This window comes from Centroberyx gerrardi, chromosome 5, assembly GCF_048128805.1.
Source record: "Centroberyx gerrardi isolate f3 chromosome 5, fCenGer3.hap1.cur.20231027, whole genome shotgun sequence".
Lineage (NCBI taxonomy): Eukaryota > Metazoa > Chordata > Actinopteri > Beryciformes > Berycidae > Centroberyx > Centroberyx gerrardi.
This window is the reverse complement of record NC_136001.1, coordinates 5,540,341-5,684,519: the sequence shown is the minus strand read 5'-3', so window position 1 is coordinate 5,684,519 and position 144,179 is coordinate 5,540,341. Positions and strand designations below refer to the sequence as shown.

Genomic DNA, 144,179 nt, shown 5'->3' with positions numbered 1-144,179 from the left:
TAAGGTTATCGCTACGGCCAGAGCCATACACGCACAGAGTTAGGCCACTGAAGTTCTCAGAGACCGCCGTGTTCGGTCTACAGAAGATCTGCTACTGGGGGGGGTGAGATAATTTCACTCGTTTCCAATGCATTTTGAGAATGTTCTTGAATCAACTGACACTATCTTGCAGTATAATCTTAAGTCTTAAGATTTTAAGACTTAATACTAGACTGCATGGCTAGTTCAGATGGATATTTTTGCAGTGCATTCAATCTCCAGATGAACTGTAGGGCACTGCAGCTATATGACAGCAGTGAGTGACCGTATTGCCCAGTCCAACTAATAGTTTGATGATACGATGACGACACCACTGCATGGTTTCCAAAATCATGACATTTTTCCATAATGAATATAATCCCATCTTTCCCTTGCCTGCCCTCATCTCTCTGTTTTAACACTTAAATCTATTTTCATGCCACGTTAACAAACATTTTTTAAGCTGTGGAAGTGTCAACTTAACATCACCTGCTCCATAATCCTTCTATGCGTGTGTTAAAAGTGTCCGTCTACTGATATACCGAAAAGTAGTGATGGGAGAAACGAGTCTTTCTGAAGCTTTGAGCCAATTGAACCAACTGCTTCGGAAAATGATTGACTGTTTCGAAACGCTCGAAACATAAACAACCGCATGCTGGCGCCATCTGCTGGTTAAATGTGTGTAAATGCAATGGGAAGACCCAAAACAATACCTACAACGATTGAACGGTTTGGAAGTTACTTGCATAAATTTTCATTTAAGAGTAGTCTAAAATATCCTGATATAAACAGACCTGAAGTTATGTAGAATATGGAGGCCTTCATATGGTTGTATTTTAATCATTTTCATGATATCATTTGTGTAAAGTATGTATGACAGTATAGCTTATATACAATATTTATGTTCTATTTGTGGACTTTATAGACATATATAAGAAGGCATTTATATGCTTATTACCTTAATTTGTGTATGAAATACTGTAAACTTCATTTGTGTATGAAATAAATATTTGTGTGTTGAAAGTAGTGTATGGAATAGGAAATTCCAATTTTATTGAAGAAAACAATTTGTAGTTGTTTGTATCCTTGGCCTTTCTTGCTCCCTCCATTTCTCCAAATCAACTAAATCTCTCTGAATATCAGCCAGAAAGATCTCGTCTCTCTCTCCTACATGGAAACCCACAGCATTTGGCCATGTATATTTGTTTTTATTGTAAATATTAGTGGGAAGGCACATCGGGTGATCTGTAGGAAACCTGGAATCACTGACTGCAGATCAGCCAAAACTCGTTTGAATCAGTCAGTTAGTAAGAGCCTAAGTTATGACAACTGATTTGAGATCAGTAGTTGCCATACATTTGACACAGGTTCACTTCAGGCTCGACCCCCTAGCGTCCAATCACCAAAACTTCGACACGTTTGGAAACAATACGACGTAACGAAGCTTCGTTTGCTGAAGTCACGTGACTCGGCCACTTTGATACACGCCTCGGAGCGCTGTGTCAACACGGCAGTGTCGCACAAGTGTTGAAGCATTTCAAAACGCTGTTTCAAGTCCGCCCATCACTACCGAAAACCATGAAGAAAATGCTGAGACACTGTAATGATGATATCATCCTAGTTTACTAGTACTTATTCACACGGCAGCCATTTTGAACACTCGGGACTCTACCTTAGAGCGAGTTTAGCCCAGTCCTCATTTATATGGTGAGGTTTCCCAACCCGAGAGTTCAAAATGGCCACCATGTGAATAAGTGTATTTGCTCAGCTACTTAACTGCAACGCCAACATACAGTGATATACGGTAGTGGATAGTTTCATCAAAGCTTGGTGATCTGTGTGGCCCCGGGTCTCCGGTAACATTAAAGTAGATGTGTTTGCAGACAGCCCGGTTCCCTCCACCAGTCTGTCCCATCTGGAGGCACCCCACCTCTCCTGAGACCCCGACCCAGACACCGTGACCTCCGGAGTGAGGCATCGGCGCCGCCGGTGTCCCTGTGGAACCAGTCTTCATAATATTGGCCTCTCCGTCCCCCCTCATCTGTCACATCGCACAAAACCAGTACCGAGGGAAACGGAGACGGAGGAAGAGAGACAGAGAGAGGAAGGTAAGGGCTGGGATTAGACTGATATATGGGGCCGATATTGTCCTTTTATGAAAAATCTGATCCGGTCCAGTCAGTATCGTCTACTTCTGATAATCTGCAGTTTGACTGATTACATAATTATTGTATAATTGATCAATACTACATGTGACTCTAATGCAAGATTTTAATTGGATTCCACAAAAGCATGAACATGTTTTATTATGATAGTTATTATCATTATCACAGATTTCAGTGGAGAGTTTTAGTATCTCATGATGGTCTCAATGCTGTTTCAGTGGATTTTCCAGCCTGCCAAGAATAAAATAAAAAATACTTTTACAGTCAAACTTAAAGAAGTACTGGTATCGGCTTTCAAAAACCCATATCCGGAACCGAAGGCAGTAGAAACAGAGATAGAGAAAACAAGGGGAAGAGTCGAGGGAGCAAAACATGATTGGAAGGACAGGGACTGAAAAAGGAGGAGACAGATATAGCCGGAAGACAAAAGGGCGAGGGCTGGTGAATCAATGCGGTTGGCGACAAGTAAAAGAATCCAAGACGGATTTCTCTCTGCTTGGACTCACATGGACTCACAAGTAGCTTACTGGACAGAGTTTTGGTCACCTGTCATCCCAGACTTTGGCGGTAGCAAAAGACAAAACAAAAACAAAACAAATCTGATTCCAGTCCCTGTAACTTTAGCTAAGCATGATGGACTTGTCTGTGCTCTTCTTCTCTGGTGTTCATCCCAGTTAAAAACACATGAAGAAACAGAGCATCAGCCCAGTCTTCATTTTGTTCTGCTAGGCTCTCCAAGCCTGAGGAACTGCTGGCTATCAGATGTCAACATCCCTCTCCTTCTACCCATAAACCCTTGCATTTTGGGGTCGTTTCCTGTAATCGATTACAGATTATGTTCATTACGATTACGAATATGCAGTTATATGGTGCCAAACGAGTTTGAATGTCATTTTTCTTATCTGAACAAATGAACCAAACTAAAGGAGTAAATGATCCAAAGATCAAATACACCGTTCCAAACATGCTTGGTGTGAGCATGCACGAAAAAGTTGCGTTGCCAGAGAAGATGGCGTCACAAGTTTCGGGAGCTAAGGCGTGATGCATTTGCATTGGACGTACGCTCACCAAACTTCTGCACCGTTACTGATTGACTAATTAACTGATAGCCAGAAAGAACCAACAGATGTTCAGACAGGCCTGGCAGTGACAGATAGACAGGAAGACCTAACAGAGAATTGACCATGACAAGACAAAGTAGTGATTGCCAGGGAGAGATAAGGCTAGTACAAGCAATCTCTGTCAGTATCTAGGAAGCACAGACACTAAGTGTGAGTGCAGCAAGAAGAGAGGCTGCTGCTTTGAAATGCTGTGATTGAGATGGCATTGAAGTGAACTGATGGTAAGTGCTTTGTTACGGCTATCTAATGCCCAGCCTTTGTTTGAAGACAGATTCATTTGAAGAACAGACAATAAAGTGGGTTACCGTTCAGACACTTGGGGGTCAAAGTCAAATAGACGTTGAAAATGAAAGTGTACTAAAGGAAATATCAGAAATGACTGAAAGGGGAGTAGAGAACTGCTCAGAGTGTCCTAGAAATACACACACGACACACTATGACAACTATTGATATCGGAAGGCCGAAAGATCTTAGGCCTCTCTGCACTGGATACTAAATGAGCAGCACCATATGCTTTGAGGACAAATAAAACTTACCATCCATGAACTCCAAAAGTTTTCATAATGCATTATTCAGAAGGCTTTCTTGACTTCAACAAAGCCTTTTTTGGATTTAGTTGAGCAATAATCTAGATACAGCAGTCTCTCCCCCCAAAGAAAACACTCTTTAAGAGGTTACTGTCAAAGTTTGAAGATACCATAGACAATTCTCGCAAGATACGCACCATGTAACCGCCAACATCCTGAATTGGAATCCTGCCCGGGACCTTTGTGGCATGTCATCCCCCTCTCTCTACCCCAATCTTTCCTGTCTGTCTCTCTACTTTCAACTGTCACATCAAACAAACATAAAATCATGGCCACAAACAACCAGATTTCTGACATTTACCTTCATTCTGCCAGGAAGGCTCATATTCTGGGAGCACAAATTCTCATTTATAGCTACATGTTGTGGGACAAATGGAGAGGTGAGAAAGGGAGTCAGATAGCCAATTAAAAACCAGCTACAGTAGGATTATTTGGATGTGTCTGAAATTCAGTCCAATTTGTGACAAGAGCCATGATGTGGAAAGGGGGAGTTTGAGGCAAAGCCTTTTGAAATACCCAATCGCAGCCTTCAGTGGGATTTAAGAGACCACTGGTAGAGATACGTAGCTTTGGTTTAATGTTCTTCTATCTACTGTAGCTAATATCTCATGTGCGAATGGATTCTGCCCAATTTTCTAACTGTGCAGGCTGTCACCAGTATCAGAACTACCCATTATAATCTCTCTCTGCATAGATGTGTTAATTTTCCCATGTACAATATAGAGTCTGTTGCCTGCCAACCTGTGTGGGTCTACCAGACCCCTGGCTTCCTGATTACAGCATACTGCATGTTGGTACTGTGTTGCATTGCCTTGATCTAGCCCAGTGCCTGTGTGGAATGGCCCACTGCCTGGTTCCCAGGGTGTAGGCGGCTATATTTACATAAAGCATAGTTATTAATGATTTCAGGTCAGACAGTATTGGCGCTGAGTGAGACAGTCATTTTGTGCGCGTGATTGCACAGTCTGTAAATTCTAAGACCACAAATTGCGGCTTTCTAGTTTCTAGGTTTGTGGATGTGGAGATACTGAGATGAGTGAACGTAGGGGAGAACAGGGTAAGTTCAGCCTGTGGATAAGATGAGCCACCCCTTCTTTTTAGGCAGCCATACACAAAATATATAACTGTAGTCCTGATTAGTTGTGTGAAGCAGTTTTGTCAAACTGGTGGTTGTGGGGTAAAATGTGGCACTACCCCCTGGGGCAACTTGAGTCAATGGCTCAGCTTATCCCAATCTAATTTCATTTACATTATATTAAAATCTAGTCAAGTTAAAGACATAGTGCTGAAGAGGTAACATTACAGAGCAGATATCATTACACCACAAGCTTATAAATACAAAATAAACAGGGGCTCAGCCTCCTTGGATGACCTAAAAAGAGCAGCCAAGGAATAGTCAGAGGGAAAGTTGATTCAATCAGTGGTAAGGGAATGGAAGATAGACAGAATGGCGCTGATAAGATATACTGAGAAAATTTATAAGTTGTGCATTATCCTTTTAAGAGAAATTATCGGCATGTTATGTTGAAGTAAACATCAGGGTAACCCTTTAAATGACAGGCCATTAATTACACAGTAGTGACTAATAAGTAAGTAACCCTATAATATCCTAGTAAAATAGGTGAAATAACTAGTGTGTGGTAGTGCCACTTACCTACTACAATTACTGGTAAAAGGTCTTTTTTTTACTATATTACTCAGTAATTACTAGTTATTATAATGTTATAACTACTTATTACATGTATTTTACTATATTACTTAGTTATTTCTGGTCATTACTGCATAATTAATGGCCTGTTATTTAAAGGGTTACCGACATCAGGTATGCTGTTAGAATGTGATTCACAGAAGAAAGAATGAAGACTTTAAGGTGTTTTGTGTCTGTCTTCTGTACAATAGAAACTCATTTAATTTGCATGAATACCCAACAACCTTGAGTATACATAACAATTATTGTTTGAAATAAATACACATTTATTATTTATTATACTAATTCATTTTACCCATTTCTTTCTATATATTTTTTCTCATATTCTACACTCTTATCTTAATTCCCTATTCCCTATGTTGCACTCGGGCTTTCTCAGTTTCCATTTCTGTCGTGCCTTCTCTTTTGGTCGGCAATGGATTACATTTATGCTCATTAAATGTTCACAAGCAGAGACCTGGCATCTGTGTTGGCTGGCTATTGATTAGGTAAAAAACTCTGCTTCTGTATGATCAGTGTCTTTGTTACCTGGCATCATTATCAATGGGTACATTTACATGCACACAAGGCCTTATTCAGGATACGCTATTTATATTAATAACCTGCTCTTAAATATCCCTGTAGCCTTGTACCCACTAATAAACACATATCACATATTCTGCCGATCTTTGTCCTCCTGCCAATGGATGCAGGATCTGAACCACATGTACAATTTGGATTTTGGCTGCACAATTTGATTTCTTCAGGACTTTCCACCACATCCCAGAAACCCAGCATCTCACATTTCCACAGCTACCCTAAATAAATGCTGTCTGCAATCCAAAGAATATCAGAGAGACCGTTCAGTTTCATCTTCACTCCAGAAGTGAGAGGGCCTGGAGTTTCGAAGGCGAATAACTTTCCCCATGCTACAATGCAAAATTGAGCCTTAGCAGACCGTGAAAGCCAACAGTAAACAAGATAACGTGTTTGCATGTGTCAGTATCCCAGATACTACGGGAATATCCAGCTACCTTATCCATGCTTTCTCAAGAGCTTATCCAGGTTATTATTAACAGGATATGATGTTTACATCCACTAGCTCATACTTTAATACTGAATACTTGAGTTTCCTGAATATTAAGAGAATGTTAGTGTGCATGTAAACATAGAAGTCAGAAATTCCCAGCTGTTAGGCTGTAATTACAACCTGTGTTCCAGGGGTCCAGCTCAGAAAAACCAGAGGAACATGGACGCCCGCAAGATTTTCTTCGCCAAAGTAAAATACTGTTCCCCATGCAACAGCTAAGTCAATGATAATATTTACTGTAGCAACATTAGCTAGCTAGTTAGCATAGAAATGTAGCCATTCTAATGCTACCTTTCAAATCTAGAACCATTTATCAACCATTTATAAGTGCTTTTACATGCAATGCTGAATGTCAAACTCAAGTGTATTTTGAGTATTTTGTATTTTGAACACGTTAAAAGTAATGCTGTGTAGCATTTACAGTGTATGCTGCCATGTAGTTTCTGAGTTACTTTCCTACTTGTAATTCTGACTTGAAGGGCCGTTCCATTGCATCTGTGGAGGGCCGGATAAGGCTGTGGGGTGCTGGCAAAGACACCTCAGTATTAGCAATTCAGAGACTGGCAATCTCTCCCATGCAAAGGACGACCAAGCATTGTCACGGATTAGCTAGGTAGCCTTACCCTTAATCTGCAGTTATCTATGGTTAGCAGGCTGGCAGTAGCCTTGTAATAACAACGCCTCGCGTGTACCATCACCCTGTATTCACAGCGGGTTAGCTGTAGCTGCGCTAGCTGACCTAACATTATCTGTGTGATAGCTTCCCAGCACTGTCCCAATATTAGCAGTCTGCAGCATGTTCTCCTATAGCGCTTCACTGGGTTTTAATTTGCACTCGGCCTGCTGCTGGGCTTCTATCTACTGCCTCGACACTTCCCGGACTCCAGCGCCCTTCCAGCAAACCACCTCACATACTGAGAAACACACACACTCAGACAGACACACACCTATATGATAGACTTTTAAGATAGAATACGAAACGTAGTAAAGTATTTAAAAAAAAAATAAAAATACATGCACACATACACACCCTATTCCCTTTGAGCTCGCAGATTCTCTGATATAAACTCCCTGTGATAAAGTGTGTGACTAATAGTTTGCCGGTGGCTTCCTCTAGCTGAAACTCGATCTGCTCCAATGAGGTGATGCCAGTAGATTAGCGCTGAGAGGCGTGACCCCAATTGGCGATTGGCTGTGACCTGCTGTCACTCTATGATCTCATCTGGACAGACCAGGAAGTCTACACACACTGCCGGGGAAATCAGCCTCCACAAAGCCCTCAGCAAATGGGATGTGCGCGTCTGTGTGTGTGTGCGTGCCTGCATCCATTTGTGTGTGTGTGTGTGTTTCTGTCTGCCTGTGTGAGTGCATCCATTTGCCGGTGTGCTGATGGGTGTATGTGTGCAAAGTTGGAGGAGTGAACATCCAGCGCTCTCCATCATGTCTCCGGAGTGTCTTGGAGGCCGTGTATCCTCGCAGGCTGTCGTTTCTGGCCGAAGCCCAGTCTCCAGCTCCTCGCAGCAGGTTTAAGAGTTCAAACAGGCGATATTAGAATAAGGGTAAGTGGGCAAAACGGCCATGGATGTAGATGAGAAAGCGGCAGAGTGTGTGTGGGTGAGGAAAACACAGGCAAGAAGGAAGGCAGAGAGAGAGAGAGAGAGAGAGAGAGAGAGAGCACATTAAAGGGAGAGAAAACCTCCAAGCAAATACCAGCCCATCAGGCCAAAAGCCAATCAGACAAGGCCAAGTATCTTATCAATCATCATCAATCTGTGATGCATTCCTGAGGTAATTTTATGACGAAGTGTTACAATTTATAATTTTTGGTGAACCCACTTTGCGTCCACCTGTCTCGTCTACTTCTCCTTCAGTTAGTGATTTCCTACATTTCCCAGCATGCCTTTCGGCAACCCCCAGACAAGGGGTGTGCTCTTGTTGCTTTCCATCAAACGTGAAGAAAATTGGTCTCCCTGCCCCCTGTCTCTCTTCCTGTATGATTGTTGAACGTCTCTTGGTGCAAAATGGCGGCTCTAGAAAGAAGCCCTCGCTCTTTGATTCCGAGGCACTGACACCAAAACGGCTGAAACAGAGTGCACCCACTTGACAATTTCATATCTGAGCAGAGAGGCCTCTTCCTATGCCTTCAGCCATTACTAGTCCGCCAGAGACAGCCGACGCTCTCCTAGATCAGATATCAGGGTGGTTTCTCTGTGCAGAACAAAGCATTCCTCTCCATTCTCCCTGCCAGCTCTCTATCTCCATATCAATCTGACACTTTGGGCCAGCTCAGCAGTTCAGCAGTCGTGACACGGTGCCACAGCACATAATCTTTCTGAGATGGAAGGATTGACCCCTGCAGTCTCGCCCCCTTATTAGAGTACAAGGAGTCTTTGAGCGAGCCGGGCACGCTGACATGAAGCTTCTCGGGGCCGTGACTAAGAGAGGTTGGACCGAAGGCTTTACTGTTCCACGCGCTATATGAACCATAGATGAGCTCGGTTTCATCTCAATTCAACCGGGTGGATCGATGGCAACCTTGCTTGTGTTGAAAGCTCGAGTAGACTGTCAAGATGTTTAGGATGAGGGAGTTAGGGAATAAAAGACAGATACAGCTACAGATCACTCATAAAAGCATCAGCGAGCAAGAAGGAATTAGGTCGATATGGACTCAGCAAGTGGCACCACACGCAGATTTGAATCTTCTGATGTTTGACTAAGGGAGCGATCACACCTACAGTTGGTTTCCTCTGGTCTGAACCATAGCGGGAAAGGTTTACTTTGTTCCATTTTTGGAACGTTTAGGTTCACACACTGCCCTCTTACAAGCGAACCAAGGCTTGTAAACAAAAGTCACATGAACTCACACGTAGCTCATTTATTGGACAGAGTCGTGGTAACCTGTCATCCCATCAGGTTAGAGAGTTTCAAAACAAATCAGTTTCTGGAGCATGATGGGCTTGTCTGCTCTCTTCTTCTCTGGTGTTCATACCAGTTAAGAACACATGAAGAAATAGCTGCATATGAGCATGAATCCAGACTTCATTTTGTTCTGCTAGGCTTTCCAAGCCTGAGGAACTGCATCGGCCTCTTTCTACCCATAAACCCTTGTGTTTTGGGGTTGTTTTCTGTTGTTGGTTAGATTACATTCTCACTCCTAATGAACCGCACTGCAGTTCTCTTGTTAGAGAACAGAGACTCACATTTTCAGGTGTCTCTGTGACGTTATTTGGTGCCACCTGAGTTCAAATGGCATTGTTCTCACCTGGCCAAACGAACCAAACTAAAGGAGGAATCGCTCCAGAGTTCTAATAAACCGCTCAGAACATATAATGGGTGTGAACACACACTAATCCACATAGTGGGAATACAGTGCGCTGAACAGAGAGACCATGTCTACATGCACACAAAATCGCAACTGCAATACGAGACAATGAGAACATGGACAAGTGGGATCAAGCTGGTCACGTGTAATTGTTGATGTAGATTAAGGCTTGGTATTGGCAAGGACCTCACGATACGATACATATCACGATACATGGGTCACGATACGATTGTATCACGATACATTGCGATACGATACATATTGCGATACATTGCAATACTCTACATAATTTACTGAAAATTAAAAAATAGAGCTGAAAATACAACTTGCGCGCGCCACAACTCCGCGCAGACTTGCCAAAAAGGTGCATAAACAGCGTATAAACAGTGTAAATTTGTGAAAATGGAAAAATGAGCTCCGTCAGTCCCTGCCTATGCCAATGCTCAATGGCCATGTGCAGTTTCAGATTGATTGGCCAACCCGTTGAGGAGCAAAATGGATGCAGACGGACGGACGGACAGAGATTTCCTCATTTATAGTAGGATTGGGACATCGAGGCCAAAATGTAGGGCACCAAGGCCAAAACCAATGGTTATTAAAATCCTTTTTTCAGTTCTTTTTCCCTCAACAAATAAATATCCTAATAGAAAAATTAAGTGCTGCAGTATGATACAGCACATATGTAAGATGGCTCAGACTGCAAAGTTAGTTACATGTCCAGTAACACACGATAACGTAAGTGTAACCCAGGTTATTTTCTGTGTCTACAAATTACAGATGTCCCCTAAACGCCTCATGCAGACTATCGGTAGACGCTACAATTTACCGATGTTCCCTAAACGCCTCATGCAGGCTACTGCTACTGATAGCGTTTTTGCTGCTCTCAACCCGGTTAATTTTGCTATATTCTTCATTACAGCGGCTAATTACCCGCTGTACATTTAAACTTACACTAGTTCTGCTCAAGCACTCATAGCTCTCTCCTTCTTTTAGCGACTTTCTCGCTAATCCCACAGTTGTTTACACGCTTTTCAGATCTGCTAGTTACTTATCTTAGCAGTTAGCGATATCTTAGCAGTTAGCGATGGCTTCTCTCTCTCCCTTTCAGTTTAATTAATAATTAGCTGTTAATGTTTACGTTAACGTTACACATATATTTGCGGGAGTGGGAGAAATCTCGCGCTACTGTTGATGTCCAGCGTGATGACGGAGACACTGGGAAACGTGAGTTTGTTTATTTGCTGCGTCGCATGTAGTTTTAAATGAGGAAATCCGCAACTTTCTTTTAAGGGCACAACGGCCAGTTCGGAACAGGGCATGCCAAACTGGCCGTGTGGATAGTTCATTTTAGAAGGGGCATTACGGCCACACTCCGGGGCATCCACGGCACTGGCCGTTTGGCCGTGGTATACGTTAATTCCTGGGTAGTGCACCTGGGTAGTCTAATATGTACATCACATTATATTGATAACTCAGCGGACAAATTGAGTCAAAACTATTTAATTCAAAGGGATTTGAGGGAAATTTAAGGACATTTTAAATCAGTTTAAAACATGAATATATTTTTTTAATGTATCGATATGAGGGGCTGGAAAATCGATACAGTATCGTGGAAAAAAATATTGCAATACTCAGCTGTATCAATTTTTTTTGCACAGCCCTAATGTAGATCATGTTGTTCTGCAAGTTGTTGTCATTTCTGCTTGAGTACTCACAATTACGGAAGAGGATTAGGGCCACATGTGAAAAATGTATTTGAGTCAGAATTCTGACTTTAAACTCAGAAATCAAATAAATGTTTCACATGTGGCCCTAATCCTCTTCCGTACACAACAACCACGTGTCACAGGTAAACCAGATTATTAGTTGCATTATGCTGTGCATGTAAACATAGCCAGTGAGCATCTAGCCACATTCCCTCTCAGCAACTCAGCATCCTGCGGCTTATGAGTGCCTCTATCTCTTGCCACAATACTACAGTATGACACTCTACCCAACCCTAGATTACAGCTCTGAGCTAAAGATCCCTCTCGCTTTGCTTCTTTGTTCTGTCTTCACAGAATGTATTTCACAAGCGCTGAAGTGTTTTTTTCTAGGATCTGCCAAGAAAATGACAAGTCAGCTGCTGCTAAAGAAGCATTTGATGTGTCACTTGTTCATTGAATTCACATTAAAAACATACACAGTAGGTGCAATAAGGCAAACTGAATAGGAGTGAATGATGAAGTATCAGTGAATGATTTCTAGGAGGGTAAGAAGTGCACTAATCTAAATGGATATAAAAACAGCATGAAAAAAATGAATTGTTTTCCTTTAAGCCTACTAAATGGGCAAATAAATAGACTAATAAAACAAGAATTCTTGTCCTTTGAGCCTAGCCTGGTCAGATTATTTAAAACTATCTAATATCCTACTGGAGTATATAGGAATATTATAGTGATACCATAGGAGATAATACCATAAAGTATGTTAAGGTCACATTAAATTCAGTACAGAGCACCATACACATATGTCCCTATAGGAATATTGTAGGATTATTGCAGTAAGTATGCAACTAGTAATGTACTTAGTCTATTATTTATTGTTATTTAGTATATTAGAGGGCTATATTGTAAGTAGTATCAAACTGATGTAAATTATATGAGGATAGTGTATTTTTAAGGGGGGGGGGGGGAGCAGCATAGATGAATGCTTTTCTGAAAATATAATTGATTTTTGTTTACGTTGGTGGTTGTTCTGCCTTACCCACCTTTTAATTTACCACTATACATCACTGCCAGACACATAGTGGTACTCAAACGTTTTCATGTCTCGGACCCCCAAATAGACACACAATAGACCCCACTGACCCCCAATTGATCAGATTTAGTCCCAGAGATCTGTATGGAAAGATTTTAGTTGTTGATTTAGTATTGAATTGTTCTACACTGTACATGGAGAGATAATAATTGTGAGAGCCAAACCTGTGATTATAATAGTCATTCACTCACATTCTCTAATTGGGATCATTTGCAGTAGGCTATATAGTGAATTAAATTACAGCCCTGGAACCCCCTCAAGGACCCCTGGAATCCTCTCAAGGACCCCTAGAACTGCTTCAAGGACCCCTTGGTGGAACCCCGGACCCCAGTTTGGGAGCCGCTGCTTTGAATGAGCTGGTTCCTCTAAGCAGTGCCCCAAACCAGCCTCTGCACCGGTTAGTAAACCCGAACTACCCCACGCACTACAAACAGTCCCTTTGCCAAAACGGCTATATCTTCAAATGCTTAGCCTACCCTATACGGATCTTAAAAATATTAAATGAGGTGGTGATCGTTTACTAAGATGATTTGCACCATTGACGGCCCCGATGGGTTCCGTAACCTCGTAAAAAACTAACGCCAAAACTCCACTCAAAAACCTGGGAATTCAATGTAACCTTGCTTATAGGCAAATGTGCACACCTAGTAGAACACGATTTAAGACCTTTTATAAATAAACACGGTAAATATGGTAAATTCGGCATATAGATAATCAACCAAGCAGCACTTAATTTCAATAAAATGTCAACTTTTAGAATTGGTTTATACGGCTCGCAACCACCCAGCACGGTTTATTTTGGTGGAAGAAGATAGTGGAAATAACCATAGAGCCAATAATGAAAGTTGAAATTTTATTGAAATAAGTGATGCTTGATGTATTGAATGCATGCCGAATTGAAAAGTGGCTCGTAACGATTCGTAAAAGATGTTAAGTCATAATCTATGAAATGTGTATGTTCACCGATAAGCAAGGAAACATTAAATTGCCAGAATTTTGAATTGAGTTTGGCGTACTTCATCCTCATACGACAGAGAACCGCACGTATTGTGGCTACATCATTGATACCGTTATTTATGCCCTTGCAAATGATACTAGGTCTGTCCCAGGCGCACTTGGGCTATTGCGTCAAAAAATTATAATAGCCTAATAGGCTAATAATAAGCGGGATACCCATTCATAATAGCAACAACCGGGACCACCTTTTAAAACAGCTCAATTACCTGAATCGGTCCTTATGTTTCTTACTGCCTATGCATCATGAATGGGAAAAATATAACGATAGGTGTTTGAAAATGTGGGTTTGTTTACCTTGCTGAGATGCGGAGAGCGAAGCCTTTCTCCCCGGGCAGCAGGGATGCGGAGAGCCGCGGAAGATGCGCAAGAGGCGGGGTGATGCTGCTCGCTGTGTCGGGGAAACCAACACCGTGTTTTAGATAATAGAAGCGACCCCGGCCTCGTTCCACATAGCTTTGTTACTGTCCTTCCTTTCCTCTATCTTTCTCTCTCTTCCTCTGAGTATCCTGTTCAACCTCCTCCTCCTCCGGTACGCAATTTTAGTCAAGCCGCATTCAGAGAGGAGTCTCTCTCTCTCTCTCTGTCTCTCTTTCTCTCTCTCTCTCGCTCTGTCTCTCTCTCTCGCTCTCTCTCTCTAATCTCCTCCTCTGCATCCCTCCTTTCTTCCTCTCACCTTCTGCTCTCCTCCTTTCACTAGTGTCAAGTCAGCCAAAATAATACAAAACGTCTTCCGGTCGTAGCTTTCAAAAATAAAACCTGTTTTTGACGAATGTGTAGTGTAAGGTTTTGAGAGTAGCTGCAATGAAAGTAAAGGATACATTTACGGAGGAGTCTGTAGTAAATGCCCCCCCATGGCACTCATGCATAGGCTATATCCATATAGACTTAACAAGATGCAATATAGTATATCATGAAAAAACAGCAGTGTGATGATGATTATTGATGTTAAAATTAATATATCATTGTCAAATTATTTATGATACCTTGGTGTAATTACCGTAAACAAATAAGATCGTGGTGGAGACCATTCCGAGTGAGGCCTCCACAGCTGAGCGTCAGACTAAGCTTTTATTTTGAAGGCCAACTTACCTCACTTCCAGTACTGTTCTTGCTCTCTCTGGCGAGCTTGACGCAGCCTCTGCTTTCTCAGATGAAGCAGCGGCAGATTGCCTTGCCTTTTGTTGTTGATGCCTGCCTGCCTGGCTATAAGCCCCCCCACCCCTTCTCCCAAGGGACAAATAAGAAGTGGGATTCCCCCCCCCCCACACACACACACACACACCCACACACACCCCATCCAAACCCCTTCAATTTAAGTAATAAAATCACAGTTACCAATTCAAATAAGAATAAACAGTTATTTCTTTCAAAGTAGTGGGAATTCTTCCACCCAGAGAAAGTCAACTTTTCTGCCATTACGATGTGTTATTTTTGATAATCACAATTGAATATTTTTCCCAGAAACATTTTTTTCTGGGTCTCAGGAGGATATCCCACCCCAATCCCCGAACTGACTTGGTTTTGTCACAATTAGTCATTGTCCCCTCAGTTGAAATTGACTTTCTCTGGGTGGAAGTATTCCCACTACTTTGATTTTATCCAGTAAGGAAGGGAAGAGAGGATAAAATCACCAATTTTGGGTGTGATACAGAAAAGTAATATAGTGTAATAATTACAGCTCCAAGGGAATAATAAGTAAAGTGTGTTACTGTTGAAATGAGTAACAAGTAATGGATTCATGAGAGCCTTACTCATGCCTCCATTGATGATTTCATTCACGCTATTATTATTATTATAATGCATCCAGGTCCGCTTCCATGCACCTGAGCACACACACACACACACACACCACTGACACACACACACACACACACACGCGCACACATTGAGGCAGGGTCATTAGAGCAGAGCAGGCATCATACAAAATGCCACTAATTAGCCAGGCAAGGTCATGTTAAGACAAAGCACATGAACAGACATGAACCAGGGCAAGCATAATAAAAAAGCTTTTAAAGCAAAGTCCTGGATAATTGGTAATTACTCAAGTGACAATGTCTCAAGAAAGACTGATATGTGCTTAATTAATCAGCAATAATTCAGGTTCTCATCTTGCTCGACAAATAATGAGCCTGCTGAAACGTATCTGAATTCGGTTCAATAATCCATATGAAACAGTGGGAGAAAACAATAAAAGTGGAAAATTGAGGGAAATTGACTCAATACTCAGTATGCCAACTTAGAGAGTATATGTTGAGCAGCAGGCACAGCCGGCCTTATTCCAAGACCGTCTAGGCAGCAGGGCGGCAATTGGATCTCACAGTGTTCAGTGTGTGGCTGCATTACAATGAGAGAGACAGAAGGAATGAAATAAAGCAATGAAGCTGCTATTGCATTTCAACATGCAAAATGTAAGCCACCTTCCAAGAAAAAAACGTAGTGGAATTCATATGACGTACATTAAGTATATCAGCATACTTACCTTTAACTACACTAGAAAACATTTTCCATGCATTCTGTGATGTGCATTGATAATAGCCTTATGTTTTTTACACACTGGTGTGCTTCACATGTCATATTTGTAGGTCAACTACTGTGACAGTTTCAACATTTGTCCCACCCAAGGGAGCTGCTGCACATACATGAACTCTACAAACAACACAACACATGATGGCACCCCAAAAATGAAAGCGCCCTTGTAATAATCCGCTACATTTTCATATAAATGTAATTTTGCTCCTCTCTATCACTGATTTCTTAGTGGTTCAACATATAGCCAGTTCATGAAAGCTTTTCCATTTTCTGTTCTAAACACCTGGAGTCTGGTGATGCGTTTTACGTTTCTGGTTTGTTTGGAATAAACAGAAGAAGAACTGGGTAGTCAGCATGAGCAGTGATAGCCACCATGGTTGAACACACAAAGAAAAGAGAAACTCAAACTGCATCAACAGAAAATCCAAGCTCCGCCCACACTGTTTGATTGACAGGTGATCACTGGGAAGTGCAGTGCAGAAACACCACAGCGATGAGCGCTGAGCACCAAAGATGGAGGCAAAATATACAAATGAGAATCTTGAGGATTACCACTGTAACAATCTCAAATGTGTAAAATCATAACCCTGAGCCACATAAGAGGGGTAGTGGAACAGCGGCCAAATCCGTAACATGCACTCTTTGATATGAAATGTCATATTTAGCTTCTCAAATATGTATGATTTCACGTCACTTGCCTTTTGGCAGAAAAAATTGCACTATAAGACTGGAAACCACATCTAAGATTGTGTCCTTATTTGGCCACTGTTACATTAAAATAGATTTTCCATGAACCACACTACTATCACCAAATGCTTTTTGTCTGTGCCAGGTCAAGTCACAGGCAATTGAGTTAAATGAGGTACAAGACAACATCAAATACCATGAGTGGGTGCCATGAAAAGGTATCAAATTAATTTCTTTGGCCAAATTCCAGGAAGTTGTATTTTTCCTCCTCTAGCTCGCCCACTTCTCTTTTTACACGAGTGTTAGATGTGAGTGCTCAATTTGTTTTCAGAGCCAGTCCCCCTTGAGTCTCTTCGCTCCTCCATTTCCAGGTTCCTCCGGTCTCAACTTCGCAACCCACCTTGAGAATCTGAACCCACGAAGCCATAAGCCATATGGATTACTTACATGTATGGATTTACTGACATTGTTATAGATGTTACTACTACTACTACTACTACTACTACTGTGTGCAGTCTATATAAATATAAGTAAATGTAAGTAACTAACCCTTTCACCCATAAAGCCTCGCCTTAGGGTGTATCAGTTCCCCCAGACAGACCCACCAGCTCACCCCATCACCCCCGTCTCAGTCTGTCTTGGTGCAGACCGCCCCCCACCCACCACCACCACCACCACCCCAAACATGACTGTCTGCCCTCTGCGGTCCCTGCTGTCCTATTCATTTTCATTTGGGCTCCGCATGCACAAGTCAGGCAGCACGATCCACAAATCATCCACCAACTGTCAGACGTCATCTTGCGTGAGTGTGTATGTGTGTGTGGAGGGGGTGGGAGGTGTGTGTGTGGAGGGGGAGGGCGAGGGGTGCAACGTAATACAGTAGCCTGTATTTATCAAATGAGGTTTACTAAGAGTGATGAGCAACGAGGGCAAATGAATTGAATACGTCACCTAATGGAATCGCACAGTGACAAATGTATCAAGTGGCCATGATGAAATGAAGTTTTCAAAGATTACTGTTTCTTTGTGTGAGATGATCCAGGAATGTAACGCACCTTGTGTGTCTTGTTTTACAGTTGCAAACTTTCCCGGTGACTACAGCTGAAAAATTCACGTGACAAGTAAAACCATAATTCCTTCTCAAAACAAAGAGCTAACCCTGCCCCATTTGATCATTGTATTCAATTTTCTGTACTGTTTTTGTCCATTACTACCAATAGAATGGTGATGCTCTAGTTCTATACATTTCAAGTTCAAGTGTATTTGTCATGTACACAAGATGCATACAATGTATAACGTGCAATGAAATGCTTAGTTGCAGTCACACGACAATGTAAAAGAAAGTGCAAAACGGGCAGCAGTAAGACAAGAGCAACAACATCATCAATGAAAACAGATAAAAGATACTAAAAGAATATATAACGTGCAGAATTAAAGTGATTAGTGTGCTTCCTTAAGCAGCCTGATATTTTGGGGGTAGAAACTATCCTTTCGTCTCTTAGATCTAGATTTGATACTCACAGTACAATACTGTGTACCAGATGGCAAAGGAGTAAACAGGCCATGGCTGGGGTGCACGGTGTCACGGATGATGTCGCTTCCTGTCCTCAGACGCCGCGCAGTATAGATGCTCTGAACGGATGGGAGGGCAGCCCCAATTATGGATTCGACTGGCCTCACCACCTGCTGGAGGGCCTTACAGTCCAGAGCCGAGCAGCTTCCGTACCAGACGGTGAGTATACTCGCTACTGTGCATCTGTAGAAGTTTGTGAGAATGTGAGAAGGCATACCGAACTTCTTCAGCCTCCGCAGGAAGTACAGACACTGCTGTACGGCAAGAAACCTAAAGCTTCTGGTCTTCTGAAGTCCGCAATCAGCTCGATTGTTTTGCTGACGTTGAAGGGAGAGGTTGTTGCCCTCACACCACAGTGCTAGCTCACTCGATTCCTCTCTGTAGGCTGCCTAGTTGTTGTCTTTGATCACACTTACTGCTGCGGTATCATCCGCCAACTTGATGATATGGTTGGTGTCATGTTTAGCAGTGCAGTCATGGGTGAGGAGAGCATGGAGAAGTGGGCCGAGAACACAGCCCTGTGGAGTCCCGCTATTCATGATCACCATGGAGGAAGCGTGGTTGCCAATCCTGCCAAACAGTCTGGGTCTGCCTGTCAGAAAGTCAAAGATCCTGGCTTGGTGATGCGTTTGGTGGGGATGATGGTTGTGAGTGCTGAACTAAAATCAATGAACACAACAACTCTGTGGTTCTGTTACGGGCGATAAGCAAGCTTTGATGTGTGTCACGACCTGTCAGCAGTAGTCGTTCAGGCATGCCACCAGTGTTTTGTTCGATACTAGGATGATGGTAGTCATCTTATGCAGCTGGGGGGATTTTAGATTGGGCTAGGGACACATTGAAGATGTCAGCGAAGATGCATACACTTGCGTTTGATAATTTGTTTTATTTGTACTGCCTCATGACTGTAAGGCGTCACAAAGTGTACTTGATTATTTGACCGATGTGGCCTGCAACTTGTCTTTAGCAAATGCTCTCTAGAGATGGATTTGGCCTACGAAACACAGGTTAGAACCTGTGTATCATCGCCTCTCTGACGGAATCTCTGGCACATATCATCAGACTGATTCTCAAAATTTCTCCTGAGTCACAAACTTGTTTTAGTCTTTGAAACTGACTGAATGGTATGTTATCAATCAACCAAAGCGGATGAAAACTGTTGGCTCTAAGAATAGTGTTTCGATCTGTTGATTTTCTGAATTACTGGTTACTGGTTCAGTCAAAGATTCTTTCCCACTAATTATGGATATGCCTGGCATATCTCTCTAGATCAGCTGATGTGTGGTGAGCGTTCTGGCGCAAACTTTGGCCCTAGTTAGAAGGTCTGCAAGCTCTCTTTTCATTCTCTTCAGGGGATTGCATACTTTGAGTATTTTTTAAGTCTGTTATTTTACTTTTACCTAAAGCTACACTAAGCAATTTCCGACCACTAGAGGGTGACAGAAACCGCAACACATTTGTAAATAAACCCACAGCAAAGCTTCTGGACTACAGAAGCCCCAAAAGACAAACCTAGCAAAGGACTGTGCATAAAGGCTAATAGCTAAGATAAACGTACCTACGGAGAATTGTCACCAGATAGCAGTCTCACTTTGACAGATCTTTCTCCTGCTGAAGGTTACATGTCCCACAATGGCAAGTGAAGAGGCAGGTAGCAAGTTTACTAGTTGAAAACTTTTACTTGCTCGCTTCATCGATTCCGCCATTACGAGATTTTTTCTCAGGGATGGGAGGGGGAGAGCGCCGCTTTCAAACAGCGAGGGAGGAGATGAGCTAGTTTTAAAAAAAGGAAAAGCTACTGAATGGGCCGGGAGGAGCTTCGATTCGGTCTGAGTTTGACAACAAGCTTTAGAAAAGAGGTGAAAACAACAACACAGCTGGTCCGCGTGTGTGGCTATTTGTTTACATCATTACCTCTCAAAAAAATCTCCTCATAGCACACATTAGCTCAGGATTGGTTATAGGGTCTGAAATCACTTATTGCTGGTTTAAGTATGTTTTGACTCAAGTACACTTTGCTACATATTTAATAACAGAGTACACATTTTATAGGCTCAGTAAGCATTACATTAGAAACGAAAGTATCATCAGAAACTGGCCAATCTTAAATTGCATCTGCATCAAACCTGCACAAGCATGTAGAGGAAACATTAAGTTAACTATCTGTAACATTAAATTCTCAAATGTATCCGTAATAGTAGTTTAATCCATCCAGCTATAGTATTATTGCTTTGTGTTGTGTTGTGCCTAGTTGTTGCTAGCTAGTTCGCTAGCCTTGCTAGCTACTTGCATAGCCACTAGCAAAAGAAACAGTGTATTAATTGAATAATGGGGATGGACCTTTTCTGTTTCAGTGAATTATGACATGAATAATACTCAACATAAATCTATAAGAACATGCATCGCATATCACATAAGAAAATGTCACATATTGAACTCTTTGTCCTCTCACCCTTTTTGCATATATGCATATGTAAGAATGTAACCTTTACCTTTACTCTACACAAGTTAAAACAGTACTTCTACTAGTTTGATACTTATTCCACCCTTGCCATTTTTGGGTTCTGCCATGAAAAATGCCAATAATTTCCCCTCCATACGTTTTTCCATGCAGCTGTTAAGTGATTCTTATATCGAAGGGTGAGGCTCATCACCATCATCAGCACAATGTATTGATCAGTTCAGTTCACCATCATTCATGTTTTACAGTATATCAAAGCCAGAGTAGTGAATGACAGACAGATCCGCCCTCTCTCCTCCAGGCCTTACTCTCCTCTCCCCTAAGGCTATGTCCATCTGTTGCTCAGACCAGCAGGATCAATACTGGTGATTTTTAATGATGGCTAAAAGCCTGCAGAGAAACCTGAGAGGTCTTTTAGCCCAGGGCCAGTGCTGTCACCCTGGTGGACTATCAGTCCTAGCACTGGTCCACTATAGAGTAGAGGAGGTCAGCCCAAAGACGGTCCATGCTGTTGGTGGACCATCTCCTAACATCAGTGTTGGGTGTGTTACAGTAATGTTATTACCTTTCCCAGTAACGAGTAGGGTAACAAATTAGTATTTCAGTTTCAGTAATAGCATTGCAGTTACTAATCAAAAAATAAGATTTTACTTGTCTTATCACCCCCTCTAAATGTCAGAATGAAGTTGAATAATACCAAACTATATCTCCTGAGACTCTGCAATTAATTTTTTTCCACTATTGCTACTTGGATTTCCTACTTTAAGGGCTGTTCCATTGCATTTTTTCCTATACGAAAGTTGGAATTTCCGAAATTTCTGGAATGCAGCATACACATTTCAATGATAGTGCATCGATGGGACTTGGACGTTCTTGGGAACTTCCTCTTTCTGGCTTTACAAAATGCCACTTTTTTGTGAGTTTAATATTTCGATTTTTTCTTGTACGTGAACATCTTAGCAACGGTTCAATTCACTTTTCAGATAAGTTCAACCATTTTTACAGTAAATGAGTGATGGACATTGGGATGCACTGAACCTTTTTTGCTTGTTAAAACAAAATTTGTAGGAGACAGCTCAGACAGAGGCAGAGAGAATTTTAATGAGGATTGTTGAGGGAGACTCAGACGTAGACCTGTCAGATGAGGAAGATTCAGAAGTAGCGTTTGAAGAAGATGAAGAGCTGAGAGGATGAGGCATCACCCAAGGAGACACAGCAAGTGGAAACTGTCGAGCATTATGAACAAAGAGGGACGTGTGTGTTGGTTTTGCAGCCAGCATTCCATAACTGTAATGTGTGAAGCATATTATGCCCACTGCAGCACACATAATATTGTGTGGAGCAAAATGCAACATGTTCTTTTCACTCATATTTAGAAAATGTGAAAAAAAAGAAAAATCAATGAATCATTGTCCTCTCAGTTGACTTGGACAGACATGAGCTTAGATAAGAACAAATGAAAGTTGACTGACTTTCTCTGGGTGGAAGTATTCCCACTACTTTGATGAGAAATGGTAGAAAAGTTGTCTTTCTGTGGGATGTCCTGGTTGATCATCAAGGAATGTCATGAATTTGAATCCCTCTCTGTCCGATTCGCTCTGTCTTTCTCTGTCAAAGCAAACATGCTATAGAAAGGAAAATAGAAAAATGCAATACTGCTCTGACACGTCCTTAGCCTATTTCCATATCCCACCTAGGATAGAGGACCAATATGTGTTTTTGAGGGCTGATACTGATATGTTTTGATTAAAGCTGCTGATAGCCAATAGTTTGTGCCACGAGTCAATATCTTTAAATTTTATTCAGTATTTTCCTCAAAATGTTATACTGTATTTTCCATATTAATCCTGCACAATCACTGTAACCACACTACCGACCCATTTAAAGCTCTCTTGTCATCTAATACTTTTCAATCATGCTGGTGCTATAATACTCTGCAGACATGCATGCACCATTCTGCGTACGATGGATGCCACTATATAATGCAAAACTGTAGTATACACATAGTATACACATCAATAATGCAATCTAACAGAGATGCATGCAAAATGATGCATGGATGTTTTATCTGAGTTTTATTCAAACATATATGCCCTCTTTATGAAAAGGTCATCTTTCACAGTCTAAATGTAATTTAAATGGTAAAATAAGAGAGTTAGGAGATGAGAGAGTTGCTAATTTATGATCTGGGGAACTATCACTTATTAAAAGTTACCTGAGTTATGTTTGATATCAGTTAGGAATTATCCTACTACTGCTACTACCACTGTTACTGCTACTACTACTACTACTGCTACTACTACTAATAATAATAGTAATAAAATATATATATGCATACTTGTGTGGAATCTGATCAGAATGTCACATTACAATCATTTCAGGTTAAGGTCTTCCCATAGACAGCTTGTAGTATTGATCAATTGTACAATAAATATGTTATCAATCAAACTGCATCATATCCATCATATCAGAGGTGGACAGGTGAAATCTGTTTTGGAATAAAAGGCCAATGTCAGCAAACTGGTACATTGGCCTAACAATATTCCCAACTGTCCCAAGTATACAAACTTACTGCCTGAACATCAGTGGAGCCCAACTTACTTGTAACAGTTGAAAAAAGCCAGTGTAGCATTCATCCACTGCTCGAACAAATCATCTCCCCTCCCAACTGTCTCAACTCACTGCTGTCTCAGCATGTTGCAAACAAAATATAGGAATAGGCATATGGCAGCCGCATATTCACAAACACATTTTCTCCACATCCCCGGAGAAGCCTTCCGCATTTCATCATCATCCTAACCAACTGCCAAGCCTCATGAGTTCCTTCCAGTATTGTTTGTGCTTCGCGGTTGCTGTGAATATTACAAGGTGTTTATGATGCATGGTTTTTCTGCAGGTGTAACAGCAACAAAGTCTGTTCATGAACTGTCACGCTGCGACATTTCAGTTTCTGTCCTTACGCACTTAGCACTTCCAAAGAACATTGCCATTTTTATTCAAACTGACTTAGACCCCATGCAATGGCATAAAGTGGAACTGAAAGACTAGGGTGACCACATTTTCAAACCTCCAAACCGGGACCCTTAAGTGTACCGCACGTTCATGCACGCTCACATGTATGCGCTTATGCACGCACCATAGGTGTTTTCATCAGGATGGGGGACAATTATTTCAGCGCTTAGCACACCTAGTGACTGCACCTTTCAACACCATGGACAGTGCCTCAGCAAACGAAAAATGATGTTTTGTTTTGTTGAATTTTCGAATTAGACCAGCTGTACAGTCCATGGATCGAAAGCTCTGGTTATGTTTCACCAGATGGTTGCAAAGGTCCCCTCCTGAGCTGCCAATTTCAGATCACTGTCACCGGCGTTTGCCCCGCTGAAGTAGGTCGCAACGGTGCTACTACTAGCTTGTAGCCACCGCTTATGTTTGGCTGTCTTAATATGATCTTTTATGTCGGCATTTCCACCGTGCGCGACCGAAAATGTACTCTTGCAGTGTGTGCAGAACGCAGCATTTTCGTTGCCGGCTACTTCACGAAGAAAAGACTAAGCCTTCTGGAGGTCTTTAGAAAAGACCGACTTTCTCTTCGGCATGACAGCTAACCGTTAGCGTACTGACAGATTCTGTCAGACAGAGCCACAAGCGTCATAGGCTAGCAACAGCCTTGACAACGACACATTGATTGATTGACACACATACAGACAAATCAGTGTTGAATTCAGACGCGTGGTGCATTGTTTATGTTTTTTGATTGGGTTAGGTAATAATGAGCGGGACAGAACATGATAAACGTCTATGTAAGCGCTGAAAACAAGTATAATACTATTATTATTATTTTAATTGTGGTGAAAACTGGGACAATTTGGTAGTGAATGTTGAAAACCAGGATATTTTAGTGTTTTACAGATATTTGTCGGGACTCGGGACACCCATCTTGAAACCGGGACAATCCCAGGCAAACCGGGACAATCCCGGACAAACCGGGATGTCTGGTCACCGTATGAAAGACCCTAATCTATATCAGCAAAAACCAACACATACTCAGCATAGCAGGCTTGTTCCATCCACGTAAATGAAGAAACTAGACTTTGATTCCTAAACAGGCCCACATGTTGAAGCTGGCATGAGGTAAATTCTTCATATAATGTGCATCAGTTTGATGCTATGTAATGATGTATACTGTGAATTTATACCATAAAGATTTATGTCAGCCTGAAAAGTTTGGTGAACTCAATTCTACAAATTAAAAGGTGGGTAAACCCAGGGCACGTTCACATCCAGCATGTTTGGAGTGATTTATTTGAACTCTAGAGCGTTTCCTCCTTTAGTTCGGTTCGTTTGTTCACGAGAGAACAATGCGACTCAGGTGGCACCAAAGACACCTGAAAATGCAAGTCTCAGTCAACAAGAGAACTGCAGTGTGGTTCGTTAGGAAAGATAACATAATCCAAACCAACGACAGGAAACAACCTCAAAACACAAGGTTTTATGAGTAGAAGGAGACAGATGCAATTCCTCATGCTTGGAAAGTCTAGCATAACAAAATGAAGTCTGGACTGATGCTCATATGCAGCTATTTCTTCATGTGTTCTTAACTGGTATGAACACCAGAGAAGAAGAGGATAAACAAGTCATGCTTAGCTTAAGTTACAGGGACTGGAATCTGATTTGTTTTGAATATCTCTAACCTGGAGGGATGACAGATCACCAAAAAAAAAAAAGTGATTTTTTTGTTTTATTTCACATTCTCATTGACTTTGATAAGATTTTCTTATTTAACAAGGATGAGGTCGGTGAGGGCTGCATGCGCGAGACCCAGGCACTCGACACATTCCTTGTGTGCATCTTTCACCGACATGTATCGGCTACACTGCCAACACTTCTTGAAGTTCTTGCCAGCGATGTGAGCCGAGGTCACTCGACAGTGTTAGCAAATGTAGCTAGCAGGTGGCGGTGGGACGAGCGGCTAATTAGCTAGCTCGGAGCCTTCACCAAGATAACAAGTGCAACAGCCAGTCTTCTTTAAGGTAGAAAAAAAAAGGAATAAAAAGATGATTAAAATGAAAAAAGGTGGCTGTGTTCTCACCACTCTTGTCGAAGGCATGAGCCGCGCGAAGGTGAGCCGCGCGGCGAAAACGATGTAGCAAAGACGCTAACAGCGGGTGTAAATAAAGGTGTAAATAAAGCAGAGCAACGGTGGGACAATGCACGTCATGGTATAAAGGACCTTCTGTCTGCTTTCTTGGCCAAGGTAGCACTTGGGTGGTTCTAATTTTACATGCAAATTATTCAGTGGTGTCTGGAGACAGGCTTGTAGCATAGTGTAACTAAGAACTTGAGTTCGAAATGAAGTAAAACTGTTTTAGTTGCTGTTAGCTAACTTTTTCATATGGCGAACATGTGAAAAAATGGCCTGCCCAGTTCATGGTATTGTCACATAATTCCTTCATGGTTGAGGGACGTAATATGCGTTTCAGAGTTCCGTGGTCATTTCTGAAAGCTTCATGAGACTGTGTTGATCTCCACAAAGTTACCAGAGGTCTTCACCGCTGCCACTCCTGTTAGGCTAGGAGAGAGGGGAAGAGAAGGAGAGAGAGAAATAAGTGACAGCAATCTCCAACAAACCAGTTTGCTTTACAAATCCTACTTGTGCTTGCGTTAGATTGCTAGCAGGGAGCTCCAGTCGCAGCCAGGACAGTTTGGCTGCTTTGGAGATTGGAAAAACACAAAAACATGTCATTTTCACTGCAGGACAGAAAGGGAGGCTGAGAGATTGCCTCGAAAAAGAGAGTAAAAAAATGGGTTGGAAGTGGCCAGTAAAAACACTATAGAGTAGGTGCAGCAGTGTGGATGCGGTGCGAAGAATGAGAGTGCTTGGTCGAGAATAATATTTGCTGAATTAGTGTGTTATGTAGCCCTGGATCAGCTTTGTGCATGTATGTGTGGGGGTGTGGGTGTGTGTGTGTGTTCCTGTGTGTGTATGCATATGTGTGTTAGGCAGAGATAATAATAATGATATAATAATTGAGACTGCAGAAGAAAACTACAGAAGAACAAGGAAATACAAAAAGGGAAAATACACAGAATAACAATAATAATAAGAAAAACAGACTACAGACCATAGTTCAAGTAAAAGCACGACTAAAAAATTGTGGTTTACACACACACACACACACACACACACACACACACAGCGTACTTTATCAGCAATATTAGAAAGAGAGTGTTCTTAGCAGCTGTATCCTCACTCAGCAGTGAGGCGCCTTTCTTTCCTTCTTTCTTTTTTTTTCTCCATTGCTTTTTCGCAGCAGATTGGAGAGACATAATACATTTTCATCTCTCTATCACTCTCGTTTTCCTCCTCTCCGTCCTCTCGTCTGATCGCCTAAGGACAATTAGCATTTAGACGAGTCGTGTCCTCTAGCAGCCTCTCTGGTTTTCACCCACTCCACACCCCCCACCGGTGACCAGCACCCCAGGGTGTGGGCTCTTGCTGGGCACCATCATCTACCTTCTTCCCCTCTGCTGGTGCTGGTATTCTTGGGACATTAAAACTCTCCATTGAAACCCAGGATTATTCCACTACCACTACTACTAATAATAATACAAACACAAATATTGATGCATATTGACCAGTCAAAACATCAACAATAACTGGCCAATAGACAACCAGTGCAGTATTGATCAATTCTACAATTAATATGTAATCAGTCAAACTGCATCATATCCATCATATCAGAGGTGGACCACACTGACTGGATCAGATCTGATTTCTAATAAAATGTTAATGTTGGTCCAATACATTGGTCTAATTTGTATAGAACATTTCATACCTGAAGAAACACAATAAACTGCAATAAATATTCATATCACAAAAAAAAAGCCTTCATGAACTGGATATAGGTTGAATCACTATTGTGTTAAAGCGATTAGAGATAGAGAGGAGCAGAATGGACATTTATTTATATGAAAATGTCACAGATTATTATTTTAAAAATACTGCAGTTTGTCAAAATAACACTGTGAAGTCAAAGCACAGTGTGAATGTTGAGGGCCAGAGCAGAAACAGTAAGCAGCTCCAGCAGTGTATCTGCCTCTCAGCATCTTTATCTTTACAAGCCGTCCAGGCACTCTGCTCTAGAACAGAATCCCCATCAGCTGCTGTATGGACGGCTTCGCTGGCACCGCCGACCGCACCATCTGCCTGAAAAGCATATGGTGGCAGCACATCAGGGAGTGTGTGCGTGTGTGTGTGTGTCGAGGGTACATGACAGTTGTTATGGAGTCAGCACACACCTGGGCCAAGCCAGCCATAACAACAAACAATACCTCAGCTCCCTTCTGGGAGGATTCTCTCTCTCTCTCTCTCTCTCTCTCTCTCCGTCTCTCTCTTTTAGCCAATCAGAGTGTTTCTATAGTTATTACTCCATCAGCTCAGTGGCTGATTCCCCAGTGAGCAGCTAACTCAGCCAGGACTCAGTTAAATTTCCTGGAGTCGATTTCAACTCTGATTATCATTGTGGGAGTCCATGGGAAGCTACATGATCTGTGTGTGCTGTGTTAACTCTTCTCCATGAGGAAACAGCCTAAAGCTAGTTCATGAAAAAGAAATCTGAAAATGTTGCAATAATAATTTTGCACCGATTTACCTTAAATGCATGAATTAATCTTTTCACACTCCGTCTCCTCCATACCGTCTAGTCCATGCTCAGCTCAATGCCTTTATGTCTGCCTCTGCTCTATGGACATGTCATGGAAAATAGAAAGGCTGTGGGGTAATCAATGAGAGCAGAGACTAAGAGTCCAAGTCAAGTCCATGTGATTAATGTCAAGTCTCAAGTCTAAATGTAGAACAGCAAGTCAAGTCAGAACAAATCAAGAGTCCGGTATCAATTTCATATCTTAAAGAAAACTAAATATCTAGGACTTTTCAATGCAATATGGGTTTAAATATAGGATAAAAACTTGGTAAGAGCATCATGAGTTTGATTTCTATAATCAGTTTCAACTTCAATAAATTAAATCATTCCATACAAATTCAGAAAACAGAATTTAAATTCAGTCATCTGCTGGAACAAATCTCATCACTTTCAATCTAAGTCATTTACACAAACACAAGATCTCAAGTCAAGACTTTAGAAACCTTTCCAAGTCCTCAAAGTACAAATCTCAAGTATTCTCTTCATGCATCAAGTCAAGTCTCAAGCAATTCAAATTGTGACTTTAATCCAAGTCATGTGACTCAAGTCCCCACCTCTGATTCTTACAAGGGACACACAAAACATACAGACATATGAGTGACAGAAAGATGACACAGGATTCCATACTTGTAAAATTATAAATATCTAAAGCAATGATATTTTCTATGATGTTTGGTGGCTTTTTATGTCCCTGTACGCTTCCTGGAACGTGTGACTGAATTGTATTGTATGTACAAGGTTTTGACCCGACAGCGACAAAACACAAACACACTGAGTATCTCTTGCAACCAAATTCCTCTTCACTCATCAATCTGTCTTTTATGTCTTTCTTCATATTTTCTCACAGGTGTGAATTATCAAGGAAAGATAATTAAACGAAGCACCCACTCACTTTAAACTCGCTTTGAAATGGAGCATCAAACGTCTCCCCTCATCCCACTTATCATAAAAAGTAAATGCTGTAAAGTTACTCATATTAGACACTGTAGGTGGCTGTACATAGTTCAGTTCATTGAGTGTGAAAGGCAGGAAAGCCTTGCTCTCTGCTGAGACATCTCACGCGTCTGGACCATGTGTCTGCATCCTCTTTCCTTCAATTCTTTATGTTTTTTCAGAACCATGCCTTTGAGTTTTACATAATATAACGTCATGGGTCAACCGCGGCAGTTGGGATTGTAATTCATGGTGAAAGCTTTGGAATTAAAAATATCTTCAACTGGGTGAAACTTAATGAAGGATCACCTTTAAAAAGCCATAATATCCCTTACAAAAAGTCACGTGAAAAAAACCCAAGCACATGTGCTTTCCGGACACATGTTGGTTTTCACATGTGAACGTTTTTTTTCACTCATTCTGATGTCATGTGGCAGTTTTTACTTCAAATGTAAAAAGAATCTAGGTAGTGGTTTTTTTTTTTTTTCACCACGTGAACTTTTTTTTCACATTTTCACCTTGCAGTGTCATAACACACAAAATTCCTATCAAATCGATTATTACTGGTTAAGCTATTATTTATTTGGTTAAACTTTTGCAATATGGCTCTTATGTATTTATGTACTTTTGTATTTTTGTGAGGTTCTACTAAACTTGCTCCTTAACATATTTGACATTAATGCAAGGTCATAGCCATGGAGTCAACATTGGGGGGGGACCAAATCTGCTGGGGGGTCTAGGGGTCCCCCCCCCCCCCAGAAAAAATTCAAAATTTGAAAACTAATTTCCTGCCATTCTAAAATATTTAACACATGGGATTAACTTTTTATTTATTTTTTATTTTTTACAATAATGTCTAATAGTGTATTGTATTACATTGCTGTTTTTTCTTTTTTACCTTTTCTTGTTTCATTGAATGTAATGGCAGAGATTAGGGATTAATAAAGTACAACCATAACCATAATCATACAAACAGAAATCTATGTATTGTTATATAAAGACAAGTCCAGATATTGTGGCCAAGGTTTAGCAAATTGTTGTTTTTATTTACATATTTACAAGTAAACTTGGGTGGGCAGCAGGGGCGTTTGCTCTGCTCTCCTCTCATTTTCTCCTCTCCAGCCCTCTCTCCTCCTCTCCTCTGGTCCTATATTCTCCTCTCCTCTCCAGTCATCTCTTTTCCTCTCCCCTACTCTCCAGTCATCTCTTCTCCTCTCCTCTCCTTTCCTCAGCTCTCCTCTCCTCTTCAGGTCTCTCCTCTTCTCATGCTCTCTCTCTCCCTCTCTCTCTTTACTCTGAACGCACCAGAGTGAACATGAAAGAAATATTATCAGTAAACAAGTGGTGTTTCTTGCCATGATGTTCAGGAATGGATTACTAACCATTTGTGATCTGAATGGCAATGATTATTATATCAAGAAACATTGACTCATCTCTTGTACTACTGTATACTTCTATCATCTGACTGGTACTCCTTTTCTCACTGCTCTCAACTTACTTTTCTTCTTTTCTGAGGCTGCCCAAAAAACTGCCACCCTTCCTCTTGCTCATGATGACACTTACTGTGAATGAAAGCTGACTGTAATAAAACTGCTTGCACTTTAATCAAACAAACACTAAAAATTATATTTATCATAAGCAAGTACAGCTATACAGTATACTATACGAATATGCAATAAATAAAAGCTACTACTGTCTACATAAATTACACATGCAGCGCAACATAAATGATTGACACTTTATTCAGACTTCACCTGGGCTTTCTGACAAATATAACGTAATAAAGACCTTAACGTTAGTTGAATACGCCCGTGAGCACCATTGTTGGTCGCTGGGTGAATGTGTGGCTAATTCACTTTGCAGAAGTGTGGAGATAGGTCTGGCTATGCGAGACTACTTTCGAGGTAACTTAGCTATGATAGCTAACGTTAGTGATGGTTGATTGATTAGCACTCGCAAATCGGCCCGTTTTCACCAAAAACGTTTGTTTCCAATCTCGGAACCAATCGTCTATCGGTCTGACGACGATTAGACTCGTACAAAATATTATTTATTTCCACAATTACAGTTCCAGCGCAATATGACATTGATTGTACCTAGGTACCTACCCACAGCGGTCGAGCACCGGCTTCTGCTGGGGTACGGCAACACCACTTGGACAAACCACACGCAGAACTGCAGTAATACTAGAACCGGTGGTAATAATAATGGCAGTTTGTTAAGTTTAGTTATGATTATGATTACAGTTGCTAATGATTATTTCGGACGGCGGTGCGTGCTTGCCTGTCGTAGCATAGCAAAAAAACATTGTATTTATGTTTTTTATATCAATATATTGGGGGGGACATTTTGAGCATATTTGAATATTGGGGGGGATGTGTCCCCCCCAATATTAATATATATATATTATAATTACGGCCTTGCATTAATGTATATTTATTTGGTTACAATTTCGCTATATGGCTCTTACTCTTTCTCATGCCTTATATTGTAAGCCATAGTATTTGTATGCTTATTGTACCGTTTGCATTTATGATAGTACAATGTACAATGTATAATCTCTTATACATTGTATTGTGATGGCTGTCAGCCAATCTTTATGTTTTTTTCATTACACTGATTTTTGCCTCTGTTTGTATATGGATTATTGTTATGAATGTAGTATCTATCTTAGGTGTGCCTTTTGAGCCATGTGACCTTGATTGAGGATGTTCTACAGGTGTCCCCTTGGGAATAACCTCCCCTCATTGGTCTGTAACCTCTGACTTTGCCCTATTTATCCTATGACGTCATGTGGTTGTTTCATGTTTGCCCGATGAAGGTCCGATGACTGAAACGTTGTATTAAATTATCTTGCAAGTATAGACAGTGTGCTGGATTCTATTCCTTTATCACATTTTCACCTGCCATTAGATCTGTCAATATTTGTTTCCAATGTGAAAGTTGAATTTCACTTGCAAAGAGACAATTCGCAGGTGAAAATATCAATGGGAAATTTCATGAAAACCAACATGTGTCCAAAAAGCACATGTGCTTTCAATTCACATGTGGGTTTTCACATGTGACTTTTTAGTAAGGGATATGTTCAAAAGACTTTTTTTTTTAAAGTGTCGATAAAAATAAAATAAATGTTTTTTAACCATAAGCTTCCTGACAACTCTGTGTTAGTGTTCTTTATGTGGATGAACTTCATGTATTCATCCCATATGTACAGAGCCTGGGTGTGGCTGCAGAATAAAACATATATTTTGAGGTCATGATTTACTTCATCTTGATTAATTCAAGTGCAGACGATACATATCAATCCCTTGTTTTGTTTAATTTGTACCATCATTTTCAGTCTCTGCTCACAATTTCAGAATTGATACCGGCAAATTAACACATATGCACAAGCTAATAGAATGTGCACGCGTATTATAAAGTGTGTGCTCGATGTCATTCCATCAGCAAGTTTCAAACTGATTTCACTCACTTGTCATTATTTGTTGAATTTACTATATCGCATAAAGAATCAGAAAATACTAAACAGCAGAATCAGAAACTAGATAAACAAATATAGAAAAATTAAATAAAATAGCCTAACCCATCAAATACATTGATAAATATTTCAATGCAACGGATGTAAATAAGAACATTTTAAAAGTTAAATAAAACAAACAAAACAACAAATGTGAATGTATTTATTTAAATATATATATTTGATTCTGGATTATCCAATTTGAGGTGCTGGTACACTATAGATGCCATAATTATAGGGCTCCATACATATGTAACTATACTATATTTGAATTAAAACAGAAATCTTGTGTCCACTACCACTGCACTTGAAGAAGACTTTAACCAGAGTTCTGCAGTGATGTTCTGATGCAACATGTCTGTCCATTGATTAGAGTGCGTATTGATTTCCTGTATGGGCGACAGAGACGGAGACCTTGGTCACTCTCGCTCCATAGTGCAGATGGCCTGCAGCGTAACCTTACTCTGATTAATACTGCAACACGGCCCTGTCAATCAAATATGCTGATTAAATTATGCTGTCACAAAACTAACACACAACAGATGAGACCCCACCCACCTACCCACCACCAAAAACCTCTCCAAATCCCCCCTATCTCATGGCAGAGTGGATGGGTCTCAGGGGACTGGCCCCATTAAACCCCATCATCTGGATAGAGAGAATATGAGGGGGCAGAACCATTGATCTGGCAGAGTGGGCACATCTTCTCAGGTCCCACAAAGACAATGGTTGGAGTGCGTTAGGGTTCCATCCATATATCATGCTGATATTGGCCTTTATTAACAAGCAGATCTGGTCCAGTCTGATATGATGGATATGATGCAGGTTGACTGATTACATATTTTATTGTAGAGTTGATCAGTACTTCACTGGTTGTCTATGGGAAGACCTGAACTGATTCTAATGAGACACTTTGATCAGATTCCACACAAGTATGCATGTTTTAGTAGTAGTAGTATTTGTAGTATTATTATCATCCTGGGTTTCAGTGGAGAGTTTTAGTGTCCCATGATGGTCTGTTTCATAGCCTTCTCTACCCTGGGAAGAATAAAATAAAATTCTGGGGGAAACACTGAATATTTCCCATTTTGTGGAATTTTGTGGAAAATGGTCAAATTTAAAGATATTGAATCTCGGCACAAAATATCAGCTTTTAACCAACAAATATTGGTATTGGTCTTCAAAAACCTGTATCAGTCAAACCTTAGAGTGTGTGTGTGTGTGTGTGTGTGTGTGTGTGTGTCCAGATGCATGCGTTTCAGACAATGATTGTCAAAATGGTCTAAATGCTGTTTCAGAGGCTTTTCTAACCTGACAGGAATACAATTCTGTGGGAAACACTGATACAGCATTTGTATCAGCCAGCGCCCCGACTACCAACATCCTATTTGGAAACACTTGAACGCAGAGACATTTTGATTCACACCCACACTCCGACTTCCTCCGAACTGCCTCAGTTCACCTACTCTCTCTCTCTCTCTTTGACTGGATGGAAGTACCTCGGCTCCCAAATGAAGCTCAGTCTCTGAGAAGTTTGACATCCTGCGCTCTGGGGGATGAAAGGAAAGCGCAGAGGCAAAGCGTCGTGTGTGGAGAGGAGCGAAGCGGAGAGAATAGAGGGGAGAACAGGGGAGAAGTCTCCGAAGCCGTCCGTGATGGGAGGTCTGGTGCGTAAATGAAAGAGAGAGAGACTCGTCACGGTGACGATAATGGAGGCCGTGGTAGATCGCTCTTTTTTCTGCAGAGGAAAATGTTCCTTTGAACTCTGACAGGGGGGCTTAAAAAAATAATGACAGACGGTAATGAATATATCATTGGCATCACAAGATCCTGCTCGACTGTGTAGGTCTCAGTGGAAAAGTTGTTGAAGAAATGGAGCTGGGAAAGCTCAGATCAAAATTACTACTGAGACTTGGTGGGTTTTTTTCTTTCCAAGAGTTGAAGCACAGGCAACGGTCAGAGTTGCTGGCTTGATGTTGAGATCGAGGAAAGAGTCTCCAACCCTCTACTCAGTATTAGAGCTGGGCCAAAAAGAACGAACGAATCATTCCGAACAAATCATTATCGAGCTCGAAACATACCGAGTCTGTAGTGGCATGTACTGGTTCCTCCCACTTCATTGAACGATTTAATGATCGCCATGTACCTTAACAAACAAAGACATCGTACTTTCAAACCCGCTCTTTGAGGTAGTAGTACATTGTTGGGCGAGCCGTTCATTTGGGTGTTCAAGGTTCACTTTCAAATCACTATCTGCAAGCTGTCCGAGACGAGCAGTGTTCGATACTACTTCCATGTTGAGTCGAGATCGAGTATTCAGTATACAGGTTACGTACGTACTGAAATTCGAGAGCTCAACAATGTAGCTACTACATTGTTAAAGGGCGTGCAGCCCAGCACGTAATGACAGTAAATGTCGTAAGGGACACCACAGAACGTTGCCCGGAAGTTATGAAGCCTGATAGCTCAATCTAAGGAAAAAACTCGAAAAGTTTGTTTCATTTTGAGGTACTGACTCAATATGAACGATTCACCAAAAGACTTGTTCTGCCCAGCACTACTTCAATTCAACAATTACATTTTATCTCAATTTATTTACAATTTATCTCAAGCCATTGCGAGAATTCATGAGTGGTAACAGGAAAAGCCCATCCATGGAGACTCTTACACTGTTAGATATCAGAAAACTCTGTGCTTCTGTGTACCCACTTACCCTCAGCCTGCCTTGTCTACTTCTACTTCAATTAGGGATTTCCTGCATTTCCCAGAATGCCTTTCAACAACCTCCTGAGAAGGGGTGTGAACTTGTTGCTTTAATCAAAGGTGGACGTATAAATACAGCTAGCTAGACAACTACTTTGTCTAGCTAGCATCTGTGATTACAGCCGCACCCCTTACTGAAAACACTTATTGTGCCTGCATTGCATTCTGGTCTAGGTCTGAGGCTACTGTGGGTGGAGAAATTGGTCTCTCTCCTCTTCTACGATGGATTTCTCCATGTATGATTGTTGAACATCTCTTGGTGCAAAATGGCGGCTCTAGAAAGAAGCCCTCGCTCTTTGATTCTGAGGGACTGACACCAAAACCTGACGTTTACCGCTGATGTTTTAGATCTTGAAACATTTTCTTTGATCAAACTCCATTGTAGCTGCTGGTAATATCTTGAGGTGACATCACTTTGTCTACATTTGGCCAGTTATACACAGGAATAAGAAAAATACACCAAACAACAAAATGGACCCATAAATGCACATTATAATATCTGTTAAAGGTTGTGTTTTAGGGTGAATTTCCCCCTTAAAGTCATCATAATCCCCACTAGATTTAAAAACGTCAATAAAGGCCATTTTCATTAGGAATTAAAGAGGGAAACCAATACTTAGTGCCATAATCAATCACCTGTCTTCTGTCCAATATGTCAGAGTCCATCCAGTCATTAGCAGAATGACTGTGCCTAACTAGCAGCTAATCTTGTTAGCCTCTTGACCCTTCAATAGACTAGAGAAGATGTTACCTCCCCAAGGAGTCTGTACCAACAAGGTTTCCTCTTTTACTTACATTAGAATGAACTAACTAACAATGTTACTCATTTCCTGCTTTGTTCAAGTTGATACTTGCGTCATATATAGTTCATTCGAAAAGCCAACTCTTTGGATTTTGATGGAATAAAACAAATTTGTGGCGCAGGTCCTCCAAGGCCTTTCTGTAAATACTGCAAGCCAACATTCAAAATGCTGTTAGTACTGTTTGTGAGTATGCGTGTGTGTGTGTGTGTGTGTGTGTGTGCGTGCAGCTTAATCAGTCAAAGCATTGCAGTCATTTGTTTGGACTTCATTTGTCTCTGTGGCATGCAGTCCCTGGCAGAATGACTGAAATGTCAAATATTTATTTAGTTCAGAGGGAAAAATAAATGGAGGCTATTCTCAGTGAAAACAAAGTGTGGGATCTATAATGCAGAAATATGCTGCTACTGTTAGAGCACAGTATATTACGTGAACATGGCTTTGGAGTAACAGAGTACAAGTAATGGAATTACAAAATCACAAAGCATAATATATATTGTTTTGTTTCTTTTGACGACTTCGTGGCTATATTCAATGTCAGATTTTGGTAGATGGACCACATACAATGTAATTTGAATCGTTATAGTCAATCGTCCGAATGTGATCTTTTCGTTTTTTTCATTAAAATGGAGAGCAAAGATCAAGCAAAACTGGCAAAAAATAGCCATATCTAAGAAATGAGGAAGCATTCAGGACCAATATTCCCTTTAAACAAATAGTTCAGTGACTTACATCTAATAATTTATCATTATTGACCAAATAATAACATCTTGTCAGTGTTTCTAGGGACAAAGTGGAGCAACGATCAGTCGTTGCTCCACTTTGTCCCTAGAAACGTTGCGGGTTTGGAGGTTTTCGTGGCAAATAATATTAGATATCCTCTCCCTCCCCCAACGGTCCAAATCAAACCCAAAGTGAGAGTAGGCTAGAATGAAACGTACAGCGTGAATGATTAATAAAGATCATTTTAAGGGTCTCCCCAATTAATAAAAGATGCGCTTGTTTTAACCCCCTGCCTCTCTCCATCGCCTCCATTACCTCCATCCCGTCCCGGCAAGACATGCAGTACATGGGGGGGAAATTCCCAGCAGGGACCGTCTTGTTTGGGTTGGGTGTCTGCTCAGTGATCGCAGCGCTAGCCATGTGGCACCGGGGGGGTGGGGGTGGGGGTGGGGGTGGGGGGTGGGGGGGGAGTTACACTGGTAGGAAGGAGCTGTTTGGAGTGGAAATACAGGAATATATGACAAGGCAACATTTCAAAAAGTCCATCTACATAACAATTTGTTTGAAGGTTTGACTGGTTTTTGAAGGTTGATAATGATACTGCTACTTTTGGATTGAAGATGCCAACAGACAATGTTTATCTTTAAGTTTGACTATTTTCATGCTAAAAAAAAAAAAAAAGTCTTAAATAATGATTCAGTGTTTCCCCCAGAATTGTATTCTTGTAAGGGTGGAAAATCCTCTGAAACAGCATCTAGAGCATCAATTCTCAAACTTTTTCATGTCACACACCTATGTGATCAGATTTAGTGCCAGGGACCCAAATGGGAGGATTTTTGTTGTTGTTGAACTGAATTGTACAACTGTCTACTGTACATGGGAAGATAATAGTGGTGAGAGTCAAACCTAGGATTATAGTCATTATTATACATTCTAATGATTGGGATAATTTCTAGAGGATTAAATTGTAGTGAAATTGAGTCAATCTCATTTTGCTGGGGACACCTGGGCCTGGCCCCTTGAACCTCCTCAAGGCTCCCTGGAGGTCCCCAGATGCCACTTTGGGAACCAGTGATTTACACCTTATTTAAATGTCAGTAGATGATATTTTGTGCAGAATATAACGTTTCCCCCAAGACTGTATTCTTGTCAGAGTGGAAAAGCCTCTGAAACGGGATTTAGACACTCATGGGACACTAAAACTCTCCATGGAAATCTAGACTAGGGTGGGTTGACTGTTGAATAAAATCTTCCAACAACACACTGGAATGATTTCTCTGGGCAGACATCTGATGTAAAAACTAATAATTATAAAAACATACTGAATATTGATATTTCTGTATATAGTGGTCTAACACTAGAGGAGGTAGGAGGAGGGTGGGGGGATTGAGAAGGGGAGTCTGGGTAGGGAATGGGGGGGTGGGGGAGGCTGGGGGTCTCTGTCTGTCATGTGAGCTAATGGGTGTCCGCTGGCATCTGGCTACTGTGTACACATGCGGCTCATTAAGGAGTCACTCTGTAACCCCCATGAGAGGGAGGGAAGGAGGGAGGGAGGAAAAAGAGACGGAGTGAGACAGAGAGATATTATGCAGGGGGAGGCGTCTCACTATGATGACAGCGCCGCCAAATTAGCCCCATTTCCTTATACAGCGTTAAATTGTTTTGTATTGATTTTTTTTCCTTCACGCCATGTCTTCACTAAACATGGCTGCTCCCTGTGGTAATGACTTGGGCTGTTGCTGTTACTGATGTTACTAGGAGTTACATGGGCTCCACATGCCATATTACTGACTTTGGTATAGTATATTACATTACTGATTACCACTAAATGGAGGCTATAATGCAGCAATATGCTGCTGCTGAGCACAGTATATTAAGAACATGGTTTGGGACTAACGGATTACATGTGATGGGATTGTAAATATGGTAACGTTTGAAAATCACAAACCAGATTATTGATCATTTGGAAAAAACTGGAAGGAGGATTTGAAGGAAGACTGTATAATTTTTCACTTCCTAAAGCAATGTTTGATACCAGTTGTAGATGAAAACACAATTGTAGGCTGTCAACTGGAATAAATTGCTCATTTAACTCTTGTTCAATACAGTTTGGAGGCCAAGGAACCCCAAAGTAACTGAAAGTAACCACATCACCTCATTGGGTAGTATATTAAATTAATGATTACCAAGTAATCTGCCAAGGAATACGTTTTAAACAATCATACACATCTTTACAGGCAAATAACCCATTATATTCAAAAGAGATAATAATAATATCTGGTCAGTCATCAGCCATCGCTCCACTTTGTCCCCGGAAATTTAGTCAATGTATATAAGCAGGTTTGGAAGTTTTGGTGGCAAATTATATTAGATGCAGGGACTTTGCCATAGCTTAGGGTTTAGTGAATTGATTCCTCTGGTTGGACTGTACTAGACAGAGACGGAGGTGGCGGTGTAGCAGTGTCAGGTTCAATCCCAGTCCTTATTGAACTGTCCAAACCCCCTACCTGCTTGTCCATTGTTAAGTCACTCTGGGTAAGAGCGTCAAGCTGAAGGGCTAAAAATGTAAATGTAAAAAGGGGAGACGGGAGGGAGGGAGGGAAGGAGGGGCAGATGGATGGCAGGATAAAGAGAGAAGGGTGGAAGGACCGGTACAAAAAAAGGGGGGAACAGATGGACAGTGGACAAGAAAACGGTGCCGCGACAGAAGGAAGATCTCGGCGTCCGTCCAGACGACATTTTTTACGCGAAGACAACTCGCAAAGTGAAGACAGCGGTAGAGAAGAGAGGTGCTGAGAGAGAGATAGATGGGAACAGGCGAGGGATGAGGTGAGGCCGAGCTGGATGATGGATGACAAGGAGCTGCGACCCGCCGCGGAAAATAAAGTGTTAAGATCGCTCGGGACGCGAATCTGTGCATTGGTGGAGAGGTTAAGTGCACAGGATGGGTCGCGCCACATGCTGCACTGCGCTGACAGAGGAGATAAAGTGGTTTCCATTTGGGATGCAACACAGCTGAAGCTACGGTCTCTGAGTTAATACAGTCAAATTTCCACCTCGCTCACCTCAACCGCATCTTCTCCAACTGAAACCAAAATGTACTGATATTTTCACTCTCAGAAATACCTCATGTAACCCTAAAAAACTGTTGAATTACATGCAGTGGAGCTGCACAGGGGGCAACCAACAGGACTGAGGTGGTACTGGGCAGCTCACACATGGGCCAACACAGTGAAATGAGCACAAACTCTGAAACAAAGATTACTTGTTGTGGACAGGATTAATGTAGAGATTATTATGTGGCAATAGCATGGCCATTTTCACGTGTTTTTCACCTGAGAAGGTTAGCTAGCGATTACATTTAGGAAAGTAAAACAAGTTAAGTTAAGGTTAGGCAACTAAAACCCAACTATTCCACGTAGTTTTAACATGGGGGTTATTCGGGACTTGACCGCCATGAAAATATAGACTAATCACCAAGATCAGATGCAGCTGGACGAGTTTGTAGCGTTTGGATTTTTACTTCCCATTCATTTGAATGAGGCCACGAAAATAACCTGAAAACTGACATTTAACACGTTGGTGAACAGATTCAACAACAGATCCTGCTGCTGTGATTTTCACTTGACTGTGGGTCCAACGCTTTTGAACATAATTTTCCCAAATAGCATTTTTATTGATAGAAGAGAACATAGCGGAGGGATACCATTTAGGAGAGATAGTTCCTGTTTGGGAGACCAGACCTACTTTTATTTTTAAATACTAATTTTAGTGTAAAGCAAGAATAGAAATGCAAAATGACGACAGACCCAAGATTGCTTTGTTGTCTTAAAAGCAGGATCTGTTGTTGAATCTGTTCACCAACGTGTTAAATGTCAGTTTTCAGTCTATTTTCTTGGCCTCATTCAAATGAATGGGAAGTTAAAATCTGAACACTACAAACTCGTCCAGCTGCATCTGATCTTGGTGATTAGTTTATATTCTGGTTTTCATGGCGGTCAAGTGCCGAATAACCCCCATGTTAAAACTAAGTGGAATATTGCTTTAAGGTTAGGGTAAGGTTTTGGGTTAGAGTTGTATTGCACTTTTTATTTTTTATATAGATGATAGACAATCTATGTGATTTCCCTCAAATCACTTATTGTTGCATGAATTGAAAACACCATGAAATACACTTCCAATCTGCACATGCTAGTCTGTCAAACAAGCGTTATTTATACGATTAACAATAATAATTTTCCTTCCCTGTAACAAACGCTCCATTGTCTGACACAAGACTTCAGATGTAGCTCACTACGTACTTTTCAAATTTTGATCAGAATTGCTCTTGATCGGCTTAATGGTAAAAGTTAGGAAAGTAGGCCCAGGTTGAAAATAATAAATAATGAATGCTACGGATGTAATAATCACAATTACAGGACCGCCGCCAGTAAAACTAATCCAGTTTGAATATGGCTTTTGTGTATGAGCGTGTGGCAGTGTGTTGTTGAAAAAGAGCACAGCTACTCAGTCAGCCTGCTCTGTCTAAATAAAGATAACTGAAGACAAAATGGAAGGAAGGCCCTTCATAAGGCGGCCTGTCAGCAGAGTGTTTTGATGTTCAGTCGGCTTTCCTTCAGCGCAGGGAGCAACAACAGACCCAACTGGCCCAAAAGAGCCTATGGAAAGATCACAGGAAGGAATAGAAAGGTCATCTACCTCTCTGTCTGTTTGATTTCCCTCCCTGTCTCTCTTTGTCTTCCCTTTCTCACCTCTCTATCTCTGTCTGTCCGTCTGACTGCTACTTACACTTTTGACTTTTCGTATTTTTGGCTTTTGATTGGTTTAGATGAAACTTAAGTCATTGCGCTGGGCAGTAGCAAAGAATTGAATGCATCAGTGACTAGGATATATAAGTAAGAACTGAGCAGCTTAATGGTATAAAACAGAGAAGGAGAAACCAACCAGATTATAACATAAGATATATGCAACATACGTTCCTCCACCATGAATTGGATTCTGTGACAATAACACAAATTGGATTCTGTGGCAACAGCACGAATTGGACACTGCATTTTCGTCAGGTTAAGTTTAAGTAAAGCAATTTGGTTAAGGTTAGGGAAAGGCTTTGGTCATGGTTAAATAAGAAAAACTTTTGCTAAAATAAAAATTTCCCTCATGGTATTCCTTTAACGCTGTTGCCCTGTGTATTCGGCCGCTTGTGGGCGTTTCCATGGCGAATTGACCAGCAGCGAACAAGTCAGGTTGTGCTTTGTGCAAATCATCAAGTTTGTTGAAGCAACATAGTTTCACTCTTTTTTTTATTGATTTTCCTGCTGTATGGTAGACTTCTATCCTACTTTTATGTAACTGTTTACATTTATTCCAGCGTAAGCTTGTTTAAGGAAATGTCATTGTGAAAAAACGTTAACGTCGTTGGCTCAGTGTGTCCGCTGGGCTCGCTATTTTGACGGGACAGAAACTCGGATTCGAATTTTCTCCTCCACTGCGACGTTTCAGTTACTATACCATCTATCCAGCCCGCTCCCTGCTGCCTGGCTGTGCTGCCTCTTCCCCCCAGATTTGATTGGTTTGTTGTCACATGTCTCATTTGCATTTAATTGACTTGAGCTCAACTTTTTCACCGCCTCGCTAGCCCAGTTCGCATCTCGAGCTATCCCAACATCGACCGATCGCTTCTCATAGACAATGAATGGAGGCGAATCGGTTGCTTAGTGAATCGCTTGCAGGTGTGGCTTCACCGTCACTGCACCACTTCAATGTGACACTACTTCCTGTTTATAGTCATGCCCATTTCATGTAACCATTTCGTGCTGGCAACACAGAATTTTAACAGTGTGTGCCACCAACAAATAACTTGCTGTTAACAAGTTGTGTTCATTTCACATGTTTGTGTGAGATCAGGTTGGATATATGAATGATGATAAGAAAATACATGAATTTACACCATACGGAAATGTGAAAATGTATGAATTTGCAGCATACGGAAAGTGTGCATCACCAGCAGTGCACAGAAGGACTGATGTGTACAGAAATGTGAATCAAATCTTTGAAATTTACAAATGTAGATAACATACAGTATGTACAGCACATGTACAATGCATATGTGAATTTGAAGAGACCTTTAGCCAAAGACACCTGGTGTGTGTTGTGTAGACAGACAGGACAAATCGGAGGATTTCCCCTTCCCGACAGTCGGGAAATTCAGCCGCCAGGACGCAACCATGGTGTTTTGGGAAAAGGAAACAAGGTTTTCACCGCTGTAACATGTTGCCACTTTGAAAGTTGTGAAGTTGCAGGTTTTATATGATGGGAGGGGCGGAGGGGTTTGTTCAAAAATCGGTGATGGTATTACTCGTTGGAATTTTTATGTTGGCCCACTGGTATGCCCGGGAAGTAAAAGTAAGTGGATTTTGATTTTAAAATACAAGGAAATTAAAATGTAATCATTTTTTGGGCATTCATTGATAATTTGGTGCACATTATGACACAGAGAATTAGCTAAAAAGGTGAAAAAGTAATTTTCTTTTAATAATAATGCGTACCTATTTACAATCCTTCAAATGAAAAAGCTTTGGGAACTCCTGTTGTACAATGAATGTAAGTTACTAGCCCAACTCCCATGACCTTTTTTTCTGATGAAGCCTATTCAGCACCAACTGTACTGAAAAGTGTTCAACCCATGCTGACCACAACCTGTTTTTTTCCTCAGTGACATTTCAGGACACGGCAGGATGATCTCAGTTATATTTAGTTTGCCTAATCATCTAGTGTGACTACATTTAAAAATGAATCAACATCTATTATTAAGCATGTGATGCAATGCATTTTCAAAACTAACTGCTTAGGATTTTAAAAGTCTTGTGCGTGTGCCCAGCCTTTGAATCAAATCACTCTTCCACCTCTGGACCAAAACCACATTTAAAACCAGATTCCAGGGCCAAAAGTACTGTAAATCCCTAGTTTCTGCCTGTTTACAAAAAAAAATAAATTATTCTTTGGTCTCTTAAAAGCCAGAAATTACAAGCCACACATTTACTAATGCAAATCGGACTTCAGTTTGTCTGCCTGCCCTGTGGCACCTCTCTCCCCCTGTCTGCGGCCAGACGCCTTAAGTGACATGAATAATTTAGTCCTGACAGATTGAGCCTGTGGCGGCTTAGTGCCTTTTAAGCCCTGCTAGGGCTGCCGCTGCACCACCTTTAAATAGTTCCTCCCATGACAAATGAACGATAATGGCATTACACGCTGCGCTGTGAGACATTTTATTATTCTCCCTGTGACTAATGAACAACGCGTGACAAATAACACAGATTAATGGCTAAAAGGTGGACGGATGCATTCATAACCAAGAAGGAGCTTTGCGATGGCTTGCGCGGCGGTAATCAGGTTTCCCAACACTAGATGAAGTGGATGGACAGAGATGTAGTGGGGCAGCAAACAAATGGCCAACATAAGTCAGCTAATTGACTGATAGAAATGAAACATGGATTAATGATGTGTTGTGCAAACAGAGATAAATAGAAACATTTTGCAGATTACACTTACAGAAGCGAGAGAATGCCAATGAGTCATGGTGCTGGGAAACAACAGACACGTGGATCCACCATGAAGAAAACGCAGACCGACAGCTATACTTTCGAGAAGACTTTTTTGCAAAACCCAATTGCTCCCTTTACTTCTTTACTCACAGCAATACACAAAGACACACACAGACAATGTTGCTTTGTTCAGGAACCTAAATAAATCATGATAAAACCGGATTAGAGACGTAAACATCTTTTATGTTCTCATCACATTGCTTTTTTTTCCCCAGCATGGTGGAGCATACATTTTTACTGGCTTTCATCCATCAATATTCTGCACTGCCACAGAGCCACTCCCAAGACAGCAAGAAAAGATAGATGTAGGCATGATATTTCCATTTTTAACATATGGATGTGGGTCCACTATATCACAGCTGTTTGTGAAAGTAGGTTTTCAAATTTTCCATCTGCAAGAAGTTGAGTTGTTGATGTCCATTAACACACGGCAAATTCAGGTCAGGCAGTCAGTCAGTCAGGTAACGCTTAGTGACATGTCGGCAACCATGACACTTAATGAGATTATCTCTGGTGATTTGCTACAACTAGAACAGGAAACAGCAAGCCAAGATAATCACACAGTTAGCCAACAGTCTTGCAATCTCTCTGCTGGCTCGATGTCTGCCGCTGATATGGACATGAAGGGCAATGAATGAGTTAAAGTGAATGGAGCATCCGTTAGTTCAGGCAGAACACTGAAGTTGTGCACGCTATCAGCTGATTGGCCATCAGCTGATTGGCTATAAGTTGTCCAATCCAAGCTGACTGTCATCACCAATCACATTCAAACAAGTCGATGAGCACGTTTACATGAACTGCAATATTCCGATATTAACCCGATTAAGACAATACTCTGAATAAGAAACTGCCATGTAAACAGCATTTTCTGATTACCTTAACCCAAATAATATCATAGTCAGAGTAAGCAATAGTCGAATTAAGACGTGGAGTATTCCGATTGTAGTCGCATTATTGAAGTTGAAAATACTCAACTCGGACACAATTGAATAACAAATAATCCGGTAGCAATACAAAAAAGAAATTTTGACAAAGCCAAATTAAGGCATCATGTTTACTGTGATCTATCTCCAGCAATTTTCAAGTTCAAACAAACCCAACTGGTAGTATGCTTTAAGTAAATTCATCAAGAGGTAAAAAGCCACAGTCTCAATCTCTATTCGAACAACAAAAGAACAGTTTTTATAATAGAAGACAAATAGATCCTACATATAAAAATAAAACTCTAGATGAAAAATATACTGGGGATTTGGTAGCGTCAAGGAATTTTTATAAAAACCAGTTGATAAAACTGTACCAATAGAAAACTTAACAGAAACCCATTAAGATCCAGCTCCTCATTTATTGCCGCTGGTGAGAGAGAGTCTGTAATTCAGTAATTCAATGGACCATTAGTATTCCAATCCCAATAGATTGAATGGTGTGTATGTATGTATACTACTAGAAAGTAACTTAATTAAGGTAACTTAACTGAATTTTAAACTTAAAACAATATGTATAAGTTGTACAGCCTGTGTATTTCGGAACTGTGATGTACTATGGACTGGCCAGCATGGTATATATAGGACCCACTCTCCATCCTCAGTCAGGGCAGCTTTTTGGTTTAGTTGTGCACTGGTTATGTTGCTTTTTTTAATATTTTTTATTGCATTTCAAAAAGGAGTAATGTATAATACGTTAATGTGAAGATACAGCACTGCAGTACATGATGGGCGGGGTAGGAAGAGAAGGGGGAGAGGGGAGTAAACAGATACATTAAAAAGTAAACAGATACACTAAAAAATATATATCAAAATAAATAAAAGAAAGAGAAAGAAAAAAATACATTAAAAAAAAAATATATATATATATATACTAAAAAATAAATCATATACTAATACTAAAAAAAAAAGTAGTATAATTATCAAGATGAAATATAGGACACTAATATATGTATACAAGTCCATATGTGCATAGGGCCGGTACCAATACATCCTCAGGCCTTCTGCTGATACATTCCGATTGAGAATATGTTAAGTTCTGTTCTGTTAATTTGACCTCAGTTATAGTGAGGCTTAGAACAGTTAAGCCAGTTGTACCTATCCTAATTTATACATGATTTATCTATTTATCTGCACTTTAAACCTGGTTTTTGTTACCCATCCTATCCTATCCCTAAATACTTTTGGGTTAATAAAAACCCAAATTTATTTTTGTCCTCTTGTGTCCTACCTGCTCGGTCCCTCACACTCGTCCAGAACTTTGTCACTGCCACAGTACCAGAGAGGTGTGGGGGGATATTTCACTTGTAAAGTGGACAGTGATTGGTTTCCGTGTCTCATTCTTGATTAATCTAAAATGTAGTTATAATCAGAGGTGGTAGAAGTACACAAATTCCTTACTCAAATAAAAATGCAAATACTCAAAAATATACCAAAGTACCATTTCAAATCCTTTACTCAAGTCAAAGTATAAAAGTACATGGTGTTAAATTACCTTAAAGTATAAAAGTAAAAGTAGTCCTGTAAAAAAGGCTTTTGTAAACGGGGGTTCTCTGTTGAGTGTTACTCTGAATCACAGATGAGAAATAGTCTGCACCTCAAATCACATTTTTGAAGACTATACACTGACAATTCATTGATCAAATAAAATAAAATTTTACATGACACATGAGACTGAGCGTAACAAATATTTATTTGTCATATCAGTGCGTCTGCACACAACTTTGTTCAAGCCAGCTTCAGAGCTCCTGCACTTTTTCCATTTCAAAATTCCAGACATTTTCCAGACCTTAATGCCTTGACTGGGACTTGAAGATAAACGTTAAGATAGATGTTCAACATTAAGTATCTGATAGTTGCAGGGCAATATGACCGTTAAATTCCATACTTTTTTACAATTCATACACTTTAAGACTTGGAAATGCAGCTTCTACAGCAGGGGTGGGTAACGTCTGGCCTCTGGATTGTATAAGGCCCCAGAGACCGTTTGATCAGGCCCGAGACGCAATTCATACATGCAATTTCATAAATAAAAATATGCTATGGATGGTGTTTACTTTTTTTTTTTTCAAGATAAAATAAAATAACATAAAATAGCAACACACTCCCCCCTCCCCCGTGGCGTTGTCCCTCCCTGACAGCTCGCCTAACAGCGTCATCACCAGCCCCAGGCGTCAGGTCTCAGCCTTGCTGCCAATTTGACATGGTGGCCAACGGTGGTACTGCAGCCTAAAATTCACCTGCGGCCCAAAAAGCGTTTTTCCCATAGGCGGCCATTGTAAAAGACAGTCCTCTAAAACTGTTAAGAAGATACCTACAACACCACACAAGACCTTAAAACACTCTTTGAATTATGTATTTTTTAATCATGAATGCCAATTTTTCTTTTAAATCACTCAGAGCTGTTTAAAAGGCTGTTTTTTGTGTGTGACGTCACCCCAGGGTACAAGCCAAGCACGCGCCTCTGAGCTCTGCATCGGGAACGAGCCTCAGCAAACAAGCCCTTTTGGGGCCCATGTGGGGCCACTGTGGGCTGAAAATTGGGCCCCTTGTGGGCTGCCCACAGTGGGCCCATATCAGCTGTGAAATGGTGTGCACGTGTGGGCCCCAACATTTGGGGCCCTAGTGGGCAGCCCTATATATAGCCCCCATACACCTCAGAGTATTTTTCATCAGTGTTGGTTGCCAGTGTAACAACATTGTTATCTTTCCACCGCACCAACATCTTCTCTTTCTGAGTAAGAACTTCACAGGTTCCCCGGGGCTTCTTTTTGAACTCTTTCATCGCTGTGAAAGGGACATCAGACAAACGGTTCGTAATGTTCCAATACTTCCATAACCTTGCTTTGTCATTTCATCCAGGAGGCCAAGTGAGGTAAAAAGGTTGTCATGTACAAACTTGCACCCCTGAGGAACCTCTGCTTGGTCAGCCAGACCCAGCACTACACTTGGGCCCTGCCCTAACCCAGTCTCAGGGAGCAATGTGTGCACACCGCCACAGGGCTCCATATGGTGCATGTACCCTTTTGGTGAAGCAAGGCTCCACAGCTTGTACCCAAAGCGTATCGGTTTGCCTCTGATGAACTGTTTGCAGCCGTGCCTCCCATAATACGGAACCATGCTCTCATCAACTGACAACCATTCTGGATATGGCATCACTTTGTAGGACTGATTCAGTGCACTGAAGATGGGCCTAACCTTGAAGAATGGGTCATTTGTGGCTTTTGAGTTCAACCAAATGAACTGAGGCCATTATCTCATCAAAGCGATTTCTTCTCATTGCATTTGAGATAGACTCATTGTGGACATCACTGTCATTTGACCAAAACATATGCCTTCGTGGCACAGGGGTGAGAAGTATTCCGTACAATGTCAGCAGTTCATCCATACTCAGATCAAGTTGCTTCCCTTTTGTTTACATGGCATACAGGTTTGACATTTCAACAGTGATCTCTCTCAAAGAGGGTGGATACATCATTAGGAAAACATCCATTGGGTCAGGCTTAGTTTGCTTGAAGCAATCTGCTGCAGTTGGGCTGTAGGTCACAAGGTTTGGAATCTTGGATGACTCAGGTCGCTTGGATCTCTTGAAAATCCTTTCTTTGTTTTTCACATTTTTCAGGTCTTGAGTTGTTTCTGAGGTTTTTTGGGCGTGTGTGTACAGAGGTTTTCTTTGCCCTCCACTCTTGCAGGGGATTCACAAAGCTCCAGTGATTCTGGTTCTACAGAGCCTTTTCCTGCCTCATTTAGCTCTGCTCTGGAGGTGGGAGGGGAGCTCAAAGACTGGTCCTTGTCAGTATCTTTATCTGCCTCATCATCACAACTAATTATTTCTGCACATGCATTGAGTAGTCTAGCAGGCAAGTGGCCAGTTTCACCCTGGAAGTCCATGTCAGAACCATCGCTGTCACAGTCACTTTAATTTTTCATTTGCTTTCTCAGGCTGAGGGATGATAGCAATGTTGCATGCAGCCTCTTTTGGGTCACCAAGGTCTAGCATGTCCAACACTTGAGACAAACTGAGGCTAAATTAGAGAAAATAAATGAAAGTTAGGATTATCAACAACCAACTATGTATTAGCATGAGCGACTGTGTAGTTTCCCACCGGTCACAATAGTGACCGATGACATATTTGCATCTCCTGTGAGCATGATACGTATGTGGCAGTATAATCTTATTAATAGATCAATAGTATATCTTTTAAAGATTGTATGTACCAAATTTGGTAGTTGTATCTGTGTAATAACATGTTTGACTTACTTTCTTTTGTGGCATTCTGATGTAGACATCTTCTCATGGTCATGTGACCATGTGCTCCACCCACATGAAAATGTTCATATGAAATCACGACAACCTATTTTTTCATTTGTAGCTGACCCCTTAGTGAAAAACACATAAACAACTCTTTTAGAGCTTTATAAACTAAAAAAATATTTTTGGTCACAATTGTGACCGGTGGGATTAAAGAACCTCCTTGGTCATCACGCACCTGTACCTCAGTAAAATGGCTACTGAAAAGAAAAGTAGATGCAGAATGTTGAGCTTTCCAAGAGAAATGGACAAACGATAATTTTTTTGTTGAAGTGAAAGGCAAGCCAGTGTGCCTAGTTTGTGGGGATGCGCTCGCAGTAATGGAAAAGGCCAATCTGGAGCATCATTACAGCTCGAAACATGCTAAACTGAATGAGTTGCAAGGACAAATTCATGTGGATAAAGTCAACGCTCTTCGGCGAGGTTTGGGTGCCCAACAAGCCACTTTCACAAAGCCTCATTCTGACAGAGACAATGTTATGCAGGGAAGTTTTGTGGTGAGTGAGCTAATCGCTAAGAAGCTGAAGCCTCATTCAGAGGGAGAATTTGTAAAAGAGTGCCTGAGTTGCTAGCACCAGACAAAGTAAAATCGTTCCAGACTATCAGTTTGACTCGAAGAATGGCAGAACGGATTACTGACATGGCACATGATATTGAAAAAACACTGAAGGACTCAAAATTTCCAGTTTTTCTCTCTGGCCTGTGATGAAACAACGGACATAACAAATACCGCCCAACTTGCCCTTTTCGCGCATGGGATACTGCTGAGTTTGACAGGAGGGAGGAATTCATGTCTGTCATGCATGAAAGGTGAGGACTTGTTGGAGAAACTTGTTTTGGCTATGAACAAATTTGAGCTACCATTTGAAAAGTTAAGTGGCCTTACTACAGATGGAACCCCAGCCATGGTTGGCTCGCAAAAAGGGTTAACTGCATTAGTCAAAAAAGAAATAAGTCGTCTGTCTTGATCCAAGTGATTTAATTGTATGCAACTGCATCACACATCAAGAAAGTTGTTTGTATGTGTTTTTTTTTCTCTTCGTCTTCTCTGTCTTGTTTGTTTGCTTCCTGGTTTGTTGCTTCCTTCACCCCCCTTTATTGTACCTCACTCACCCTCCCTGATATCAGCTATGTCGTCTTAATGTTACATTGTCAAATGTCCACCTTTTATTGTTTCTTGCAAACCCTTTAAGACCGCCGACACGATTTCACAAGCTGTCTTTATCATACCATAATTCTATGACCGTTTGACATATAAAAAAAAGATTTAATTGCACGTGAAACTAGACAAATAGAGCTTTGCGCTAATATACAGTACATTACGGTGCACCATTATGGTCGTCAAATCCTTATGCATAATTTCCAAACATTACAGTCACACTGTGGATAGTCCTCTCCATTACCTAGGGTCAGTCAGTGTAGCTTTCATTTATAGATCGATTGTGGGCAGCCATATTAGACCTCGTAAATTAGACCTACGCGAGTGACGCAAATTATATGCGCTGAAGTGTTGAGCTTGTTGCTAGCAAAAGTACTACTTGGACTAGAAAAAGGTTACAGAAATCAACGGACCCAGTTCCATTAGAGACATAAATATACAAAGGTAAAAACGGACCGACATTGAAAATCCTGCATTAAACATAGACAGACAGTGTGACAGAGACGATTATGTGAAACCCCATTCATTTTCCCTACGGAGAAATCGTTATGGAACCGTGAGCCATATTTGGGCAAGGCTGACGTCATTCTACTTACGAGGTCTATTGTTCACGTATTATGTATAACATCACTACGTAGTTTTGGGCAGCCAATCAGACAAGAGCGAGAGGGTGGGAGAGGGAGAGAGGAGCAAGGGAGCAACGCAGAGTAGCGAGGGAGAGATTAACGAGAAAGTAAGAGAGTAACTCTGCCCTGGAGTCAGCTTTCTCCAACGGGGAGGACGCGTTTGCCGAGGGCGTCGACCCAGACGTCGATATGTAAGTTGTATTTTTCCTTAATTTACAGTGTTTTTGATTTGTAGTTGTCAGAGCTCGGCTAACACTAGTTTTACATATAGTTCAGTTCTGATGTTTTAGCTAGATTGTGTGCAAGGATTTACGCACACCTGATCTGGGCTGTGGGTTAGGGCGGGGGATTTTGGGGCCCTGTCAACCTGGAGTTGCACTTTTCAAGGGTGTGGATTTGAAGCACATCCATGATAATATATTTACAAGGAAATGCAGTTTTATTTTAACGAGTGTGCTCAGGGGGTATATTAGATTTGCACCCTTAGTTTGTCATGTTCATTCATTCATTCATTGGCTATACCCGCTTATCCCTTGTCATAACTTTTATTCATTTCTATAACACTTTTCTAAACCACGTTTAGAAACTCAAGTTTTGTCTTGCTTTTTCAGTGTGCATTCTGCTGGGACAGAGTCACATCCAGCCAGAGGACAACAGCCAGACCAGTGTCAACCCACCCCATCCACATCATCACATTCTCTTAACCCTCATCCTACCAACATATTTAACATACAAGGACTACCGACTGGGGTCCCTGGGGACCCCAAGAATAAACTACTGTAAGAAACAACCATCATAGCAAAATGTTAACTTATTTCTTCTCAAAACATTATTAGTTATGTAATTAATGTCATCTGAAAAAAACCAAAAACAGATTATTATTATTTTAGGAAAGTTACAGTTAATTAAATTATGTATTGTATTTCTGACTTTGAACATCATCTTACCTTAGGAAGAGCAGTATTTAGGGTCGTCGACAGAGCACATGAGGAAATCTGTGTCTGCTGCATCTGTGTCTGTCTCCTTCAAAACGACTGACAGAGTGCTCCTACCCCCCCTGATAGTGTGTGATACTTTAAATTAGGACCCATGGCAAACATGAACTCAATAAATAGTTCCATCTATTAAAACTGCATAGGCGGAATTGGGTGCTTTTGACTGGGGTCCCCCAGGACCCCAATACATTGGTATTTTTAAAAAGCACTAATTAAAACAGAAACAGAAAACAATGATATGAAGTCATTAGGAACAAATTGATTGACAAAGTCATGAAAAATTGGAATGATAGAATAAAGCACCTGTGAGATATGACAATACCTCTGGGGTCTGCGGGTACCCCGGTCGGTAGGATGAGGGTTAAAGGTTGAGTGTTTCTGAAAAAGCAATAATAATTAATAATAACAATAAAAATGTTATAATATGAAAGAAAAAGTGCTCTTCCACAGCACTCACTAAGTCTCACTGAGAGTGTTATGCATGGAACTATATATATCGATGTTGTTCCTCAGTCCTCATTATTAATATTGTTGTCATTGTCATTGTTGTTGTTAAATATTATGTTATCGTTATTAGTGTTATTGTTATTATTATTATTAGTAGTAGTAGTATTAATGTTATTATCAGTTATTATTGTCACGGTCCCAGCCTAGCCCTTGTGTTTTCCTGGTGTTTTCCTTCTACTCCCCAGTCCTGTCATCCTCCAGACACCCACCAGGGGCCTATACTACGAAGCAGGATTTGGGGTTAGTGAGCTAACTTTGGGTTTAACCCTGGCTTTTCAGTCTCACGAAGGTGGTTCACTTCTAACTGGGGTAGATCACCATGGTAACTTATGCTGCACGGCTAACCTGCTCCGGAGCAGGTTAAGTTCAGGGTATCGGATCAAAACGTATGAAAGGCCCGCCTTCTGACCAATCAGCTCTCTGGAAACAGGGAGTTACCATTCCTACAGGATCCTGATATGGACAAATATACAAATGAAAATCCCAATAAAAAACTGAAACCTGTTATTTTTGAATGAACAGACAGTAAGAAGTGCTGTTCGCAGGGCGACGTGTTTACAGATCAGTAGAATCACGTTGTTTTCCATGATAACTTATTATATCGGAGATATAGCAGGTAGGCTACTTAATTGACCATATTATTAATGGATTAAAGTTAATGTTGCATATATTAATTGCGCTGACTTTATTTAATTGGATTCCCGACAGTGTTTGGTTCAATGTCGGCTATTCATTTTCCATTACCGCAGTCCTGAAGAACATGAGGCCGACTTTATGAATAGAAAATCTTTTTACAGCCTCAATGTGTCCACAAACTATTTTATCAATGAAAAATATGCCCACTGTGTCCTAATGACGGGGCAGTTCCTCCAGTAATCCTCTCTAGCCTTGGAAGCAGAAACAACTTACTTTTCGCGGTTATGTTTTGTAATGCTGACAGTTATTCATTATAAGACTTTGTTCTTCTTGAGAGAAGAACCCAATGTTAGCTATCCATTTCTTTCCGATGAAAATGTCAGCAGGAAATATTAGGGCTTATATCATCCTATAATTAGGCCTATTGTTTATGGCTTTTATTGTTTGATTAGCCTATTTTATTATTTTCGCCTATTTTTAGGCTATTACTTCTTTTTATAGTTTTGCGCTTATATTCTATGTCCTTTTCCCCACTGAATCATATTACTTTTGCTGCACAACTATCTAATTTCCCCACGGGGATCAGTAGTTTCATCTTATCTTATCCGAATTGTCTGATCTGGATCTGTCCATGTTGCAAGTGATTGGCTATTTGTTACAAACCCCGCCTCTTTCATGTGAACGCGCTCATAGCTGGATAGGTAAATCCTGGGTTGACAGAGCCAGTTGATAACCAGCTACGTGAGACCGGTTATCAGGATCGCCAATGTTAGGTTTAGTGAAGCCGGCTAACTCAAACATACCCTGACTTTGTTGAACTTGCTTCGTAGTATAGGCCCCTGATGTCCTCGGACTTTCCCTCCTCCTGCACACACACACCTGTCTTCCATCAGCCCATTAGCCCTGCTACTTTGTTCCTCCTTCACCTGTCTGCTTTCAGCCAATCAGCTTCCGGACTCTTTCCCATCCAGCCAGCTGTTCTCTATTCTTGTTAGTCCCAGTGTGTGTATATATTGTTTGTGTTTCCCTGGAGTGGTTGTCAGTTCGTCTGTGGTGTTTCCTGCTTTGTTACCCCCTGTTTTTCCGTTGGCTTCCAAGACCTGGGGCCTGTACTACGAAGCAGGATTTGGGGTTAGCGAGGTAACTTCAGGTTTAACCCTGTTAGGGGGTTGTTTTCGTGGACCCAAATGCAGACACGAACAATTGGTAGAAGAGAAAGGGAAAAGGTTTATTGGTGGTTGGAACAGGGTGAAGTGAGATGAAGGCAGCAGGACGGAGTAGGGGAGACGATCCGGACTGGGCTGGCTGACCAGCAGATGAGCAGGCGGGTTAGCAGGCGAGCAGACAGGCTGGATGATGCACGGGCAGATGTGTGGCGGACAGGCAGGGAAGCTGAGAGACTGGCAGGTATGGCGTGGGCAGGCGGAGAGACACACAGGGAAATCCTGGACACAGGAGAAATACAATCAAACGTACAGAACTAGGTACACAGAACAAACTCAGATACGAGAATGCAGAGCGACCGAGAGTGTGTCTACCACTGAGTAGGTGGAACAATCTGGCGACAAATGGAAGGCAAGCCGGGGTAGATATACTGGTGGTGATGATAGGAAGCAGACGAGCAGACCGGTGATGAGCTGATTGCAGGCAGCCGAGCTGGGAGCCAGGAGAACAGGGAAGGGAGACCACGCCCACACACAAACAAAGCATGGACAGGGAGAGAGACCGACAGGGGAGCACTAGGAACACAAGGAAGGGGAAACACAAGGAAAACACAAGGGCCAGGCAGGGACCATGACAAACCCTGGCTTTTCAGTCTCACGAAGGTGGTTCACTTTTAACCGGGGTAGATCACCATGGTAACTTATGCTGCACGGCTAACCTGCTCCGGAGCAGGTTAAGTTCAGGGTATCGGATCAAAACGTATGAAAGGCCCGCCTTCTGACCAATCAGCTCTCTGGAAACAGGGAGTTACCATTCCTACAGGATCCTGATATGGACAAATATACAAATGAAAATCACAATAAAAAACTGAAAACTGTTAGGCTATTTTTGAATTAACAGACAGTAGCCTAAGAAGTGCTGTTCACAGGGCGACGTGTTTACAGACCATTAGAATCACGTTGTTTTCCATGATAACTTATTATATCGGAGATATAGCAGGTAGGCATTGACCATATTATTAATGGATTAAAGTTACTGTTGCATATATTAATTGCGCTGACTTTATTTAATTGGATTCCCAACAGTGTTTGGTTCAATGTCGGCTATTCATATTCCATTACCGCAGCCCCGAAGAACAAGAGACCGACTTTATGAATAGAAAATCTTTTTACAGCCTCAATGTGTCCACAAACTATTTTATCAATGAAAAATATGCCCACTGTGTCCTAATGACGGGGCAGTTCCTCCAGTAATCCTCTCTAGCCTTGGAAGCAGAAACAACTTTTACTTTTCGCGGTTATGTTTTGTAATGCTGACAGTTATTCATTATAAGACTTTGTTCTTCTTGAGAGAAGAACCTAATGTTAGCTATCCATTTCTTTCCGATACCCATGTGTTGAAAATGTCAGCAGGAAATATTAGGGCTTATATCGTCCTATAATTAGGCCTATTGTTTATGGCTTTTATTGTTTGATTAGCCTATTTTATTATTTTCGCCTATTTTTAGGCTATTACTTCTTTTTATAGTTTTGCGCTTATATTCTATGTCCTTTTCCCCACTGAATCATATTACTTTTGCTGCACAACTATCTAATTTCCCCACGGGGATCAATAGTTTCATCTTATCTTATCCGAATTGTCTGATGTGGATCTGTCCATGTTGCAAGTGATTGGCTATTTGTTACAAACCCCGCCTCTTTCATGTGAACGCGCTCATAGCTGGATAGGTAAATCCTGGGTTGACAGAGCCAGTTGATAACCAGCTACGTGAGACCGGTTATCAGGATCGCCAATGTTAGGTTTAGTGAAGCCGGCTAACTCAAACATACCCTGACTTTGTTGAACTTGCTTCGTAGTATAGGCCCCTGCTCTGTTACCTGTGTTTCGTGTTGTAAGTCCTTAGATTTATCCCTGCCAGCCTTGGTTTCTTTCTGTTTCCTTTGCCTGTCGGACAGTTTTAGTTTTTGCCCTTGGATTGCCTGTTTTGTATTTTGCCTAAGTTCAGCTATTAAAGCTTTTTGCGTAACCCCAGTTATCTGTCTGCCGGTTTTGTTTGGGTCCAGTCCCTGAGTTCTCCCCGTAACAATTTTCAGTTATGTTATCATCAGTTGTAATTGTAAATTGTTGTAAATTATTTCTAATATTACTTGCACTCCGGCCTGTCCGGCAGACTATTTGTAATTGTAAATATATTTGTGGGGTTTTTCCTTTTGGTTGCTGTGATTTTTGCTTTGTTGTGGTTTGTTTGGGGTTTGCGTGTTTTTTGCATCTTTTTACCTGGACTTTTATCTTATATTCTGCCATTTTTAGAGATATTTGTTTGTGCCATTTTTAATACATTTTATTGTTTTATCTATCTTGGTTTCTGTCCTCCCTTTGGTCCAACTGCTCTCCACCCGAGTAAATCCAAACGTTTTTAGACGAGTTCCTAGCCTCACCAAAACTAGGTGGCGTTGTCACATTTTATTCTACAAGCCTCGGCCGCTTGACACGTACATTTTTAACACATGGGAATAATACTTCTATGGAAATTAGGTATTTGCTGTTTGTTTGCATTATCCAAGTTTTACATTTTGAACGATTAACAGAGTACCTGTATAACAACTACATCACCAGTATAACCGAGTCTTTGCTGTTCACTGGCCTGATTGTGCTGCCCATCATCCTGGATGTTGTGTCTCTCTATTATCCTTTTGAAATGTAAATTTTATAGCTTCTTTGCGATTGTAGACAAATTTTTCATCGGAATATACACCATGGCACTCCTCATGAAGGAGTACGTCGAACCCGTACAATACTGGAAGAATGGGTACAATGTCTTTGATGCTGTCATCCTGGTTGGGTCCTTCCTGCCCATGTTATCCAGCACAGGAGTGTTTTATTCGGGACTGTCGCTGCGGGCGCCTGCTGAAAATACTCTCCTTCTTCCCAGGCCTCCAGGTCTGGATGGAAACTCTGATCAACACCATGAAGAAAGTGAGCTGTATCGCAGGCCTAATGTTTGTGCTCATGTTCATCTCCGCCCCGACACTGGTGATCCTGAGCGATGGCGAAGCCTAGGCTCCGCCCGCCTGACAGTTTTCAGCTTGGTGACCTTGGATGGCTGTGAGCTACCTTGAGTATCTTCTGTTTGTGCGTGAATTAGACTAATATATAGTTAACCACTCCAACATGAGCGGAGGGAAGCAGAGCTGACAGCACAGGAGAGAGAGAACGCTGCATTTACTGTTTTGCAGACCTTCTGCAGGCTTTGCAGAGCAAATAGGGTAGATGGTACATGGTAAGATAGCATAGACAATATTAAGTCAATATTAAATCAAATTGCATTGTTAAATTGGTCACTAGTATTTAGGCCAATAGCTATTTCTTCATACCTATTAATACATTGAGTATATTGATGATATACTGTATATGCTATGTTTAAAAAAATATTGAATTTAATATTTTTGTTTTTATAGCTCCCACAATAAATTCAACTGTGCATAGGCTATCAATAAAATGTATTGCATCAGTAATTGTTACTATTTATGTGTAATAAAATATTTCCAATCTTTTCAATTCGGTTTATATTTTTACATATCATATGATTATCTAAATAACCAGTCTGACTTAAACACACATTCAATTCATGGAAAGAAACCAAGTTATATGAAAGCAATGTTGTGAACATTTTTATGCATGGTATTTTTAATAGCCTAAACTGCCAAGTATGCACGTAATGATAGCATCTGTGTATCTTTCATCATCCTTATTTTTACACTTATTTTCATAACTATTTGCTGCTGTAGCAATGTTTTAAGGACAAAAGGGATGTGGATTTCTAACTTTAGTAAACTTCACCTTAGAGGAGGAAACTATTTCACATTCGTTTGGATAGCTGCCACATCTTTCTTGCTCTTCCCACGGCACAGCCGAGCGCATCATGAGGCAAATTCAGTCAGTCAGTCAGGTAATGCTTAGTGAGATGGCCTCTAGAGGGCGTCTCTGACTAAGAGATGGCCTGTCTCCTATGGGCTAAATGTGTTGTTTATGTGACGTTGGTGGAATAGGTAATTTTACCGGTAAACATGTCACGCTAGCCGAGCATTGCTCCCACACCGAGCCCCACTCTCTGCCGTTAATTTACATACATCCACGTCTTCCGTTGGCCTATAAACTTTAACGGTAGGTAACGTTATTACCTGTGTTATCTAAGTGATGTTAGCGGAATTATTTTACCGATAACCGTGTTGTAACGCTTCAGTGCAGTGAATTGACTTGGAACACACGTGCCATGGGGCTGTACAGGATCTGTGCTTGATCATACTCTTAACTAGGGTTGTCAAAAATATCGATACTGTGACAAGCATCGATACTAAAAATGTGAAACATTAACGTACCCTGCACATTAGCCATTTTAGTTTAGCTAGCTAACCAAACGTTAGCTACATAGAGCCAGCTAACGTTATCACGTAGGGTTGCCAGATGCCCGGTTTTCAGATGCATTGTCCGGGCCCGGTCAGAAGGCTCGACTGGACGCTGAAATGTCCGATTTAAAATCATTCTGTCAATAATAATCCACTAATTCCAGCCCTGCTGATTTTTCCCTATCATTGGTGGGTATCTGTTGCTTCAACAAGCTAAAGTTATGATAGGCTCACGACAAGAGCAGGGAGCGGGGAGTTATTGGACCTACGTTATGGAGAAGGGTGCGTGTGTCTGTCTGTCCGTCCGTGTCCCAGTTTGCACCGGGATTTCCCCCTGCGTTGTCGGATATTAAGAGACTAGTTTGGGTCTCTGTGTTTTTTGCTTAGTTGCTCACAGTCTATGCTGCAGAGGCCAGGAGGCAATATGATGTTTCACATGCTTGTGCAGTATAAGCTCACTCCCATCAATAACAAAGAGCAAATCATGATGGCGATCTACACCTGTCAATCAAAAATGTGTTGTTTGATCTCAGACAACTTTAAAAAAAAAAAAGATTGAAAATTGATTTTTAATATTAAAAATAAATTTTTATGCCTAAATAATGTGTTGTCATTTTTTCCCGTGGTATCGAAAATGGTATCGAATATCGATATTTCCCTGACAACCTTACTCTTAACAGACAATTTAACTTTAAAGAAAACCGTCTTGTTTCTTGATTGCAACAGTAGGTCGGTTCCTCCTCTCTGGTTGAAAACCTGCAGAGTCCTGGGCCCCGTTTCACGTATGTGGTTTAAACAATCCAGGATAATTGGACGCAAATTATTTTATCAGTTGAGCTGGGGTTTTGTCTGTTTCACGAATGTGGATTAGGATTTGATTAGTAAACCCGAATTAAATCATCTCGGCACTCCTGCTCTGCTACAAAGTGGAGATGAATGCACACCAAAAACAGGATCACACTCCTTATGGACGTGGGGCGAGGATACCTTTGCAGGATGATGTAACATATTGAAATTGACCAAAGCAACACTTTTAAAAAAAATTATCATAATGTAACCTTTATATTGCTTTAATTTTTATTAATTTTTTAGATGACCAAATCACAATTTTGTCACTGGAAGAAAAAACAATATTAGCCAGCAAATCCAACTCTGATAGAGCAGCTAAACTGAGGGAGGAAGCCTGGCAGAGAACACAAATACATAAGAAGACTTTTATTTACTAAAGAGTGTGGCTAATTTAATACAGATAATTCACAGATAATTATTTGCGTGCGCTGAAGGACCTTGTCAATCTGTAAAAACATGTTTCCTTCTAAATGCTCTCCTTATAATGACAGCTCCAGAACCTCTCATAAACGGTGCATTCATTTCTGCTGTTGGGTGTGTGTGTGATTTCTGGCTTATATCCAGCTAATTTAAGTTTAAACCTGAATTTTTGCAGGTTTGGGCTTAAGGCTGTTAACTTGCTTTGTGAAACGGAAAATCCTGGGTTTATGCCAAATTGTCAGCTTATCCAGTTAACTGAGTTAGCCACGTACGTGAAACAAGGCCCTGTGCAGTGTTCCCATCACATCCGATGAAGTGCAAGTGTTCAACGTCCAATTGTAAGGTTATTTGTTGTTAACGAGTTGCTTTTAGATCAACCATAATCAAACTGCACTAGATTTTGTTCGCTTGTCGTATTACCCCCGATCTACACCGGATGCGACTCAGCCGCGTTTTTTAGTCGTCCGTCTCTCAGAACAGAAACGCTCCCATTTTAATCAACGCAGCTGTCTACACCGGCCGCATGCAGGCGCACGTGCCAGCTCCGACCCACGCGCGTCACTGCGACCTGCAGCGTCTTTTTATGCTTCAAGTCTATTTTTTGGGGAGAGCGCGCGTAAACCCGCCATGTAAAACCCATTGCATAGGCTTTTTAACCATTTTAATACCAGTATTTTGGTGTATTTTTTCTATTAGCACTAGACAGAGCATGGGCTGGCTGTTTCTGAAACACTGGAAATACTATGGTCTCATTCCTTCATGACTTTTTCAAATAATTGGGCTTTAAATGCTCGCTCAGAATGAAAACACTAGGATTGTAAATACATTTTTTGCAACTTTCTTCCTGCAACATACCTCCAGCTTACAGCAGTACAACGGGCTACAGTGTATTGATAGACAGGTGAAAGTCTCTCTCCTCCTTTGTGATCAAGTCAGCGCCATCAAAACTCCACGTAAAAGTAATTTCACACATATATGATTACTGGCATAGATCAACAGTATGATGAGGTGAACAGAGCTCCTGCACATGTCTACTAGTCTATGTCTACATGGGGCAGCCTGTCTGTGGATAAACTGAAAGCATTCATTTCCATGGAATATCCAAACATGAATATCGACAGCTAGTTGTCAGAAACACTTTTTTCAGACAAACCAGCCAAGGAGCCGCTTCAGAGAAATCCAGTGTGTGTGTGTGTGTGTGTTGTCTGGGTCAGAGGAATACAGGAGCGGAGAGAATGTGTGTGCGTAAAACGTTCCCAATGGATTTAATGGACAGAGCTCATTATACATGTATAAATATTTGACATTTAACGAATGTTATCCATACTGGTTATTTCCTAATATTTAATACTATAGGCCTATAACACTGTAAGGTAGGCTATAGGAGCCTGTCATGTTTTTTAAATACTTTATAGTTTGTTACTGTTTATCATTTAATTGCACAGTTATTTTTGCCATTTGCGTACTCACGTTTGGCGACAAGCCTATAATATTTTATATAATAAAGTAATGGCTATGCCTCAGTTTCCCCCTGTATATTGTATTTTAGAAATAAATAGACAGAGACGTATTTGGTTGTGTTGCTTTTATTACAAAGATGAGGTTTTGAAGTATGGTGTTTTCTACATTAGGTTATTAGATTTGCTGTGGATGCAGACAGGCTGTTGCTGATGCGGTCTGTTGGCGTGTTGGGTGGCAAAGCCTATAGTCTAGACAATAACTGAGAATGATGGTCTCCTTATTCCTTTTGGTTTCAATATGGGCTTATTTACCCATAGCAATGATGTATTTCAATTTATGCTTGTGTATTTTGAGGCTTTTGAATGCGCGGCTAAAACATAACTAAAACGGAACCAGTGTAGACACAAACGCAGGACTCACGCGTGCTGCTGACACGACGCGTCCACTGTAGATTTGGCGTTAGTGTGAATAGAACTGAGAATTTAGATTTTTATTACCTTGGACTGTCGCATCGGATGATTCGCTGCCATGTTTACCACTTGAGATGACACACTTCAGCAATTTGTGATGCCAAGTAGGATATTTCAGAGCCTACAAAAAAATTGCAGTCCTACTTGTAATTACCAGTAGCAGGCTGACATGAACAGTTTTTCCCAGTCAGCAGCTCGTACTTCTCATAAATCCAATATGATGTGAGGCAAGGCAGTAGCCCTCCATGGCACATGGTTGCCCATCACTGATTTAGATCATCATGTGACACTAAAATTCTCTGTTGAAAGCCATACTAATAAAATCTGTTTAGGTGGGTTAGCAGCTCCTTAAGGCAGGGTGAGGCAGTCAATATCAGTCAAACCCAACATGATCTCAAACGAATACGTGAAATGAACACAATCTCTAAAACGGCGATTTACGTTCTGTGGACACGTATTATGGGAAAATAACATTTCTCCACCACAAAATGAATTACGTTCCCCCGCAACAAATTTAAATATGTTCCTCCGCCACAAATTGAATTACGTCCCAAAGGTTGGTTAACAGTTAAATTTAGGCAATTAAACAACTTTGGTTAAGGTTAGGGTTAAGGTTATGGTAAAGTTTAGGCAAGTAAAACAACTTGGTTAAGGTTAGAGAAAAGGTTTGGTCATGGTTAAATAAGAAAAACGCTCATTCAAAATTAAAATGTGACATGGTTGAAAGGTTTTGAAAACACTGGGAATCGAACCCCAGTCACCGGCATCGAGGGCAAACGTATACGCTACCACCATGCTGCTTCAGTGTGACACTACTTCCGGTGTCTCCTTCATGTAACCATTTCATGCGGGGAAAACATAAATGTAACACTTTATGTTCCACCAACACGTAATTTGCTGTTAACATGTCGTGTTCATTTCACGTTTTTCTGTGAGATCAGTCTGGTCAAACCTAACCTAACAAACTTAAAAACCGTGAATTCGTTTTCTGTGCTCCCAAGCAAAACAAGAGAGCCGTTAAGAAGAAAAATGTGGATCCAGGCCATAAGGAGAGAGTAATAAGTTACCAGTAATTATCTAGTTATATTCTTGTAAGATAAACTGTATGTTAAATGTATTTAAAAGCTACCATGCTGTTCTAACATTAGGTTGCTACTAACTGAGCCAGTTCCTCTCTATAGAACAGATGAGTTTTGTGTTCATGTGTGGGTCTCAGGATATTTTGCTCTGTTTTGACTGTCAGTCCAGGGTGCAAAGGTAATGAGAAATCTCACTGACTTGTTAGCTAACATAAGATAGTTAACTTAGCAACAATCCACTTTAATAACCAATGTCACGTCAGCGTCGCTCAAACTTATAGTCTGAAAAGCATAGCTGTATTTCAAAATTTTAAATATTAAGTGAAATTATTGAAGGTCAACTTATTATCTTACCTGGTGATTCAGTAAAGAAGTGGTAAACGTCTAAGTATTTCACTTCAGGACAGCTGTGTGGGATCATTTATCCAACTTCATTGGAGTAATGAAAAAGGACATTGATGGAGGCCAATTAAGCTCATTATTCAACGTACCTTTCCCTCTCTGTTGGAGGCAGTGTGCTGAAATAATTGTTTGACATACTTGCCTACTCGAAAACAGGAAAAACCTTGTCAGGCTGTCCGTATCTGAAAAGATTTCCTCCCGATCGCCGAAGTATGACACATGATTCCAAACACTGTGTAACCTCTCCCTAGTTCCCTGTCATTCTTTTATGCCTTGACACAAACATGTGAATACACAGTCACACAGTGGTTGTTGAGTTTTGCTGAGATGTGTATTTTTGAGGAGCGTTGTGATAATCAAAGAGATCGATGGACTGCTCTTACAATATTAATCTACACCATGTTCTATGCCAGTGGTTCTCAACGTGGGGTCTGGGGACCACCTGGGGTCCTTGAGGGGGTTTCAGGGGGTCCCCAGCAAATTGATGAATTGTTAAAGGATAACGCTGGTGTTTTTTAATGCATTTCTTACCGTCAACAAATCCTATGAAAATAACAAAATCAACAATGCGTTTGCTCTACTCCCGTTACTTTCTGACTTCCCACGTACCGTTTTTAGCCGTCAACCCGGAAGTCATCGGCTCCAATTGTAAGCTAAAAAAATAAAAAAGCTAGAAAAAGTCGGCTGACTCGGTGCATTCGGATGATGAAATATGCTGCTCAGAGCAACGGCATGGCTCTGACGTGTTTTTAAACGTTTTTTTAATACAATGGAATTCTATGGCTGCTGGGACATGGCTTCATTGGGCACCGGCTACATGGACGAGATTTGTTGGCAAAACAAAATCATTGCTGATTTTGTTATTTTCATAGGATTTGTTGACGGTAAGCAATGCATTAAAAAACACCAGCCTTATCCTTTAAACTTCACCATTGTTTCATTTACAAGAAGTTAACACAATTAGAGAATGTAGAAGAATGACTGTTTTGATCAAAGTTTCACTGTTATCTCTCTACCTACAATACAGATAGTCATGGAAATCTGGACAAAATCATATCTAACAATAAAAACATTCTCAGATTTGGGTCCGAGAGACAAAATCTCAACAAATGGGGGTCTGTGGCCCTAATGTGGACTAAATTAGGGGTCCTTGATATGAAAAAGGTTGAGAATCACTGTTCCATAAGCCAGGAGCTCGTGGGACGTATACATCGTGCCAAACCAGGTTTAGCCTTTGCAATAAATCAAACATCTCAGCAGGACTCTTGCATGTCGTTTGTCTTTTTATAGACCTGTCTGAATGGCTGAGGTAAGTTGTTTGGCTCGGAGACAATGGCCTGTGGAGAAAAAGCCCCCATGGAAAGTCCATTCAATTCAAAGACAATGGATCTTGTGATCCCATTCATTTTCAATATGGTCCTTGGAGCAGGACTCAAATGCATGCCAGGAGCGTGCATTTGCAAAATTAGCAGGTCATGGCATATTTAACGTTTTTTTGGAGAAGGAGATGGAGTGCAGAGGGAGATTTTTGGCAATGACCTCAGCTCCTAACCTGATGAATAAAACGAGGTTCTGTCATAAAGAGATTCATATCTAGACTGAGACAGGGAGTGGAGACCTTAGCACTTCGCAAGATTAAATCAGTGGTCCCAGCGGCTGTGTGTGTGTGTGTGTGTGTGTGTGTGTGTGTGTGTGTGTGTGCGTGTGTGGTCCCAGGACAGGTAGATAATATGATACGGCAACTGGCATGGGTCTTGCATTGACTGCAGAACATCTGTCAGTGTTTATGCTAACGTCCCCCCGGTACAAATGCCACAGCATCTGTGACCAGGAGGAGAAAGACAAACTGTTTGACTAAGAAAGCTTTTACTGTGCAGTGTGAAGCCATGCTGCCAGGACACTGAATAATGTTAACACTAGACTGATAGATGGGGCCAATATTGGGCTTTTATTAAAAATGTGATCAGTGTTGTCCAGTCTGATATGATGGATATGATGCAATTTGATTGATTACATATTTATTGTAGAATTGATCAATACAACACCTTAACCTGAATTGACTCTATTGAGACATTCTGATCAGATTCAACACAAATATGGATTATTATGAATTATTGTTATTACCCTGGGTCTCAATGGACAGTTTTAGTGTCCCATGATTGTCTAAATGCTCTGAGGAAAAAAAAAATAGTTGCGGAATCTTTATAGCATGAAAATAGTTGAATTTTCTGATTATGCATATATCAGCACAACATATCAGTATTGGTATAAGGCTGATACTGTATTTTTGGATTTTTGGATTGAAGCTGCCAATAGCCAGTATTTTGAGCTGATATTCAGTATTTTTTGTAAAAAGAAAATTGCCTATTTTTATGCTCCCAAAACACAGATATTCAGTGTTTCCCCCATTTAGACCATCATGGGACACTAAAACTTTGCACTGAACCCCAGACTAATGAAATTATTTTTGGGTTAGCAGCCCCCCCCCCCCCCCCCCCCCCGCCTCCCCTCCTATCTGTTCGGCTGAAAGACTCAGGGATTCTGTACTGCAATTAAATGAAGAATTCATTTGAAAAAACATTATTTAACAATTAAAGATTTTACAGATTTTGTTGTAGCTGTGGCCAGGGAAGACCATCCAGATAAGAGGTGGATGACACTGACTGGCCAATATCCAATATTTAATATAAGCCCAATATCAGCCCGAAATGCCGGTCAAAATCCTTGTTATCGCCGGAGGAAACCCTGAAAAAGTTCCAATTCCAATAGCAGTTTACTTATCCGCCAACAAGCAGATTGCGAAAACGCTGTTAAAATGCATAATCATAACTGAGCACCTTATGATACTAATGGCTGGTTCAAGTATATCTTTTTGTCATCTTTACCCCATAAGAGCTAAATCGCACATGTGGAGGATGGAGATGTGAGAAGCAGCCACGGGCCCAAGCCAAAGGTTGAACAAAGCCATGGCCATCCAGGAAAGAACAAGTCTCACATTTAACTATGACATTTACTCAGACTGAATCCCATTAAGGAAGGAATATGTGCCATCTCATTACCGAACATGGAAATTTAAAACTCACACATGCGATAGAGAAATACGGTCATCCCCGCTCCCCATTGTCGATCCAGATCACAGAGCGATCTTAATTTATTTGCTCAACCTTTGGCTTCATCGCTGCAGAAACCCAAGCCTTTTATGCAGCGGGAGATGTAATAATTACCCAACACTACCTTTGAGACATTGGGGCCGGCTGCTTCAGTGTAGTTTTCTCTGCCAGTCAACGGATTAGGTTGCTAATGGCTTTTACCCGCTGATGTACGAGACGGTGGAGAATGGCTGTCTTTAGAGAGGCGAGACATTAATATTTACTAGCCTTGCGGGGGTCAAGGCAGAATGGATTGGGCCATCTTCAATAAAACATGTCACCACCGCCGCCACCACTCCCCCCCTTCTCTCTTTCTTTCTCCAGCTCTGTCATCCTCAGCCTACGACTAGATTTATAGTTAGGGTGCTTTTTATTAATCTTTGGGCTGGTTTTGTGCATGTCATCCGTGTAAAAGGAGCACAGCGGTCATGCCAGTTTAATGGGAGTGGTGTAATCCACTTTACTCAGGCTGCAAGAGATAAATCAATAAACTGGAGTTATGGTTTGGTTGCTTTGTGGGCTGAAACATGACTATAAACATGAATAGTCTGGTAGTGTGTAAAAGCTTTTATATGCAATACCCTATTCAGGATATCAAACTTTTATAATGCAGGCTTTTAACCTCTTCAACTTTGCCGGTCCCACTGGTTGGTCCATCATTACAAAGCGTGTTGCGCAGCCAAGCTATGTTCAAACCCACAGAACTTTATTTGAAATAGTCAAGGTCCCAAGGTTTCCAAAGATACTAAATATGCCTTGCTGAATTACATGGAAATATGTATAAAATGATGCACAAGGCATCTAGATATACTGTAGCTTTAATGAAGCGTACGAATAGTTACAGTAGATACAATATGTAGAGCAGGAGAGACACAAGAAACGGCAAACCCATGGGACACCAGAACCATCCGTCCAGTTCATCAGGGCAGGAGAGAAGCCCTCTGCCCCCAGAAAGACCAGGAGCAACATCCTTCAAAAGGCACAAGGGTGGGAGATGAGGGTGGATTTAGCAAGTAAGCTGCAGTTCCCCCCAGTCGTTCAAACATCCCTGAGGCTGGATGTGATCATCTGGTCAGAGCAGGCAAGGAAGGTAATCCTGATTGAACTGACTGTCCCATGGGAGGAAAGGTGTGAAGAGGCCCACGAAAGGAAAGCCACCAAGTACCAGGATCTGGTCCAAGAATGCAAGGATAAAGGGTGGCAGGCCTGGCTATTCCCAGTCGAGGTTGGATGCAGAGGATTCCCAGCGCAGTCGGTGTGGAAGATGCTCCCAGCCTTGGGAATAGCAGGAAAGGAGAGGAAGACGTCAGCCTGCAGGCTGGGGGAGGCAGCAGAACGAGCCTCTTGCTGGCTTTGGAATAGAAGGGAAGAGACGAGCTGGAGGCCAGGAGCAGATGGGCAGTGATTTGGCCACCACTGCCAACCCGCCAACTGGAGGGTGTTAGGGTTAAGGGTTGAAACACCGGATGAAGGTCCGTCTGACGACTTCAGCTCCTGGCCAAAGGGCTACAGTCACAGCAAGAGTGACTGAAGGCGAGGCATCCACGATGTATTTCAGAATGTGATATTGTCATACAGTATGGAGAAAATGTGAAATTTAAGAGGAAAATAAGAGTTCAAGGGGTTACAGATTACATTTAAAGGATAAGGCTGGTGTTTTTTAATGCATTTCTTACCGTCAACAAATCCTCTGAAAATAACAAAATCAGCAATGATTTTGTTTTGGTAACAAGTCTCGTCCATGTAGCCGATGCCCAATAGCCATGTCCCAGCAGCCATAGAACTCCATTGTATTAAAAAACTATTAAAAACACATCAAAGAGCCATGCCATTGCTCTGGCAGCATATTTCATCATCACGATGCACTGGGCCGGCCAACTTTTTCCTCAACTTAATAAGCCGACCGTAAACACGTTTTCCATCTCAGGAAAGTAGTTCCATAGCACCGAAAGTAGTTCCTGTCGTAATGAAGAATTTGTTCCCATTTGAATTTGATTTGGTAATAACCACAACAGCCTGACTTTTCGTGGTAACAGTTAGCGATTTTTAAAATTGAAAGGTTTTTAGCTTACAATTGGAGCCAATAGACTTAGTTAGAAAGTAACGGGAGTAGAGCAAACGCATTGTTGGTGTTATTTTCATAGGATTTGTTGGCGGTAAGAAATGCATTAAAAAACACCAGCTGTAGGCCTATCTTTTAAGGGTCAGAATAGTGAGCTCCTGGATTTGGTCGTGTACGCAGAAGTTCATACTGGATATTGAACAGTCACAAATCACAGGCTGCAGGCTAGAAAAAGACAGATACTTAAAAGTTGATTGTTGTGGTGCAGGTCCATTCAGTAACGTTCCAAATAAAAGTGAATAGTCTGATGAGGTGGATTTGTTTCCAAATGTAGGTTACTGTGACACAGTAAACTGTCTTTAGCCCTAGTCCCTCCTCCAAAACACTCTGGGGCGAATTCACAAAGAATGGATTGCGGCCGCTAATAGCACCATGTATTGCGTATCATTTGCAACCGCTATTTGCTCCATCTCAAGGACCGATTCACAAAAGATATTGCGCTAATGATATGCCAACGCAAACACGCCCATAACCTGTTGCAACTGAGTGCAATTTGCCCCTGTTTTGCGTCTGATTGCAATTATCAATGTGGCAAAGTATAAATGTTGCCTTTGTGCAAGAACACAGTAGGCAGGACAATGGCAGAGAGAAAGAGAAAAATGAAATTTTTAGACCGCGGGCTGCAAGTCCTGACGGAAGAGGTGCAAAGGCGTTCCTCAAAACTTCAGGCAAGAAATGTAACCGGGACTGCGAGAAACCATATCTGGGATTTAATATCCCAGTCTGTCAGTGCTGTTGGTGTTTCCAAACGCACCTTCAGACTGCAAAAGAAGATGGCATGATTTGAAGTGGAGAACAAAGGAGAATATAGGGGAGCTTTATTCATTTATTTTTCATGACACAATTGCATCCTGTCACTGCATCCTTTGTTTGTCATTGCATCTCACTGCATCCCAAAATAAACTAGAATCCAGTCTTCTATGATATGCAAATGTGCAAGCGCAACCAATATACGGATCCGCTCCAAAATTTTATGGGTTCTTCCTTGGCCCATGCTACATCCTTCCACGAAGTTTCATGAAAATCGGGCCAGTAGTTTTTCTGTAATCCAGCTGACAGACAAACAAACAAACACACAAACAAACGGCACCGAAAACATAACCTCCTTGGCGGAGGTAATACTGTAAATGAGTTTGAGCGGGGCTGTCCATGGTGCTGAATTTTTAGGCCAAAATAAGGCCCACTGTGCTGAGTAGTGAGATAAGTGAAAATATTTTCAGAGTGAGAAATTGAGTTGTATTGATTGTTTGGTTGTACTGATTTATTTGCTTTCGTTTGTGAAGCAATCTGTGTTAAAGTTCTATAGTAATAATAATAATAATAATGTCAAAATATTATTTACAGACTGTATTTACAGACAATTATTTATTATTATTATTATTATTATTAATTATTTATTTTTTAGGTCACACAAAGGTGGAATTGTTGCAGAGACATTTGCAGGTCAATTCAATTAAATTCTCAGTTAAATCAACAAGTGATATTCTCCTTCGCCTTCACCTGGCTACAATCACTGCTGCCATGATCACTGGAAAGTCTGGGTGTGACACCCCTTATAAATGCGCTTCAATTACCACCAACTCTCTGAAGACGCTAATAATTTCACTCTAACTACGTGTGGCAGTTAGCGCCGATCTTTGTGAATTGGACTGTTTTTGCAATGAGGCTCATTTGCATAGAAAGGGGCCAATTTTGCGCCAAATGTATGCATATTACCTAATTTAAATACGTGCAAATAGCACAGGAGCACCGAGACGCTATTTGCGTGGCAGCGCAGTTAGCGGTGCATTTCACCCTTTGCGAGTGCTTTGTGAATTACACGGTTTCTTTTTGTCTTATTTGCACAGGTTTAGCGTCAGCAAAAGCCGCGCAATCCTTTTGTGAATTCGCCCGTCTGAGTTGTAGCTTGAGAAGAGTCAGCTCAGTTAACCTGAACAAACTGTTGGTTTTTTGGCTTTGTTAGCTAGCTAACTAGCCAGCAGGCTTATTTAGCAAAGCAACCTATATGTTAACTCAACACTACTAACACTAGCTTCCTAGACACCTTAGCTAGTGTATAAATCAGATGTGTACGATGTGGTTAGCTGACGAGATAGCTAGCTAACAAGCTGAAATTATTTGAACACAAAATCAATCAGATCTATCAGTGATGAAATGATCAGTTCCCAGTCAAAAACAGCACAGAAATTAACCATGTCTGTTCACTTCTGTTTAGACAGCCAAGTTGTACGTCACCTGAAAAGCCGTCTACTCTTAAAACTATTCAACACAAGACTATCTTGGTCGGCAATTTTCTAAATGTTTCCTACTATCAAAAATGTGGCATCTGCACTGCAAAGGAGAGAAGAGAAAACGGGCGACAAAAGAAAGCAAACTTTTCAATATAAGAGATGGAACAGAGAGACAAGGGAAGACACGTCAGGAGGTAGAGAAAAAGAGATAGCTTTACTATAAAGAAGGCGTCTCTAGCAGAAGTTGCAACATCTCATCATACACGCATACATGGTGAATATATTAATATGCCATTTTTCTGTTGATTAGATGTACCTTACAAAAGCTGTTATTTTGCGTGTAGAAGCAAGACTTTGACGAGCTGTTCTGATACACATTGTAAAAACAAGATGCTAAAATGAGAATTCATAAAAAAGCCAAACAGCATGTGACCAATCATTAAAAAAAAAAACATAGAAGTTCCAATTGCAAAATTGTTATGTGCACCAGTAAAATCCTAGACTTTGCAGCATTTTAAATGAAGGAAACACAAAGCTGTAAAAATGCACATAGACATTTTCTTTCCCCCCATGAAAGGTGATTTGCTATTGGGGAGATACAGTGGAGTCGAGACAATGCAGACAGTAAAAACAGAGAAGAGACGCTCGGCTCTGCACGTACCTCAAATCAACGTGCACGAACAAAACAAAAAGATGTAAGAAAGTACTGTGTATCAGCAAATATGCATAATTCTCTTTTCATTGTTATACAGCCAGTTCACTCATTTTACCCATTGGGATCCACTTGGGGGGGGGGGGTTGGGGGTGGAGAAGAAGAGAAAGGCCATGTGGGAAAATGGGGGTGCAGGTTTACAGACCAAGACATGGAAGAAAAACGCTCGAGACCGAGGAGAAAGCCCTACGTTCCGAATCCAGCCCGATGTTTTTGCATCTCTGAGCGCTCTTTCCTCTGGTTTCTTCCGCCGTTTCGGCATCAGTGTCCCGTGTTCGTCAGGCGTCCGTGCTCAGTGCTCAAACCGCAACCCCGCGGTCACGCCAAGGTTAACGTAAAAACAACGACATCAGAGAAAAAAACCCAACTGATTAAAACTCAGAGGATATTGCTTTGAGGTTCTGCGGAAAGAAAGGGGCTGTACTGAGGGAAACCTTTTTGTAGGAGGGAGTTAGTGATGTGTTTTTTTTTGTTGTTTTTTTTTAATTTCAGAATCAGACATCTCTTTGTTTTGGAAGGAGCGACAATACCAGGCCGCTTTCAAAATGGCCACCTGTCACTGGGGCAAATGGAACGGTAGGCATGTTAGGTGAAAGGCATAATGGGAATGAGTCTGTGTAGCCTCAGAGAGATGACGAATACAATATAACAGCGAAGGGGGGTGGGGGGGATTTGTTCCAATACCTCAGCGAATGCACAATTTTTTTTTTTTTAGGCCTGCTAACGCTTTAATCATGTGTGCGCAGAATGCTACAACAGTATATTTCAGGAGCACTTAACGTCTTATTTACATCATAGAGAATCTAATGTATTCCTCTTTCACAACATATAATCCAAACCATGATCAAACAAGTGACTGATAGACTCGCCACAGCCCATACAATATATTACAATGTCAAAGCAAGGGGCAACGTGGAGTGAAGGATGATTCTTGTTACTTTTTCAGAGTGCAAATGTTATTCAAAGCTACGTGGACCCACCCATCGCATTTGCTTGGTAGATGCAGATTTGTGACTCTTTGTTCCCTGTTCTGATAAAGCATTTTTTTTGGGAAATCAACCTTTAAATATTTACAAAGATAAGACATTTTCTTCAGGACCCACATGTACAGAATGTATGCCAAATAAATAATAAGCGTCAATATTAAATTTCTGTGTTGTGGAAAAGTTATGTTACATAAATCTGAACAGTAACAGTAATACAACATGAGTACTAGAAGAGCAGCACAATGGACAGATAAACATGACCTTTTTAATGTACGATGACAGCTATTTTTTTTTTGTTTTTTTTTTTGTTTACAGCAGAAAAGCCAGCTGCCACAAAAGATGCGATGTACAGACAAGTGTGTTCAATGCCTCTCATAATCTACAATAACAGATTCTGGAGAGATCTTTATTTTGGCTATTTCTGGTGTGAAACAACAAAATAAGTTGGTCAAAAATGTGTATATAACAATTAATAAATTAAGGACTAATATATTAATACTACATAATGTAATAAATAGAAATATAAAATAAATATCTGAAATACGATGAGACCTCCATTTGCTAATAGTCAACAGTTAAGATGCATTTGATTTAGCAGTGGAGATTTTAATAGTGCCATTGAGTAACGTGTAACTATGAGTGCCAAAATTCTGTGGTGAAACCAATGATCACCCATTGGAGATTTACTATAAAAAAAGAGAAAAGAAATACAATTAAAAAGCAAATCATTCACCGCCAATCCATCAGTCGGCCAACGAAATGACTAAATGACAAAGATGGTATTGCAGGACAAGCAGAATACAGAGCGTACGCCACAGTACTCCTTTTTTTATTTGTAATTCAAACATATTTTTTTTTACATTTTTTCTGTCTTCCTCTGCGGAAACGTAAAAGTTGGCTGATTAGTTTCAACTCAAAGGTGGTTGTGAATGCAAAATATATGTTTTCATGCTGCAAAAAATTTGTAATCTCCAAAGTATTCTACCTGGCCCTAATGCTGCCTTTTTTCATCTGTGGTGATTCACAGCCTGATCAATTTTCTAAACAATTAGTGGGAAGGAAAGTGGTGCAGATCTGTCTATGAGGATTACAGCCTCTGATGCTACATTCATGTCCCATGTGAAAGAAGGTAAATATGAGATTCCTACTTGAAAATACTGTTCACCAACAAGGAAATACCTGTAGCCAAGTGTAGGGAGTGATACATATTTTGTGATCACAACTCTTAAAATAAAATGCTATGGCAAGACACAACTACTTGCTGGATTGCTCCTTTGTGGTTGTCATTGCAATGTTTGGTTTGGTGTAAATCATGAACTCCAATGTATCACCACTAAGTTAATGTGTTAAGTGGTAAAAAACTGATCAGGAGCCACCAAAGTCTACAGAATACTTCAATCATGGTGTCTTGGCGGCTTCAAATGAGTATAACACAAGAAGATTTCAAGTCGCTTTTAGCTGTCAAGTTGACAGTTATTCCCATACGACATGAATGCAGCATTAGCCTGCATGCTAACCAGGAAATATCATCCACAGAGTGACAGCTACCATACAGATGGATAGACACTGGGTTGTGGTCTGTTGGTGTTACTCAAGCAAAACTAACTTCCCTCTCCATCGCCTTCCCTTTGTCTCTAGCACTAAGATACTACCATGCGTCAAAATAATCATCATCTTTTTAAAAAAATGTCATTTTATAACGACATAGCAGAGCTCGCTGCCTTAAAAAGAAGCTTGCGGCAGAAATGGCTTTGCTAGCGGCGGCCATCTTGAATATCTGCACTACAACGTTGGATTAGAAGTGAGAAAAACACATCTACCACTGCATAAAAGACAAAGTGAATGATAGCATGTCATTGGGCAAATGCTCTTAATTAACCTGCGAGCGACAACACTGAAAAAGAAACCCAAAACTTTGACTTTTACTAACCAGATTAAACCCAAAATGGTATGGAGTAGGTGATAGTGCATAGTTTTGCAGGGCACTAAAATGTGTGCCAGGACTGTATACAGCATTCATTAAGGTTCAATGACTCATCTACCAGCTGTGGAAAAAAAAAATCTTTCATTGCGTAAATATCAATATGATAAACATATCTGCCGGCATCCTGTTGAGTTTGATGGTTGGAAGCTGATATGTTACAGGACGGGGGCGGCCCCTGTGTCTACTTTACTGGGATGCTACACAGAGGTGCGAGGGGTGTAACTGGGAGGAGAGCAAAAACAGGGAAGCTGAAAATGCTCAGAGCAGAAAACAAACACAAAGAAAAACATATCTCTAGAGACACAAAAGAATGCTTGTTGTTGCCTCCGTACTCCGAAAACCGCCCTGAAGGCACACTCAAAGTCTGTGTGGGTATTGGGCAGGCAGAGCGCAGAGGAAAACTAGCACTGTTCAGTATTTCCCAAACTTCACCTCAAAAAGGGCCAATTTCTTAGAGCCAGAAATGAAAAAAAATAAAGGCTAGGCTCACGGTCTACTTCCACTCCCATATTCCTCCCCCTTATCTTCAGAGGAATGGCTGCTCCTTTCATTGTTAGTAGCAGCCTAAACAGTCTTCAGACAGGCCCTGGTGTTTCTCGTGTGTATAATGTGTTTCATATATTCATATATTAATATATTCGTTTGCGTGTGTGTGTTTGTGTGTGGTGTGTGAGCGTTGTGGTTGACGCAACGCCCTCCCATCCTCTAGAGGGCGCCGCTTAGTCCCCCATGTGGTGCTACAGCGCTACGCCAGGGAGTAGATGGCATTGACGGGCGAGGTGGCCTCGGAGCTCTCGTTGCCCTCCGTCTCGTCCTTGTCCTTCTTGACGGTGTACTGGCCGATGAAAGAGCCGTCCTCGTTGAACTGGCCGTCACCGCCTTCGCCGTAGTCCACCAGGCTGTCGTCGCTCTCCTTCACGTTGCCGTCCAGCGACGTCTGGCTGCCCTGCAGGGGCTTGTTGTCCTCGTCGCTGCTGCAAGAGGGCGTGCAGAGAAAAAGGGTTAAAGGGTTAAACTGGGAGCGGGACGCCGTTGCACAACGTCAGCAGTGGTCGCGTGACCTCATCGCCCCCATCGGTCGGGGTTAAAGGGGGAAGTGAAGGGTTAAAGGGAATGCAGGTTAAGAAATGATTAAGAAGAAAAGTGTTGATTCTTGGGTTTTGCTACTGAAAAGACCAACGTTGAGGTGGCTTATAGGCCTGTGCCGACTGGTAGTTCTATTTTTATGTTCCATTTCTTTTCCATACTTGCCTGGCGCTATAGTATCAACACTATACCATTGTATACCTGAGTGCAAAGATGCTTGCTGATCTTAAAAAGCCCAACAGACTTTGCAAATGTGGTATGCACCTCTAGTTTTTAGGAGAGATAAATTCTGCCCTTAAAAATTAAAACAACACATTCGCATACGCATGCTTACTTGGGGCCATATTCTGACATGAGATCTAAGCAGTGAAACTCCAACTTGCATAGAAATAATGGCATTACAGGAATCTTGAGAATTCGCAGAGAAGCGCAAGTTGCCACATCCGCTTGATCTCAATTCAGAGCATGGCTGCATGTCTCCTACCTCTGCTTATAGGGGGGAAAGAACTTCATGCATAGGAAAAAAGAGCTATCGACCAGCATTAGCTTTCTAGTCTCAGAACAAGCCAGTAGCAAAACAGCAGGAAAGGCATTTCAAGAGCAAGGAGGAGGATGCAAAGTTGAGCTCTTCAACAGCTATTTTTCATCGGGATTTTCGAGACAGTGTATTTCTCTTCACTGTTCATGTCTATGCATTGCGTTTCAAGGTTCGCGGACATCCTACATTCAGCTACCTACGAGGGGACAGAATCTACACTGTAGCCTGAATGCAATGTAGCACAATCTGAAATGTCTTGAAATTGTCATGCTCCATGCTGAAACACTTTACAAACCAGACGTGTCACTTTAGAAACTTCAGAAACCAGACATGTTAATTAAGAGTACAAATGGACCATGGCAGATGCAATCAAACTCTCTCAACAGTTCAATCCAGCAATTCAAACCCTGACAGAACTCAAGATCCAGTATTTATTTTTCAAATCTATATCAATCTTTCAGAGTAGAGTGAGAGAGAGGGAGAGAGGGGAATCAAGTAAGAAAAATGATAGACCCATTCAGCACACGGAGAGACAGAAAAGTACATGGTCAAGAGATGAAAAGATGTAACACCTAGATAAAAAGAGTGTAAGACATGAGCATAAAGTGGATGACTGTGCGGGAAAGGTTCTCGCGTTTTAAAATCGATTAATATGCCATCTTGGAGAGTGAGAAGGGTCAGTGAAAAAAGTTCACTACCATACGTACAATTGTATGTACATGTGAAGAAATAGAGACAGTTTTGTTCCCTAAACTCCTTAGGCTGTTCAGGCTTGTATGGCCTAAGTTCAGGTGTAGATGTTCTTATAACCCTTTAATTCACTAAGATGCAGTGTGCAATAAGGAGAGCAGGGTAGCAGCTGGCAGATACGAAACTGGGTCCATGGTTCGATATCCTTTGAGTGTGTCAGAAGTAAATCAGAAGGACATCTCTCTATGCACCAGTGCCACTGAAACGCTTTAAGATTAGATCTCTTACAGCTAATTAAATAAATCTGGCTGAGAGGCACGGCCTTTTTTTAAAAGAAAAAAAGCTGCCCTAGTCTCGCTTTTGCCGAGCTTTCATTTGTTGACCGTATTGCACCGGCAATGTTAGTGAGCCAGAGGGTTTTAAGAGAGGGCCTTTTATTTCTATGACTTCAAAATGTCTCCAGAGTGAGAGGGGGCAGAGTCGGGAACGATTCAATTATCTGATTAGGTGATTTTTTTGAGTGGAAGAGCAAAGGTGGGGGAAGTAACTTAGAAGATGGAAGTGAGTTTCAGATGACCTTCCTTGCATAACAAAACAGATTCTCCCATCTGCAGCGTTCAAGTAATCTCATGAAACACGGCATAACTATAGTCTGGAAGTCAGTTAAGCAAATGTCAACTCCTATTGTTTTGTGTTCTTCCACTTCATCTTAAACTTCACTGATTGATTTCTATCTGGAACATTGGATGAGTTTGTTATTGATTAAGAATCTACTTAACCATGCGTTGAACTGAGTTAATTTGATAGATAAAATTCATGAGAATGTTCTATGCTTTTTAACAAGTAGGCATGGCTGTGAATAGATATTAATCGATTAAAACGTATTGCAAATGAGCAATAGAAAGTGCGTTTTTTTTATTTTTTTAGAGCAGGATAAAGACGCAGGATTCAGGTGGCGATGCAGGAGACTCTTCTCCCTTCATACCTTTCAAGAGACCTTTGGACCAATGGGAAACAGAAAACAGAAAAAAAGACAAAGGACACAGACATAAGGTGGGGTAGGTAGAAAAGAAAGACAGACATGAAACAGAGATGGATAACCAACCGGCATGCTGAATAAACAGATACTGAAAAGACAGTCTAACAATGTGGGTGTAGGGAGATGAGGAACAACATTTACATTTTCGTATCTTAGCTAGGGGTCAAGGTAAACACATTAAATACATTATAATCCTATAGCTAAGACATAAAACAAAGAAAGTAAGAGTAAACATGGAATGAGCAAACCAAATAAGCCCATAGTTTGAGCTTTTCATAGCTTAAATTCTAGTTTATTACTCATATGACGAGTGCATAGCAGCATAGCATGCGTTTCAGGGCGTCTACAGGGGGATTTAACATCTGAGCCTACAGTAACACTAGACAGAAATAACAAAAAAAATATCCCATGGTTTTTTACATGCAGGCTGAAATAACTTTGTCCTTTAAAGTTAATGGTGTTGAATTCCTCCTCTGCACACTATAACTACTGTATGTCCTCTGGAAGAAGATGGAATGTAAAAAAAACAAGACAAAACAGAGGTGAAGGTGTGCACAGAAGCTATATTATCAGACGTGGAAATTCCTTTGCGGCTTTAGTTGGCAATGAAATATTTGCTGCTTCCATGCTTCACAGATACAAAGTGATCACCGTGTTGGTAGGATGTTAAAAGTCTCTGTCCTGCCCTCTGTCCTCTAAATGTTCTCCGGTTGTTCTTCGCCTAAATCAGTTCCTCGGGGGTGTCAAATTGTGCCAAACATACACCATCACCTCCCTCCCACCCTCACTACAACCCAAATTGATTTCCCTCGCCATCTCTCACCCTATGCACCTGGTGGCGGATGCCTTTTAAATGTCAGCCGGCGGAGGAAAAACAAAGCAATTAACCTCTAGAAGGGTGAAAAACATGTTAGCGCCTTGGCTGGAACAAAGAGGTGCAAGACCTCCCACACTGTTCACTTGGGCTGCTTTTCAGGATCACTACCTCTCCTTGTACTGCTCAAACACTTGATCCGTGAACAGCTTGACGTGTTTATGCGGACGGATGGTTCGTAGGTCTTTTCCAGGAAAAAGTTTGAAGCAAGGTGTTTGGTTATTGACTGATCCATATGCCACTCAGGGTAACCCAAATGCACGGGCCAATACTGTCATATTATATTAAGATCAATGGAGCTGTGTAATTACTGCTCCATGATTGAAGTCTATTAAAAAAGCTGCTTCCAGACACACAGAATAAAATAAACTTTTTTTTTTTTACTGTGGGAAGCAGGGGGCCATGGTCTGTGCTCTTCAACGGAGCTTTGAATGCTAATGTGATCTTCACACATGAATCTATAACTCAGCCCAAGGCTGAACCAAGGCTATGATTAACCTGATGCATTTTATATTTAGCTCTGAACCTCTACACAACCCTGAACAATCTCAGCAGCGGCTCTGATGTGCGCTGGGGAGATAATGCACCTTATCTGTAATATAATTTCCATGCACTATGAATATTTTGGCACCATGGATATTCATTTTGATGATTAGCTTAATATGTAGCGATAGGCTATGGCTCGGCTTCCAGTTTAAAGTGTCAAAAGCCTGTTGAGGTCAGGTTTGAATAGGGCTTGCAAAATTATGATAACCAGCCTAAGAGAACAAGTTTGACATAGGACTGTTCTATTCTAGCAACTACAAGAGAGATTAAGGGTGCGATCACACCTACAGTTTGTTTTCTTTGGTCTTAACCATAGTGGAAAAGTTGACTTTGTTTCATTTTTGTATTTGGCTCATTTAGCTTCACGCTGTCCAATTACAAGTGAAGCTGAAGCAGGGCTTGTTATCTTCTCTGGTGTTCTTACTAGTTAAGAACACATGAAGAAATAGCTGAATACAAGCATTAGTCCAGACCTCATTTTGTCATGCTAATTTCCAAGCTTGAGGAACTGCGAGAGATGAGATGGCAACATCTGTCTCCTTATACCCCCTTGCATTTTGGGGCGGTTTCCTGTAGTTGATTCAGATTACGTTCGCACTCCTAACGAACCACACTGCAGTTCTCTTGGTAGAGTTCGGAGACTTGCATCTTCGGGCGTCTCAGTGCCGTTATTTGGTGCCACCAGAGTTGAAATGGCATTTTTTCTCCTCGCCAAATAAACTAAAGGAGGAAAGTCTGAATAAACCGCTCAGAACACGTTAGGTGTAAACACGCCCGACGATTAGGTTTTTCTCATTTGATGAAGACAAAAAATATCGATGATGCACATGGAAGATGGCTACTATCAGTTACTGTTTGACACCTCCGAGGAACCATACCCTGGCACTCAGCTGTGTCCCATCCACCCTTTGGCTACACCCAGACCCAGGTTTCTACTTTTTTTCCACCCTCAAACCCTCTCACCTCCTCCCCCCCCCCCCCCCCCCCCCCCCACAACTCTCAAGGGGAAGCATCTGCTCCCCCCCGACATGCGCAGGCCGAGAGGGATGCCGTGCCGAAAACCAAAGTACCTGTTCTCGTTTTCGTTCTCATTTTCGTTCCTGTCAGGGACAGACGACCCATTTCAGCGTGGGGGAGAGAGAGGGAGCAGACGTGAGGATAGAGGAGAGAGAGAGAGACAGAGAGAGAGAGACAGGGAGAATGTGTAGAGAGAGAGAGAGAGGAAGAGGAAGCTGGGAGGATATCCTCCAGATGATGCATGCACACACACTCCAAAATGTTGACGCTCGCGCACACACACACACGTTTGTATTACCATACTTGTGAGGACCTTCATTGAATACATTTATTCCCTAACCCCTAATCCTAACCTTACACCTCTCCATGCCTAAATCTTACCCAAACCTAAACCTAATCTTAATTGTAATCCTAACACTAAACCCAAATCCTAGTCCTAGTTCCTTATATAAGTGAAGAGTGGCAAAATGTCTGCACTTTGGAGGATTTTCCTCATCCTTCTATCCTACAGGACATTTGTTCCTCATAAGTATAGAAATACAAGAACACACACACACACACACAGTTGAGTGGACGTAAGGGATTAGTGCCAGTGATGGAGGCTGTGTCAGAATTAGAGAGTAAGCTGAGCAATGACCTTGACTGTAAGAGAGAGGTTGGGTATTAATATTAAGAAACACATTATTGATTAACAGACAGAACAGGATCTCACACCATGGAGATGGATGAATCACACAGTATTATGCATAACAACATAGCGCCACTCAGGTGATAATAAATGTTGATCGCACCTCTTTTCAAAATTACCCTTGCACACTGATATGGAGCCCTGTTTTGAATTTTAATGCCATCATAGGCATTACTGTGTCAATCAAAGATTGTAAATTGACACTTTTATCAATAGTATTTAACATCAAAAAGGAACTGCATAATGATGGCTTATGTATGTGCCTTCTCTGCTGTTTAGTATGTGTAGCATGTGGTTAGTCTGAATACTGTAAAATACAGTACTTTGCTGTTACATTATCAGTATATACTTTTTCTACGGTATATACAAGATTTATATACACCATATCTGTTAGGATCAAAAGTCAGGGTTAAGATTTAGTGGCCGTTATCTAATGCAAACTGTATAGACTGTCTACAATGTAAGTGAATGATTGTACTGCCACTCTCACATTGTTGAGTTAGAAAGTGTCAATCTCTGACTTAGCAAGTTGGTTAAATTGAACGTGTTCTTTAGTGAAAGTGGACAGGCAGAGAGAGACAGAGAGAGTCTCATTCTCCATAATGAAGAATGAAGCCATAGAGATCAGTGGGACCTGGAAGGAGCAAAAGACACGTCACTCACCAACACATACATAGACAGAGACATGACTGTATACACCCCCAAAATGACACAAATATCACCTACACTTGACTGTAAATTATTTTTTTAATCAATCCCCTTGTACCTACCCATGCGCTTTCAGTTTAGCCTCCCTGCACTGGTTGGCAGTTAGTTTTAGAATTGATGTTAAGATTTTACTTGTGAGGCACTGCATGGTCTGGCCCTCAGCTACACATCAGACCTTTTAACTCTTTCATTTCTCCTTTCACTTGTCACTTGTCATCCAGGGAAAAAGCCTCCAATTCAAAATGCTCTGCACTGCAGCTGTACATCATGTCAGACTTGAGCAACAAACCTACAAAACAGGCCTATTAAAGCAAATCCCTTCTCCTTTCAAGCTAATGTTTTACAGTTCACTCACTAAAATAGCTAGTCTATATCATCATATATCAGGCGTGATTAAACTACATGGTTGAGCAGTTATACAACCTGACTCATTTACCACGAATTCCCTGGACGTTGTTTCGAAGGAACAGACATAGTAGGACGTTTTACCTATGTGGTGAAAATGAAAGCCAAACATGTCAGGTCTAATGCGGCTCTTCAGCAGCCCATTCAGTTATACTTACTGATAATCAAAGGATCCGTCCTGGTCTTTCTGATCCACTGGGTCCAAGGGGAGATCTTTTTTATCTCGGACTGAGGAGAGGGGGGGAAAGAGGGCTTACATTGTGATAAAAGTATTCAGCATTTTGCAAAGACCTCCACTGATTTTATGGTTACATTTAGTATACAAGAGCATCCGGATTTCGTGAGTTTCCTGGAAGTAACTTGAACATCAAAAACCTTATGTTAGTCCTTTTTTACCAAGATGCTTCAGACCATCTCTAAGGATTAACCAAGTTTTAGTCCTAGTCTGGGTGTGAACTCCTCTTATTAGTCTTTTTCTGGGTGTAATTAGGCCTACTCTGTTATTGTTCTTATTTGGCTTTTCACCACCGGGTATTATTCCTTACTTTGACAGCATCAAAGGCAGGCACCTACCTAGACGTTTTGCGAAACCAGTCATGCAACCTCCACCTAGACATTATAGAAACTGCAAAACATTAACAATACTCCGTTTTCTATTGTTCCAAACAATGAGTCAAATTCAGCACATACATCAGCAGCCATGTTGCACAAAGATGCTTTGATTTTTGTCTGAAATCGATTGGGTGTAGTAAATGTATTGGCTGTGATGTTAGTTAAGTTATTATATTAAAAAACACAAATGCGCACTGTTTTAAATCTGATCTGTGAATTATTCTACTACTGTTAGTGCATCTTGACCTGGTTAATAGCAGCCTATAGCTATTTTTCTTTAGCACTGTGTTGACCTCCTGCATTAGTTGTTTCTGGTGCCTGCCGATTAACAGGATAGCTTGACATTTTGAATTATGGTCTGTTATTTTCCATGTCTCCAGGTGGTGGAAAAGTTTCTGCTTTCACACAGTTAACAGAAAAACAGCTGTTAATATTAAAATAGCTGTTAGTCCAACCAATTAAAAGGGCATCAAGCAATTTATGACTTTTATCGATCTCTGTCAGCGACCAAGGAACTGAAACAACATGGTCACACAGCTTATGGTGGCCTGTAATGGACAGAAATATAAAAGTCACATTTTCAGATATATTAGATGTCAGACCAGATCTGTTATGGTCATTTTATGCAATGGTGCGGTAAAAGTCTTATTTATTGCACCTTTAAGCAATTAACATAAAAAAAAAGTTTCTCAGTTCTGATTGGCCAAGTCAGGTTGGAAGCCGTTGCAAAATACCTGATAAACACACACCTGTGACCGCAGTTAATATGAATATTAGCAATGTATTATGTAAACACACGTCTGTGACCGCATAACATTTAAATATTAATATAATAATATATGAACACACATTTGTAGCTATAGAACAATTCATTTAAAATGAATGCTCTAACTTATGTGTTGCTCAGCAACCACCTTGTTCACCTATTGTTAAAGAACTATTTTACTTAGAAGAAAAACAACATTTATAGGAAAAAAATATTGTAATATCTATTTGTTTTTTTAAATAAAAAAAAAAAGAAAAGATTAATTGAACACATGTAGGCCTAATCTGTCTAATTATGTGTTGTAGCTGTTGTAAAATCAGTGTAAAGCATGGCCTCTTTTGGCTTAATGTTTGTGTGTGTGTGTGTGTGTGTGTGGTCAAGTGCCTGGTGATGGAAAAATCAAAATGTCAAAGTTTCCCCATCACCTCCAACATTAGTCCTCTCATGGGTATCAGGCCTTACCTGGGTATTTGCCCCCACGACTCCTTTTGATGAAGCAGACGATGAGGAGGATGAGTACGATGAGGGCGATGGCGCACATTAACCCGATGAACCAGCCCTGAGTGGCTATGTCCACCTGGTCCTTACTGTAGGCTGGAGACACACATGCACAAGACACACAGCGAAAGACAGAAGACAAGAAGAGAGAAAAGAGTGGAAAAAATAATGAGTGCTTTTCTGGACCACGATGAGTCATAGCTAACACATCAGGCAATCTGTTCTCATCCGACAGCGTTCGGCAGAAGGCGACAAGTCAGAACCATCGTCTCATTATTTGCCGAGAAGTCCATACCCAGGATCCAGGCTGCTGTTGCACAAAGGATCTATAACAATAAGGTGTTTGTCTTCTTTTTCCACTACACAGTGTATGAATTTCAATTAGAAAAGAGTGGGAGAGGGAGAGGGTTTGGGGGTGAAAAGAATGTGATTCTTGGATAGTTTCACATCCACTAATATGTTTAACACTTTCGATACACTTGTAAATAACACAAATTCTTATCATTCGACGACTGCCAGGAATTCCACCTCTCAAACGTGAACGTATTTGTTGAAGGGACATTTGTGTTTGAATTTGAATATCCTGATGACCGCAATGTTTACACCGACATTTGTAAGATTCTGTAAAAATGTGACGAGAGTACCAATGACAAATGCGTCAGATTATTACTGTGATCAGATGCTCGATCAGATAAAACTTTACGACTGAGATTCTTTAAAGATGCGTTGTGTTGAATTGCAAGTAGTTGAAGTTCATCAGATTTTATCCCTTAGCTATATAGCAATGTGCTATTTAGAACCTTCTGATACATTTCCAAACAGAACTGTGTTGGAGTTGTGATAGGAATAGGATAGGGGAGTCCCATTGTCAGAGATAGCCATCTAGCTAAACAGAAAGAGTGACATAACACACCATCTGGTCATATGGCTTGTTAGCTAGTGAGCTAACCATAGTATCTGGTTAGCTAACTATCAAGGTTTTGTTGTAAATGTGATTTGCATGATACCTATCATTAGGTGGCTGGTAGTTAGTAGCTGTTGGTAGTCACATGTTAACATGAACATTAGTTGCTTATGCTAAATTAACTTGCAACAACAAAGCCAAAAACCAACAGTTTGCTCAGGTTAACTGAGCTGACTCTTCTCAAGCTACACTCAGAGTGTTTTGGAGTAGAGTTTTTAGAGACTAGGGCAAGACAAGACAGTTTACTGTGTCACAGTAACGTACATTTGGAGACTATACACTTTTATTTATAAAAGTGAATGGACCTACACTCACACCACGACTATCTTTTTCAGGTATCGCTCTTTTTCTATCATAGTTGTTATTTAGCTCATTTTCCACTGGACCTCCATGATGGTGCCAGACATGGCTGGTTTGTGACTCAACTGCAAAGCCAGTTAGCTACACTGTCATTTATCATTATTGAAAAGGCCACAGGTCTTTGCACACCAAGTCCGTATTTTTCGTATGCGTTTTTTGAATCCGTCATCCGATAAAAATTGTTGCGCACAGAAACCTTGCACACTGAGTCCGATGCGTTTTATTATTCTATTCGTTGCGAAAATTCGCAATAGGAGACAAAATGAAGTCGTCAAGCAGTGAGGATGATTTTGTGGTCCTCTCACTTCTTAGTAGAAAAAGAAAAAGAAAATATTGGGTCCATCCGATCCTGAGAAGGCGTCAAGAGCAAGGAGAGTTTATCCCGATCGTTTCCAGGTCTATTTCAGGATGTCAGTGGTGGTCCAGTTAGTTTACAGACAAGCTCATGGTCAATAGTTGTCCTGTGATCAGTCTGTTTATGGACTGCAAATGGTAAATGGACTGCATTTATATAGCGCTTTTCTAGTCTACCGACCACTCAAAGCGCTTTACAACAATGCCTACATTCATTCATTCATTCAAACCTTTATTTAAACTCGAAGAACCATTGAGGTTGCCCTCATTTACAATGATGTCGAGTTCACCCATTCACACACACATTCATACACCGATGGCGGCAAGCTACCACGCAGGGTGCTGGCGCAACCATCGGGAGCAATTTGGGGTTCAGTATCTTGCCCAAAGACACTTCGACATGCGGACTGGAGGAGGACGACCCACTCTACCTCCTGAGCCACAGCCGCCCCATACTTTTCTGCCAGAGCTGATAGTATCAGTGTTTCGAGGCTGTGCTGGAGATCCCAGTAGATTCAGTCGTGCGTAATGGTAATTACCTCCGCCAAGGAGGTTAGGGACTGTTCGTTATTTATGAGAGGGGAGGGGGTGGTGCAAAACGGGGGAGGCACGTCAAATAATTTTTTAAGCACTGGGGAGGGACTTATGTTTTTTATTTTGGCTTTAAGGGAGGGATATACAACTTTAAATGGTTGTATTTTGTATTTATTTTAAATACGTTTTTTCTTTTCAAAATACGTGTTTTACCGCTGTATGGTGACAGGACTCACTAAACTTGGTATCTCCCACCCCTACCTTAACCTCAGTGGACCTCAGGCCCGACTCATCAGCAGTATGGAGATGTGCTCCCGGTGGACAGCCACAATACCCACATGGGTTTGCGTGGTGTCCGGGCTCATATTCTTCACAGTCCCTACAGGAAAGACACCGGCTTCATGTATAAACGTTGTGCACGTACAAAAAGGTTGTGTACACTGGTTTTCACGCACACGTCGGGATGTATAAAAATGAACTTGACGTGAGAATGTGCGGGCCGTCCCGCAAACTTTAGACCATGCGTACGCACATTTGTCTGGCTTTGTCAGTTGGTGACGCCAAACTACTAAGTAATGAAACTCTCCAAATGTTTCAAAATAACGTTTTCACTCAATTCACTGTGCTATGTCTATGAAGTATCGTATGAAACCATAACTATTTCTGCTGATACACCATAATAGTTTGATTATTTATGTGGATAATGTTTAACATTAGAAAGGCCAAAACTCATCTGGCATTGTTATTTTCAATTTTTAGTTCCTCCAACACTGGAGGAAAATGCTATTTTTTCCTCCCTCCTTTTCCAAAATATGAGGGTTTTAAATGTATGAAAAAAGCCACTTAGGAAATAGATACAGGCACTCTCCGCTATATCGCCGCGTTGGTTTGTGTGAATGCACGTCTCTCTCTCCTCCGGCTCGCTTCAAGTAGGTCTGACTTATTGAGCGCAATGAAAACCTAGTCAAACTAATTTCCCACAGATGACATCAGGCCTTACACACAGATGTTAACCCACGTCGGGGACTGTAGCCTGCAGTTGCCGAGGCGCACAGAGATCGATGGCGCACAGGAGGTGAGGCGCACAGATCCATCTCTCCTCGGAAGAAAACGCAGTGTCGGGTGGGCAGATGCACTCGGAATAAGTCCTGGAACAACTGTGTGATGTCCAAACGAGTTGTGTGTAGTACCTGCTCACACAAACCACCGAAGTTGTGCGGTGACTGCGGGACTGAACGGTAAGAAAGGAAACGCCACCCGTGCGTAAAACTAAAAAAAAAAAGCAGTGTAGAAAAAAAATGCCACAAATTGCCATATTTGGAGCGGCAGCACTGCGAACACTGGACATTACACATTATATGGTTTTGTTTTTAATCTTTGAATCAGTTCAGTTGTGCAATTTTACCTTTATTTACAAAAACACTGCATGCATAAAAGCACATTGGACATATTTGGAGAGGGGAGCACTGAACACAGGCACATTCACCATCGTTTTTGACAAGAAGGTGACAAGAGGGGCGTATTGATAGTCATTTGCATAGTTAATTCTGGGAGGGGACAAGGCGGGGTGAGAGGCTCGTGCATGTGCGCTCAATTTCACGTTGATTGGGATGTATAAAGGAAAGGTGCGCAGGACCTGGCGTGCGCACGGTTTTATACTGAAAATCTGAAAATTTCTGTGCGTACATACTTTTCAAGTTTTGTGAGTACGCCATCTTTCAGTATGAAATCTACGCAGTCTTTTATACATGAGGCCCCAAATTCCATGTTTATCTTTCATTGCGTTTCAGATTCTCAGCGGCTGTCATACCCAGAGTGCACGTTGGCTACGTTGGCGGTGAACGCACGCGCACCGCGAGGGGAACCGTCAGGGCCTATTATATTCTAAAAAATAATGTTTAAAAAGTCATCAGTTCTTATTTTATTTTATCAATTCATACTGTAATTTGACAATCAACATCTATGGTTGGAAAAGGTCAGCCTTTGCTTTTTATTTTCTCCAATACTACCTACCTTTGGTGTGAATATAATAAAATATGGTTATTTATGGTGGAGGGAGGGTCATGCATTTTCCCCCAGTCACTCAGGGAGGCTCAAGGAAAAATATTTGTAGCTTCGGGGAGGGTCAAGATAAAAAAAAAAACGAAAGCCACATCCCAGCCACACCCCCCCCCCCCCCCCCCCCCCTTTGTTTGTCGTAAAGTGCTTTGTGCTGGGAGACGAAGTGAATCAGCTTATCAGATGCCATTTTGGATGATGAATAACAACAGTACGGTGGCAACAACAACTCTCTAAAGGCTTTTGACGGATGTGAAAAAAAGCAGAAAATCGAACCTGTTCCGAAAACTTTAATGACGGACGAAAGTTTCGGAGTCGGTGTGTAAACGTGATTGACACAACGTGAGGTCGTATTTATTTTTAAACGTGCGACAATTTCGGACGAAAAATACGGACTTGGTGTGCAAAGGCATTAAGCCTTGCTTTAGCATAACATTACTGGTTCTCTGAATGTGAGCGGAGCAGGGTCAAGTCAGAACTAGCCTACAGCTCTACTGAGCCATTAGCCAAGAAAGCTAAATTTGCAACACATGCACCACACTTTTACAGAAAAAAAAACCAAATACAGATTTTGTACCATCTCACAGTTCATTTATGTCATATAGATCTAATTAATGATGAGTTTATTTGAATGTGATTTCAACTATCTGGCTCCCTAGTTGATCAGCTGCCTTCATCTCTTCTATGGAGAATACAGTTAGCAAACATAGCTTATGTTGCATTACATATACATAGAAGCACTGTTTATACAACAGTATGATTTATTATGAAAAGCCAGAGTATGTGTTGTCTCAAGATCATAAAAAGATTTAGCGCTTTATATAAGTATTGCCATACTGTAGTATGGCAGCAGTCCATGTTGAAGATGAAGAACCCAGAAGTGTATTCTCCTGTCATGTGACGTCATCTAACTATTTACAAAGAGGATTATGGGAGCTGTGCGAAAAATCACAGCTGAAGAGTGAAGATTTAAAAAGTTACATTTTCACAATAATACAACCTTTACTTCCTTTGATTAATTAGATACTGATCATTCAAATCAGATATGATGCGTAGAAAGTTATTTTTATTACGCCAGGATGAAGTTTAATAGCACCCAGGTAGGAGTGAAGTGTCTCATCCTGACTGACTTGAATTTACCTCTTGAATAACATGACACTGTGGTAGAAATAAAAAAAAAACCCAATACCAGCTTTTACTCAGTTAGATACTACTACTGACAGACTTGCACCCACAGTAGCCCACCTGGCCGTAGTGTAACCCGGGTGTCACCTGGCCAGGTGTGGTCTCACCTGCGCTGGTCTCAAAGTTGACATATTTGCTGCTGATGCTGTTGTGCTCATGGGAGTAAACCCTCAGACGGTACTTGGCGCCTTCGATCAGATCCGCCACTGTAATGGGGGGCTGTTGTTTCACTGGTACAATTTTCACCGTCCCGTCGCCTTGGAGACACAAGAAAGGGGCCAATCACACTCCGGGGGGTGTGGCCTTGTTGCCACAGTAACGGCTGTGCGTATTAGCAAAGGTCACAGCATCTTGATGCTTTGCAGGGAGACTTTTTCTGAGTGATAGCAGGGTTATTGAAGTGAATTGAGACTGATAACAATGCAGCGCCAATCGTCAGCATAATGGTTCTTGCACCTCTTGACTGTATAGATGCACACGCATAATGTACTTTAATACTTTTAGCCATTATAGTTAATGGATGAGGTGCAAGTCTTTGAGGCTCAGTTCAGCTGACACTTTCCGTTCATTTTCTTCTTTTATGGCTCTGAGACTACATTTTCTCTCAAGGGCATAATTCTCCAGAGAAAACTAATCTAAAAATGGGGAGGAGGGGGAGGAGGGGTACAAGGAGCAGGTGTTCCTTCAGGCAACCACTATACTGTGGACATCAAAGTTTCACAAAACTAAACTCCCCTGCGAATTGGCTGCTGTGGGTCATATTACCTTAACTGGTTGGAATTTAAATTGACACATTATGGAACTCTCTATGTTCTTGGATAACATCAAGAGCTAGGGTAGCAAAGCATTGTTTGTCTCAATTATTCACAGACCCACACTCATCTCCATGAGGTAAAAAAAAACAAAAACATAACAACCGTTTGAAGCGCTGCATCTTTCCGGTGGAAAGACGTGTCGGTCATGACATGGCCGAGCTATGAGCATGACTCTGAAGTGACAGCAAGTGGTGACATCATGCACCATGCTACATGAACTTTGACCCTTTCGCAAGAGTGATGTCATCCAACAAAGCTCATTCCAAAGCCCTATTATTGACAGTCCTGCATACAGCCAAACAAAACTAATAAAGCATAAGAGAGAGAGGTCATGCCACTCCTTTCAACACAATTAGTCAATGAAGTGCTATGTGTAAGGCCAAGGCCGGTGTTTACTGGATCTGATATAACAATCTTTCAGCTTTATGTGAAAGAGATGGTCAAAAATACCGTATCAGGACGCCTGAGAGAAAAAAAACAGGTTCAGAGATTTTGTAATTGAGGTCACACACAAGACTCCCTACTAGCCCTGACTACAGACTAAAGAAAATCCAGACAACTGACAGCACACAGTACACTGTCCATCCAACAACAATAAAATCTCTGACCAAGGATAAAATGTTGGTCTGTTTATTTATTTTTTATGGTGCTCACTTAATATAGCTTGTTGCAAAGAACAAAAAATGAAGAAAAATAAACTTTTTAAACTGTAGACCATGTCAATAACTTGCACTGATTTACAATAGCAAATTATGGGATATCGACTTCCATCAATCCCCTATGTTGTGTTGCTGCAGCACATGAAGCTATTACTGTCTGGACTGGTTATATCCTGGGAACCTGAGCGCTTATGTGGACATGCATATACACTATGTGTTTGACTGTATCAACACAGTCTCACAAAATGTTGTGAAATGTATACATGCGGTTGTGTATACGTACACACGTCATAGCACTGACGCCAACACCTTGCCACCTTTCCTTTTCCTCTCCTCTGCCACCAAAGCATCACCCTTCCCCTGACTCTAACGTCCTCTGACAGACCTGCTGAGACTCCTGGGTCACCCAGAGTCAGAAAGAAAGAGGAAAGATGAAGGGATGATGGTGGGAGGTGGAGGCATGTCAGAGGCTCTCTGCCATTGTTCCTTAGAATCAAAGCTTTCAGATTTGACCTTGGGGAAGGAGGGAGGGGGGGTGGGAGGGCGGAGACCATTAGATCAGTCTCATCATCCCACTTTCCTCCCTCCCTGTTTCCCGTTCTCTCTCTCTCTCTCTCTCTCTCTCTCTCTCTATTCACATTCAGACAGTCATTAAGAATTAAAGCCATTGCCCAAGTGCATGAAAAATACATCCTTCCTTCTCTCCGTCCTCGATCAAAGATCAGAGACTGTTGGACTGGTGGAAAGCAATAACATAGAGCCTATCTGCCGGGCTGTCCAATCTCAGCCAACTCAGAGATTCCAGAGGAGGGATGATGCATGTTCACGGATGTGTATTGTAAAAGCAGACTTCAAGAGTGCGCCTCTTCCAATCAAAAGTAAAAGCAAGCAGTGATGTAAGCATGGATGGCAAAAAAGTGATGCGCTCAATCAGAGAAAGCAAGCCGAACAGCCCGATTGCAAAGCTGGTTCAGCAGCAGCCATTCAAAGCCAGGCAGATGTAGGTGTATGCAAAGAAACCATGACGATGGGTGCACTGCATAGGAAGTCAGTGGTGACGTGATTATGATAAACATACTCATTTTCAAAACACAAAGAAAAGAGAGACAGGCAGAAATGGAAAGAGAGAGCATAAGAGAAAGAGACAGAGAGAGATAGAGAATACAGCACATTGTACCTTATCATTTTAAAAAACTATCGAAGTGAGACGTCAAGCTTTACGTGCGAACATCACCTCCTCAAATGAAAGGGAGTGATGAAAACACACCAACGCACCCAAGAAGCTGCTGCTACTATAGTTGAAGGTTATCTCTGGCAGCAACTATCTCTGATCAAGAGTTTCATATTTCCCATTCTTGAAGAGAAGGCTGTGATTGAGTGACTTGTGAAGGAGCACACTTGTTATTCAGAAACTTCACACCAAAAAGAAGAGCCATTCCTTTCTTCTTTCCCATGTCCTCATCTTTCCCTTTCCATCTCTCTCTCTCTTTCTCTGTGTTTTTTACTGCATGTTCTACCCTATCCAAACAACAGATTATTTTTTCATTACTGGACAAAAGACTTTCTAAAAGGGCGCACTGTAAAGACTGGGGTATGTAAGGAGTGAATAAAGCTGGAGCAAGGGCACATTTCAGCAAAACCCTTGAGCAGGGAATTTTGGAGTAACAAAAACCTGCCACCGAGGAGTAATTGAACTCGGTATGTAATAAAATAAGACATTAATTATTCAATGAAAAGGCCACTGCATAGTACTGTGCTTCTTCCGCAGCTAGTTAGATGGTAATCAGAATTCTACTGGTAGCACAATCGAGTTTCATACCGAGCTGCAGCGAAAACATAGTTTAGCCAGAAAATTACATTTCTGTCCAATAGGGATTTCTGTCAACAGAGATGGATTGAGCGATATTCGCAGACAGCTAAAAGTGTAATTTTGGAGAGTGGGCTGGAGTGCTCTCATAAATTGACCAGAGTTTCTTTCACCATCCAGTCATTTCTGTAATTCCCAACCCTGAACACCTAAGGTTAGCCAAGGTTCCTCTCTAAAAATCCGGCAGGCTGGCAGAAAATGATTAAACAAATCTGATCTTTGCCAAACGCCGGATTTTGTTATATCTGCTAAATGTGAATTGATGACGTCTTGCTTCTTTCTTAAAACTAGAACTGTCAAAGTCTTGAACTCTAGAGCTCAAGCCAACACTGGAGAGAAGCAACTATTAAAACGTCCAGTGGTTTCACAGGTACTGTCCCAGCATCATCATAAACTTTGGATCTGTTTTGACACAAATTGTCTGCTCTCTGCACTAAATATATCCCTCTGTCTGCTCTGACTCTCTGCACTCAGTATCTTCCTGTAACTCACTCAATATCTCACTGCTCTACAAACTCTGGACCCAGTTTTTTACTTTTACTTGAGTTCAGTTCTAGTTTTAGGGTTTAATAGTGCAAGGTCGTCTGGCAAACACAAGCCTGCGGGTTTTGGTCTGGTTTCTTACTGTCCAGTGTGAACTCTAGCACAAACTCGCTGCTGCCGGCCGGGAAGTTGTGTCTCCAGCTGACGTTAGCGTAGTTACTGTTAGGCTCCACCGTCAGATTCCAGATGTCCCGCCCAGGGGCCACTACACAGGGGGTCAGGGGTAAGGGGTCAAAGGTCAGGGGGCAGAGAGGGCACGGTTACAACAACCACACACAGGGCTCAATTTAGACCTATGCATGGAGAGTCATTCATTTACACGAACAACACTAAGGGAGTTCCCTGCTAGAATGGTTAGGGATCAATTCCAATCTTAGTCCGCTCAAAGCAAGAAGTAAATTTAATTAGTTCATGGATTGAAAATTCACCCACAACAAAGTTTCAGGGGATTTTTCAATTCATGAAACACTTAATTGCATTGCTTACCCCTGGTTTGGAGTGGATCAGAATGCAAATTGAGCCTAACCCTGAGGAACATGGTGAGCTCTGCCAATATCACAATCCTCATCAATTGAGATAGGCTGCCTTCATTTGCTATCAGAGTGCTTTCATCACTGTGTCTAAGGGGTTAAAGGTACTCAACATCAGATTATTTCAAAAAGGTTGGATTCTCACTTCCTGACCAGGAGGATCGAGTTGCCGGCTACATCCCAATATTCTGAGATAATTCCCTACTATCTGTACAGCAGGTAGAGGTACAGCATATCGGAATGCAGCCCCTAATTTATTTTCCCGTTTCGTCAGGTGGGAGAAGGCAATCATCTTTTGATATCAAAAGACATCAAAGTTGGTAAAAAGATACTCCAGAAAATCAAATTAGTACTATTAATTAGTGCCATTTATGGTCGACCAAAACACACTGGAAAGACAGTAAAAAACCACAATGGGACAACAGCAAGTACCCAACACATTCTGATCGGTACGCTTGGTGGTGACCAACACGGGCGGAGTGGTGGTAGTGGTTGCCTCAGTTGTAGTAGTTGTGGTAGTAGTTGTAGTAGTAGTAGTAGTCGTAGTTGTAGTAGTGGTTGAGGTACTAATGGTTGTAGGGGCGATGGTAGTAGGAGGAAGAGGAGCGAGAGGAGGAGGAGTAGGAGCGAATGTTGAAGCCACGGGGGCGTCTGTGAGCTCGACTACAGGGGAGGAGGTGGGAGAGAGCAGAGGGTTAAAGACAACAGGAAATCAAACAGGTAGACAGACACTGATACTGACCACCAGACACACATAGAAGTCAATGAACCATTGAGTTGAAAGGACACAAGGAATTCTCCACAACTAAAGATACTTACAGTTGATTGAATTCATCACAAGTCAACAAATGACCATACTATTCATTTGAATAAGGTGACTGTTATTCCAGCTGATCCTTGTGGGATTCAGTAACACTTCATCATCAGTGTCCCTATAATGGGCTGGTACATAGACTGAGGTGTCAGTGCCACCAAGAGGCCAAATGCTGGTATTACCTCAGCCAGAGAGGATATGGATTTACACTGTGTTCTGTAGAAGAGGGTCCACTTGAGTAGGTATTTTACAAGAATTAGAAATCCTTCTCTTGCTTACTATTTCCACCAAGTCTTTCTTTAGACTTTGTATACATGTTGTCACTCTGTGTTACTTCATTTAAGGTAGCACCTCTTCCCCTGGTTGCCTGAACACGTTTTCTGCTGCCTTCCACTTTAAGTGTTTTTTCAGTTAAAACCAGCTTTACCTTGAGGTTGATGGTCATCTCCAGCTACTGAAGGGTCCCATTACTGAGGGCCTACAGGACCCACCCCACCGCATACACACACAATCCCAAACCCCAGCCAGCATGCTTATATCACCAGGCTGGATGCCAAGCATGCTCTCAAACCAACCCGGAAAGCCGACCCATAGAGTGAAGTAAGTGGAGGAAAAGGAGGCAGGCTTGAACACATAAGCATGTTCAAGAAGCTCCACAGCCAGTTCATATCAATCACAATGTCAACCAACAGCTACATCAGTCAAAAGACCATTAGCATTATGCTTTTTTGGGGAGGATCCTGCTGAAATCCTGCCTTACCTGTATTCCCCAGTCTATACTTTTGACCCGGTGAACAGAAGCAATGGATGAAAAGGCAGAGCAGCGTGACTTTGGAAAAGCGGAGGCGCAAGACAGGGATGATGCGAGCAAGTGAATGAGTGAGCGAGCAAGCCGGTCAGCAAAAGAGGTCTGAAGCAACTGATGATGAAGAATCTGTATTTGTCCTCCCAAGCACACTCATTTGGTCATACGGTCGATCAAACTGTTTCTCCCGACGTTTAGATGCAAGCACATACGACTGCTCCCATCCCATCATGACGCTGCATTCAATGGTGATGAGAGAACAGCGGACCGCTCGCTGCACAAGGCTAACTTGTGGCTCGTGGGAGACGGGAAGAGGAAGTGATGTCGTGGGGTTGCATCGTGAAGGTGCGCCATCAGGGATTGGTGCTGGGATTGGGAGGTTAAAGGTCAACGTAGACACTAAATACACCGTGGAGAGAGATTCTAGTATAGAGAGAGTGATATCACAGGTTTGCATGGGCTAATATGTGTTTAGTGTCAACCATGTGATATGACGTATGTGTGTTTGATATGTTAAAATGTGTCCAAGTCAAATATTCCAGAGCGTTGTTGGAGGAGGGGGGAGCTATTCAATCCCTGAAAGCACACAGTGACAGACAAATAACAGCATTACACATAGAGAAAGGATGGAGAGATGAGAAAAGAAAGCAGCATAGGCTGCAGTTCAGTCCAGTAGCACAGAGAATCGGATCTGCTTAACAATTTGAGCCTATGGCATGTTGCTTTCTGATTTCATTCGGTAAATTATGAATATTACCTGTTAGAGAATTGAATACTCCAAGTGAAAAAGTGATCAGCGTCCAACATCAGGTAATAAATCCCATGGGACTAAATTGTTATTCATCATGTTTTCCTTTTTTTCAAAGTCTATTAAAGGTACGCCATGAAGCATTTTTAAAAACTAATGTCCCAAAATGAATGTGGTGATGATTAATTGATGTTACAATGCTACACATAGCACCTTTAATGATAAATCCTGTTTTGCTTTACATTACAAGAACATGAGGCAATTCAGATATTTGTTGAATATCAGAGTGACTGTACCATTGTGAGCTGCAGGGGGTGGTAGAGCTACGTTTTGTTGGAAATACAAGAATGAAATGAAGCTGGACTGCACTGTTGGTAAATGTTTAGAGGGACATACATAGAGACAGACATGGAGGAGTCGGTGGGGATAGGGGGGGCAAATAGATGGAAAGACAGAAAAAAAGACAAGCAGATGGACAGACAGGCAGACAAGCTGTGCTTCTTATTCCTCATTACCTAGGCTTGTGGCATCAGTATAGTCTTCTGCCAACGAAAAGAGGGGAGAGACAGAAGAGAGGGGACACATGTAAGAGAGAGAGAAGGGAAACCAAGAACGACAGAGGCTGGGAGAGAGAGAGAAAGAGAGAGAGAGTTAACAGACAAGACACTCAGCAAGGTCAACCGAGAGGCAGGGCAAGAGACAGAGAGAGAGAGAGACAGACAGACAGAGAGAGAGACACTGACAACAGGGAGAAAGAACACTGGCTGATTCTGATCTAATGACTGTGTGTGTGTGTGTGTGTGTGTGTGTGTGTGTGTGGTGATAACGTCATCCATCGGAAAAAGACCATTTCTCTCTCCATCTGACACCCTGACAAAGAAGCCTGTGTACCAAAGGGCTAGAGCCTCACACAAACACACACACACACACACACACACACAAACACACATACATACAGGCTCTAGTGGTAAGGCCCCGTATTAACAAAGCCAGCACTGATCTCGGTTCAGTGGTCAGATCCCAGTGGTCCGTCTCCCTCATTCTGATTCAAAGTGCAACGCTGCTCTGGGATCAGCCCTGCTGCTCTTTGTGAATGCAGGTTTTGTTTGGATCTAATCTTGGCTGAGAAACTCTCACAATGTAAACGGCTGGCAAGCAATCGAACCAACCCAGTTCCCATGCACAGAAAAGGCTGGAAATGGTATAATTACATAGTGAAAGACACAATGCACTGGAGCGGAGTGGGACTTAAACGTCCTGTGGGATGTTTGCCTCTTCGCTTGGCATAATTGTTGGGAAAGCTCAATCCTAGACTCACTGTGTATCAAGGAAACCCCAGTAACTAGGAGAAACTGGGTCAACAGTCCATCTGTGTGATCTGTGTGGTTTTATATCTAGAAATTGTCTGTAAATGCAAAGTTTGTCCTGATCCACAACTCCCTTTTTCATTCTATCCTAGTCTATGATCACTATGATCCCCGTGACGTACATTAAAGGAAAAATCAACCCAAAATAGGCTTTACATGTTTTGAAATTGAAATGTATTGATGAAAGCATGATCTGTATGGATAGTGCTTTTGCAAGTCTTAATGTGAGTTCACCGCAGCATGTTCTGCGCGGTTTATTTGAATTTATTTCCTCCTTTAGTTTGGAACCTAATCGGAACCAACTACATGAAACGACCCCAAAAAACATTTATGGATATAAATCAATATATAAATGTCATCTGATAGCCAGCAGTTCCTCAGGCTTGGAAGGCCTAGCATAACAAAATGAAGTCTGGACTGATGCTCATATGCAGCTATTTCTTCATGTGTTCTTAACTGGTATGAACACCAGAGAAGAAGAGCGCAGACAAGCCCATCATGCTTAGCTTCAGTTACAGGGACTGATTTGTTTTGAAAATCTCAAACCTGATCTGATGACAGGTTACCAAAACTCTGTTGAATAAATTAGCTACTTGTGAGTCCATGTGACTTCTGTTTCCAAGCCCTGGTTCACTTATAATTGTGTGAACCTACATGAACCAAACAAAGTCAACTTTTTCAACGATTGTTCAGACCAAAGAAAACCAACTGTAGGTGTAAGGGTGTGTAGGATCGCACCCTTAAAATCCGAACATTCATTTGGCTTCCTTTCTTTTGCATCCAGTGCAGTGATGGGGCGCAGCCAGGGTTAAAGTGCAAAGACTCCACTCCTTTTTGTAACTTCTACATTCCGGTGGAAATCGCTACTTCTGTGTGCACAACAGTGAAGTAACAGTGAAGACGCATCTGACACAGTAAATGAGCAGAATTACAACTATGTTGCTTTTGGGTTGATTTACCAATAAGTCCATTTTCTGGCTCTTTTCTACCAAAAATAATCAGCTCAATGTGGGAGGGGAAAAAAAGTGCACAGGGGAAACGGTGAAAAAGCCAAGCAGTTTTGTTGATATAAAAAGTGACAGCACACTTACCCCATCCACAACCAGATGATGGTAGATTACTACTGCAGCTACTTATTAGGGTTAGACTCATATATGGAGCTGATTTTGGTCTTTTATTAAAAATCAGATCCGGTCCAGTCAGTGTCCTCCACCTCTGATATGATGCATATGATGCAGTTTGATTGATTACATATTTGTTGTAGAATTGATTGAACTGGTTGTCTATGAGAAGCCTTCACCTTAACCTGAATTTTGTTTGATTGGATTCCACATAAATATGCACGAATATGTATTAGCATTATTATAATTACTCATATTATTATGGTAACCTTAGGTTTCAAGGGAGAGTTTTTGTGCCATGATGGTCTAAATGCTGTTTCAGAGGCTTTTCCACTCTGACTAGAATAAAAATCGGGGGGAAAGACTGAATATTTGAGTCTTTTTTTTGGCATAAATATGGTCAAATTTTTAAAATGGCAATCACTAGCACATAATATTGGCAATCCAAAAATATCAGTATCTGTATCGGTCTTCAAACACCTACATTAGTCAAACCCTACTATAGTGGACTTCAGTATGCAGTGAAAGGAAAAATCTCCTCCTGAATTTGCAGACTCAAATGAAACAACTTGATCAAGATCACAGAGAAATCTACCTCCTTTTGTTATAGATTTGAAGGTAGTGTGTGTGTGCGAGTGTGTGCGTGTGTGTGTTTGAAACACTCACCCTCATTCGCAAAGTGCGGGGACTCCTCAGCGTAGACTTCCCCTGCTCCCACCTGAGTGAGGGCCATGAGGAAGAACTTGTAGCGGGTGGATCGATCCGGCAGGCGGAGGGTGTATTCTGTCATGTTAGGAAGGAACGTTTCCAACTGGGGACGACCCACTCTGGAGCCGTTGACTGCACACACACACACACACACACACACACACAGAAGGTATGACAAGGTATGAAGGAGGAGGTTTGGGCTGTTAGGAACGTTGGTTCCTGTGGGTGATTTGAGAGCGTGTGCACGAGTGTGTGGGTGCTTAGAGGGTGACAACCAATCAGAGCAGCTCACCCGTTTGGTACTTGAGCTGGTATCCAATCAGAATGCCGTTGGGCTCCAGAGGTTTGTCCCATTGTAGGTGGATGGTGTCCGAACTCCTCCGATTAATCCTAAAGAACCTGGGAGCGTCCGGCACTACACACACACACACACACACACACACACACACAAAGATAAGCGAGGTGTCAAGGGGGTAGGAGAAGAGAGAAAAGAAAAGAAAAAAAGAAAAATATTGTTGACATCAGGGATTGGATTACTGTAACATGGGATCGTCTTACTTTTCATTGGCATAGTTTTTGGATGTCTTTCTTTTCAATATGTCATTTTAAATGTTTTACCTTTTCTTTCTTTCTTTTTTCCTTTCTCATTCCTCTTCCTTTCTTTCTTTCTTTTCAATATGTCATTTTAAATGTTTTACCTTTTCTTTCTTTCTTTTTAATGTCATTTTAAATGTTTTACCTTTTCTTTCTTTCTTTCTTTCTTTCTTTCTTTCTTTCTTTCTTTTTAATGTCATTTTAAATGTTTTACCTTTTCTTTCTTTCTGTCTTTCTTTCTTTTTAATGTCATTTTAAATGTTTTACCTTCAATATGTCATTTTAAATGTTTTACCTTTTCTTTCTTTCTTTTTAATGTCATTTTAAATGTTTTACCTTTTCTTTCTTTCTTTCTGTCTTTCTTCCTTTCTTTCTTTCTTTTCAATGTGTCATTTTAAATGTTTTACCTTTTCTTTCTTTCTTTTTAATGTCATTTTAAATGTTTTACCTTTTCTTTCTGTCTTTCTTTCTTTCTGTCTTTCTTTCTTTCTTTCTAATGTTTTACCTTTTCTTTCTTTCTGTCTTTCTTTTTAATATGTCATTTTAAATGTTGTGTAGAGTAAGTTAACTCAGGAGGATGGTAATTACCTCTGGATAAGTGAGTCTAGAGTAAAGTTTGCCAGGGGAATAGAAACACTAGTGATCTAGTAATTTGGCTCAGAAAGATTTGTATGTATTTTTTCTGTTTTAGGTGAAGCACGTTGAATAAAGTCAGCCTTGCCTAGTGGAACCCTAATGTGAGCGTGTCCTGGTTGTGACATGCTGGGCGCTCACCTCCCTCCTTGGTGGTGAAGTCCACGGTGTTGCTGGCCGGACTCTCGTAGCGGCTGTTGGCGGCGACCATGAACATCTTGTAGTGGGAGTAGGGCAGCAGGTCGGCGAGGACGCCGGACGGCTCGGCCACCGTGCTGTAGAAGCCCTTCGCCTTCCTCTCCTTACTGACCGCCACGCCCTGAGCCAGACTGGCCTCGCGCCAGTAGTATAGCTGGGAGGGAGGAAAGGAGGACAAAAAAGAAACAGAATAAGGAGGAAGAAGAAACATAAAAATGACAGCGTTTAAAAGCTTCATCTGCTGTTCTTTTCCCGCTGTCGTCACAATATGCAGGCGTGCTCGGATGACACGGCGGTGGAGCAGGTGCGTGTGTGTGTGTGTGTCTCACCCTGTACTCCTTGAACTCTCCCTGGACTGTGCTGGGGTCCACAGGCTTCCAGTGGATGTTGATCTTGGTGCTGTCGAGCTTTGACACCCGGAGGTCAGTAGGAGGGTCAGTCGGCTCTGGACACACGGGATAAAGGAGTGTGAGTGTGTGTTAAAGGAAAAGAAATCCACCTTCGGATACTCTTCCTCTGTTATATATCATCAATCTGTGATGTTCAATGCATTCATGCAGGAGTTAAAGTTAAACAGACAAACACTAGTGCTAGCATTCCTCAACATTAAGACTACATTTCCCATAAACCCCGTTGCTTCCTGCATGCATGTGAATTAAAGTTCGCATACATCGGTTTGCAGATATTGATGTTGTATATAGTACTGATCAATACTACACTGGTTGTCTATGGGAAGCCATGGGAAGTATGCATGAATATGTTTTATTACTACTATTACTAATTATTATTATCATCTTATGTTTCAATGGAGAGTTTTAGTGTCCCATGATGGTCTAAATGTTGTTTCAGAGGCTTTTCCACCCTGACAAGAATACAATTCTGTGTGGATACACTGAATACTTTATTATTTTTTTTATTTTATTATTTTGGCAGATCAAAGGTCAAAAATTTCAGCTATCAGCCGCAATCCAAAAATCAGTATTGGTAACAGCCATATCAGTTGAACCCTAGTGTGTGTGTGTGTGTGTGTGTGTCCTTACTGTCCTCTCCAGAATAGCCGATGACCACATTGGACTCGGGTCCTGGTCCGAAGTCGTTCCTGGCCTGGATTTTGAGCTCATAAGGCACGTAGGTTTCTGTGTCGTGGATGACGTGCTTCGACCCGACCGTGGTCACGTTGCTCCACTCCTCTCCCGAATCCTTCCGCCGCCACCATACGTTGTAGTGTAAGTTAGGGCCATTTCGCTCCAGATCAAGCAGAGGCTAAAAGGAATAAAATAATAATTCATAGCTTTCTCATATCAGGTCTCTACATACACACACTACATACACACAAGTACATAATGAAGTGTCTGTACTTTCAACTGTGACATCATGTTATTTTTTAATGCTACACCTACACTACAGTTTATTTGCAACATAGAAGCAGAACAATATGTAAAAAGTCACAGTGATAAAATGTTATGTTGAAAAATAAAGAAAAATCGAGTAAAATATTTAAAAAATATGCAGCCAATAATGAGTGCAGGTGAGTTAAAAGAAACAAAAAACAAAGAGCTTATATAACTGTCTCACCCAAAAAGCAAAAACAACATGGTGGAAAATAGTAGACGAACACTAGGATCCATAAAATGACAAAAGAGATAAAAGTAATAAAAAAAAAAAAAAGCCCAAATTCAGGAAAAGAAATGAAAGGGGAGATGAGTGCAGTACTTAAGGCCTTGTAAAATGTTTCAATTCATATTCATATTCTGTTTTCTGTAGCTTACTGACTTCTCCACGTCTTACCTCCCAGGTGATCTCCATATTGTCCTTCTTGGTGCCCCATCCTCGAAGACCGCTGGGAATGGCATCTGGAGCTGAGATATATACACAGCAAAAATTCACTCAGATCTAATACGTAACACCCGCTCCAACAAAACCCATGTCAAGTCCAAATTTAGTCCCAAAAACCTATTGAGAAAACGGACACTTTCCAGCCGTTGGCTCCTAACATCTGGGGTAATTAATAAATGAATGAACGAACAAACGAATGAATGAACGAACGAACGAATGAATGGATGAACAGATGAATGAATGAATGGATGAACGGATGAATGAACGAATGAATGAATGAATGGATGAATGAACGGATGAACGAATGAACGAACAAACAAATCAATGAATGACTGAACAAATTAATAAATTAACGAATGGATGAATGACTGAATGAACAAACAAATGAATGAATGAACGAATTAATGAACGAATGAACAAATTATTCTTTTCCCAAAATGTGTATTGTAAACGATACAATGTGTTTTGCAATGGAACTTTTCATACACATTCACTCTTCCTCTAACACTAAATTGTGTTTCAGTGCATTGGTGTTCCACTATGATACTATGATAGTACTGTATTATCCTAGCCAGACTGATATATGAGGCCTATATTGGCCTTTTATTAAAAATCAGATCTGGTCCAGTCAGTGTGGTCCACCTCTGATATGATGGATATGATGCAGTTTGATTGATTACATATTTATTATAGACTTGATCAATACTACACTGGTTGTCTACGGGAAGCCCTTAACCTCAGTTGATTCTAATGAGACATTTGCATCAGATTCCACACAAGTATGCATAAATATGTTTATTATTATCATGATTATTATTATTATTATTAGTAGTAGTAGTAGTAGTAGTAGTAGTAGTAATAGTATTGGTTTTAATGTAGAGTTTCAGTGTCCTATGAGTGTCTAAATGCTGTTTCAGAGGCTTTTCCACCCTGACAAGAATACAATTCTAGGGGAAACAACAGGCATCTTTTGAGGATTTTTTGACATGAAAATGGTCAAATTTAAGGAATTGAATATCAGCACAAATACAGCCTATATTGGTGGCTTCAATCCAAAAATAATAGTATCTGACCAAACATTTTGGTCAAACCCTAACTATATCAGTTCACATCAGGTGCTCCTCACCGGCTCCGCTGGTCTTGTATTGTGGCGACGGGCGGCTGGGCTGGCTCTGGCCCACCTCGTTGATGGCGATGACCCTGAACTGGTAGTTGATGAAGGGGGCGAGCTGCAGGATGACAGAGTTGAGGTCCCCGGGGTAACTGGACAGGTCCTGCCACCGCCCCGGCTCCCAGCGGTCCTCCTCAAACTGGACCAGGAACTCTGCGGAGAGACACGCAACTACTGTGAGCAATGGCAGTGGCGGAAGGGTGAGTTTTGGGTTACAGCAGTGGTTCTCAAAGTGGGGATCCAGGGTCACCCAGGGGTGTGTGTGTGTGTGTGTGTGTACTGACGTGTGACAAGGCTGTTGTGGTCATTTCCAGGGATCCATGTGAGGCGAACGCTGCGGGCTGCTGGGTCTGACAGATCCAGATCCATGGGAGGGTCTGGACGGTCTGGAGAGAGAGAGGGAACAACCTGGGCTTAGAGATGGTACACACACACGCACACACACGCACACACACATGCACATACAAGAGCATACACACACTGCAAAAAACGTCCATCTTAACCCCTCATTTGGTCTCATATTCAGCCTTAAAATCTCAGTTGCCTTAAAACGTGAACAATTTTGACATAATCCACTGGCTCCCAATGGAAGTTTAGTAATTTCAGGTATTTTCAAAGTGTTAATATCTTGAAACAAGGCAGAATAAGGCAGATCACTGCACCAGTATCAAGAAAACGACACTTGATTCAAGGAAATTGTTCAAACAAGTTGATTCGCACTGGAATCAAGTGAATTTCTCTCACCCGAATGGCACATTTTTTCCACTTGTATTAAAAAAATTCTGATTTTTGGACCCAATACTAGATCAAACGACTTGTTATGATGGATATTTCTTTGTGGCACATGCATGCAAATTCCATTCCGTATTCCAAATAGATGACTCTTCTCTCTCCACCACACACACACAGAGTAGGTCTTTGGCACATTTACAAAACGAAACAATTTCAGTGTTAACAGCGTTTTAATAAAAGCATTATAATGAAATGGAGAGGCACGAGTCGAAACAGAGAAAGACAGAAAATGAGAGAGAGTGGGTGATAGAAAGCAAGAAAGAAAGAAAGAAAGACAGACAGAAAGAAATAGAAGGATTTCCACCCGACCCCGGTGTGTTACCTGCAGGCAAGGCACTAGAGACTGAGGGGTTGAGGGAGGCTTCCTCTGTGAGGCGGGATCAAGGACAAGGAAGTGGGTATAAAGGTTAAAGTTCACAGGTTAGTCTACCAGCCAATCAGCATTAAGGGAAGCAACACACATGATTTAGTGCCCGGTACGTCTTAGTATTAATACTAGTCAGCTTCACTACAGCGCTTACTACACAGCACTACAGTCTTTCAATACGCTGCATGCAGTTGTCTTGAATCAGTGGGAGGAAATTAGCTAAGCTAGGTGAGTATTTAGTAAGCTGCAGTGATTGTAAAACATGCATTTCCATTCGAAGGCACTGAAATATTAGAGGATAATAAAGAGGTATTGTATGTAAAGAGTGACCAATATAAGAACTAAAAACAATGTGTGACAAAGGATGGGCATGATGGTAAAATGATTGCTTGGATGGAGGAGCAATACATTTCACATCCATGCTTGGTGCTGAATGTAGGCTATAGTGTGTGTGTGCGTCTATGTTTGTATGTGTGTGTACCTAACACAGTGAGGCGGGCTGAGGCTGAGTCTTGGTCTATCTCAGATTTAACAGTGCAGGTGTACGTTCCCTCATCCCCCTCATTGACGTTGGGGATGGACAGCGACTCCTCGTCCTTCTTTAACCTGGGAGACGAACAGACAAACAGACAGTTAGATATACACTGTATGACCTAACACTGTGTTGATCATATCATGCTGGCACCTTATATAGGGATGGGACGATGTATGGAAATTCAATATATCGCGATACAAAAATGCGACAATACGTATCGTGGGGCAGAAACATGAATGGTGATTTTAGCTCCGTTTTATTCTGCTATAGTAATCACAAATGAGATGCTTGACCATCACAGTTTCACAAGCTCTCCATCCAAATTATATTATTGTCACTTTGTAATGACATTTTTAATTGTTGTTCTAGCAGCCAATGCCATCGCTAGAAAGATTTGTGGCTCAGAAATAAACAGAATTCTGCACAGTCAGACTTTGTTGTCACTGAACTTTTATTTACTACATCATATCGTGGTTGTATTGAATTGTGAACCCCATATAATGCATCGAATCGTATCATGAGATAAGCAGATCCCCCGTTGCTGGAAACTCTGAAAGCTTTAGCTCTGTTTGCTCTGGAAGAACAGAACCTCTTCCTGTTTTGTGCTGTAAAGCGATCCAGCAGATTTCCCTCCAAATCTGACCTGGTGACTCACAATGTAAAATGCAGTGTAGCAGCCGGTAGAAGATGACGATCTTCTCGCCGATGGTCTTGTTTGTTAAAGTAATTATATTAATGTCTCAAAATGAATGTGGTGATGATTTATTGATGTTAAAATGACACACATAGCACCTTCAAAAGATCTAACGGATCAGCCTCGGCTAAAGTAATTGGCTAGTAATTTGCAATTTAAATGGGTTAAGGTAGTATAATGTTTTGACCATATAGATTAGATTTGGTGCATCAGCGGTGTTTTTAGTGTTACCTCCATCCCAGAGAGAGAGGCTTGTCGTCCTTCATCCAGGCCACAGAGACCGGCAGGGTGGGATCTGCATTCACCTTACAGTTGAAGCGAGCCGTAGAACCCCTGATGGCCGACTGGTGCTCCGGGGCTCGAATTATACGAGTCGGCTCTGGGGTGGAGTGAGGATGGAGAGGAGCGCACACACACACATACATATTTGTAACCGTACACCCAGATGCAACCACAAAAATCAGTGAAATGGGATATTGCCTCTGGCTTTCGTTGATGTCTTTGGTTTTGGCTTCCCGGCTATCCTGATGATATGTCATTCAAACCAAAGCGGTTCACTCACACCAATACACACTAATGCGATTGTAAGGGCACTTCAATTTAAAGTTACTGTCAATAACTGGAGTCTGGTATGTTTTATACTGTAAAATATGTCCATCTTTATAATAATTCAGTCTAGCGTTAAGTCCTAAAATCTTGGAAACAAGTGAAATTACCTCACCCAGTGGGACGATTTTTTTCATTTGTTTTAAGAAAAATCAGATTTTAGGATTCAATGCTAGACTAAAACACTTGTTATGGTGGATTGCAGTGAGTCCAGTATGAATTAAAAAGTTAATGGTTAGCAATCAAAAGATCAGGCACTTTTAGAAACTCAGTAATAAAGGCACAGGTGATTTGCATATGGCTCAACAATGCAGGCTATTTGGCACAAGGAAAGGCAATCACATCCTATTAAGAGGAGACAGTTGTTTCTTTTTTTATTTGCAGGCTGCAGATGATGCCATTACATGATGTCAGAATGATGTCATATCAACACCTTGTGTCACTGACAGTGAGATCATGTTATAAATGTAATGCTCTTGAGCGTTGAAAAACTATCTATAATGTATTGCTGTCATTAGCTGGTTTTCCATCCTAGTATTTCTGTGTGAATTATGATGTGTCAAATTAGAAACGTTGAATGGAAGTTTTTGTTGATAAAGAAATTACACAATAAATAGTGATGGAAACGCATTTGCCATTTGGCATTTTGTACATTGTGATTGCTAAGTCTGTAATGTAACATTCCTGGGCTACAGCGTGTTGTTAATAACGCATGACAGGATGCCTCAGCCTGATGTGATGTCTGACCTTTGACCTCCAGGCGGACCTGGTTCTCCACCTTGCCCAGGATGTTGCTGGCTACACAGGTATAGGTGCCCTCATCCTCAGCTCTGGCTCGCTTGATCTCCAGGGTGCCGTTGATGTAAACCCGGTAGTGGCCGCCGTCCAGCCCGCTGCCCTGGCCGTTCTTAAACCTGCACGCATCAAAAAGACATGAACCTGGGTGCAACTTAACAAATCCAACAGTCCTTACACATAGGAGAGCCAGTAATAAAGCCATACGATGTGTCAAAATGCAGTTTTCCCAGGTTTTAAGGCTTCGGATGAGAAATGTATATTTATGTTGTATTTCAGTCATTTAGCTGACGTTCCTATTCAGAGTGACTTACAATGACTGATCAGGTAGTGGTTCGGTGTCAAGGACACTTCAGCAGGACACACTGCAGCAGGGATCAAATCTAGGGTTTGTCCAATATGGGTTTTTAAATTCAATATTTTTGGACTGAAGCTGCTGACAGCTGATACTTTATGCAAATATTCAATGTCTTTAAAGAGTAAGTAAACCCCAAACCCAAATCTGTGTAAAGCCTGACATCTAATGGTAAAAAAGCATGCTTCTGAAATTGCCTGCTATTGGCTGATCTTTGGTGCCAGGTGATGTCACCACCTGTTGTCCTCTATAGAAGGTACCAAAGGCACCAACGATCAGCCAATAGCAGATGACAGTTTCAGCAGCATGCTTTTTACCATTGGATGTCAGGCTTTACACAGATCTGGGTTTGGGGGTTTACTTACTCTTTAAATTTGACCATCGTTTCTATTCTCTAGAGCCGTTCATGATCATCCTTCTGTAAAGTAATACATTTCACTACTATCAAAAACAAGGAGAGCAACAACCAGGTGCTCACCAGCGGAGCTCCGGTAGAGGGGAGCCGAAGAAGGGACAGTCCAGGAAGGTTCGGTTGTTCTCAATCACTTTGATCAGCTGGTTTTTAGGGCCCAGCATCCTAGGAGCCATGTCTGCAGGGAGAGACATGACAAAGGATTACACCTCCACCACGTCCTCCTTCTCTTGTCTATTTCCATTCAGAATTACTGATGTTTTCATGGATTTACCAGGAGCTGATCTACTAGCTGATCTTCTAATGAAGCTAAACACCCTGCATGTCTTTATGTCTTCACTGCCCATTTGAACCTTTTTATTTTTCATCATCACCATTATCATCATGGATTGGGCAGTAACATAAAGTGATTAGGCAGTAAAGTGATTATAGCAATTGGACGGCAAAAAGGCTAACTGTTATCTGTTAGGCTTAAAAACACAGTAATCAGATTACAGATCGTGTAGAATTGCTGAATGATTCAAAAACATGTTTGAGGTGCAAAATGCATTGAGATTGTGTGATCAGAGACACTGACAGGCTGGATCCTGTTGTCCTGTACCATGTGCGTCAGTATGTACTGTACTGCTAGGCCAGTCACCGAGACAAGGTCCTGTGCAGTAGAGAGGCGAAGTCAAAAGTCAAAAATGACATCGACCTTCCCCTCTCCGGCGTCTCACCGAGGATGCTGACGAAGGCGTTGGCCAGCAGGTAGCCATGATGGTTGGAGGCGTTGCACTGGTAGACGCTGCTGCTTCCCATCTGCACCGAGCGGAAGATGATGGTGTCGCCCAGGACCTGGCGGCTCAGGTTGGGGAGAGAGCCTGGGGTAAAGATGAGGAGGGATGGAGGGTGGAGGGACAGAGGAAATACGAGGGTCGAGGACACAGAAACAAGGAAAATGAAATCTGTAATTCATACAGGTGCGGTATTGGTTAAAGGTCCCCTATTATAGGATTTTTTTTAAAAATTTTATTTGATTTGATTTTGTTTATTTTGTTGGAGTGGTTACATTTGAACTTATTGCATTTTCAAAAATCTATCCTTTTTTCCAGGCAGTTTCTAAATCCAGGAAACACATCACAACTGGACTTGGTGATGATTGGCTCCCTCACTAAAGAGTGACTGAAATCTGTCCAATCAGGCCAGTCATCATGAAGAACATTACTCTTATCCTGAGTGGATATGAAAACAAAATCATGGAAACTGAATAAAATGGGACCTTTAACAAGCTGTACTTGCCGTATATCAAGACAGTAAATGTGCAATGGGAAGATATCTGGATATAATGTCAATTTAAAAAACGACAGTGAAACGTACTCTCAACAGGCTGTCCATTGACCAGCCACTGGATGTGAGGTTTAGGGTTGCCATTGGCCCGACACACCAGGCGTCCATTCTCGTCCGGGGCTAGCACCAGATTGGTCGGCTTGTCCAGCCAGTAGGGAGCCGCTGTGGGACACAGGGAATTAGGTTAGCTGTGGTTGATGTACACACACACACACACACACACATACTCATCCTCCTCACCTTTGACCTGCACATAGATGGAGTGGCGTATGCTGCCTATATGGTTGTTGGCCATGCACACGTACTCCCCAGCATCCTCTTCTGACACGCTGACGATCTTCAGGGTCTTGTTGTAGTTCTCGAACTTCACTTTCTGTCCTGGCAGGTCTCCCCCCTTCTTAAACCACTTGATACTGGGCGTCGGACTGTAGGGGAAAGGAAGAACAGGGGGAGAAGGTCAGAGGTGGAAAGCAAGTAAGTACATTTACTCAAGTACTGTACTTAAGTACAGTTTTGAGGTACTGGTACTTTACTTGAGTATTTCCAGCCTTTATCCTTTATCCTTTATTCGGCTGTAGTTACTAGTTACTTTGCAGAATAAGGTTTTACATGCAAAACATATGATAAGATCATAAAATGTGATGCATTTTTAGAGTTTAAACTACATTTTTGAAAACAGAAATATTTTTCCGTTATGGTACTGCTACTTTGACTTAAGTAAAGGATTTGAGTACTTTTACTACCACTGGAGAAGAAAGAGAAGCACCCTCCTTCATTATATACAGAACAGATGATGTGAAAAATAGATAGATGTGAAAAATAGGCCGCATCCAGACTCAAGATGCAAGTGCATACAATGTATTGCAGCACCATCTTGAGGCTCAGGCCAGGCATAAGGTAAATTGTTCAGTGAGTGAATGGCTGCCACAATAAATAACCACATAATAGACACTTTCTGTACATATTTATGGCCGTTTGTAGACCTGCTAATGAGAATATGATGCACATTTTTAATAATCCTGTACATATGCTGTCAAGTCACATTTGTTTTCTTCATATTCTCATATTCTTCTCATTTGGTGAGAATATCATGAGAACATCTGTTGCATATTCATATTTCTTTTGATTTGATTTATTTGATCATTTTAAAACAAGTTACATATATACAATATAATGTAATGCGCCTACATATAATTTCTATAATTTTTCACTCGCTATTTCAGATTTTTGCTGTATCTTCATGTTGCACATACTTTTTATTTGTCTCAGTATGTTCTATTGCTGTTATTTTACTGATCCTCATAATACTTTTTTCATTTTGTGTGTGTGTGTGTGTGTGTGTGTGCATGTGTATACTCACAGTCCAGCAGCGATACACTCCAGCAGCAGCTGTTCCCCGCGCAGCACCATTTTGGAGCTGTCACTCCCTGACGGAGAGAGGAAGGTCGGCGTGGACTCTGCTACTTTACGACCTGGAGACGGGGGGGGAAGAGGACGGGGTTAATACAGTCACACACACACACACACACACACACATTCAAAACCTAATCCAGAAACAAAATCTATCTCCATAGCGTGACTCACTTCCTGCAAGGAGGTAAACATCCTCTCATAAATCTAATACCATTATTTTGATCACTTCCATGCGCTTCTGTTCCATCTCTGCCAAGCCAGCGGAAGCTCCCCGCAAGGCTTTGGCTCTCTTTTCAGTCTGTTGCCAGGCCAAAGCAGCCTGTAAAACTGCTCTTACAACCCTCGACTCCCCTCCGGGCCAGACATTATGAGGTGGAAAAACAGCAACAAGGTCACTGATCGTCCTTTAAGATCGCCCCGGGATGCCAAATTACAAGGGGAGAGAGAGAGATTGCAAAAGATTGCCATTAAAAGCTTCAAAAAGTGTCCCAGCCTTTTCTCTTGTAATGAGATTAGCTTGACATCAGAACAGAGTGTATTTAAGGTCACGGCGTTGATACGTTTTACTCTCCAGCCTCGCGTTAAACCTTCCCGTAGGGCTTGGCGAAGGCGTTTAGCTGGTTGTTGCGTCTTATAAGCGGTCGCCCTGCCAAACGCTGGAGCGTTTCCAGAACCTTCCCAGGCCTTGGGAGCTGGCTTTGAGGCTGTTAAGGTCTTTTATAATCCACACACACTGTAGAATGACTGTGAGAGGAGAGGGATGACAAGGGGACTATAAATAAACCGGTGGTGAATGTAGAGCCGCTGCACAGAAACAAGTGATTTTGCATTTAAAGGGGTAGTTCACCGAAGTCGGCGTCAGGATTGTTTAAAGGGAACTTACCTTTGGACAGAAACTATAAATTCAACATTGGACTGTACAGTAGCGCCGATTCAACTCATCAGGCTGGGATTTGAGCAAACTGCCATGGATATAGAGTCTTTGCTTCCATACTACTGTAGCATTGAAATCAGGGATGTAGTGGAGGGTAAACCCGTCTAAATTCAGCTTAGACTGATGTAAATCTTCATGACATAAAACATTTTTTGGCCTTTTTATTTACCACTACATCACCGTTTATAACTCTGATTATTATCATTATTATTATATAGACTAATTCATCAGCCTCTGCTTGACCATCAGTGAAAGAGAACAAGACTGCGCTTTTCCAGTTTGATCCAATCCCAGCGCAAATGCTGTTAACACTGCGGACATGAAATCCAGTAAGGAGGGGAAGGGGGGGAGGGGGGGAGTGCGGGTTAAATTAGCATTAGCCTCCTTTTGTGATGCAGATCTGTATGGGATTAAAGCATCTGTTAGCGGTTAGCATCTCCAGTGGCCGGCAAACAGACGGGAGCGTGGCGAGGAGGACCTACTGTCAGTGCCATCGGGGAGAGGAGAAAGGAGAAGAAGAAGAGGAACAAGTAGAAGAAGTGCCACGGCAACACCCCATGGGCAACACCCAGCTGATGATGTTGGCAGGGCTTCCCAGGATGCACTGCAGCCTCAGGAGGAAAGCCAGACCCCCCCCCCCCCACCACCACCACCACCCCCACCCCCACCAACAAATGAAGAGGTGCTTTTTGCTTCTGAGAGACTATAGGCGAGGTAGCATGTGTGCAAGATTACAAGATTATGTGTGTGTGTGTGTGTGTGTGTGTGTGAGAGAGAGAGTTTGCGTGGGCACACGTGTGAGAGTCACACATGATGACAGCTGTTTCGGTCCCCATCACTCCCCCGGCTTTCACATATCAATGTGCTTGAGAGCGTAAGGCGGGAGGCTGCGAACCCGATTTCCATACATATATGACTATTAATGAACACAGCGTGAACACAGGCTGAATATTCATCGTCCAGCCTAATCCTCCTCTCTGCCTCTCCGGCTCCCTCGCCGTCTTCGGTCCCCGCCGGGGTTCAGAGCCCGTCATCCCATTCTGTCACCGCTATCTCCTCCCAGAGGGACGTATCCCATCAACCCCTGGGCTTCGGTCCCCCGGGGGCCGAGCCAATGGGACATATGCTGCCGCTTTCCCTGATTTGTCCCCTCTAGCTATGGGCTCATCCAATAGGTGCTGTATAGTCAAGGAGCTGGCCTAATGAATATATGAATTCAATTTTATCTATATGCAATATACTTAAATTAATGACAATTTGTTCCTTAATTATGTTTATTTATTGTGTGTGACTATTTGACACTGATTGAAATGTGGACTAAGCATCTTACAGTCATGAAGGATGACACTATATATACATATATATATAGCTTGCCCATCACAAATTCACAAGCTCTACATTCAAATTATGTTATTTGCACTTTGTAATGGCGTTTTTTAAAATGTTGTTTACATTCTAGCGAGCCAATGCCATTGCTGGAGAGATTTGTGGCTCAGAAATAAACATAATTCTGCACAGTCATACTTTGTTGTAGCCCAATTGAACTTTTATTTATGACATCATATCGTGGTTGTATTGAATCGTGAACCTCATATCGCGTATTGAATCGTATCGTGAGATAAGCAGATCGTCCCGTCCCTACTGACAAGAATACACACTGAATACTTGGAATTGTTGGAGAATTTTTAGGCAAGAAAATAGTCAAACTTAAAGATATTGAATATCAGCAGCTCTGATCCAAAAAATATCTGTATCAGGGTTCAAAAAACTTGTATCAGTCTAACCCTAATTGTTGTGTGTGTGTGTGTGTGTGTGTGTGTGTGTGTGTATGTGAGAGGGCACGCGCCATTCGCCTCCCTCTGTAACCCTTGTCTTAGACATGTGACATGTGACATGTGACGTGTTTCTCTGCCTGACACCTCTGGGAGTGGTGGGACCCCTCGGGGAGACTGGTTAAACTGTGACGTTCACCTTTGGCTTGGCTCTGTCACAGCTGTAGTTGAGTTAAGGAACAGGCTGGAGGGGCGGCCATGACATCTGCCAGGTTCCCTCCAACCCAGCGGACAAAAGACGCGGCCCCGAAATATCACGATTAGTATCAAACCCACATCGGTCTAAACCTCGACCTTCTCGCTTTTCGACACGAAGCCAAAATGCGAATTCTGTTAAAGCAAGTTATCACATAAGGGTTAGGTTTGCTTTTCTAAAGGTGATTCTACAGTCAGTGAGTGACTTGACAGACAGTGAGCTAGCGGGTTAGCGAGCTAGCCATGTTACTGTGAGGCAGCGGCGACGGAGCGGACAGGAGGCGGAGCTATCCGGACTGGAAGTGACTCACCACCGAAGGGGTCAGTGGCGTTGTAAGAGGAAGTGTCGTTATACGGCTCCGCTGAAAACACAGGCGGACATCAGTGGATCATCGGCACACGCACACACACACACACACACACACACATACACACACACACACACACTGCATACACGCCCAAGTACACTCATATAACCTGATGGTATACACAATGTCCTTGACAGTACAACAGAATCCAACACCTAAAGACCTAAAGAAATATCATCAAAGACATTATGATTTAATGTGTTGTCATGTCATCACACCGCCTCTAGATGGGGATATCTCATATTTCATATGGGTTGGACAATACTTACAGATGTCAAACACAGACAATAGACATGGAGAGAGAACAGGACCACAGCATTCTTACAGCAATGCCTCCCATAAAGAGACCAGACTGACACCATGAAAAATCACTGTAATAGTCCTGAAATATTCCTATAGGGACCTATAATGTATTTGTGGTACTCAATAGTGAATTTATAGTGACCTTATCTTACTTAAAGATATTTTTATATTCTACGGTATCACCGTAATATTCCTACTACTCCTACTATTTACAGTGATCTTATTATACTTTATGGTAATTATACTTCTTTCTTTTTTTTACCTCCTATGGTATCACTGTAATATTCCTATAGGGACAAATATGTCATTTTTCTGTAACATTTGTATAGCATCCTTTTAAATTTTATTATAGGACCACTGTGATTCCTCTTTTCCATTGTTTTGCAGGCTGTTGTATCTCACCACAAATTAACCTAGAAACATCTGAGTGTACAGCATCATTCAGCATGGGTTGTGTGTGTGTGTGTGTGTGTGTGTGTGTGTGTGTGTATGTGTGTGTTGTCTACTCACTGGTCTGCACTTTGAGCGTAAAGGGGTTCTTCTGCTGGATGGTGTGCGTGAAGAGGAAGCGAGCGTTGCAGCTGTAGTCGGTGTGGGCGTCTTTGGCCAAAACGTTAGAGAAGTACAGGTCTCCGTTCAGACCCATGGACACTCGCTTATCCTGGGGGATGGAAGTCATGGCTGGAAGGGGGTGGGGGGTGGGGGGGGGACAGAGGCAATGCAAGTTAGGGGATGAAGAAGGAAGAGAGGCATGGAAGAGGATGGAAATAGAGAATGAGTGAAAGTTGGAGTTGGGGGAGTCAATCATAACGTTCATGACCTACTATATGTGTGATCTACTATTACTAACAGTACTATTGTCTACTGTTACCATTACTAATATCAACTACTACTATTATCTTCTAATAAAGGACTTTCTGGTGACATATTTCACTCTCTCTCTGGCGGCCATGTTGGAGGTCCTCAGCTGTTCATCGGCTGTTAACAGCTGATTGGGTTACTAAACGTACAACTTGGCTGTCTAAACAGAACTGAATAGACATGGTTAACTTCTGTGCTGTTTTAACTGGGAATTGATCGTTTCACCACTGATACATCTGATTCATTTTGTGTTTAGATCATGTCTCCTTGTTAGCTAGCTAACCATAGTAGCCTATCTGGTTAGCTACACTGTCTTGTTGTAAACAAATCAATTTTGTGCACTAGCTAACGTATCTAGCAGAAGTTAACCTTAGTAGTGGCTAGTAGTCACATGTTAACATTAACATTAGGTTGCTTTGCTTAATTATCCTGCTGGCTAGTTAGGTTGCTAACAACAGTTTGTTCAGGTTAACTGAGCTGACAAGACAGTTTACTGAATTTGGAAACAAATCTACCTTATCAGACCCACTTTGTAATAATAATAATGTAAACACAATGCACCCCTGCTATGATTTGTATTTTTTATTTTATATCACTTGTCTGCATTGTTTCTTAATCCCTAGTACTGTATTTTAATGTACGCACGTTCGCCTTGGGGATAATAAACTTAATCAAATCAAGTATCTACTAACACTACCATTGCTATTATCTGCTACTATTACTACCATTACTAATATCTACTATTCTAGTATGCTACTATCTGCTATTACTATTATCTGCTATGGAGTTAGCTAATTTACTTGTACAAGTCTTACAAGGATAAATTTTTCCGGATTTGAATCCCTAGACCAGATGGGGGAATCTGGGTGTTCCTCATTCACTTTCCCAGTCTCCCCAAAAACACACTCATTTTAATTGGACAAGACAGAGCTTGTCCATTAATATAAACAGTAAGTCAATTCAACTTGATGAGCAAACCGCATACATTTCATATATAGAATCATCCAGGGTCGATCATGTAAGTTCTATTTAGACAATGTGTGAGTAAATGACAGTGATTTATAATACAACCAACCGTATGTATCTTCATATCCACTCCCACATTACACTATATAGGCTTTCACATGTAATCCAGTTCAACGTCTATTCAATTAGCTTATGCTACAGCTGGCGATGTGTCATCCTATAGTCGCTACAGGCTAACATTAACTCTGAGTACACCCACACATACACCCAGCCAGACCGTCATACACACACTGTAACCGCACCGACTGATGGGGGCCGTATGGTCGTCAAGACGATGCCTGAGGACCAATCAGCAGCCGGGCCAGCGGTCTTAATCATGCGTTGGCGTGTAACAGTGTCTGGACTACATGTCATGCTGATATGATGTACTATGGCTGATATGAGCGTATGTGTGTGTATGTGTGTAATACATGCTGTGACTGTGGCAAGTTCACATAAGGTGAGAGCACCAGATAGCAGCATGAGTCACTTTTTTAATTGGGGTGAGCTGAGTTTATTGAATGGGGTTTATCTAAATGTGTCACTGTATTTACCTTAAAGATCAAGATGGGCAAAATATATCAGTCTTAAAATCCTATTTTTCTTAGTGAACAGATATACCAGTAGGGTGAGATAAGTTCACTTGCTTCCAATGGTAATCAAATTGTTTCACAAGTTTTCTTACAGTCTCATTTTCTTCTGTCTTATTCTGCCTTGTTTCTAGATGTTTCTAGACAATTTAATTTAATTTCCTGTATCTGACTTGACAGATGAAATGAGTCTCCATGCTTTAAACAGTTAGCTGGATAGCATTATAATGTTATAGGGAAGTTACAGAATGAAATATGATTGGCCACTTTTGCTCTTTAACAAGACAAACTACCAGGTTAGCAGTGAATTATCTCACCCAATTGGACATTTTTTAATTATGTTTTAAGATTTGAAGACTCAATACTGGATTAAATGACCTGTTAAGGTGAATGTTTTTGTTAGTTAATGAAGGTTATTTCTACAGTGTCTCTCTATAGCTGTAAAATGGCTTCTGGCTGGACCTGGGATCTGCCCTCTCAGCTCTTTGTTACAAGCCACGCAGAGATACACACACACACACACACACACACACACACAAACACACACGCGTTTACTCTGGCTCAGCAGTAGCAGAACCCACTCGGGAGCAGGACGTATAGTGTGAAAGGAGAGAGGTGTGGAGAGGTGTGAGACTGAAAAGCCTCCTTCAAACTGCTGAGGAAGAGAAACCGAGAGAGAAAAGAAAGCGAGGGATAAAAGACTAAATGAAAGAAATGTTAGAGGTCACTGGAGAGGACGACCTGCTATGAAAAACAGGGAAAGATAGAGGCTGTCCCCGAATGACCATTAAATGTAATCAGTGTAATTTTGAGAATGCTGGAACTCAATGGTGATATGCATCATTCCTCCAAGTTTCATCAAAACCCAATCAGTGGTATTCAAGATGTATGGAAAGCCAAAAGTCACCCACTGGCCACCGCAAACATATAATCTGGCTTGTAGCATCTGTGTGTGTGTGTATGTGTGTATGTGTGTGTGTGTGTGTCTATGCTGCTTACCGCTGTTCATCCAGAAGGTGTATGGAGGTGGCAGGCCTGGTGGGGGGTTGCAGGCCAGGACCAGTGGGGAGCCTTCAGTCACCACCACCGGCTCCAACACCTCCTTAGGCCACAGAGGAGCCTCTGGAGGAGGAGGAGGAGGAGAGAGAGAGTGAGTTGAAAATAATGATATATTCTGTTAGACACTAGCTGTTTCCATCCAAATGTCAAGCAAATTTTGAGCAAGGTTTTGAAACGTCATAAAAAAATTAAATGAGAATTACGAGCATTTCGATCATATGGGATGGAGAGAATAATGTCCGTCAGAAAAAACAAGAATTTCTCTTTTAAGAATTGATTACTACTGGAAAAGTTTTTCTTTATTGTCAGCTAATGTTGGTCGGACTTATTATATTAATGAATTAAATCGGACTTATAAATAGGAGCGATAACAGGAGTTTGTGGCGGACAGATATTTTACAGGAAAACGTGGTTACATCAGTAATTATTCGACAAATATGTTTCTATCATTATTCATCAGATCATTTATTGACAAAAAACCTTTTCTGCCACAAGCAAGAGTGAAAACCTTTTACGATATTGGGGAAACATTATCATAAATTTGCTGTTTCCATTCAGCTTTAGAAATGCAATACACCATAATGCTTTGATGGAAACCCAGCTACTGAACGCTAACGGCAGATATTGCTTGTTGATCTGTGTGTGTGCGTGTGTGTGTGTGTGTGTGTGTGTGTGTGTGTGTGCGCGCGCGTGCTTACTGGAGACCCGGAGCAGGATCTTGTTGGACAGGGCCGTTCCGAAGTCATTGGAGGCGAAACACTGGTACTCGCCCTCGTAGTCCTCCGGCCGTCCTCCGCTGCGGAAACCGATCTCCAGGGTTCCCGAGCGTTTCCGCATCGCCACCCTGGGGTCTTTCCCGATGTTGAAAAACTTCCCGTTCCTTCGCCATGAGAACCTGAACCAGAAATGGAAAGAAAGAGTCCAGGAGTTAGCAAAGAGAGAGCAACTTGTGCGTGAATTGGAAGTGTTTTGTGCCTGGTTTCCGGTGCCTGGATGCTTTCGTGTAAATGTTGGTGATCTAGGAATTAAAGCTTCTTCTACAGCATGCAGGACCATCATTACTAACACGTGTTTTGCAGCCAAGCTTTGATGAAACCCAAAGAGCTTTATTTTAAATTGTAGTCAAGATCCCAAGGTTTCCAAAAACACTAAACATGTCAGGCTGAATTACGGGGAAACGTGTATAAAATGATGCACAAAAATCTCAATTTTCCATTTGATGTAATGGTGCAGCCATAAATGGTGCCTTGGGTTTGAATATTTCACTCAATATATAGCTTCAACCCAACAACGGGGTTAACAGGACCAGGGAAGTGGGAACTTTCTATAATACTCAAGTTACCCAACAACGACCCTGTAACAGAAGCAGGTTTTTGGTGTCTTTGGTCAGGAGAAAATACGCATCAGACGTGTAATTGACGATTTAACATGGACTCTAATTGTCTTAACAAGCAGAAAATGTGGATGTTCTCTGCTTGTCACTTGGTTGCCGTCAGGTATTATTGAACCGGCATGTGACGGCAACACAAAAATCAAATGATCTACCACACCACACTCTCCATTAGCTTGTGGTAGTACTGTAGGCCTAATCCTCCTCCCTGCTGTGTTTCCAGAAGGTTCTCTAATTATTGAAGAACAGCGAATGTGCTTACATAACCGTGCTCTATTTTTGGGCGAAGGGGGGGGGGATTTACAAAAGACGGTTCCTGTCATTTTTAGGCGAGCGGCGGTGCAGCTCGGCCTGTTTCGGCTGCAGCGGAGCAGAGCGGCGAGCCTGGCCGGCTACGGGACAATGGGCCACTATTGAAGGACTGAAGGCCAGAGTTGTGTGTGGTGTGTGTGGTGTGTGTGGTGTGGTGAGAGACTGATTGGGAGTGAATGAGTGAACGATCCCTTTCGCTGAATGTTTCATGAGCATGAATAGTCAACTGGGCGCATTATTCGAGCACAATGCCTGTCCTGGGAAGGGGAGAATGAGTATGTGCGTGTGTGAGAGTACCCGTGAGTGCCTTATTGTGAGGCCGTGTGAGTGTGTGCGTGTACGCAAGACTCTGCGCGAGTGTGCGCGTGTGTGTGTATATGTGTGTGTGTTTCTGGGTGTGTGTGTGTGTGTCTTATGTAAAGCCAATCTGTCTCCAAATAAACAATGTACCGCTGAATGGGACCACTGTCCTGAGCTGGTCAGACCTCCAATGATGTAACCACAGGAGACCCAGTGACTGTTTGTGTGTGTGTGTGTGTGTGTGTGTGTGTGTGTGTGTGTGTGTACGTGTATGTGCATCCCTACATGTATGTGTGCATGTGTGAAAGTATGTGAATACGTTTGCAGGTGAGTTTATGCTTGTGTGTGTGGGTGTGCATGTGTTTGTGTGTGTGTGTGTATTTGCTTGTGTGTACATTCCTGCATGTGTTTTCAGGTGTGCCTTTGTGTGAGCATGTGTGTGTGTGTGTGTGTGTGTGTGTGTGTGTGTGTCTAACTAAATAGTGGGTGAATGGGCGGTCAGACTGGGCATAGACTGGTGTAACAGGCTGGCTGATGGCCTTACAGAGGAAGAAAAGAGGTGGAGGAGGAGGAGAGAGGGAGAAAGATCGGTGAAGCTGACGGATAGAGAAAGAGAGAGGCAGAAAGAGAGACAGAGGAACAGAGATGCAGAGAAAGAAAGAAAGAAAGAAAGAAAGAGGGGAGACAAGAGACAAAGGTGGTGGAGTAGTGAAGCATATACTATTCCACTTTCAAGTCCTCCAGCAGCTGTAGTTTCCAAAGTGTTTTGCTTTCTTCTGTCAATATCGTTTTAGATCTTCTATGGGTTTTAAAAAAGAAGATAAGTTTTGCAGTAGCACTCACAAATCTCCTATCAACCAGGTCTGACTCCATCATGGAGGTTCATTTGAGAATTGGTGGTGCTCAAATAATGTGTAAATATTAACAACCAGGCTAGAAACGACGAGATAACTGAAAAAATTTGTTGTGCTGTGGGTGTAGTATTGTTCTATGTAAAAGTTCTAATTAGTTGCTTTGCTAGCTAGCTAACTAGCCAGTAATTTAGCAAGGCAGCTGATATTAATGTTAGCATGCAGCTATTAGCCACTATAAACACTAATGTTAGCTTCTACTAAAGAGTGCCCAATTCAGATGTATAAGACAGTGATGGTTAGCTGACCAGATGCTATGGTTAGTGTAGTGGAAATTATATTATACCATTCTATTTCTCTATGCATTAAGCACTGTCTTATTTCTATGTTGTCTGCTCTCAGTACATTTCCACTGGCTTGAGACAATGGCTACTGTGTGAAGATGACCCTGGAAAGTCTAGCCCGTTTATCTTTGTCTTGCACAGATGCACCCTAATCGTAGAATGTTTCAAGTGTAAGAATGTGCCGGACTTCTCATGACTCAGCTGTTTCTACTACATGATTATAAGAAGGGCGGACAAAGCTCATTGCTTCGCTCTTTGTCTCACACACTTGTTGGGTGGGCATTGCGCCTTGCTTGCAAGCAATAAAGATAACAGAAGGACAACTTCTCATCTCCAAGTCTCTTTATTACAGAAAACTTCCACCACAGTTAGCTAGCTAACACGCTGACATTATCTAAAACACTAAATCAATCAGATGGATCAGTGATGAAATGATCAGTCCCCAGTCAAAAACAGCACTAAACATACTTGCCAACCCTTCCAAGTTCTGCTGAGACGGCCAAGTCGTACGCTTAGAAATGCAATCAGCTGTTATCAGCCATTGTTTAGCAAGAGCTGAGGACCTCCAATATGGCCGCCACAAGCAGGTTATCAAATGCATATGCTGTTTCCATTAGGTCTAGCTGCAGTGGCTGTTACTATCATCAAACAGCGCTTATGTACAACGGGAAAAAAACGACTATCAACTTTAGTACCGGTCTATTTTCATTCCGCTTGTTGTTTTTGCTCTAAACTATCAGCTGCCTACGTAGCAAAACCCCGCCTCCTCTTCGTTGTGATTGGTCGCCGTCATGTGGTCTCCTCTAAAAAGTTGAACTTTTCTCTACTTACATAACAAAGCACTCTACTCTTCCTAAAAAGAAGCCAGGCACAGCATTTTTTTTTCAAAGTGACCGCGTCCCGCCCCCCTTGCGGTCGCTCCCTGTTGACTTTAACGTAACACTGGCGACGGCAGTTTGCAAACAAAAGTAGGAGAATGGAGAGAGAAGCGACAGAGAGAGAGAGAGAAGGTTGTGATGGAAGGGGAGCGTCGACCGGGTTCACATCAACAGGAACAGACAACCAGACATAGAGTGATGGAGGGGGGTGGGAATGGAGGGATGGTGGAGGGGCGGGGGGCAGAGGGGACAAGAGATGTAGCAGCAGAAAGCACAGCAGACCGGTTGTCAGGTTGGGGATAGGAAGGGCAGGCGGACAGGTGTCACTTTGGGTTTATGCGGTTGCATGGGGGCAGAGAAGAAAGCTTTGGGGAAGGATAGCAAAGGGGTGTGTGTGTGTGTGTGTGTGTGTGTGTGTGTGGAGGGTGGACCACTGGAAAAAAGGAAGTAAAGGAAGTGTGTGATTATGTATTGTATGTGTAACTAAAACATAGCTCAACCTTTACTACATTAACAATGACAACATAGGTGAGGTGTGTGTGTGTGTGTGTGTGTGTGTGTACGTGTGCATTTCAGGGGTTTTCAAGGACAGAGGGGTGCAGTGAGTAGCAGGGGGGCACATTTGAGGGGGACTGTCACCCTTCATAACTATCACTGCCAGAGAAAGAGAGGGATGGATAGAGGGGGGGAGAGAGAGCGAGAGACAGAGAGAGAGAGGGAGAGAGAGGAGGGCAAGGGGACACAATGGACAGACAGGCGATAGGGACAAAAGGGCCAAGCGAGACAGACATGAGCGTGGTAGAAAAGAGAGAGAGAGAGAGAGAACCCAGATGATTGTGGAATGAGAGATGTATAGGACAAGTGGGAACAAAAGAGAAGAGAGAGGGAATAAGTGAAGATGATGGAGGGAGTGGCTGAAAGACAGCAGAGGAGTAGGAAAGCATGCAGGAGAGAGGAGAGAGAATCAGTGAAGGAGTGATGCTCAAGAGTAGGTGAGTAAAGAGAGAGAGGAGGAAGAAGAATCCAAGAAGAGAAATAATGGATGAGCAACAAATAGATAAATGAGAAGAGGGCTGTGTGTGTGTGTGTGTGTGTGTTTGTATGTGTGGGTGTGCATTCCTATGTCTGTGTGTGTGGAACTTTCTTTGCGTGCAACTGTGTCTGAACATTTTGTGTATGTGTGTGTGTGTGACAGAGAAAGAGAGTTTGTATGCAGGCCTGTGTTCTTGTGTCTGCGTGTGTGTGTGTGTGTGTGTGTGTGTGTGTGTGTGTGTATGTGTGTGTGTGTGTGTGTGTTGCTCACGTTGGCACGGGGTTGCCCTTGGCCTCACACTCGATGATGATGTTATCTCTGGGGTCGACAATGTAGTCCTTCAATGACTGCTTGACTATGGTGGGGGGCTGCTTCACTGTGGAGGGAAAGAGAGACAGAGAGAGAGAGAGAGAGACAGAGAGAGAGGGAGAGAGAGAGAGACAGTTAAATCAGTGAGGTTGTGTATTGAGGTTGTGAGATTGCACATCACAGTGCTGCTCTGCATAGTTTCAAAGCACTGCACACAAATATACATATAACATTTCAACAGCTCAATATACTGATTCATTGGGGACAGTGGAAGGAAGGAAGGAAGGAAGGGAGGGACAGAGGGAGGGAGGAAGGAAGGGAGGAAGGAAGGGAAAGAAATTGTATTCTTGTCAGGGTGGAAAAGCCTCTGAAACAGCATTTAGAGCATCATGGGACACTAAAGCTCGTCACTGACTGGCCGATATCTGATTTTTAATAAAAGGCAAATATCGGCCCCGTATATCGGTCTAAACCTAGTCTGCACCCTGATGAAAGAAATAAGTGGACCCCAGTTTCCTCCACCCCAGCTGTGTTCAGTCTACTATACATATTTAATTGCTCACTTAGCCCCCCCCCCCCCCAACACAACAGACACAGACATAACCACGCAGCCAACATTTCTCTGCCCTGCTGCATTTCTAGCTCAGTGAGCACTGCAGGGCTGAAACTAACACAAACACACACACACACACAGACACACACACACGCGCATACACACACACACACACACACACACATAGCCTAACACAACATAACAAGCGCTTCAGAGAGCCAGCCGCCTGCTAGATTAAAGGAAAAGCCCTCGCTGCTCTGAAGGGGAAGCTCTGCCGCTGGACTGTGTGAATGAATTCCTATCTAGCGGATAGACAGAGAAAGCGAGAAGATGGAGGGAGAGCGAGAGCTGGAGCGAGAGAGAGAGAGAGAGAGAGAGAGAGAGAGAGAGAGAGAGAGAGAATGTTTTTTCCCTTTTAATTGAGGCTTTTCCCCATAGAGGCTTGACTCAAGCTTCCCTGTACAAGGGCTGCCAATGCCTACTGTACCAACTAATCTCACTCACAACTGACAAAGTACTGTATTATACATATCCTTCATGTTACTATGGCAACCATAAGAGTATTTTACAGTATGCTTGGTTTTGATAAAAGCCAGGGTGTAAGAGATAATTAGCATGGAAATTATCCCTCAGCATATTATCAGCTTATACCATATCCTCCGAAGTAAAAAAAAAAAAAAAGAAGACTTTCACCATTTTTACTGTCTGTCGCTACTGTATTTCACATTCATGCACTTTAACTACTGTTTCTTACAAATCAATGATTCCTTGGAATTTACAAATCTGTCATTCACTAATGTTCATTAATAATATTGGGGACACACTACATGACTTTTAGGACGATTCTAGCTATAATTTGGTATCACGGTTTTCCAGATCAGAGTGTGTCAGCGCTGGTTTGTGTCGTTTAATCTCTTTCATCTCCAGCCAATCAAATATGTTGATTTGAGCAAGTTGAGTAAGAGAAGGAAAAAAATACCAAACATGCTTTGTTGCCATGTTCAATTTGGTTGTGTGTAGTAGTGCGAGACTTTGTGAGATTTGGGGGGGCTGAATGGTATAAGAACTCAGGTAGTGTGTGTTCCCCAAATCCAACTGATGGTCAAATTGTATTTTTAATTGTGTGTTCCCCAAATCCAACTGGTGTATTGAGTGTGCGTTCCATAAATCCAACTGGTATATTGAGTGTGTTCCCTAAATCCAACTGGTATATTGAGTGTGTGTTCCCTAAATCCACACTGGTGTATTGAGTGTGCGTTCCATAAATCCAACTGGTATATTGAGTGTGTGTTCCCTAAATCCACACTGGTATATTGAGTGTGTTCCCTAAATCCACACTGGTGTATTGAGTGTGTGTTCCCTAAATCCAACTGGTGTATTTGAGTGTGCGTTCCATAAATCCAACTGGTATATTGAGTGTGTTCCCTAAATCCAACTGGTATATTGAGTGTGTTCCCTAAATCCAACTGGTATATTGAGTGTGTGTTCCCTAAATCCACACTGGTGTATTGAGTGTGCGTTCCATAAATCCAACTGGTATATTGAGTGTGTGTTCCCTAAATCCACACTGGTATATTGAGTGTGTTCCCTAAATCCACACTGGTGTATTGAGTGTGTGTTCCCTAAATCCAACTGGTGTATTTGAGTGTGTGTTCCCTAAATACAACTGGTGTGTTTGAGTGTGTGTTCCCTAAATCCAACTGGTATATTGAGTGTGTGTTCCCTAAATACAACTGGTGTGTTTGAGTGTGTGTTCCCTAAATACAACTGGTGTATTGAGTGTGTGTTCCCTAAATCCAATTGGTCATCAACTGGCATTTCCTCTACAACGCAAGAGGAAAAAAATTTGGAAAAGGCAGGCGTTAAGTGTACGATGCATAATCTTTTCACAGTCTGTTAGGTCTTGTAGTGTTCCCCCAAGCATCACAAACATATGACATCTAATTAAAATGGGCTGCTAGAGACAGAAACTTAAGCAGCAACATGTTAACATGAAGCACTTACGGTCCTGCAGGATCTTTGCTGTTAGTCCAAGGTAAAGCCACAGAGAGACAGAGAGAGGGGTGGACAAATAGCAGTGTGGTTGTTAATCATATTAGAGATATGACTGTTAAACCATATAAACAGTTACGGTGCTATGTTACAACTTTGCATGTTACAGTTTATGTTATAGCTTGTGGTTAAGTAGCGTTAAATATGGGCCTTAAATATGGACATAGTACAAAATATCTATAAAATCTATATTAGATCTAAAAATGAGACAAAGCTCTGTCGTCTAAGTGTTCGAGGTAGAAAACAGTGGCTGGAGGACTCACCTGTAAGGCGTTACCACATCAGGGAAGGACGATTGGTTGGAAAGAGAAAGTAAAAGAGAGAAAAATAGGTTTAGCTCATGCATCAACAATCTATCACAATGTAACACTGCGTTCATCACCGTAGCAGATTAGAGATCAGTGACAGAGGGGGAAAAAATAAACGCAATGTCGCACGTTGGCGGTCCCACAAGGCAGCGAGAGTTAACTGTTTGGAATTTCAGGACTTCAATACCCAGAAATCCTGTAAGGTTCTCAGTTGCAGCCACACTTTGTGTTTCGGTTGTATTTGTATATAAAAATCTTGCCTTGTGCAGCTTTAAAGAAAATACAGCAAAACACCAGTGTAGAAATGCTGTCAAATTCAACTTCAATAATACATTTAAATGGCAATAATGGTTTCAGATGATGCCAATATTTCCTGAGATGTTGTTCCACACATATAATTCATTGTACTGTGTGAGACTATCGGCATGAACCACCACAGGAAATGTGTCCATCCCATTCATTTCAGGACTCCTCTTGTTGCTTTTCTCATTGTTGCTTGTTTCTTATTTCTCTCACCTTGGAAATGGACTCACGTGAATGTTCTATATAAGTACACATCTATAAGACAGCCTAATATATGGACTGTCAAGGCTGTTTGTGATTGAAAAGTCCCCCTCCCCCCCCCCCGACACACATGTACACACACATTACAATGATGTAGCAACCCTGTGTCAGTGGCTTGACCTTGTGTTTCTGACTGCGAAAGATGAGTCTTGACATAGCGTCTGTTGTGTGTGTATGTGTGTGTGTGTGTGTGTGTGTGTGTGTGTATGTGGTGTTTTGCCTGCATGTTTTTGCATGTTTTGTGGATTTGATTCCAATTAACAATTAATGATAATGACTCTATTTCGACAGGTACAAGCCCCCCAGTTCTATTTACTGGCTTTAAATGGTATTCATCATATGCGCTATAGACACAATAATGGTGGGTTGGAGTGTGTGTTTGTGTGTGTGTGTGTGTGTGTGTGTACGCGTACATGTGTGTATGTATATGCTGGAGTCATGTTAAGCATCAGGGGCAGGTTTTTTCTGCCTAATCACCTGTTTATGTGTATGTGTGTGTGTGCGTGTGTGTGTGTGTGTGTGTATGTCCTGTACGGAAGTGCAGAAAGCCCTCATCAATAAAGGTCAGCAGTGCACATGGCTGTAAAGCAGATAAGGCAGCGTTAAGGAAAGAGGGGGATGGGGAACAAGAACAAACGACAAACCCATGTTCTTCTCATTCTCCTCTGGTGAATGAAAGCCAACCAAAACCCAATAACACAGTGTGGACCCTGTGGCGCCTTTGCTAGCTCTAACGTGGGAGGAGTTAACCCCTAATGTTTTCAATCATTGGATAAAGAGTAGAGATTATACACCCTCTGTATCTCCTATTAGCACACCGTTCCTGCATCAACTATACATTTAGTGAAAACATGATGAAGGAGGAATTTACCTACCAAACATCCCCCTTGTTAGGTGCTATGTGTTGCTTTTTTAACCATCAATATATCATTGTCAAATTAATAGTGCTACCTTGGTATAACTACCACAAACCAATGAGACCATGACCAAGACGATTGGTAGCCTCTATCTCACGCCAGCGGTATTTAGTAATTAGTACTAGTGTTTCTAAAAATTAAGATCACATTTCCCATAATCCCTGTTGCTTTTCTCTTTGTCTTTACTGAAGAGGATATCCACCATATCCACCATCTGCTGTTGCCAGAAACTCTGAAAGCTTTAGCTCCGTTTGCTCTGGAAGAACAGCGCCCTCTTCCTGTTTTGTGCCGTAAAGCAATCCCACAGATTTCCCTCCAAATCTGACCCGGTGACTCACAATGTAAAATGCAGTGTAGAGGCTGTCAATCTTCTTGGCGATGGCCTCATTTGTTTACTGTAACTATGCTAATGTCTCAAGATTAATATGGTAATGATTTATGGATGTTAAAATGCGGTGCATAGCGCCTTTAAAATAGAATAAATCACCAACTGATTATACTATAGCATAGTGCTGAATGCAGCTTGACAATTTCAGTCAAAATCCCTGTCTGTCTATCAGTTTATCATAGTGTGGTGAATTCATTTCGAAGAGGTCATTGGGTTATAGGGGAATTATACAAATGCTCTCTGAAAGGAAGGGGGTTTCTGCTGTTTGTGTGTGTGTGTGTGTGTGTATCAGATCAATAGAGCATCATGGGCCCAGGGTTGAAAGGTCAGGCTTATAAAGAGCCAGAGAGAGAGAGAGAGAGAGAGCGAGATGGCGCCATAGGGGGTCAGAGAGATAGAAGACAGAGCAGCTGACAGCTGACGACTGCGGGTGTGTATGTGTGTGTGCGTGTGACATAGAAGCCAGGTGCCCTTGGGGCTCTCTCACTATCAAATCATTTTTCACTGGCCCAGTGCGAGACGCTCACAGTCGTCGCTGTGAAAAAGGACAGTGTGAACAGAGAGAGAGAAAACATAAAGAAAAGGCGGGACTTCTCTGTTTTCTTTTGTGTCTTTGTTCCCAATTCCCACAGGAGTCCATTTAACAGGAGACTCCAGTCAAGAAGCTTTCATACTGGTTATAATGGGCAGGTATGGGAATATGTGTGTGTGTGTGGGTGTGCATACAAGTGTATTTGTGTGTGGGGGGGTGCATGTACATGTATGATGTATTAATGTGTGTGTGTAGAATCATGTGTACTGACCCTCTGCTCAAAATCAATGAAGAGCAATGGCCGTGGGATGAATTTGTAAAAATTGAGCCATCCTAAGCCGACCTTATGTTAAACTCTCATGATTTATTACCCAGAAATATGGACGAGTTCATTCTCATGGTAATCAAATGTTAATGTGATCGCTCCCCCAGCTCGAGCGATACGCCTATGCACTAAGATGTTTAAAAAATGATTGCTGAAAAAGTTGGAACCCAGTTTTCAGGGTGATAACGTACAAACGCATTAAGTTCACTGTTGAAGTAGTACTACGCCGCAATTCATAATTCAGCTGTTTTCCAGAAATACGTGTAAACCGTCTTGCTGGCATTTTACCATGAGTTCGCCTGAGAATGAGTGCATTCATTCTAATGTGAATTTAGAAACTGGTCTAAAAGCCTATATATTTGAAGTTCATTTACTCGGAATTGGAGAGAAAAGCGCAAAGAACACATGCTTCCTCTTTGAATGAGGTCTTGCTGAAGGGAAGCAAGTGAATATTCTCTTGGTGTTTCGTTTCATACCCAGTTTCATTTTCAGACAGGCTATTTAAACCTGCAATAAGCAATTTCAGACCCTATAACCAATCCTGAAACTATGTGTGCTATGTGGAGATTTCTGTGAGACGTAATGATGTAAACAAATAGCCACACACTAAGCACATTTCTTATGTAAAAATACCCCCGTCTTCTCAGCCTAAATCAAAGTGTGGCTGCAACAGAAGAAGAACATCCCATCCCCAAATTAAATTCTGGTGTCACTTTGGTCACTGGTGGGAAATCTTCTCCACACAGGAAGTGACGAATTGGAAATCAATAGCAGAATCCCAAAGTGTCTCTTAAACAGCAGTGAGCGAGTGCTCCGTCCAGAGAAAGCCAGACTCACCAATGACGGCTGAACCTCCACCCCACCACACACTTGGATGACTTTTAGTCTGTTGACATCACTTTTCAGGATTTCTGGGTAATGAAGTCCTCCTAATTCCGGTCCCTCAATAAAGTGCATTGTGACGCATTACAATCTTTAACATCCATTAAAGGTTTCAAGTGTCACCAAATCCCATATCATAGATGTTGGTAAGGCTTTTTCCCACCAATAGCATTAACAGTGTTGCCATAAATGTGGTTATGATTCCCAATAAGTATCCCTCTAATGTATACATTTGCTGTAACATGCTACTAAGTGGATGTGATGACGGCTGAGTGACTTACGGTCTTGTGGGACTTCGATGGGTGCTGCCTCCTGCCATAGTAGCAGCAGTAATGACATGACAGCCAGGGCCGCACGCCCGCCCTGCGCCAACATCTCTCCCCTCCGATTGGCCGGCCTCGCCCCTCACCTCTCCTGATTGGCTAGATCGCTCTCCTGATGGCCACGCCGAGGACCTGTGAGAATAGATAGGGAGGCAAATGGTTAGGATAAAATATAGTAGACTGTATCTAGTATGAGTGTTTACAGTATAAACAGTCTTTGTGTGTGTGTGTGTGTGTGTGTGTGTGTGTGTGTGTGGTGTGTACACGCATGCTGGCATGTGAGCGTGTGCCGACGTTGGCCTACATTCACAGCTGAGTCCCTGCATGGTCCCCTAGAGAGAGCTGCCCAGAATCAAACCCAATGAGAAGCTCAATGGTCTATAGCAGTGGTTCTCAAAGTGCGGTCCGGGTCCCACCCAGGGGAAAGGAGTGAACTTGAAGGAGTTCCAGGGGCCCTTGAGGGGGTTCCAGGGAGTCCACATCAAAATGAGTACCCATTTAATTTCAGTTGAAGTTAACTGACTACACCAGTTGGAGAGTATAAGAATGACTCTTGTAAGCTTCATCTCTCCACTATTAATTAATTAATTAATTAAATGGGTTTCAATGAGAACATTAGAGAAGCCCTGATCTACAACTATCTGGACTACCTGTGTTCCCACTACAGTACCACCAGCACCATACAACCATAGCAAAAGCCCCATGAATCCAGCACTCCCCCCAGCCCAGGATCCCGATAGCCCGTACCTTCACCCACACCTCCAACTTCCATACCCCCCAGTCCAGTCCCCACCCAGGGTTCTACAGAGCCTTTCAATTACCACCCAGCCCCTCATCTGCCCACCCCATGCCAGCAGACAACCAGTTCCCTGTACTGGGAACTGCACCAAGACCACCTGCCCTGCTGTTAATCCCCCCCAATCCCCATGCCGCCGTCCCCCACCAGGATCAAGCCTTTACTCTGCTTCAACTCACACCAGTGCTCAAAGCTATGACAACAGAATAAAACAAGTGTGTGTGTGTGTGTGTATAGCCTAAATGAAGGTTAAAAAAACATTCAAGAATAAAAAAAATAGAGTAAGAAATATAGCTGTTTCCCGATTGTTTGAAAATACAAACTTCCCTCCCACATTTTAATAAGTTCCCTGTGAAATAACAGACCCAAATACAACAAACATGTTACTGTATCCCTTTAAACGAGAAGCCATTCAGTCTCATATGGAAGCAGTGAAATAGTAGTCTGATTTTACAACAGTAGGCTACAACAGCTTTTTGGCCTGAGGGTAGCAGCCAATTTTCACCAAAAACTTGCCACCCCCCTGCCACACACACACACACACACACACACACACACACACACACACACAAGCTCACACACACATTATGCATAAACCATCTGGTGGTATGTCAACCCAACACCATTCAACTAAATACCTAATCTGCCCCTGGGGAGCTGGACACAGATACAAGTATTGGCTGGCTTGGGTTGCCAATCATACACACACACACACACACACACACACACACACACATACACACACACACACACACACACACACACGCACACACACACACACACACACACACGGATGCATGGATGCAGATGCACACAGATGTACATTGTCACACATGGATGAAGAAACACCCTTACACACCCTCACCCCACCCAGCAAACACACACACACACCCCCACAGAACTCCACAGCACAGCTGTTGTGAAACCTGACCAGTATCACCCCTTCTCTGTTAATTACTGAACTCCTGTCAGCACACACACACACACACACACACACACACACACACACACACAACTGAGAAGGAAAAAAGAGGAGGGAAGGGATACAGGATAAAGGCAGGCAATACAGCCCAATATGAGCCGTAAGACAGAAATCTGCTTTCAACTGCAGGTCCATTCCCACCAGAAAAGAGATGCAGAGAGAGAGAGAGGGAGAGAGAGAGAGAGAGAGATCAACAGAGATGAAGAAGAGAGAGAGAAACAGAACAGCAGGCAGAGTGAAAGCACTGAAATAAATAGGTCACTACTTTTCTCCCTGTAGTGTAGAACACACTCAACACACGGCAGCGCATTAATAATGATAGCACATATAGTGATATACTGTACTGAGGCTGATTGCACAGGCAGGCAAGAAAAAGGTCAGTGAACATCACATACATGCTACACATTTCCCTCACATGGAAGTGGAAAATAGCAGCTATACTGCTGGGGCTCAGAGGAAACCTGGTGAATCTGCTGTATTTACATGCTTGCCATATTTGATTTATGCAGCGCTGGAGAAGGTCCAAAGCAAAGGCTGATGTTGCGCAATAATGTTGGAGGTGGCCATGTTCAACATTTAACAATATGATATTATGGCAGTAAAATTTCATATTAAAATAGCTTTCAAAACTAATTTCGATTTCACAAAACAAAGCGGGCAGCAAAATCATAATCATATTTTGAAACAACTGAAACAAACTGTGTTAAGGTTGACCATGTCAAACTGCCAGCTTAATATGATGAAAATGAGAAAATATAGTGTTGATGCTCACTGGGTTTACCTCAGTTATTTTCCCTCCACTGCAGGAAAAACGTCTGCTGGCTGGGATGTCATTACAGAAAAGTGGGTTTTCTTAATGGGGCATTATGACAGGGTGGAAAGCAATTTCATGGACAATCACAAAATGTTCAATATCATTATGAAAAATGCAACATAAATGGCTCAACATCATGGATGTTCCTTCAGTCCAGCTGCTTTAGTCTTTGATTTGGATCGTCACTCCACCATATCCAAGGATCATTTTGGTGTATATTTTACATTTTTTGTCCAAAGACCAGTTGAGTTTGCTGTTTCCATCTTCTTCACTGTCTTCCAGGTAGTTGAGTATGACCTAAATCAAATATGGCCGCCATGTGAATAAGGCTGATTTAGGGGGGTTTGCAGGAGATTTGGAGGGATTTGTGGGACGCTGGTGCTAATGCGATGGCAAGGTGAGAGATGTGAGGTGTGGAAACAGGTGGGTCAAGGCCTTTTGATTTATTGACTAGCCTGGAGGCTTTTATTCTGGGTCTTAGTTGTTGCAGAAAGACAGAGAGAGACAGGCAAGGTCAAGCACACTGCTAGCAGCAGATTGACTTTCTGGCAGAAAGGTGTACTGTGCATACACACATCCACATCCATACACACACACATGCATAGACACAAGTTTTCCATTTTTTTTAGCTGGTCGATTCAAACTGGCAACCTATGAAACCATGATATTTCTTTTTCAGCACTTAAATATACAGTAGTTCAGAAAATATTAGAATTTGCTTAGTTTGATAATAATTTTCGCCAACGTAATAATAATAATTTTCGCCAACGTAATAATAATGATTTTCGCCAACGCACACTGCACAGCGCTATAGTTTATAGTCTGGCACACCTTTCCCTCTAGGAAAAACGTTGTCATCAGTTTTGTGATGTCTATATATTTTCTTTAATTGTCCAGCCCTACTTCACACACGCGTGCATGCACACACACACACACACACACACACACACACACCACAAGTAGAACACCATGCTGGCAGGCTTGGCTGGTTCTACTCTGATGCTATAGTACTGTATTGTAGGTTTTGTCATATTTGTAGTTGACCTAGCTTACATACTGTAGTTCACACATGCTGGGACACACACACACACACACACACACACACACACACACACACACACACACACAAGGTGACCTAATAGGCTAGGCATAACACAACCAGGTCAGACTTACCTTTGAGCCTGAGGTAGAGAACCTCAGCTCTTTCTCTCTATCTCTCTCTCGCTCTCTCTCTCTCACACACACACACACACACACACACACCTCCACGACCGTGAACATTAAGCACTTCTCCTAACATTGCATTACAGAGTGCATAATAGAAGCCATTACACAAATGGATGTAAATTCATCTGGGCTCTCTCTGCTGTCTCTCACACAGACACAGACTGGCCTGTTGTAGGCCATTTCTAAAATGAACATGTTGATGTTAGACTGTGTGTGTGCGTGTGTACTGCGTGTCAGTGTGCATTACTTTCAACAAGTTTTGCCAGAAGCGCACACCACTTTTATCCGCATGAACATCATGACACAGAAAGATAAAAATGTTAACCTACTTCTACTGAAATTGCAGGGAATTAGCATAAATCTAAGCTGAGACAATTACGCAAAACCAACCCTTAAATTATGTATCGCTTCTTTCATCATTCAAGATGAGAGGCGATTTCTTTAAGGAAACCCCCTGTCATTAATATCCACTCTGAGCCCTACAGTCATATTTTAAGCCATAAGTGCTTTGGTGCCTTCAAGTCTATTGTAGTAGAATTACATTTCCTAGTGTTGTCACCTCAAATGTAGAATGAATGAATCTTAAGAAAAGACAGATTTGGTGTTTATTAGGGAAGGCCACTTAAAAATGTAAGATCTGAACAATTCCTCATTGATGAATCACTGTCAAATTAACTGAAAGCACGTAAACTTTTGAAATGTCACATGTAAATATATAGACTTCCTGAACGTAGAACTTAGAAAAGAAAACACATCCATCAAAAAAAACTGAGATTCTTTACACTCATTGTTTATTCAACAAATGCATTTCCATCACTATTTATCGCATCATTTCTTTATCGTCCAAAAACCTTTTCTAGTTCAAGCATAAAAATGTTTTTGGCGATATGGAAGACATTTTACCGAAATTTGCTGTTTCCATTCAGCTTTTCTAATTCAGTATATCATAATTCACACATACGTATTTGTATATTTAGTATCACGCTAGAGTTTGACTGGGCTGTCTGAAAATCCTATGAAAATTCATACTTTAAAGAGTAACTAAACCAAACCCAAATCTATAGTGAAGCTGGCACTGTAGATCAGAAACTGTGCATACTGTATATTGAAATTTTGAATTTCTTACAACACATTTGTTACAGAATCATCGTCATTTTGATCTTTCTCTTCTCCATTAACCATGTGCAACACAAACACAGTTCAGGGCTTCTTCTTTGTCCACCACTCAATGAACAGCATTCATATTCATACAGGTAAGAACCCCCGCCCCCAATCCATCCTTGCTGCCCCTATACTTGATTCCATTGTCCCTATTAATGGAGCATTCCATTAGAGTCATTTTGGAGGGGGAGGTGAGGGCTAATAGTGCTCTTGTGGGACAAAAGAGAGTGGAGACGGGGACCGGGAGGTGAAATTAAGCTGCTTTTCAAGTGATGTGTGAGTGTGTATTTTGGTGTGTGTGTGTACCTGTGCTAAAGCTTCTGCACCCAACTCTTAATTAGAAAATCCCTCCTTGTCCGCGCCCATTGAATGGCAGTGTGTGTGTGCATGCGCGTGTGAATACTGTTGTGCATCTGCGTACGAATTGAAACGCCCATGCTTGCAAACCTATGTGTGTTTGCATCTTTGTATGTGCATGGATGCTTGTGTGTGTTTGTGTCTATATGTCTGTTTCATGCACCTTCTTCATGTGTGCAGAGCCTCTTCAGTGCATGTTAATGCAAATGGAAAGGAGGTCGGTGTCTCCTTCTCTCTGTCTTTGGTTCTGTCATTTGGGTGGCAGGGTGGTCCAACAGTTAAAGAGAGCGTCCTTCAAACCAGTGGAGGCGGATTCCCCCCCACCCCCACCCCAACCCCCCCACCCCTCCCTGCTGAAGAGTCCTTGAGCAAGACGCTGAATCCCTACCAGCTCCAGACCCTGACCTTTGACCTCCCTGCGGAGGGGGCAACAGAAAAGACCAATTTCCCTACAGGGATCAATACAGAGCCACAATATTATTCAGTAGAATCATCCTCTCGCTCTCGGCAACGCACTCTGTTCATCTCCATTCCTCTCTTCATGAACGCTGACAGGCTCAGGATTCACTCCGCTCCTGGTCATTGATGTGATGGTAAATAAAAAGGAGGATAAACTTTCACACAACCATCAAAAAAGACAAAAATGAATTATACCTTTGGAAAAAATTAAGGATAAAAAAAATCCAAGGCAGCTTTCACTTCTGAAAAAATTAAAAAGCCTTTATTTATTTGGCTATTGCTTACAGAAAGGTTAGAAAGGCCCGCTGATGAAGGTTAGGGTTAGAGCTTATCCTCACATAACTTAAGTTGGATATGACTTACTATGATATGCAATGAATTTAGATCATAAAGATGTATGTCAGGCTAAAAACTCTATTCTGCAGATAAACAGGTGGGGTTAAAGTGAGTGTAGGTGAGTTTACTCTCCAGTACTTCCCTGTTTTAAGTTTTTTTCCTCATGAAAATATTTCCATCAGGCGACAGTGATCTGAGGGAAACAAAAGCCTTTCCTCGTTCTAGGGCTAACTCTAGTTCTATGAGCCTGTGATCATAGAACTAGAGTTACAATACGTAACTATCAAGCGCTCTACATCTCTCCTGATGCATCCTCCTTTCTTTTTTTATCTCTCTGAGACACCGGGGGCATTAACACACTAACTGCCCCCTCACCCGTCCACACACACACACACACACACACACACTGTTCCCCCCCAAAAAAACAAAATAGCCGTCCACCCATCACACATAATTACCCTCAGCACTCCACCACAGCGCTGCCGTGGCTGCCGGGACCGCTGTGCACACACACACATACACACACACACACATACACACTGACACACACAAATACACGTGCATGCAAAAGCCAATTGCAAATTGGTGAAACAGCATCAGAAGGAAGGCAGCACACACACACACACACACAAACCCATAAACACACACCATAGACACATGCGCGCGCGCACACACACACACACACACACACACACCACATACATTTATGCATCTCCCTCTTTAAACGCCTTTCTTCCTTTATCCTCTTATCTACCCTCCTAAAATACAACTGAACTCAGCGGAACCGCAACGCTCCACTCACACACACTCACACACACACACACACACACACACACCAGTGAGGATGGTGGGGTTAACGGGAGGCTGACAGAGGAGTTGATGCGGATGGTGAACAATGCCTGTCGGGAAGACATCCATCTGACCAGGAATGACATGCTCTGCAACACACACTCCAGCACACACACACACACACACACACACCCACTCTACTCATATCAAACACACAGCATTGGTTTGATAGAAAAGTGAACAGTGACTTACGCTCACTGATCTGGACACTGTCTTCCGTCTCTTCTGTTGTGGCCACTTAGCAGACCTGATGGGAAGAGAAACAAAGAGAAAGAAACACATAACATATATATATCAATTTCAGCTATAATATTACAGTTAGCGATCAAAAAAATGACAAGAACACTGGACATCAACACTGTTTGGTTTCCAGATCATTCACAGGAGAGGAAACTGACTGATCCTGATTTTAGAAGGGAGGAGTGGATGAAATCGCCAATTTTGGGGGTGTAACTTGGGGTGTGACTTTTGAAATGAGTCATGAGTGATGAGTAAGTGTCGATCATTGCAATCTGAAACTGGTTTTAAGGCTGGAGTCGGCTGTGTGGACAAAGGCGGCGACACAATGAGGCTGAAAAAGAAGAGATTTCCACTCAGATGTGCTGACTTCCACATTACGTCTTTGTCTGCTTGAGCGCAGGAAGACTGCATGAGATACAGCAGACAACAGCAAATACTCAAGCCTCGGGACTGTCTGTATGAGTGTGTGTGTGTGTGTGTGTGTGTTGCTTCATGTACTGTGTGCTCTGTGAGTGTATCTGTGTGTTTATGCTTTCAAAGAGCTCGTCTGTACGCCAGCCGCTGCCCTCAGGATCAGAAGATGCTCTTTCTCTTTTTTCTCCCTCCTTGTCTGTGCTGCACACACACACACACACACACACAGTCTGCCTGGAGGACAGCAAACTGTAGAGAAGTCGCTATGGGAATACGCACACACACACACACACACAAACACACACTGTATCTCCTGTTTGTGCTACAGTACAAATGCCTCAGTCGATACAGTAAAACCATACTGTATGAGCCATACATTTCTTTATTGCTTCTTGCAATGAGAGCAATATACAAAGTCGCTCTGGATAATAACATGATAAATATGGATTTTCATTCCAAAACACACTCCATTTTGGTGGAAAAAGTATTACCATTCATTCATTGCTTGCTATTTAAACAAACACAGATCTATCCTTTAAAGGTCCCATATTATAGGGATTCAAATTGTCCTCTATTTATATCTACTGTACATATGTAAGATAACAAAGACACCGCTAAAATATTGTTTTTATTTGAGAGGTTAAATTTTAATAATACGTTTTTGCATTTTCACAAATCCACCGGCAGTTTCAGACTAACTCCGGTAAACGCATCACAACTGGACCAGGTCTTGATTGGTTCCCCTGGCTGGTGCTGTCAGCCAATCAGGGATCCGGTATTGTGAGGACTTAATTCAACTTTTAAGTAGACTACATTAGGGCTGCCCCCCGACCAAAGATTTTCCTAGTCGACTAGTAGTCGTTAGTTCAAGCCATTAGTCGACTAGTTGTCGCACGTTTATGATATTAATTTAATTATTTAAAAAAAAATTTTTTTGGAAAAAACACACCCAAGTCGTGGCTACTTGCGGTCAGAAACACCGGTGAAATACACTCTGGTTCACGGGAAAAAACACACCCAAGTCGCGGCTTCTCGCGGTCAAAAACACCGGTGAAATACACTCTGGTTCACGGGAAAAAACACACCCAAGTCGCGGCTTCTCGCGGTCAAAAACACCGGTGAAATACACTCTGGTTCACCCAAAAAAAACACACAAGGCGTAGGCTATCAGTCGCTTGCTTTGAGCCCCGCTGCTGCACAGAGCGCTGTCCGCTTGTTTATTCAAGTTTATTAATATTGAACGTGTCGTGTGTCCAAATTGCACCAAATCCGACACTGCACGTCCTTGGGTCCCCAGCAATACACCCACCAAGTGCAACCCTGGTCTAATAACTTTTTAACGACAAGGCGCAGCTCCCGAATGGAGTTTGAGGGGGGGTTTTTTTGTTTTGTTTTTCCTGCGACTAACTGACCAATGAAAACTTGGTCGACTAAGACTCTTCTCATCGATTAACGTTTGGTCGACTATTAGGGGGCAGCCCTAGACTACATTCATTTGCAAAACATCAAGAATCCTTATCCTGAGTAGATTTGAAAACAAAATCATTAAAACTGAACAGTATGGGACCTTTAATACGCTTTTTTTTTGCTTTCATTTTGTAAGAGTAGTGATATTTGGAGTGAAACTCTTCATGCAATGTAAATATATGATATATATGTAAATGTATTCCATCAATGTTAATGTATTCTACAGTGTAAAGTGGTTGAGCTCCAGCCATCACCCTGTATAAGCTGTTACATCATCCTTAAAGCCACCTGATGACTAAAGATTTCATCCCATGTGTGGTGATTCAGTTATTTGCCAACATCTGACTACAGTATGGCACGTATTGAGCATCTGGGGGGGAGGACATGCTTAACTAGGTTAAGTGCATCGCCGAAGGGCACTGCAGTATTATGCCCTACTTGAGGAAAGTGTGTGTGTGTGTGTGTGTGTAAGCCTGCAGTGCTGTGTAATAGTGTCGAGGCATACAGTAGTGACTAACGTCGTCATCTTGCCTGGCAGCAGCAGCATTATTGGCTTGACGTGGTTGTGGTCAGGGTGTGTGCATGTGTGTGTGTGTCTGTAGGTGTGTGGGGCCTGTATGTGTGTGAGAAATAGAGGTGTGACACACAAAATGGCTGTGTGCAAAATAAGAGTGCTGCTGAGATGCCACAATAGCCAGATAGACAGGGAGAGAAAGAGAAAGAGAGAAAGAGAGAGAGAGACAGAGAGAGAGGCAGATAGAGAATGAAAGATTGATGTCATGGGAAATCATCTTGCTGCCATCTTGCAGGAGGAATGAGAATCAGCACTATATGACCCATACATGACAAACTAGAGTGGTATAGAAGCGTGGATGTGTGTGTGTGTTTGTGCGTGCGTGTGTGTGTGTGTGTGTGTGTGTGAATCTGATATGTGTTGTCATAGGGAGATGTAATAGGGAGATCACCATATGACCCATGACATAATAACAATGTGTTGAGCCCACTATCACTCAACATAGTGTATGCTAAAGCGTTAGCATGGAGCCTACTTAGGGTGACCACATTTTCAAACCCCCAAACCGGGACCCTTAAGTGTACCACACGTTCATGCACACGCACATGCAGGGCGCTTATGCACGCACCATAGGTGTTTTCATCAGGATGGGGGACATTTATTTCAGCGCTTAGCACACCTAGTGACTGCACCTTTCAACACCATGGACAGCGCCTCAGCAAACGAAAAATGATGTTTTGTCTCCAAAAATCCACCAAAACATTCAGACGCGTGGTGCATTGTTTATGTTTTTTGATTGGGTTAGGTAATAATGAGCGAGACAGAACATGATAAACGTCTATGTAAGCGCTGAAAACAAGTATAATACTATTATTATTATTTTAATTGTGGTGAAAACCGGGACAATTTGGTAGTGAATGTTGAAAACCGGGACATTTTAGTGTTTTACAGATATTTGTCGGGACTCAGGACACCCATCTTGAAACCGGGACAATCCTGGACAAACCAGGACGTCTGGTCACCGTAAGCCTACTCTCACTCAACATAGTGTATGCTAAAGCATTGACATGGACATAGGCGCCTGAGCAATGGAGCAAGTGGAGCAAATGCATCCCCATTATTCAATTAGGGGGAGCAAAGTTATGGTTTTGCTACCCCACTTTTTGTCCTTTTAAAAATAAACTTATCATCATACAGTCCCCGCAATCAGGTGATTATATTTAAGCAGCCTATATCAATGATCATTTTACTATTTTCAGCAACTGACAAAAACAAGTAATAAAAAAATCACACATTTTTGGACCCTTTGAGCAGTGCTGCCAGACTGGGCGGTTTTCCGCCCAATTGGGCTATTTTTGATTACGTTGGGCGGGGAAAAATAGGGTTGGGCTGGTAGATGAAATTTGGGCTGCTTTTGTCAACATTTGGCGGGGTTTTGAAAATATTGTGTAAACAATATTACCAAACAAGCTGTCATTTTATGGTCAAAAACACAGATACAAAATTCAGTAAACTTCGTTGTGTCCACTCACTCATTATTATTGACTCATTTAATTTGAGAAATATTTGATTGACATGAGTTGTATTCAATCGTCGTTAGGGATAAGGGAGGACCTACCTACTTACCTTGACGTCATCATCATTGACATTGGTTACTAACCTGTCAATCATGAACATGACAGACAGATGGACAGAAGTGTCACACGATTATTTGAACGGAGATCGGCTTTAGTTAGTAATTTAGTAGTTAAGTAATTAATTTAGTAATTAACTTTTTTAAGAAACTACGAGACGGCGATATAGTCGCTGCTTTAGTCTGACACATCATCGTTGCCAGGTTACGTTAACCCACGCCAGCCAGCAAAGACGCGGACAACAGAAGAAGCCAGTCTCTGCTCTCAAGGTGGGAGTTAGCTAGTTAGCTAGCATCATGCCGAAGTGGGGGAAATACAAAAAAATGTATAGGAAGGAATGGGAGACCGATCCTGAGCTAAAAACTTGGATCGCCCCTGTCCGAGAAGATAGCTCTAAAGCTCATTGCAAGTACTGTAACACAGACATCAGAGCGCAACGATTTGAAAGAACATGGCGCCACAAAAAAGCACAAGTCCAGCTGTGTGCCCAGCGTCAAATCTTTTGCTGTACCGAAGGGATCTGGTGCGGGTCAAGGGATCAAAGATGACCAAAAACGTCGAGAACTGAGGATTGCAACCTATGTTGCCTGCCACACTTCCATCAATGCCGTGGAAGACTTGTCGGATATACTACAAGACGAGATGGGAGCGTTCAAAATGCACAGGACCAAGTGTACGGCAGTTATAAAGTCTGTCCTGGCGCCACATTTCAGAGAGGAGTTAAAGGAAGATATTGGTGAGTCTCCTTATTCTCTCTACCTCGACGAAACCACTGACATATCAGTGAGCAAGCTCCTGTGTATATGTGTGAAGTACCGATCACAGAAACACGGCAAGTTTGTCAGTAGCTATCTGGGGCTTGTTGAGCTTCTCGACGCTAATGCTAATGGCATATCGGATGCAATTGTTGCTTTTCTGAGAGAGTGTGGCCTGGACATCATAAACATGGTGGGGATTGCTACAGACGGGGCAAGTGTTATGGTCGGAAAAAATCACTCCGTTTTCACACTACTCAAACAAAAGCAGCCTAGTCTCCAGCTTATTCGCTGTGTTTGCCACTCACTGGATATCATTGCTAACAAAGCTATGCAACTTCTCCCAAGCAATCTTGAGTACATGATTAGAGAAACTTATAACTGGTTT

General features: G+C 41.8%; 1 protein-coding gene across 3 annotated transcripts; it reads right to left on the bottom strand.

The window, feature by feature from the left end:
- Window positions 1-76,494: 76,494 nt before the first annotated feature.
- On the bottom strand, window positions 76,495-131,861 carry nfasca (neurofascin homolog (chicken) a). Of its 3 annotated transcripts, none has more exons than XM_071912648.2 (31): window positions 131,745-131,861; window positions 127,500-127,517; window positions 124,904-125,009; window positions 120,224-120,420; window positions 119,466-119,588; window positions 116,521-116,691; window positions 115,651-115,701; window positions 112,326-112,437; window positions 111,206-111,390; window positions 110,996-111,127; window positions 110,356-110,499; window positions 109,703-109,814; window positions 108,822-108,988; window positions 107,700-107,847; window positions 106,721-106,845; window positions 106,195-106,239; window positions 105,365-105,466; window positions 105,036-105,233; window positions 103,862-103,932; window positions 103,114-103,336; window positions 102,403-102,518; window positions 102,017-102,227; window positions 100,941-101,063; window positions 100,601-100,780; window positions 95,509-95,748; window positions 94,638-94,760; window positions 90,779-90,928; window positions 85,181-85,312; window positions 83,499-83,568; window positions 81,593-81,622; window positions 76,495-76,723 (listed from the first exon to the last, which is right to left on the bottom strand). In XM_071912648.2, the coding sequence occupies exons 1-31, from the start codon at window positions 131,836-131,838 to the stop codon at window positions 76,495-76,497; spliced, it is 4,128 nt and encodes a 1,375-aa protein (XP_071768749.2). In that variant the 5' UTR covers window positions 131,839-131,861. The 3 variants fall into 3 exon arrangements, with proteins under 3 accessions (XP_071768749.2, XP_071768744.2, XP_071768756.2); XM_071912643.2 differs by lacking the exon at window positions 81,593-81,622 and adding an exon at window positions 97,968-97,994 and having other exon boundaries at window positions 95,518-95,748; window positions 100,607-100,780; XM_071912655.2 differs by lacking the exon at window positions 81,593-81,622 and adding an exon at window positions 97,968-97,994 and having other exon boundaries at window positions 90,785-90,928; window positions 95,518-95,748; window positions 100,607-100,780.
- Window positions 131,862-144,179: the final 12,318 nt, after the last annotated feature.

What these genes read in the sequence shown, in the direction of transcription:
- nfasca (XM_071912648.2), bottom strand. Translation starts at nt 131,838, where the DNA reads ATGTTGGCGCAGGGCGGGCGTGCGGCCCTGGCTGTCATGTCATTACTG. An exon ending in TACGCTCAAAGTGCAGACCA is followed by an intron (nt 115,702 to 116,520) that starts GTGAGTAGACAA and finishes CTGTGTTTTCAG; the next exon opens with CGGAGCCGTATAACGACACT. An exon ending in CGCCTTCGTCAGCATCCTCG is followed by an intron (nt 109,815 to 110,355) that starts GTGAGACGCCGG and finishes CTCTCCCTGCAG; the next exon opens with ACATGGCTCCTAGGATGCTG.